The 144,179-nt window shown below is 42.7% G+C and overlaps 2 protein-coding genes across 4 annotated transcripts; both read right to left on the reverse strand.

Moving 5' to 3' along the window:
- Nucleotides 1–7,650: 7,650 nt before the first annotated feature.
- LOC106613138 (calcipressin-3) lies at nucleotides 7,651–100,574 on the reverse strand. 2 transcript variants are annotated; one of them, XM_014215215.2, is made up of 5 exons: nucleotides 100,328–100,574; nucleotides 97,725–98,023; nucleotides 23,748–23,921; nucleotides 17,603–17,774; nucleotides 7,651–12,339 (listed from the first exon to the last, which is right to left on the reverse strand). In XM_014215215.2, the coding sequence occupies exons 2-5, from the start codon at nucleotides 97,923–97,925 to the stop codon at nucleotides 12,176–12,178; spliced, it is 711 nt and encodes a 236-aa protein (XP_014070690.1). In that variant the 5' UTR covers nucleotides 97,926–98,023; nucleotides 100,328–100,574; the 3' UTR covers nucleotides 7,651–12,175. The 2 variants fall into 2 exon arrangements, with proteins under 2 accessions (XP_014070690.1, XP_045570188.1); XM_045714232.1 differs by lacking the exons at nucleotides 97,725–98,023; nucleotides 100,328–100,574 and adding an exon at nucleotides 66,838–67,909 and having other exon boundaries at nucleotides 7,652–12,339.
- Nucleotides 100,575–100,957: 383 nt separating this feature from the next.
- Nucleotides 100,958–107,358, reverse strand: nipal3 (NIPA like domain containing 3). 2 transcript variants are annotated; one of them, XM_014213489.2, is made up of 11 exons: nucleotides 106,997–107,358; nucleotides 106,526–106,594; nucleotides 106,224–106,395; nucleotides 105,758–105,817; nucleotides 105,242–105,387; nucleotides 104,880–104,976; nucleotides 104,410–104,545; nucleotides 104,034–104,122; nucleotides 103,868–103,931; nucleotides 103,579–103,673; nucleotides 100,958–103,074 (listed from the first exon to the last, which is right to left on the reverse strand). In XM_014213489.2, exons 1-11 carry the CDS (start codon nucleotides 107,039–107,041, stop codon nucleotides 102,881–102,883), a joined length of 1,167 nt encoding a protein of 388 aa, XP_014068964.1. In that variant the 5' UTR covers nucleotides 107,042–107,358; the 3' UTR covers nucleotides 100,958–102,880.
- Nucleotides 107,359–144,179: the final 36,821 nt, after the last annotated feature.

Raw genomic sequence — 144,179 nt, forward strand, 5'->3', positions numbered from 1 at the left:
CCTCTAACCCATTTCTAACCCCTCTCTGACCCTTCTCTAACCCATTTCTAACCCTTCTCTAACCCCTCTGACCCCTCTCTAACCCCTCTCTGACCCCTCAAGCCACATGTGTGTAGTGTATTCTGTTCCACAAAGCTAATATCCTCTCCACTTCCCTCAGCAAACAAATATGGTTGTATTGTTCTTTTCAAACAATTTACTTCCAACAGACAATTTAGTTTCCTCAACAACAGAAAGGCCTAGCGTTGTTAACTGGTCAGACATTCTCTACACAGTACAAGGAGCTGAGCAACCTAACCCTTAATCAAATGCAGGTCTGAGTCAATATTGAACCAGTCAGTCAAAGACAGTGAGCTCTGAGCCTGTAATATGGCACAGGTGCAGCTAGTCGCTCTTCATATAATGTCATGCAGCTATAACATCAACGATGTTCGGGCTCTTCGGCACACGCTAAAACTACAGAAACGTTTGTTGACTCCTAGTTTTCCACTGCAGGTTTGATTATTGTTTCCAAAGCAGTTCACCGTTCACATATAGCCCACTTTTCAGACCCAAATGTCTGGGTCCTTGAAAGGGCTCCATCTAGTCCCTGGGCACACAAGCCTTTCCTGAGAGGCAAAGCGATCACTCATTCTAGAAGTGACGAGAATGTATTGAATCCAAATCCAAAATGTCATTATGTAACATATTAATATTTGTAATGGTAAAATGTATTAAATGTATCAACAGGGATTTCTGGCAGTATAGATACACAGTATAGATATACAGTATAGATATACAGTATAGATACACAGTATAGATATACAGTATAGATACACAGTATAGATACACAGTATAGATATACAGTATAGATATACAGTATAGATACACAGTATAGATATACAGTATAGATACACAGTATAGATACACAGTATAGATATACAGTATAGATACACAGTATAGATATACAGTATAGATACACAGTATAGATAAACAATTGACTATTTTTACATGTGATACATATACTCTGAAACTGGACAACAACAAAAAAACACTTGAGCATGTCTTCATTTGTGTTGTGAAAAGGGTGTATCTGCACAATGACTTCATTCAGTTCAGAATGCATTGTTAGCAGCCTTTCAAAAGACAGATGGGACAGAAATACATTTACAGTATTTCACATAAAGGAGACTGCCAACGATGAACTGTGCCACAAACAAGACATTTATCTAGTACTATCTAACACTGTTTATCGGATAGTAGACACATATTGAGTTTAACAAACCACTTATACATAAGGGAAGTATGAGTTGAAGAGCATCCACAAAAACAAAGGCTAGATTACATTTTCTTTAGTAGCTGGAAAGTAGAATGACAAGTCAAGGATGTACTTTTTGAACAATACAGAGATGAATCAGTCTTCATATATAAGAAAATTAACACATTTTATAAATTCAAGGCTATGGAAATAATTGTTAATGGTAAAAAAAAGAAAAGTAGTTAGTGCTCTCTTAAAGAAAGATAGACCGGCGTTGGTGTTCCACCTGAGACTCACCTGCTGCCTGGTGGTCGTCACGTCGTCTGGGATCCTCCCCTCTCGGCTAGCCGGTTCTATCCCACTCCCAGATTAGCTTGTCTGAGAGCCAGTATTGTGACCAACTCACTCACAGATACAGCAGAGACTGGTAGAGATATAGTATATGGGAAAGAAAGTGAGAGACAGTTCCCTTTGTCACTACTTTTCCTCTTTTCAGATTGCTCAACTAACTGTCTCCGCTGTCTGTCAAGTTCTGTCCCAGACCATTCTTCCAGGAGCCTCAAAAGCAGCGCCTGGCACCCACTCCCTCAGCCGAGGGGGAGCATAGTCCACTCAGAGACCGTTGTAGCTGGGGGAGGAGATTGGGAGAGTGGGATACAGAGTGGGATACAATGGCGGTCGAAGAAGAAGAAAATAAATCACAAAATCCCACGAGACGCAGAAACCACAGAAACTACACGCTATCCACCGGGAGGAAGAAAAAAACAACAGAATGTCAGATGGTTTGTGTTACTTCTATGTGGAGTATGTGTGTGTGTAGGCTGGTAATGCTGCTAAGTGTAATCCAGAGCAGCTGGTTTTTCAGGTCTGCTTGTCTGGCCCTAGGCGTTAATGAAAACGACACACCTACAATCTCAGGGTAACTGACTAGCTAGCCACACCTCCACTCCAGTCTGCCTACCTGTCTCAAATACCCAGGATTTCTCAATGGCATCCCACACAGAGGGTGTGGCTGTGTGTGAGTATCACATGTGTGTGTGTGTGTGTGTGTGTGTGTGTGTGTGTGTGTGTGTGTGTGTGTGTGTGTGTGTGTGTGTGTGTGTGTGTGTGTGTGTGTGTGTGTGTGTGTGTGCCCCAACCTTTGAAGAGCAAAACCATTACAGTCCATGTAAGGATGGAAGCTATGCTGTAACTATGCAAATGCAGTGTGAAAAAGAAGAACAAATATTTGTTGGTAGTGATATAAAACTACTCTAAATGGATTGCAGCCTTCCCCACATCTAATAAGGAAGCAAACAAAGACTGTGACTAAATGCCTGTTATGTGATATTGTTCCACGATTCGGCATACCACAAAGTTATGATAAAGATAGGGGGACACATTTCATCCGGAAGATATTGAAAGAATTGTGTGACGTGATGCAAGTTAAGAGAAATTTGCATGTACCGTTTCACCTGGAAAGTTCTGGACTTGTAGAACGCTACAATGGTGTTCTGAAAAATAAAACGTAAAAAAAATATGTGCTCAAACAGGACTTACCTGGGTGGATGTGCTACCCATAGCCATGTTTTCAATATGTTTCACCTCAGTCCGGAAAACAAGCCTCAGTCCACATGAGGTACTGATGGCCCTCCCTTGAGGACCCCCGCGTCACCACCAGCTGCAGTCCCAGATCTGCAGCTGTTGGATGACACTATGATGAAGTACTGTATAGCTCTGACCAACTGTATTCCAGCTGTTCACTCACAGGTCTCTGCTGCCCAAACTCCCCTTGATGACCGTCCCCATCCCGATCTCCAGCCTGGAGATTGCGTAGTGGTCAAGAGGCACCAAAGAGGTAAAGAACCTTTAAAACCCAGATCGCCCTCACCACCCCAACAGCGGTAATGTGCATAGGGAGACACCTGGTACTACGCCTCCCACTGTAAGCAAGTAGCAGAGCCAGAAGAAGACTATGTAAAAGAAGATGTTACTCCTTTTACTCCTTTTACTCTGCTTACCCAGGCTGTTGGCATCCTCTGAGTGGTAGCAGACTTTGAGCAAGAGGCGGGTGAACGTGCTAGTAACCTCTCCCTTACATCTCTGCTCCAACGAGGCCCGTCTTCCACAGGGGGAAGCCCAGAACCCCAGATGACCCCGCTGACCTGAACCCGGATCCCCAACTAAAATGTCCATAACTAAAGGTCCGTAAATTAAATGTCCGTCACTAAAATGTCCCCAACTGAAAGGTCCATAACTAAAAGGTCCGTTACTTAAAGGTCCGTCACTAAAGACGTCCGTCACTAAAAGGTCCCCAACTAAAAGTTCTGTCACTAAAAGGTCCGCCACTAAAAGGTCCCCAACTAAAAGGTCCGCCACTAAAAGGTCCCCAACTAAAAGTTCTGTCACTAAAAGGTCCGCCACTAAAAGGTCCCGTCATTAAAAGGTCCGTCACTAAAAGGTCCCGTCACTAAAAGTTCCTCATTTAAAAGATCCCCAACTAAAAGGTCCCCAAATAAAAGGTCTGCAACTAAAAAGTCCATCACTAAAAAGTCCCCAACTAAAAGGTCCGTAACTAAAAGGTCCTTAACTAAAAGATCCGTAACTAAAAGGTCTGTAACTAAAAGGTCCGTAACTGAAAGGTCCCCAACTAAAAGGTCCCCAACTAAAAAGTTCATCACTAAAAAGTCCCCAACTAAAAGGTCCCCAACTAAAAAGTTCATCACTAAAAAGTCACCAACTGAAAGGTCCCCAACTAAAAAGTTCATCACTAAAAAGTCACCAACTGAAAGGTCCATAACTAAAAGGTCCATTACCAAAAGGTCACCAACTAAAGGTCCGTCAGTAAAAGGTCCGTAACTATAAGGTCCCCAAATAAAAGGTCTGTAACTAAAAGATCCCCATCTAAAAGATCCATAACTAAATAATGAATGTTATGTCTCTCTAGCTATAGGGTATTTCCCATTTCATTTTATGTAATACCCTCCTCACGTACAATATATTTTGTACACAGGTCATTGGATTGGTCTATAACAGAACATATATGTAATGGGATGACTTTTCTCTTTCAGAAAGCCACTCCCCACACCCCAAGGGGGATATTCTATTACCAAGACAAACAGCCTCAATGAAAGGCTTGGCCAACAAGTGTCTCGCTGAATTGGAAATATGCTTTCTCTCTCTGTGAGGAATTCTCTTTTCACTTATCTTCTTTCCTCTCTTCTGACCAGATCCCAAGACAGGCAGCAGTGGTTCTTTCTCCTAGCTGTTAGCCTCATGTTACCTGCACACCTGGGTTCAAATATTATTCAAAATCTTTCAAATACATTGAGCGTTTGCTCTAGTCTTCCTGGAGTGCCAGATGGGCGGGGTTTGCCGTTTGGGATTATTATATTGGTCCATTGAGCCAGGCAAGCGCAATCAAGCACAGATTAAGTATTTTAAATGACTTCAAACAGTATTTTTGACCAGGTATATTTACCTGTGCGAGGCTAGGTGGTGGTCCTCTAGAACTCCAAACCTAGTTACTTACTTTACCTCTTTTGTGAGAAAGTCTAACTGAGTCATTAAACTTCTCCAAATAGGCTAAACTCTGTTTGCCTGTTTGCTTGAAAAGTTCCCCTGCAGAATTTTTTTGTTGTTAACATAACGATTATTAGATAAGCCACTTCTAAAAATCTAAATCAGATTTCACACAGATGCAGGAGAAGGATGAATGCATCTTTCAAAATGGCATCCCTTTTGTGTTGATCTCACTCCAATACAAACAGTCGGTGGGTGATGCAGTGACTTTGGATTGTTGATTTCTTACTGATTAATAGCTTGAAATTCATTAACGATTAATCATTGAAAATGAACACCATGCTACTCTGCAGAGATTGGTTATGTCATATTCTTTAATATATGTCAGTATTAATTTTTGCTTTGTTGCCATTGAGATATCACACCACTATATGGCTCTTTCGATTGCTAGTTCAGCCCCTACATACAGAACTAAGTATCTCTCACAATACGTATCATGTTTCCTATGATAGATTCCATATATTCTACACAAACAAAAATCTGCTACTTCAGTACAGTCAAAGGTGAGTCAAAGCGGCTTTACAATAGCAAGTCAACTTTTGTGCACTTCTCCCACCGTAGATTAAAATGTTGACATTAGCCTCCTTCCTCTGCCTTTATCTCTTCATGGCATTAACAGCTTCTTCTCAACACGGTCAAGGCAGACAGACGAGGTGTGATATGACAGGGACCTGCAATAAATAAATAAATATTTGTCCTATTTTATGGACCTAGTGGGCCTAGTGTTCATTGAAGGATTTAGCTCTTACTCCAAAACACTATGGGCCCGTTTCTCAGAAACAGATGACAGTAAACCTACTCCTGGACTAAAAAGTAAGATCAAAGAGAATCTCCATTAAAAAAGCATATAGGCTCAATCTGTGCCTGAGAAACCGTCCCTATTAGAATTTGACTGTACTGAAAGAATGCATGGTCAATGTACAATTCCAACAATGAGGAACCGTGAGGGCCTTCTGCAACCTTCAAAAAAAGGCCTAAGAATTTATAAAATAATTGTTGTAGTTTTAAAATATTAATTTCAATTTAAATTCAGTTTAATCTTTTCAATAACATTTGACAGGGTTTCTAATTATATAATTATTTTTCAATTATATTCTGATGTAATTTCTTCAGGTTGTGTTGGAAAGTAAAGGGTTAACACTGAAGAGAAAAAAATATCCAAATCAGGATTTTTCTTTTGTGGTTTCAGCCATTAGCTAGGCCTTCAGAAGCTAGATTGAAGGCATTTGACTTGTAATGGCTGGGAACATTTTTACAAAAACATATGGAAACATCCACCTTCTCGAAGGCCGAAATGTCAAATAAAATAAAGTCGTACAAAGATTTGCAGATGTTATCGCAGGTTTCTAGCTTCAACAGTGCCGTAATAATATCCAGAAAACAATAGAAAACAATGTGCCCATAATCCAAAAGTAAAAAGAAAGAAATCCGTAAAATAAATATACATACATAATATACTGTATATAATGGTGTGCATAGACAGAATGGACAGCATATGAATAGAAAAGGTGTGTACAGCAGTAGTTATATAGGATGAGCCTTGACTAGAATACAGTATATACAGTCGAAGTCGGAAGTTTACATACACCTTAGCCAAATACATTTAAACTCAGTTTATCACAATTCCTGACATTTAATCCTAGTAAAAATTCCCTGTTTTAGGTCAGTTAGGATCACCACTTTATTTTAAGAATGTGAAATGTCAGAATAATAGTAGAGAGAATGATTTATTTCAGCTTTTATTTCTTTCATTACATTCCCAGTGGGTCAGAAGTTTACATACACTCAATTAGTATTTGGTAGCATTGCCTTTACATTGTTTAACTTGGGTCAAATGGCTTGGGTAGCCTTCCCACAATAAGTTGGGTGAATTTTGGCCCATTCCTCCTGACAGAGCTGGTGTAACTGAGTCTGGTTTGTATGCCTCCTTGCTCGCACACGGTTGGGATGGTGTTCTTCGGCTTGCAAGCTTCCCCCTTTTTCCTCCAAACATAACGATGGTCATTATGGGCAAACAGTTCTATTTTTGTTTCATTAGACTAGAGGACTTTTCTCCAAAAAGTACGATCTTTGTCCCCATGTGCAGTTGGATATAGATACTTTTGTACCTGTTTCCTCCAGTGTCTTCACAAGGTCCTTTGCTGTTGTTCTGGGATTGATTTGCACTTTTCGCACCAAAGTACTTTCATCTCTAGGAGACAGAACGCATCTCCTTCCTGAGCGGTATGACGGCTGTGTGGTCCCATGGTGTTTAAAGTGGCGTACTATTGTTTGTACAGATGAACGTGATACCTTCAGGCATTTGGAAAATACTCTCAAGTATGAACCAGACTTGTGGGGGTCTACAATTTGGGCTGATTTCTTAGGATTTTCCCATGATGTCAAGCAAAGAGGCACTGAGTTTGAAGGTAGGCCTTGAAATACATCCACAGATACACCTCCAATTGACTCAAATGATGTCAATTAGCCTATCAGAAGCTTCTAAAGCCATGACATCATGTTCTAGAATTTTCCAAGCTGTTTAAAGGCACAGTCAACTTAGTGTATGTAAACTTCTGACCCGCTGGAATTGTGATACAGTAAATAATAAGTGAAATAATCTGTCTGTAAACAATTGTTGGAAAAATGACTTGTGTCATGCACAAAGTAGATGTCCTAATCGACTTGCCAAAACTATAGTTTGTTAACAAGAAATTTGTGGAGTGGTTGAAAAACTAGTTTTAATGACTCCAACCTAAGTGTATGTAAACTTCCGACTTCATCTGTAGCATAGCATATGTCGTATATTTGAAGATACAGTACATTCAGGGCAAAAGGAAAAACGGATTATGCCGGAGCTTAAAAAACACAAACTCCAAACATCTTTAAGAATAGTTGTTTATGTATTTCTCATGTGAAACGAATGACAATCATACCACACAAATATAAGCAAGTACTGTTGTAACAGTCAGAGAAAACAACTCTGGAAATTAGTACACAACATAAAATACAGATACCTGTATATAACTGTAAATTATTGCTTGATTGCTACTTCGTTTTCTGGATAACTACAGTACTAGACATAATATTCAGATTTCAACAGAACAGTATACAACAGTAGCGGACGGTATTGACCGTTTTGTTTTGTAGACGTTCCAAAAAAATAACATTTAAACTGAGTCAATTTTTAACACGACACAATAAGAATTGATTTGATCGAGCATTTCAGAACTTTTTATTTATTTTTATCTTTACATCAACATAAAATTAGAAGCCAACATTTTTTTTTAGCTGCATACTGGAACTGGCGTTGGCAACAAAATCACGATAAAAGTTTCTCGTTTCGCCTGTGACCCAAAATGCTCCCAGTTTCAGCGACAGCAGTCAGTAGAAAACATCAGACCAGCCTCGTCAACATAATCATTATCTTAGTCATCAATCAGCAATATTATCGCCAGTCAGCACAACTGGAAAGTGTCTGTGCCATTGCATTGTGTTTCAACACTCGCTGGCTGCCTGGTTTTTAAAAGTCACCTCTGAAAGGACAAAGCTTACACTTGAAATTATGTTCCAGGGACAAACACTAACAAAAACACACATTTTTTTCTGTGGTTGTAACCAACCATCATCTCAAAAGACACATTTTCTTGTTCTTCCTACCACACCTATTCAGTAGTAGACTCCTGCACATATATCCAAAGGCCTCCGAGCCTTCAAACCCCCAGTAGCGAGAGATGATGAGTGTTAAACTCACGCTGCTCTGCTAGTGAGAAGGCTACCCAGGTGTTCATCTTCAAAAACAGAAGATTAAAAAAATAACAAAATAAATATAGAACATTCTCTCTAGCAAGACTGCCTCTACAATGAGAAGAAAAAAGACTGCCTCTACAATGAGAAGAAAAAAGACTGCCTTTACAGTGAGAAGAAAAAAGACTGCCTTTACAGTGAGAAGAAAAAAGACTGCCTTTACAGTGAGAAGAAAAAAGACTGCCTTTACAGTGAGAAGAAAAAACACTGCCTTTACAGTGAGAAGAAAAAAGACTGCCTTTACAGTGAGAAGAAAAAACACTGCCTTTACAGTGAGAAGAAAAAACACTGCCTTTACAGTGAGAAGAAAAAAGACTGCCTTTACAGTGAGAAGAAAAACACTGCCTTTACAGTGAGAAGAAAAAACACTGCCTTTACAGTGAGAAGAAAAAACACTGCCTTTACAGTGAGAAGAAAAAAGACTGCCTTTTCAGTGAGAAGAAAAAACACTGCCTTTACAGTGAGAAGAAAAAACACTGCCTTTACAGTGAGAAGAAAAAAGACTGCCTTTACAGTGAGAAGAAAAAACACTGCCTTTACAGTGAGAAGAAAAAACACTGCCTTTACAATGAGAAGAAAAAAGACTGCCTTTACAGTGAGAAGAAAAAAGACTGCCTTTACAGTGAGAAGAAAAAACACTGCCTTTACAGTGAGAAGAAAAAAGACTGCCTTTTCAGTGAGAAGAAAAAACACTGCCTTTACAGTGAGAAGAAAAAACACTGCCTTTACAGTGAGAAGAAAAAACACTGCCTTTACAGTGAGAAGAAAAAAGACTGCCTTTACAGTGAGAAGAAAAAACACTGCCTTTACAGTGAGAAGAAAAAACACTGCCTTTACAGTGAGAAGAAAAAAGACTGCTGACAATAAAGTGCTCACATGCAGACAGACCATCTTTTGTTTACTAATATGAGAAAAAAAAATCTGTCATTTTCATGCTGTCTAACACAGATAAGGTTAACCGCCGAGGCCCACCTGAACACTCCCCCTCAACGGTTGGGCTTTTATTTTGTAAAAAAAAAACCCACTGGTTTCAAAACACCTTTTCAGGTTGGGAATGAAATCAAGGAGTCTTACATGGAAAATGCTGTATACAACAGACTACATGGAATAGTCTGTATACAACAGACTTACTATATGGAGAATGTTTGTGAAAAAACTAAAACATGAGGGACTTTTATGGCATCAAATCATTGTAATAACAGACACATGACATTATAGTTGACATTTTATCCTTGTTGTTATTCAAAGTGCATGGTCAGGAGAAACATCTATCATTCTGGTAAAAGTTACTCTTAAATTTACTCCTAAGATATTTAGGATAGGATTAAAATGAATGACACTTAATTAATTTATTCTTAATTTTATTTGGGAGTTGGAAAGAACTTGTTGTGAACAAAGTAACAACTGTTAATGCAGCAGTATTCCAAATTGGAGTAATTTGCTCTCGGGGCGCTGTACTACTATGGCTGACCCTGTAAAACACATTTCATGTGACAATAAAACTCATTTTTAATAAAATGTTTTGTAACTTTCTCTTTAGTTTCTTGAGTTTCCAAAGGTTTGTGCTGTGACTGCAAGGTGAGATGAAGGCTTTGGTTGCTATCTCCAGAGCCTGGGTGGCTAATGAAGCTTTTTCAATTTCTCAGCAACGCTTAATGTCAATCATTAAAACCTAATGGACTATTTCCACCTACTGACTATTGAGCTATTTACAGCAAGAACTAAGAAGCAGTCTTAAACTTTTAAGAGCTGACAGAGGAAAGTCAGCACATTCCTTTAGTATAGCTCCAGAGATTGAGAGATAAAGAGATTTTCAGTGTATAACAAGCCATATAGGTCTGAGAAGAAGAAAGCTGTGTTGATATCATAACAAGACCCCAAAACATTACCGGAAAGAAGCTGTGTTGATATCATAACAAGACCCCAAAACATTACCGGAAAGAAGCTGTGTTGATATCATAACAAGACCCCAAAACATTACCGGAAAGAAGCTGTGTTGATATCATAACAAGACCCCAAAACATTACCGGAAAGAAGCTGTGTTGATATCATAACAAGACCCCAAAACATTACCGGAAAGAAGCTGTGTTGATATCATAACAAGACCCCAAAACATTACCGGAAAGAAGCTGTGTTGATATCATAACAAGACCCCAAAACATTACCGGAAAGAAGCTGTGTTGGTATCATAACAAGACCCCAAAACATTACCGGAAAGAAGCTGTGTTGATATCATAACAAGACCCCAAAACATTACCGGAAAGAAGCTGTGTTGATATCATAACAAGACCCCAAAACATTACCGGAAAGAAGCTGTGTTGATATCATAACAAGACCCCAAAACATTACCGGAAAGAAGCTGTGTTGATATCATAACAAGACCCCAAAACATTACCGGAAAGATGGAATAATTATTTTTTTTTTAAACGAAAATGTCAACACTCCTGTAGGAAATTAGTCTTAGCCTTTACTTCTACTCTAAAGCCCAACTCTTAGCTTTTACTTCTATCCTAAAGCCCAACTCTTAGGCTTTTACTCACACTGTAAAGGTCTCATTCACTCTGTCTTTTCACTCACTCAGCCAGCCTCTCCCCTCACACCTGACACTATAAAAATAGAGATATGCGTGTCGTCAAAAGCTTCATTCCATTTCCCTGTCATCTTGACCAGTATAAAACGCCTCAGCTCCCGACTACGTTAGTAAGCATGCAAAAAAACGATTGTTTGTGGTATCAAATACATGTTAAGAAGAATGCACACCTAGTTCAGCAACAATTCAATAGACACCTCTCTGATTAAAAGGACATAAGCAGACCCCCAATTTTTTTTTAAATAAAATGCAAACGCCACCATAACTTTGATGTTACCACATGGCCACCTGTTGCTATGTAGTGTGACCTCCATAGGTTCCTTTGCTTTATACAACAGTTTAGTATTTGAGTCTCTGTAGGAGTATGTTCTTATATATACATGAAGACAAGAAGAGGAATACCAGACAGACAATCCTCATTCTGTGTTAGCAGAAACAACCAATCAGCTGATATCATAAATAGCAGAAGAAGGACAGACTAACAATCAGAAGAACAAATTTATATAAAAAAAAGTAAAGAAACTCAAAAACCTCGTTAGAGGTATTGCATGTCCCCGAAAGACCACTGCGCGACACAACTAACCAGTGACAGTAAGCAGGTAGGAAATAAGTACTACTAGCGAGGAACTACTACAGATGAGAGCTGAGTGTATAATCTATGACAGGGTGCCTGCTTTAGGAGGACAAGGTGTTACATTACCGCCCCTGGCTGATCCGAGGTCAGGGGTCAAGAGTTAGGCACCCCTCCCTCCCTTTGAGTGTGATGAGTGTGTGTAAATCTCATCCATCCTCCATCGTCCTTACAGGCCAGGCCGCCTCATCCCATCCAATAGCCATGCTCCCTCCACAAACACCACCAACTGTCTGCTGTTTGTGTGTTTTGGGTTGAACTGAAATGAGGGGCGTTGTCTTGCTGTGCTGTGCGACTGCAGAGACAGAGAAGACAGGGCTTGGTGCGTGTGTGTGTTGGGGTCGTACGAGTGGGGTCCGTAACGGGCGTCCTAGTTGAGGACTTGCGACGGGCCGTCGGGGCGCCGGGTTTGGACAATCTGCTGTTTGTGCTTGGGCCGTGCTTCGTCGTTGTCATCCTCTGCATCGCTGTCGCACACATGCACCACAACACTGGGGGTTGACTCAGTGCCCGCATGCAGTTCATACTTCTCCCCTAAAGAAGGAGAGGGTAGGGAGGGATGCAAGGAGAGAGACAGGGAAGGATAGAGAAAGAGAGAGAGAGAAAAGGGGTAGAAAGGGGTTGAGAAAGAGAAGAGAGCGTGAAAAAGAGAGAGAAAGACTTTAATACACCAGACTTGATTTGCCTTTAAAATGCCACACATCCATCAACAGTCCTACATCATCATTCCAGGTTCAATCTCTTGATTAGATGGCCAATGAAAGTCTGATTTACAATTGAAGCAGATTGAACAGACTGCAGGAACAGACCCAAGCCTATAGGAGGAGCCTGTAAATAAGCCTGACAGACATAATAAACAACACTAACCGCTACGCCGGAGGATCAGAAAATCAAATGAAATCACATTTGATTGGTTGCATACACATATTTAGCAGATGTTATTGCAGGTGTAGCAAAATGCTTGTATAACATGGCTCCTCTGGAACTAGGAACTGAGTGTTAGCCTAGCCTAGCACTAGATGAAAGAGGGAACCTCCCCTGCTATGGCTGACGTTATCAGCTGGAATAACACTGGCTGGCTGGCTGCAGCCTAATGAAATGTACTGCAGGCTAGGATAGGATCACAGTGGCTCTTGTTGCTATCGTGTGCCAAACTACTTCAATAGGGGAGGAGACAGAATACACATATAAATATATATATATATTTAACGTATATATAGTTGAAGTCTGAAGTTTACATACACTTAGGATGGAGTCATTAAAACTTGTTTTTCAACCATACCAAAAATGTCTTGTTAACAAACTATAGTTTTGGCAAGTTGATTAGGACATCTACTTTGTGCATGACACAAGTCATTTTTCCAACAATTGTTTACAGACAGATTATTTCACTTATTATTTACTGTATCACAATTCCAGCGGGTCAGAAGTTTACATACACTAAGTTGACTGTGCCTTTAAACAGCTTGGAAAATTCTAGAACATGATGTCATGGCTTTAGAAGCTTCTGATGGGCTAATTGACATCATTTGAGTCAATTGGAGGTGTACCTGTGGATGTATTTCAAGGCCTACCTTCAAACTCAGTGCCTCTTTGCTTGACATCATGGGAAAATCAAAGTAACTCAGCCAAGACCTCAGAAAAGAATTGTAGACCTCCACAAGTCTGGTTCATCGATGGGAGCAATTTCTAAATGCCTGAAGGTACCACGTTCATCTGCTCAAACAATAGTACGCAAGTATAAACACCATGGGACCACGTAGCCATCTTACCGCTCATGAAGGAGACACGTTCTGTCTCCTAGAGATGAACGTACTTTGGTGTGAAAAGTGCAAATCAATCCCAGAACAACAGCAAAGGACCTTGTGAAGATGCTGGAGGAAACAGGTACAAAAGTATCTATATCCACAGTAAAACAAGTCCTATATCGGCATAACCTGAAAGGCCGCTCAGCAAGGAAGAAGCCACTGCTCCAAAACCGCCATAAAAAAAACAGACTACGGTTTGCAACTGCACATGGGGACAAAGATTGTACTTTTTGGAGAAATGTCCTCTGGTCTGATGAAACAAAAATAGAACTGTTTGGCCATAATGACCATCTTTATGTTTGGAGGAAAAAGGCGGAGGCTTGCAAGCCGAAGAACACCATCGCAACCGTGAAGCACGGGGCATCATGAGGAAGGAAAATTATGTGGATATATTGAAGCAACATCTCAAGACATCAGTCAGTAAGTTAAAGCTTGGTCGCAAATGGGACTTCCAAATGGACAATGACCCCAAGCATACTTCCAAAGTTGTGGCAAAATGGCTTAAGGACAACAAAGTCAAGGTATTGGAGTGTTCATCACAAAGCCCTGACCTCAATCCTATCGAAGATTTGTGGGCAGAACTGAAAAAGTGTGTGCGAGCAAGGAGGCATATAAACCTGACTCAGTTACACCAGCTCTGTCAGGAGGAATGGGCCAAAATTCCCCCAACTTATTGTGGGAAGCTTGTGGAAGGCTACCCAAAACGTTTGACCCAAGTTAAACAATTTAAAGGCAATGCTACCAAATACTAATTGAGTATATGTAAACTTCTGACCCACTGGGAATGTGATGAAAGAAATAAAAGCTGAAATAAATCATTCTCTCTACTATTATTCTGACATTTCACATTCTTAAAATAAAGTGGTGTTCCTAACTGACCTAAAACAGGGAATTTTTACTAGGATTTAATGTCAAGAATTGTGAAGAACTGCGTTTAAATGTATTTGGCTAAGGTGTATGTAAACTTCCGACTTCAACTGTATATATTAATAATATATTCTACTAAACTACACTTATAAAAAAAATCTAATTTTATTTGTCACATGCTTCATAAACAACAGGTGTAGATGAACAGGGAAATGCTTACTTACGGGCCCTTCCCAACAAACAACTGTATATTATATACTACCATTCAAAAGTTTGAGGTCACTTAGAAATGTCCTTGTTTTTGAAAGAAAAGCACATTTTTTTGGTCCATTAAAATGACATAAAATTGATCAGAAATACAGTGTAGACATTGTTAATGTTGTAAATGAGCATTGTAGCTGGAAAAGGCTGATTTTTAATGGAATATTTACATAGGCATACATAGATCTACATAGCATCCCGGAGTTGCCTCTTCACTGTTGACGTTGAGACTGGTGTTTTGCAGATACTATTTAATGAAGCTGCCAGTTGAGGACTTGTGAGGCGTCTGTTTCTCAAACTAGACGATCTAATGTACTTGTCCTCTTCCTCAGTTGTGCACCGGGGACTCCCACTCCTCTTTCTATTCTGGTTAGGGCCAGTTTGCGCTGTTATGTGAGGGAGTAGTACACAGCATTGTACGAGCTCTTCAGTTTCTGGCAATTTCTCACATGGAGTACCCTTCATTTCTCTGAACAAGAATAGACTGACGAGTTTCAGAAGAAAGTACTTTGTTTCTGGCCATTTTGAGCCTGTAATCGAACCTACAAATGCTGATGCTCCAGATACTCAACTAGTCTAATAAAGGCCAGTTTTATTGTTTCTTTAATCAGAACAACAGTTTTCAGCTGTGCTAACATCATTGCAAAAGCGTTTTCTAATGATTTACTAGCCTTTTAAAATGATAAACTTGGATTAGCTAACACAACGTGCCATTGGAACACAGGAGTGATGGTTGCTGATAATGGGCCTCTATACACCTATATAGATATTCCATAAAGAATCTGCCGTTTCCAGCTACAATAGTCATTTACAACATTAACAAGGTCTTCTCTGTATTTCTGATCAATTTGATGTTATTTTAATGGACAAAAAAAAAGAGCTTTTCTTTAAAAAAAAAACATTTCTAAGTGACCTCCAACTTTTGAATGGTAGTGTGTATATATATATATATATATATATATATATATATATATATATATATATATATATATATATATATATACATACACACATTTAATCCATGCCATAACAGTAATGTCCTGTTAATATTTAAATAAATTACTGTTATGGCATGGATTAAATGTTATATGATTCCTAAAAAATACAGGCAGTATCAGTACATCAAAATGAGGTATCATAGATAAGATTTGATGTAGTCGATGCTGTTGGATCCGGAGAATTACAGGGTTCAGCAACACAAATGCCCCTCATCACAACCTCCTGAAATACATATGCAGATTGCATCATAGTTGCCATGGAAACCAGACATGAGAAGAGGTTTCCCACACTGCCGTCTGACAGAAAAAGGCCCTGTTTTGTTTTGGGAAGGTCACTACCAAAGGCGGCCAGCAGAGAGCGCCAGCGGGCCACACTGCAGCAAAGCACTAATATGATTTGGAGGCAGGCTAAAGAAGCCCCAGCAAGAGCCAAGGCCTATTTCCTGATGCCTTCTGGTGTTACCATAGTAACAGCACTGTGGTGGTGGGTCTTCACTGCAACATGGTAAATCATGTAATGTAGGAATCATGATTTTTCCTGTAATGCATTATGCTGAGGGGCTGGGGGCGGTGCATAAAAGATTAAGGCAAGTCAAAGCAATGCTCAATGACATCTTCTTTGACAGCCGTTCAGGTTTGTAGGTAGACCAAATAGAGGCACTCAAAGTGCTGCAATATTCAGATGTCTGGATTTCCAGACAACCACAGACAAAAACCCAGACTGGGAGTGGCCAAGACAATCTCTTTGCCTCCTGAACCTACTAAATCATATAATGGTGTAACTAACTATAGCGTCTGTCTGCCGTTAAGTTCGCATATTACTGGTGAGGAGGGTTTCCTTTCCACAGATAACCAGGGTCTATACCATTGTAAACAAATACAATAATAATCTGTACATTCTTCCAAAGTGTGCACTTGTTCACTTTCCTTCATAGGGATCTCAATAGCATACTCCTTGCATCCATTCTCCTCTCTCCTTGTCTCAAAACCCATTGGAGGAGAAGTTCAAAGGGGAGGAGACGAGGAAGGATATGGCTGAAGTAAGAAACATGGTGGAAACTCCTTCTAGCTCAATGCTTTTACATTTGTTGGGGAGTTGTGTATGAGTGCACACTTCAGAAGAATGGACACAGTATTGGGCCGCACAGACAAGACTCCAAATGAAACAATGAAGCATTCTGAGAACTCGGTGACCTCTTGAACCATGTGACCCTACTGCCCTGTCTCCAGTAGAAAGAACACTCCCTGTTTGATATGGCTGGCATTTCTCAAAGACCACCTCCTGACTGCCAACGCTAGCCCTTTACCTAGCAAGAGAGACAGGGACAGAGTATGGCCAACGCTAGCCCTTTACCTAGCCAGACAGACAGTCTCAGAGTATGGCATTAGGAAGTATGGGTGCCATAATAGAGAGCCATTAAAGAAACAGAATAGCGCTCATGAGTGTTGGGCCAGTAACCGAAAGGTCGCTGGTTTGAATCCCAGAGCTGACTAGGTGAAACATCTGTTGATGTGACCTTGAGCAAGGCACTTAACCCTAATTGCTCCTGTAAATCACTCTGGATAAGAGCATCTACTAATTTACTAAATTGTAAATATTGTAAGGATGAATCTCTTTTTCTGATGCACATTCATACTTAGATAACCGTCCAGCATACTGCACAAAGAAATTGGATGTGTGTACGCTACTTGGTGCACTTTCTGGGATCTTACTGTCATCCTAGGATTCTCACAATATAGCACAGCACATGGAGCTGATGAGCTCAGTTCAGCTAACAGTGCCAGTAGATACGTGCTATATGAGTTTGTAGGGAGTGTAGACTGTCAATATGTATGCATGTGTGTGTATATGTATGTACTGACCTGGGCCCAGCTTGGCCACCGCACACAGCAGGTCATAGTTGATGACAGGCGTGGCGTCTTCGCTCTGGCTCCAGCCCACGGGCGGCGAGGCAGGGGGCGAGATGAGGAACTGTTTGACGGGCGCAGGAGGAGCCAGGTACGACTTGTCTATATCCTCCCCAGAATTCTGAACCTATAGGGTGAGAGGAGAGGAGAGTGGGACATGTCAGAATGGATGTCAGTGATAAAATCTGGGTCATGTTCATTTGGAATGGAAAATGTTGAAAACATTTAGCAACTGAAAATGAAACAAGTCTAGGTAGTTCCTGCCTGTTTAGTTTTTTTACTGTTTGGTGCTTAATGAACACGAACTTGTCTCCATTCCCAATCGACCTCTAACTCTTACCCCTATAGACCCTTACCCCTATAGACCCTTACCCCTATAGACTCTTACCCCTATAGTCCCTTACCCCTATAGACTCTTACCCCTATAGGCCCTTACCCCTATAGACTCTTACCCCTATAGACCCTTACCCCTATAGACTCTTACCCCTATAGACCCTTACCCCTATAGACTCTTACCCCTATAGTCCCTTACCCCTATAGACTCTTACCCCTATAGGCCCTTACCCCTATAGACTCTTACCCCTATAGGCCCTTACCCCTATAGACCCTTACCCCTATAGACCCTTACCCCTATAGACTCTTACCCCTATAGACTCTTACCCCTATAGTCCCTTACCCCTATAGACCTTAACCCCATTATGGCCCTTACCCCTATAGACCCTTACCCCTATAGACCCTTACCCCTATAGGCCCTTACCCCTATAGACTATTACCCCTATAGACTCTTACCCCTATAGACCCTTACCCCTATAGACCCTTACCCCTATAGACTCTTACCCCAATAGGCCCTTACCCCTATAGGCCCTTACCCCTATAGACTATTACCCCTATAGACTCTTACCCCTATAGACCCTTACCCCTATAGACCCTTACCCCTATAGACTCTTACCCCAATAGGCCCTTACCCCTATAGGCCCTTACACCTATAGACCCTTACCCCTATAGACACTTACCCCTATAGACTATTACCCATATAGGCCCTTACCCCTATAGACCCTTATCCCTATAGACTACTACCCCTATAGACTCTTAGCCCTATAGGCCCTTACCCCTATAGACTCTGATCCCTATAGACGATTACCCCTATAGACTCTTACCCCTATAGGCCCTTACCCCTATAGACCCTTATCCCTATAGATTATTACCCCTATAGACACTTACCCATATAGGCCCTTACCCCTATAGACCCATACCCCTATAGACTATTACCCCTATAGACCCTTACCCTTATAAACTCTTACCCTATAGACCCTTACCCTTATAAACTCTTACCCTATAGACCCTTACCCTTATAAACTCTTACCCTATAGACCCTTACCCTTATAAACTCTTACCCTATAGGCCCTTACCCCTATAGACCCTTATCCCTATAGACCCTTACCCCTATAGGCCCTTACCCCTATAGACCCTTATCCCTATAGACCCTTACCCCTACAGACTCTTATCCCTATAGACTATTACCCCTATAGACTCTGATCCCTATAGGCCCTTACCCCATAGACCCTTATCCCTATAGACCCTTACCCCTATAGACTATTACCCCTATTGGCCCTTACCCATATAGACCCTTACCCCTATAGACTCTTACCCCTATAGACCCATACCCCTATAGACCCATACCCCTATAGACCCATACCCCTATAGACTATTACCCGTATAGACCCTTACCCCTATAGGCCCTTACCCCTATAGACTCTTACCCCTATAGGTCCATACCCCTATAGACCCTTACCCCTATAGACTATTACCCCTATAGACTATTACCCCTATAGACCCTTACCGTTAAACTCTTACCCTATAGACCCTTACCCCTATAGACTCTTATCCCTTTGGGCCCTTACCCCTATAGACTATTACCCATATAGGCCCTTACCCCTATAGACCCTTATCCCTATAGACCCTTACCCCTACAGACTCTTATCCCTATAGACTATTACCCCTATAGACTCTGATCCCTATAGACCCTTACCCCATAGACCCTTATCCCTATAGACCCTTACCCCTATAGACTATTACCCATATAGACCCTTACCCCTATAGACTCTTACCCCTATAGGTCCATACCCCTATAGACCCTTACCCCTATAGACTATTACCCCTATAGACCCTTACCCTTAAAAACTCTTACCCCTATAGGCCCATACCCGTATAGACTATTACCCCTATAGACTATTACCCCTATAGACCCTTACCCCTATAGACCCTTACCCCTATAGACCCTTACCCCTATAGACTATTACCCATATAAGCCCTTATCCCTACAGACTCTTACCACTACAGACTCTTACCACTACAGACTCTTACCACTACAGACTCTTACCACTACAGACTCTTATCCCTACAGACTCTTACCACTACAGACTCTTACCACTACATACTCTTCCCACTACAGACTATTACCACTACAGACTCTTACCACTATAGGCTCTTACCACTACAGACTCTTACCACTACAGACTCTTACCACTACAGACTCTTACCACTATAGGCTCTTTATGTAGATCTGAGAGGATTGGATCAGTATAATATATTAATGATCTTCCTATTGGCTCCCTGGACTGAACACTATGTACTGGATTATATCTAATACAAGACACACACACCTTGGCTCGTCCCTTATGGAACCCACACCTCAGAACACACACTCAGAACACACACATGCTGAGTACACACACAGACAGGCATGCAGAAATACACGGAACACACACACACACAATACTCAGGTACAACCCCACACACACACACACACACACACACACACACACACACACACACACACACACACACACACACACACACACACACACACACACACACACACACACACACACACAATACTCAGGCACAACCCCACACAAACATACACAACCCCTGTAGAACCACATACAAAGACAGATACACTGCAATGACTCAAAGTTCTGTCTGACTGAGGGACCTGAAGGAGGATGAGGTCAAGTCTAGCTTAGAGGCCCCTACCTTCTCAATGGGAAAGTACAGTAGAGAAATACCACTACATTCTCAATGGGGAGAGTACAGTAGAGAAATACCACTACATTCTCAAATGGGGAGACTACAGTAGAGAAATACCACTACATTCTCAATGGGGAGAGTACAGTAGAGCAATACCACTACATTCTCAATGGGGAGAGTACAGTAGAGAAATACCACTACATTCTCAATGGGGAGAGTACAGTAGAGAAATACCACTACATTCTCAATGGGGAGAGTACAGTAGAGCAATACCACTACATTCTCAATGGGGAGAGTACAGTAGAGAAATACCACTACATTCTCAATGGGGAGAGTACAGTAGAGAAATACCACTACATTCTCAATGGGGAGAGTACAGTAGAGAAATACCACTACATTCTCAATGGGGAGAGTACAGTAGAGAAATACCACTACATTCTCAATGGGAGAGTACAGTAGAGAAATACCACTACATTCTCAATGGGGAGAGTACAGTAGAGAAATACCACTACATTCTCAATGGGGAGACTACAGTAGAGAAATACCACTACATTCTCAATGGGGAGAGTACAGTAGAGAAATACCACTACATTCTCAATGGGGAGAGTACAGTAGAGAAATAGAGAAAGGACAAATGTCTGCACACAAATATGGTCCTCCCGAGTGCTTTGATTCAACCTGCACCACAGGTGCCTTCAGAAAGTATTCAAACCCTTGACCTATTCCACATTCTGTTGTGTTACAGCCTGAATTTAAAACGGATTCACCCATCTACACACAATACCCCATAATGACATAGTGAAAACATTTTGTAAGAAATTTTAGCAAATGTATTGAAAATGAAATACAGAACTATCTAATTTACATAAGTATTCACACCCTTGAGCCAATACTTTTGTAGAAGCACCTTTGGCAGCGATTACAGTCTATAACAGCCTTGCACACCTGGATTGTGCAATATTTGTATATTATTATTTTCAAAATTCTTCAATCTCTGTCAAATTGAGTGTTGGTCATTGCTAGACAATTATTTTCAGGTCTTGCCATAGATTTTCAAGTAGATTTAAGTCAAAACTGTGACTCGGCCAGTCAGGAACATTCACTGTCTTCTTGGTAAGCAACTCCAGCGTAGATTTGGCCTTGTGTTTTAGGTTATTGTCCTGCTGAAAGGTGAATTCACCTCCCAGTGTCTGATGGAAAGCAGACTGAACCAAGTTTTCTTCTAGAATGTTGCCTGTGCTTAGCTCCATTCCATTTATTTTTTATCCTGAAAAACTCCCCAGTCCTTAACGATTACAAGCATATCCATAACATGATGCAGCCACCACCATGCTTGAAAATATGGAGAATGGTACTCAGTAACGTGTTGTATTGGATTTGCCCCAAATATACACTACATGACCAAAAGTATGTGGACACCTGCTCCTCAAACATCTCATTCCAAAATGATGGGCTTTAATATGGAGTTGGTCCCCCTTTTCCTGCTATAACAGCCTACACTCTTCTGGGAAGGCTTTCCACTAGATGTTGGAACATTGCTGAGGGGACTTGCTTCCATTCAGCCACAAGAGCATTAGTGAGGTCGGGCACTGATGTTGGGCGATTAGGCCTGGCTCGCAGTTGGCGTTCCAATCATCCCAAAGGTGTTCGATGGGTTGAGGTCAGGGCTCTGTGCAGGCCAGTCAAGTTCTTCCACACCGAGCTTGAGAAACCATTTCTGTATGGACCTTGCTTTGTGCACGGGGCATTGTCATGCTGAAACAGGAAAGGGACTTCCCCAAACTGTTACTGAGATCTTCAGTGAGGCCATTCTACTGCCAATGTTTGTCTATGGAGATTGCATGGTGGTGTGCTCGATTTTATACACCTGTCATTAAGGGGTGTGGCTGAAATAGCTGAGTCCACTCATTTGAAGGGGTGTCCACATACTTGTGCATATATAGTGTAACACTGTATTCAGAACAAAAGGTGAATTGCTTTGCCACATTTTTTTGCAGTTTCACTTTAGTGCCTTGTTGCAAACAGGATACATGTTTTGGAATATTTTATTCTGTACAGGCTTCCTTCTTTTCAATCTGTCAATTAGGTTAGTATTGTGCAGTAACTACAATGTTGTTGATCCATCCTCAGTTTCCTCCTATCAGATTTATTAACCTCTGTAACTGTTTTAAAGTCACCATTGGCCCCATGGTGAAATCCCTGAGCGGTTTCCTTCCTCTCCGGCAACTGAGTTAGTAAGGATTTAGGTTTGCCATAACAAAGGGGTTGAATATTAATGGACATTTTTTAATTTTTAATTCATTTGTAAAAATTTCAAAAAAACATAATTCCACTTTGACATTATGGGGTATTGTGTGAAGGCCAGTGGCAAAACATCTAAATGTCATCCATTTTAAATTCAGGCTGTAACATAGCAAAATGTGGAAAAAGTCAAGGGGGTGAATCAATTCAGAAGGCGAGTTCTGGAAATTTGATCACTAGAAGCGGTTGATCACAATAATTACAGTAAGCGCATTCACTATAGCAGAATGCAATGTATTTGTTGTTGGGGCCAGTGTTGTTGGAGCAAGTAATGTTGGGGCCAGTGTTGTTGGGGCCAGTGTTGTTGGGGCCAGTGTTGTTGGGGCCAGTGTTGTTGAGGCCAGTGTTGTTGAGGCCAGTGTTGTTGAGGCCAGTGTTGTTGAGGCCAGTGTTGTTGGGGCCAGTGTTGTTGGGGCCAGTGTTGTTGGGGCCAGTGTTGTTGGGGCCAGTGTTGTTGAGGCCAGTGTTGTTGAGGCCAGTGTTGTTGAGGCCAGTGTTGTTGGGGCCAGTGTTGTTGGGGCCAGTGTTGTTGCGGCCAGTTTCACACCCTTGGAGAGTAGAGTGCATGCCCTAGGATTCAGTATACTGCTCTGAGTTTAGCCTCTGTAATACCTGGGGTCGTGCTCATTATGCACCAAATTAAAGAAAACAGACTAACTGGAAGAAAACAGACTAAAAAGGCAGGTCTAACCTGGACTGTAATGACTCCCATATCTCCCAACAGGCCCCAGTTCCGGCCCAAACCTTCCCCCAAGAAGAGCTCACTCACCTGGGCAAAGTAGAGCTTGAGCTGCTTGCCGTTGAACTCAGTCTCATGGAGCTCGATGCGAGCGCGGGCGGCCGCCTCCGGAGTGCTGAAACTGATGCGGACTCGCCTGAAGCTCTTGAACATTTGGAAGGACGTCTGCTCGTCATAGATCCTGAACAGGGCCTCGAACCTCTCCTGGGAGAGAAGGAAAGAAAGAGAGGACGGCCATTTTAGACTACAGATGACCCTGCACCTGTCCTGAAATGTCTTCGTTAAAGGAAAAATCTATTCAAAAAACAGCATTCTGGTGTATGTTACAAGATGTTGATTATGTAGTTCTACTGTTTGCTGTAGTTTTAGCACTACTAACTTCCTGTTTACATAGCTATTAATTAAAACGCCAATTCATGTTTCTAGCTCTATCACAGGTTTGTGCTTGGAAATTTCTAACTATGACATTGCATTGATGTTCCTTGTTTGATATGTTGGTATTTACTTATGATACAGTCCCAACATGTTTTGCATGTTAGTAATCCATTTTTCAAGAAACATGACTTTCAAGAAGCTACGTGTAGCATGCCACATCATGTTGGGCATTGTTTGTAAGGTAGCATAGCCCAAGGGCACTGCTACGTGGCTGGCCCACATTTCCGTTTCTCACAAAAGGGACAATAATGTATATATTCTATTCATTCGTCAAAGGGAGCAAAAATACAGTGGGAGAGATGGGAGTAGCAGAAAGGGTAGGTGAATCATTCAGCCATTTGAAACAGGATATGATCCTGTCATTTGAGCAATAGGGGACATAGGGGTGTCCCATGTCATAGATCCTCTTGTTGTATCCCCCCGTCCTGTGTTGTGGTGCGACTCTAGGGGCACATGCAACGGTTAGTGGAGTTTCAAGGAGACTATTCTTTCTCTCTCATCAAACCTGTTCCGGAGAGAGGGAAGACAAGTAGCCATGAAACTAGGCAACGTTTAGAAGGAACTGGTGCCGACTGCCTGCTGGTCGGCTTGGCTGTGCCATTTTGGGCTAGAGCAACTGTGATAGAATTCGGCTGAACAGAATCACATACATACTGTCGTTTTTTACTAAAAGGACACAATTGAATGCATGAAGCATATACTATTACACAAAATAAGAATTAGTCCTCAAAATGAAACACAACTAATATTGTTATGTGTACTGTAGGCGTATGTGTCAGACTTTACTATTGGTACAAGATCATAAGATCATATCATGTAATTCACCTCTTGTTCCAATAGTATCGTCCAACACACAGAGTTTTAGGGTCTATATACAGTGCATTCGGGAAGTATTCAGACCCCTTGACTTTTTCCACATTTTGTTACATCACAGCCTTATTCTAAAATGGATTAAATACAAAAATCCTCAGCAATCTACACGCAATACCCCACAGTACCCCAGACTCGGGCTCCCAGTGGAGCAGCGGTCAAAGGCACTGCATCTCACTGCTAGAGGCGTCATTACAGACTCTGGTTCGATTCCAGGCTGTATCACAACTGGCCGTGATTGGGAGTCCCACAGGGCGTCGCACAATTGGCCCAGCGTTGTCCGGGTTAGAGTTTGGCCGGGGTAGGCCATCATTGTAAATAAGAATTTGTTCTTAACTGACTTGCCTATTTAAATAAAGGTTAAACAAAATAAAAAATAATGACAATCAAAAACAGGTTTTTAGACATTTTTGTAAATTTATAAAAAACGTAAAACTGAAATACCTTATTTACATAAGTATTCAGACACTTTGCTGTGAGACTCGAAATTGAGCTCAGGTGCATCCTGTTTCCATTGATCATCATTGAGATGTTTCTACAACTTGATTGGAGTCCACCTGTGGTAAATTCAATTGATTGGACATGATTTGGAAAAACACACCTGTCTATATAAGGTCCCACATTTGACAGTGCATGTCAGAGAAAAAAAAACCAAGCCATGAGGTCAAAGGAATTGTCCGTACAGCTCCGAGACAGGATTGTGTTGAGGCACAGATCTGGGGAAGGGTACCAAAACAGTTCTGCAGCATTGAAGGTCCCCAAGGACATTCTTAAATGGAGAAGGTTTGGAACCACCAAGACTCTTCCTAGAGCTGGCCGTCTGGCCAAACTGAGCAATTAGGGGAGAAGGGCCTTGGTCAGGGAGGCCAAGCAAAGGTTACTTTGTTGGAAAGCATGCATTTTCATACAAATGAACTGTACAGAAAGATTAGATTTGTACAACTTTTATTTCTGCTGAGAGTTAATGTTGATTTTGTCCACAGAGACATTTCAAACATCTTTGATTATTATTTTTTCATCCCTATGGTGAAGCATGGTGGTGGCAGCATCATGCTGTGGGGATGTTTTTCAGTGGCAGGGTCTGGGAGACTAGTCAGGATCGAGGCAAAGATGAACGGAGCAAAGTACAGAGAGATCCTTGATGAAAACCTGCTCCAGAGTGCTAAGGAACTCCGACTGGGACGAAGGTTCACCTTCCAACAAGACAACGACCCAAAGCACACAGCCAAGACAATACAGAAGTGGCTTTGGGACAAGTCTCCTTGTCTCATGTCCTTGAATGGCCCAGCCAGAGCCCGGACTTGAACCCGATTGAACATCTCTGGAGAGACCTGAAAATAGCTGTGCAGCAACGCTCCCCATCCAACCTGACAGAGCTTGAGAGGATCTGCAGAGAAGAATAGGAGAAACTCCCCAAATACAGGTGTGCCAAGCTTGTAGCGTCATACCCAAGAAGACTCAAGGCTGTAATCGCTGCCAAAGGTGCCTCAACAAAGTACTGAGTAAAGGGTCTGAATACTTTTGTACATGTGAAATTTCAGTGTTTTATTTTTAATAAATTAGTAAAAATGTCTAAAAAACAGTTTTTGCTTTGTCATTATGGGGTATTGTGTGTAGGATGATGAAAAAACAACAATTTAATCAATTTTAGAATAAGACTGTAATGTAACAAAATGTGGAAAAGTCAAGGGATCTGAATACTTCCCGAAGGCACCATAGTTTTACTAAAAGGACACAATTGAATGAATGAAGCATTTACTATGACACATAATGAGAATTAGTCCTTAAAATAAAACAAAAATAATATTGATACGTGTATGTGTCAGTCTTTACTATTGTAATTCCATGCAATTCACCTCTTGTTCCGATAGTATTGTCCAGCACACACACATTAGTACCCCAACTAACCTGTAACCCCGCACATTGACTCTGTACCGGTACCCCCTGTATATAGCCTCGCTATTGTTATTTTATTGCTGCTCTTTAATTATTTGTAACTTTTTTTTAAAGGTCTTTTTTTTTTTTTTAAATGTACTGCATTGTTGATTAAGGGCTTGTAAGTAAGCATTTCACTGTAAGGTCTACACCTGTTGTACTCGGCGCATGTGACAAATTTAATTTGATATGGAGATATGGACGTGTCAAGGTATGAGACATTACTGATTATAGTAACAGGTTGGTAAGGAGAGTAATTACATTTCTCAGATGGATAAACTCCTCTCGTGCACTCCTCTCGTGCACGCCAAGACAGGGGCTGACTAACATTGTTGTGTAATCTGGTGATGTTGTGTAATCTGGTGATGTGTTGTTGTGTAATCTGGTGATGTTGTGTAATCTGGTGATGTTGTGTAATCTGGTGATGTGTTGTTGTGTAATCTGGTGATGTGTTGTTGTGTAATCTGGTGAAGTGTTGTTGTGTAATCTGGTGATGTGATGTTGTGTAATCTGGTGATGTGTTGTTGTGTAATCTGGTGATGTGTTGTTGTGTAATCTGGTGATGTGTTGTTGTGTAATCTGGTGATGTGTTGTTGTGTAATCTGGTGAGGTGATGTTGTGTAATCTGGTGATGTTGTGTAATCTGGTGATGTGATGTTGTGTAATCTGGTGATGTGATGTTGTGTAATCTGGTGATGTGTTGTTGTGTAATCTGGTGATGTGTTGTTGTGTAATCTGGTGATGTGTTGTTGTGTAATCTGGTGATGTTGTGTAATCTGGTGATATTGTGTAATCTGGTGATATTGTGTAATCTGGTGATGTGTTGTTGTGTAATCTGGTGATGTGTTGTTGTGTAATCTGGTGAAGTGTTGTTGTGTAATCTGGTGATGTGATGTTGTGTAATCTGGTGATGTGATGTTGTGTAATCTGGTGATGTGTTGTTGTGTAATCTGGTGATGTTGTGTAATCTGGTGATGTGTTGTTGTGTAATCTGGTGATGTGTTGTTGTGTAATCTGGTGTTGTTGTGTAATCTGGTGATGTTGTGTAATCTGGTGATGTGTTGTTGTGTAATCTGGTGATGTGTTGTTGTGCACAAGGAAAAGACAAGACAGGCACACCTTTAAGATGAGGTATGTAGTGTGTAGTGTGTAGAGCGAAGTGTGTAGTGCGTAGTCTGTAGTGTGTAGTGCGTAGTCTGTAGTGTGTAGTGCGTAGTCTGTAGTCTAGTGTGTAGTGTGTAGTGCGTAGTCTAGTGTGTAGTGCGTAGTCTGTAGTGTGTAGTGAGTAGTGCGTATTCTGTAGTGTGTAGTGTGTAGTGCATAGTGTTTGGTGTGTAGTCTGTAGTGTGTAGTGAGTAGTGCGTAGTGCGTAGTGTGTAGTGAGTAGTGTGTAGTCTGTAGTGTGTAGTGCGTAGTTTGTAGTGCATAGTGTGTAGTGCGTAATGTGAAAAACAGGCAGGAGTGGTTGGGTGCCTCACACACAGTAAGGTAAACATAGGTGTGTTTGGTCTGGGTCTAGGTGTTAGGTAAGCATGACAGGCCAGTGAAACAGGGTGATTAAAAAGTTGATGTCATAGTAAACAACAGGATGTTGAAGAACCTCAGTGTAGATGTATGGTATCCTCTGCTACGGTACGGTGAGTGATTTCATCCAATTACAGTTACGCCATTATGACATAATGATTACATCATGGTAACTTCAACTCATGCTATGACAGGCCTCAATTTAGCCTAGCCTAGCGGTTAGTGTGTTGGGGCCAGAAACCGAAAGGAGGCTGGATCAAATCCCCGAGCTGACAAGGTAAAAATCTGTCATTCTAGCCCTGAGCATGGCAGTTAACCCACTGTTCCCCATGCGCCGAAGACGTGGATGTCGATTATGGCAGCACCCTGCATCTCTCTGATTCAGAGACACATTTCAGTTGAATGCATTCAGTTGTACAACTGACTAGCTTTCCCCCTTTCCCTATTGTTTCTGTCTGCTATGTTCCAGACAATCCTGCCTTCAAGACTACTTCACAAATATGAATAAAATGACCAAAACGTTGACATAATTGGCATAAATTCTCTTCCTGAAACTTTAAAACCAACTACTTCTGACACAACTTCTTGACATTATGTTAAAGTCTGTTGTATTGTGTTGTTCTGTGTTGCATTGTATTGTATTGTATTGTCCCTTTAAGCCTCTATTCAAACTGTGAATTATCCATGAGCTCAGTGACCCATCTGAAACATGCCCTAATCTACACAGGAATGGACCTGAAACATGCCCTTCTCTAATCATTAAGGGACCTGAAACATGCCCTAATCTAATCAGGAATGGATCTGAAACATGCCCTTCTCTAATCATTAATGGACCTGAAACATGCCCTAATCTAAACAGGCATGGACCTGAAACATGCCCTAATCTAATCAGGAATGGACCTGAAACATGCCCTACTCTAATCATTAATGGACCTGAAACATGCCCTAATCTATTCATTAATGGACCTGAAACATGCCCTAATCTAATCAGGCATGGACCTGAAACATGCCCTAATCTAATCAGGAATGGACCTGAAACATGCCCTACTCTAATCATTAATGGACCTGAAACATGCCCTACTCTAATCATTAATGGACCTGAAACATGCCCTAATCTAATCATTAATGGACCTGAAACATGCCCTTCTCTAATCATTAAGGGACCTGAAACATGCCCTACTCTAATCATTAATGGACCTGAAACAAGCCCTAATCTAATCAGGCATGGACCTGAAACATGCCCTAATCTAATCAGGAATGGACCTGAAACATGCCCTACTCTAATCATTAATGGACCTGAAACATGCCCTAATCTATTCATTAATGGACCTGAAACATGCCCTAATCTAATCAGGCATGGACCTGAAACATGCCCTAATCTAATCAGGAATGGACCTGAAACATGCCCTACTCTAATCATTAATGGACCTGAAACATGCCCTACTCTAATCATTAATGGACCTGAAACATGCCCTTCTCTAATCATTAATGGACCTGAAACAAGCCCTTCTCTAATCATTAAGGGACCTGAAACATGCCCTAATCTAATCAGGAATGGACCTGAAACATGCCCTAATCTAATCAGGCATGGACCTGAAACATGCCCTACTCTAATCATTAATGGACCTGAAACATGCCCTAATCTAATCATTAATGGACCTGAAACATGCCCTAATCTAATCATTAAGGGACCTGAAACATGCCCTAATCTAATCAGGAATGGACCTGAAACATGCCCTAATCTAATCATTAATGGACCTGAAACAAGCCCTTCTCTAATCATTAATGGACCTGAAACATGCCCTAATCTAATCAGGAATAGACCTGAAACATGCCCTAATCTAATCAGGAACGGACCTGAAACATGCCCTAATCTAATCATTAATGGACCTGAAACATGCCCTAATCTATTCATTAATGGACCTGAAACATGCCCTAATCTAATCATTAATGGACCTGAAACATGCCCTAATCTATTCATTAATGGACCTGAAACATGCCCTTCTATAATCAGGAACGGACCTGAAACAAGCCCTAATCTAATCATTCATGTACCTGAAACATGCCCTACTCCAATCAGGAATAGACCTGAAACATGCCCTTCTCTAATCATTAATGTACCTGAAACAAGCCCTTCTCTAATCATTAATGTACCTAAAACATGCCCTAATCTATTCATTAATGGACCTGAAACAAGCCCTACTCCAATCAGGAATGGACCTGAAACATGCCCTAATCTAATCAGGCATGGACCTGAAACATGCCCTACTCTAATCATTAATGGACCTGAAACATGCCCCAATCTATTCAGTCATGGACCTGAAACATGCCCCACTCTAATCAGGCATGGACCTGAAACATGCCCTAATCTATTCATTAATGGACCTGAAACATGCCCTAATCTAATCATTAATGGACCTGAAACATGCCCTAATCTATTCATTAATGGACCTGAAACATGCCCTAATCTAATCAGGCATGGACCTGAAACATGCCCTACTCTAATCAGGAATGGACCTAGGCTGCATGCCATCAAACTCCCAGAGTGATAAGCTTGTACTTTGAAATACCCCACACTCATTTACAGTTTTTTTCAATTGCTAACATACATTGTCAAAACTCTTCACACAGTCAGCAAAACAGAAGTGGATCAAACTGTGAATCATGTTTCATTGTTTTCACACAAAATGCATTCAATGACCACATTCTCCGAAATCCATGAACTCTTTTCTCATTCATACTCTACCACCTGCAAAACGATATATTTGCAGCACATGTTTTCAAATGCTAACACACTGTTTCCAAAACTGTTAAAAACACATTCAAAACAGAATGATGGCAAAGGTAGTGCATTTCTGCAGTAACCAGGTTGAAACATAGAAAATCTCAGCAGAATATTTAATCATTCAAAACACAGCTGATTGCAATTTCATCTGAAAGCCTACCCAAGTGTCCTGTTTTTAGTCTCGTTACCAAACAGACAAAAGTGTCATGTCCTGACCATAGTAAGATGTGATTTTCTATGGTAGAGTAGGTCAGGGCGTGACAGGGGGTGTTTTGTGTTTTTCTATGTTTTCTATTTCTATGTTCGTAGGTTCTAGTTTTTGTATTTCTATGTTGGCTTGTTTGGGATGATCTCCAATTGGAGGCAGATGGTCCTCGTTGTCTCTAATTGGATATCATATTTAAGTAGAAGTTTTTCTTCCTGGGTTTTTGTGGGTGATTATCTTTTGAGTAGTGTTTGTTTCTCTTTGCGTCACGGTTTGTTGTTTTGTAAATTCAGTTATTTATGTTTTGCAACGTTTCACGGATTTAATGAAATGTGGAACTACAACCACGCTGCACTTTGGTCCGATCCTTTCGACAGCCGTGACAAAAAGAGGACGGCTTCGGAATGGTTTAGTTTGGAAACATGGATCAAGGAAGACAGGTTGGTGGGGAAAGAAGAGTGACAGGGAGAGGGAGAATGCATGGAGGACAAAGGAGAGGAAGACCAAGAGCGGTGGTCTCTGATGAGACAAGAGCCACAATTATTGACCATGTTGTAAACCATGGTCTCTCTTTGAGAGAGGACGGTTTAAGGGTGCAACCAAATCTGCAGCGTTCAATGATGGTTTGCTGTTACACAAACCACTCATTGGCCCCTACAATACAGAGAGACTCATTTCTTTACTGGATGACCTGCATAATCGACTTGTGCCAGCGGAGGAGAGAGGGGCAAGAAACTCCCCTACCTTCGTTGTTGTGTGGGATAATGTGGCATTCCACCACTCTGCTGCAGTCAGACTGGTTTGCTGCACATCCCAGGATGTCAGTACTATTCCTGCCTCCATACTCCCCCTTCCTAAACCCCATAGAGGAGTTTTTCTCTGCGTGGAGGTGGAAGGTTTATGACCACCATCCACATGACCAGATGTCCTTACTGAGATGCCATGAATGCGGGGTGTGGAGACACTTCTCCTGACTGCCAGGGTTGGATTAGACATTCAAGAAGATACTTTCCAAGATGCATCACCAGAGAAGACATAAGATGTGATGTAGATGAGAACTTACGGCCAAATGCAGGAAAGAGGGAGAACTAGAACCCTCACAGTACTGTACAGTATGAGTGATTATACTAGACATGTTGATGAGAACTAGAACCCTCACAGTACTGTACAGTATGAGTGATTATACTACACATGTTGATGAGAACTAGAACTCTCACAGTACTGTACAGTATGAGTGATTATACTATCATGTTGATGAGAACTAGAACTCTCACAGTACTGTACAGTATGAGTGATTATACTACACATGTTGATGAGAACTAGAACCCTCACAGTACTGTACAGTATGAGTGATTATACTATACATGTTGATGAGAACTAGAACCCTCACAGTACTGTACAGTATGAGTGATTATACATGTTGATGAGAACTAGAACCCTCACAGTACTGTACAGTATGTGATTATACTAGACATGTTGATGAGAACTAGAACCCTCACAGTACTGTACAGTATGAGTGATTATACATGTTGATGAGAACTAGAACCCTCACAGTACTGTACAGTATGAGTGATTATACTACACATGTTGATGAGAACTAGAACCCTCACAGTACTGTACAGTATGAGTGATTATACTACACATGTTGATGAGAACTAGAACCCTCACAGTACTGTACAGTATGAGTGATTATACATGTTGATGAGAACTAGAACCCTCACAGTACTGTACAGTATGAGTGATTATACTACACATGTTGATGAGAACTAGAACCCTCACAGTACTGTACAGTATGAGTGATTATACTAGACATGTTGATGAGAACTAGAACCCTCACAGTACTGTACAGTATGAGTGATTATACATGTTGATGAGAACTAGAACCCTCACAGTACTGTACAGTATGAGTGATTATACATGTTGATGAGAACTAGAACCCTCACAGTACTGTACAGTATGAGTGATTATACTACACATGTTGATGAGAACTAGAACCCTCACAGTACTGTACAGTATGAGTGATTATACTATACATGTTGATGAGAACTAGAACCCTCACAGTACTGTACAGTATGAGTGATTATACTAGACATGTTGATGAGAACTAGAACCCTCACAGTACTGTACAGTATGTGATTATACTAGACATGTTGATGAGAACTAGAACCCTCACAGTACTGTACAGTATGTGATTATACTAGACATGTTGATGAGAACTAGAACCCTCACAGTACTGTACAGTATGTGATTATACTAGACATGTTGATGAGAACTAGAACCCTCACAGTACTGTACAGTATGAGTGATTATACTATACATGTTGATGAGAACTAGAACCCTCACAGTACTGTACAGTATGAGTGATTATACATGTTGATGAGAACTAGAACCCTCACAGTACTGTACAGTATGAGTGTTATACTATACATGTTGATGAGAACTAGAACCCTCACAGTACTGTACAGTATGAGTGATTATACTACACATGTTGATGAGAACTAGAACCCTCACAGTACTGTACAGTATGAGTGATTATACTATACATGTTGATGAGAACTATAACCCTCACAGTACTGTACAGTATGAGTGATTATACTACACATGTTGATGAGAACTAGAACCCTCACAGTACTGTACAGTATGAGTGATTATACATGTTGATGAGAACTAGAACCCTCACAGTACTGTACAGTATGAGTGATTATACTAGACATGTTGATGAGAACTAGAACCCTCACAGTACTGTACAGTATGAGTGATTACACTATACATGTTGATGAAAACTAGAACCCTCACAGTACTGTACAGTATGAGTGATTATACTAGACATGTTGATGAGAACTAGAACCCTCACAGTACTGTACAGTATGAGTGATTATACTAGACATGTTGATGAGAACTAGAACCCTCACAGTACTGTACAGTATGAGTGATTATACTATACATGTTGATGAGAACTAGAACCCTCACAGTACTGTACAGTATGAGTGATTATACTACACATGTTGATGAGAACTAGAACCCTCACAGTACTGTACAGTATGAGTGATTATACTACACATGTTGATGAGAACTAGAACCCTCACAGTACTGTACAGTATGAGTGATTATACATGTTGATGAGAACTAGAACCCTCACAGTACTGTACAGTATGAGTGTTATACTAGACATGTTGATGAGAACTAGAACCCTCACAGTACTGTACAGTATGAGTGTTATACTAGACATGTTGATGAGAACTAGAACCCTCACAGTACTGTACAGTATGAGTGATTATACATGTTGATGAGAACTAGAATCCTCACAGTACTGTACAGTATGAGTGATTATACATGTTGATGAGAACTAGAACTCTCACAGTACTGTACAGTATGAGTGATTATACTATACATGTTGATGAAAACTAGAACCCTCACAGTACTGTACAGTATGAGTGATTATACTACACATGTTGATGAGAACTAGAACCCTCACAGTACTGTACAGTATGAGTGATTATACTATACATGTTGATGAGAACTAGAACCCTCACAGTACTGTACAGTATGAGTGATTATACTTACATGTTGATGAGAACTAGAACCCTCACAGTACTGTACAGTATGAGTGATTATACTACACATGTTGATGAGAACTAGAACCCTCACAGTACTGTACAGTATGAGTGATTATACTAGACATGTTGATGAGAACTAGAACCCTCACAGTACTGTACAGTATGAGTGATTATACTACACATGTTGATGAGAACTAGAACCCTCACAGTACTGTACAGTATGAGTGATTATACTATACATGTTGATGAGAACTAGAACCCTCACAGTACTGTACAGTATGAGTGATTATACTATACATGTTGATGAGAACTAGAACCCTCACAGTACTGTACAGTATGAGTGATTATACATGTTGATGAGAACTAGAACCCTCACAGTACTGTACAGTATGAGTGATTATACTACACATGTTGATGATTATTTTATTTTATTATTATTGCAGCCCTGCAACTTTTTATTTTTCACATGTAAATTACTATCTCCCCCACTTCAAAGGGGGAGACACTCTAGACCCAAACTGTTTTAGACCTACTGTATGTGTAACTGATAGATGCACAAACACACTACATGTTAATGTTTTTAAATGTATGTAAATTGTGAAGTCCTTTGTCTGTAATGTCTTTTCCGTTGTGTCGGACCCCAGTAAGAATTGCTGTCACCATTGGCGTCAGCTAATGTGGATCTTAATAAATCATATCAAATGACAGGAAGTGTAATTGAGGTTTTATTCATGGTTACCACGTTGTTGCCATGTTGTTGCCATGTAAAAGTATCATCTGAAGTTAAAATTTCAGATCTTTCATTGGATAAGGCACCAATACCTTCAAAAAACGTACAGTTGAAGTCGGAAGTTTACATACACTTAGGTTGGAGTCATTAAAACTCGTTTTTCAACCACTCCACACATTTCTTGTTAACAAACTATAGTTTTGGCAAGTCGGTTAGGACATCTACTTTGTGCATGACACAAGCCATTTTTCCAACAACTGTTTACAGACAGATTATTTCACTTCTAATTCACTGCATCACAATTTCAGCTGGTCAGAAGTTTACATACACTAAGTTGACTGTGCCTTCAAACAGCTTGGAAAAATCCAGAAAATGATGTCATGGCTTTAGAAGCTTCTGATAGGCTAATTTACATAATTTGAGTCAATTGGAGGTGTACCTGTGGATGTATTTCAAGGCCTACCTTCAAAAGTGCGTCTTTGCTTGACAGAAAATCAAAAGAAATCAGCCAAGACCTCAGAAAAAAAGTGTAGACCTCCACAAGTCTGGTTCATCCTTGGGAGCAATTTCCAAGCGCCTGAATGTACCACGGTCATCTGTACAAACAATAGTAGGCAAGTATAAACACCATGGGACCACACAGCCGTCATACCGCTCAGGAAGGAGACATGTTCTGTCTCCTAGAGATGAACGTACCTTGGTGCGAAAAGTGCAAATCAATCCCAGAACAACAGCAAAGGACCTTGTGAAGATGCTGGAGGAAACGGGTACAAAAGTATCTATATCCACAGTAAAACGAGTCCTATATCGACATAACCTGAAAGGCCGCTCAGCAAGGAAGAAGCCACTGCTCCAAAACCGCCATAAAAAAAGCCAGACTACGGTTTGCATCTGCACATGGGGACAAAAATTGTACTTTTTGGAGAAATGTCCTCTGGTCTGATGAAACAAAAATAGAACTGTTTGGCCATAATGACCATTGTTATGTTTGTAGGAAAATGAGGGATGCTTGCAAGCTGAAGAACACCATCCCAACCGTGAAGCACGGGGCTGGCAGCATCATGTTGTGGGGGTGCTTTGCTGCAGGAGGGCAGGTGCACTTCACAAAATAGATGGCATCATGAGGCAGGAAAATTATGTGGATATATTGAAGCAACATCTCAAGACATCAGTCAGAAAGTTAAAGCTTGGTTGCAAATGGGTCTTCCAAATGGACAATGACCCCAAGCATACTTCTAAAGTTGTGGCAAAATGGCTTAAGGACAACAAAGTCAAGGTATTGGATTGGCCATCACAAAGCCCTGACCTCAATCCTATAGAACATTTGTGGGCAAAACTGAAAGAGTGTGTGCGAGCGTGGAGGCCTACAAACCTGACTCAGTTACACCAACTCTGTCAGGAGGAATGGCCCAAAATTCACCCAACTTATTTTGGGAAGCTTGTGGAAGGCTACCCAAAACATTTGACCCAAGTTAAACAATTTAAAGGCAATGCTACCAAAAACGAACTGAGTGTATGTAAATTTCTGACCCACTGGGAATGTGATGAAAGAAATAAAAGCTGCAATAAATCATTCTCTCTACTATTATTCTGACATTTCACATTCTTAAAATAAAGTGGTGATCCTAACTGACCTAAAACAGGGAATTTTTACTAGGATTTAATGTCAGGAATTGTGAAAATCTGAGTTTAAATGTATTTGGCTAAGCTGTATGTAAACTTCCAACTTCAGCTGTAGTATGTCAATATATCCAGCCCCACTTTAATTGTATTCTCAAGGACTCATTTGATAGTTATCTGCTAACAAGGGCCATTGTACGTTCAATTGAGTTATTTGATGTCTAGTTGGAGTTCTACCATCCCTAGCTATGATTATTTCACAACTAAGGTAACAACAGGTGGCACGCCAGGTAGAGAGCATCATTGCATTTTCTGCCAAGGCTTAAGGTGAGATTGACCCAACGTAACAGCATCTTGCGAGGGACGGTACATTGCATTATATGGCCGTCAGGGTTACATCAACCATAGGAAGTTTGGGGAGGATGATGATGATGAAGATGTGAAATACCTAAATTACAGATTGGTAATAGGATTAACGCTCCCCACGCTATACCCTGATTTCTATCTCTGTGGAACGGAGCGAGTCCCCAGGGGCATTACGTCTCATCCGTCGATACCGTTCCCACTCCCATATCGATCCCACAGCAATAACACAACCACTGTCAGGCAGCCTCAGTTGCAGTTATGTAGACTCACAGTCATATTGTCATGAATTGTTTAGCTGTTTGGCGAGGTTTTTTGTTGTTGCAGTGAATACTAAGGCTTATTGCGGCTAGGCTATCTAAGGTGTGTTTTAGATTTATCTCCATTAGTATAAGCCTCTATGAGGGAGGTAAATGTGAGTTGTTTTGCTGGTTTATAGCGCTGTTTTTTGTTATTGGTTTGTTATAGTCTTTAGCATTAGCGCATGAGGAATAGCTATCCACTCTGAGGTAAATGCTCATCATAGCGTCTGGTGGAGTTGTCCAGACTAGTCTGTGGTCAGTAGTTCCCACCGTTGCCAACCTCAGGCCTCACTCAGTCTGTCTGTGGTGAAGGTGACGGTCTGTGGTGAAGGTGACGGGCAGAATCAGATAGTAAACTAGATGTTAGCCTGGGCGCTAACACACGCCTCTGTGCTCTACAATCCTACCAGTTAGTATGGGAGTCATAGCATTGTGCTATCTTGTTTTCACACCAAACAAACACTCCTATCGTTCATTATGAGATCCGTTTCTTTTACAGCCGTGATATTCTAATCTAGACTCCTTCAAAGCCACCCTTTCCTTCAGTTGGACACACGTTTGGTTCAAGGCTAATCTGAGAATAGGGACAAAGCACAAAGGCAAACAGTAGACGGCTGATATTGTCAATGTAAATATTGTAAAATGTTGCAGTTTGTTCACTATTGCATGGTGGGTGAGGTTAGTGATATGTCCTATTAACTAAAGCCCTGTTAACTAAAGTCATGTTAACTAAAGCCCTGTTAACTAAAGCCCTGTTAACTAAAGTCATGTTAACTAAAGCCCTGTTAACTAAAGCCCTGTTAACTAAAGCCCTGCCTCGATGGGTTTGTCAACTAAAGCCCTGTTAACAAAAGCCCTGCCTTGATGGGTTTGTCCTCAACTAAAGCCCTGTTAATTAAAGCCATGTTAACTAAAGCCCTGCCTCAGTGGGTTTGTCCTCAACTAAAGCCCTGTTAACTAAAGCCCTGTTAACTAAAGCCCTGTTAACTAAAGCCCTGCCTCAATGGGTTTTTCCTCAACTAAAGCCCTGTTAACTAAAGCCCTGTTAACTAAAGCCCTGTTAACTAAAGCCCTGCCTCAATGGGTTTGTCCTCAACTAAAGCCCTGTTAACTAAAGCCCTGCCTCAATGGGTTTGTCCTCAACTAAAGCCCTGTTAACTAAAGCCCTGCATCGATGGGTTTGTCCTCAACTAAAGCCCTGTTAACTAAAGTACTGTTAACTAAAGCCCTGTTAACTACATTTTACATTTACATTTTAGTCATTTAGCAGACGCTCTTATCCAGAGCGACTTACAATAGTGAAGGCATACATTTCATACATTTTTTTTTTCTCTGTACTGGTCCCCCGTGGGACTAAAGCCCTGCCTCGATGGGTTTATCCTTAACTAAAGCCCTGTTAACTAAAGCTCTGCCTTCATGGGAGCACTGATTATCCGCTGACTAGACAGATATGAGTTTTTGGCTAGTCAACCAGGGTTGTATCAGGGTCGTACCGGGGTCATATCAGGGAACATGGATGGAGGATCAAGGCTGTGTTATGCTGAGATCACCACTATCAGTTTATTTCCACTGATGCTTATGTCATCAGAAAACATTTAGTCACCATTATGTTATTCATTTAACTCTTTGGACTTTGCAAATATGAAATGTTTGATGTTTCATCCAGATGACTACCTAGTGTTGTTTTTTTCTACATTCAAGCAGTAGGGAAAACAGTCCTGTTACAGTGTATAGCACTTTGCAATAACAGGGAGATGCTGTTTCTGCTTATAGAACAGCCCAGCTGTCTTTGTATTATCCTGGTTTGACTGTGTGTGTGTGTGTGTGTGTGTGTGTGTGTGTGTGTGTGTGTGTGTGTGTGTGTGTGTGTGTGTGTGTGTGTGTGTGTGTGTGTGTGTGTGTGTGTGTGTGTGTGTGTGTGTGTGTGTGTGTGTATGTTTAAGTATGGGCCCGCTGCCCTGCTAATCGTCACTGAGCCCGATGCTAAACTAAGCAAATGTCATCCTACGTTTACATAACACAACAGACAGATACATTGCGTGTGTGTTGCTGTCGGTTTGTGTGTGTGAGAGACTCGCGTGTGCGGTGTGTGTTCCTCACAGAGACAGCTCATTGTAATTCAATCTCTAACTCATCCCTTGTGTCGCTCCTAGACCAAAGTAGCCGAACAACAAACAGTACATTCGCAATATATTCACAAACCATCGATGTCTTCAGCTTCGTCAAGTGTTTTTCGGTTGATTTCCTTTCGGGAATAATCACTCCCTGTCTTGCTATCTGTGTTGTCTTGATGTTGTTATGGCCATGACAGCTTTTCCATTACCACCAGGAAAATGACCACCACATTACCCACAGGGCAATCTGCTGAAAGATGACTGCTGCCTCAGGGGATTGTGTCACTCATCTCTGTCTCTCTCTCTTGACTCCTTTTGACCAGCTCATTGGCCCAGCGTTGTCCGGGTTAGGGGAGGGTTTGGACGGCAGGGATGTTCCTGTCCCATTGCGCACTAGTGACTCCTGTGGCGGGCCGGGAGCAATGCACACTGAGATGGTCGCCAGAAATGTCTGGGAACTTACAGGTGCCTTGGTGGAAGAGTGGGGTAACATCTCACAGCAAGAACTGGCAAATCTGGTACAGTCCATGAGGAGGAGATGCACTGCAGTACTTAATGCAGCTGGTGGCCACACCAGATACTGAATTTTGATTTTGACCCCCCCTTTGTTCAGGGACACATTATTCAATTTCTGTTAGTCACATGTCTGTGGAACTTGTTCAGTTTATGTCTCAGTTGTTGAACCTTGTTATGTTCATACAAATATTTACACATTTACACATGTTAAGTTTGCTGAAAATAAACGCAGTTGACAGTGAGAGGATGTTTCTTTTTTTGCTGAGTTTACTGGCATCCTGTTGTCCAGGGTGGGTACTTGTACATCAAGCTGCCTCACGCTGCAGAAACAGGCTCCTGCTCCTATGAACCCCATTCCGGCTCACACAAGCCAAGGCTATTTACCTACTGACTTATCTACAGTACATTCATATGATCCAACCAGACTTTGAACAGTCATTCAGCCAGACTTGTTCTGTCCTGTTACTGCTTCAGTGACACAAAATGTCCCCTAGTTTTTTGGCACAGACCTTCCCCCATGAAGTTAGATGAACAAGGCCCACAGGGGCCAACTGTGATGAAACGCTTTAGAGAACACCTTGTTCTGTTTTCCTCATGCTCATCCTCAGTCCACCAGGTCTTCATGCTTCTCCCTCTGTCCACCAGGTCTTCATGCTTCTCTCTTACTGTGGATAGCAGGTGTGTGTGTGTGTGTGTGTGTGTGTGTGTGTGTGTGTGTGTGTGTGTGTGTGTGTGTGTGTGTGTGTGTGTGTGTGTGTGTGTGTGTGTGTGTGTGTGTGTGTGTGTGTGTGTGTGTGTGTGTGTGTAGATGCGTGATTGTGTGTATGTTCTACACCTTGGATTAAAAGGTCCGGTCGATCTTCCTTGAAAGCCCCGTGGTCCTCCGTCAGCTCCCATCGGGTTTTAGGCGCGTTAACTGTCACATTATTTTGCCCGCGCCCACATGCGGACTTGACCCCTTATTTACGAGAGAACAGATTCTCAGGTTACACCAGAGCCCAGAAGAGAAATTCCTCCTGTGTGGCTCACTTGGTAGAGCATGGCACTTGCAATGCCAGGGTTGTGGGTTCGATTCCCATGGGGGACCAGTATGAAAAATGTATGCACTCACTACTGTAAGTCGCTCTGGATAAGAGCGTCTGCTAAATGACAAAAAAAAAAAAGTTATATGTGCAGGCACCACAGCAGCTCTGTGCCTGCTGTCCTGACTGTCAAAATGGCACTTTCTTTGTCATAGATATTAGATACCAGACTCATGCTCTGCTTGTCTATGATTTTAAGTCGCTCTGAATAAGATTGCCTATGACTGAAATAATGCGATATTACTTAAATGTAAATGTATGTTTGAGTGCCAGTCTGTTTGTGCCATCATGCCAACTCCTTGTCCATCATTTTCATGCTAAACATTTTTGGCTTGACAATGACAGCATACAGCAATGGATTTGTTATTTTTTTGTTTTTACATTATGTTTATTTTATTTATTCACAGGGGCCCAATTGAGACTCATTCTTAATGGTGCACTGAGAACCAAAAAATGCTAAAATCAAATGAATTCAATAAAACAGCAACAACAAAAAACAAGATACAGCACATATACACTACATTTCAACAACACAAATACATTATTCAAATCAACCAAAACACTCGCAAACCTCAGTGAATTCATTCCTCATTTTAAACGACCCTATTGGCACCAGGGATTCAAAATGTCATGTGGTTAGTAAATTATTCCAAACATGGGGGACGTTAAAACTATGGGCTGGTTTACCTAGGTTGGTAGAGACACAAGGGACCTCAGGAGTTTACCAACCCTGTGTGTTTGATGCCTCGTATTTGCATACTTTTTAAATACTTTTTATAACAGAGAAGTGAGAGACACAACATGGCCAGTTTATTAGGTACACCCATCTAGTACTGGGTCGGACTCCCCTTTGCCTCCAGAACAGCTTCGGGGCATGGAAACGTTGCTCAATTGGTATCAAGGGACCTAACGTGTGCCAGGAAAATATTCCCCACACCATTACACCACCGCCACCAGTCTGTACCGTTGACAACAGGCAGGATGGGGCCATGGACTCATGCTGCTTACGCCAAATCCTTAAAAAAAATGTGCACGAAGGAAAACAAGTGATAGACAACAATACAGATAAAAATGTATAAATAAAGCGTTGATGAGGAGATTACTGAGTAGTTTGGATCATCAGGCTGACCCCCAGTCTTCATGGAGGAGATTACTGAGTAGTTTGGTTAATCAGGTTCACCCCCAGTCTTCATGGAGGAGATTACTGAGTAGTTTGGTTCATAAGCGCCGTTATTTGCCTGTTTGTGGCCCGCCTGTTAGCTTGCACGATTCGTGCCATTCTCCTTCAAGCTGTTTTTGCCCACAGGTCTGCAGTTGACTGGATGTTTTTTGTTTGTCGCACCATTCTCTGTAAACCCTAGACACTGTCGTAAGTGAAAAGTCCAGGAGGCCGGCTGTTTCTGAGATACTGGAACTGTCGTGCCTGTCACTGACGTTCATACCACGCTCAAAGTCGCTTAGATCACTCGTTTTGCCCATTCTAATGTTCAATCGAACAGTAACTGAATGCCTCGATGCCTGTCTGCCTGCTTTATAAAGCAAGCCACGGCCACGTGACTCACTGTCTGTAGGAGCGAACCATTTTAGTGAACGGGGTTCACTAAAATGGCCACTGAGTGTATATTGGCAAGAGCACAAACGGATCTGGGACCAAGAGGACAAACAGATCTGGGACCAAGAGGACAAACATATCTGGGAACAGTTTACTCATGCTTAACACAGTTATCGATGTATTACTACATAGTGTACTTAAGATAAAAGGCTTGATGAACCTTACTTCATTGGTTGGGTAGTAGTAGTATTACAGTATACGACTGGACCTCATCTGTAGAGCTTAATTGAATCTTCTACAGGTGGGTCTCCGGACCACAATGTTCCACCATGTTATCCCATTTCTCACGCGCACACGCACACGCACACACACACACACCAGACCTGGGTTCAAATACTTTTTTACATATCTCAATTACTTTCACATACATTTATTCCAATATGTTTTATTTGAAAATACAAAAATTCACAGAAAATAAGTATTGAAAACAGAAAATAAGTATTGAAAAAGCACGCACGGACACACACACACACACACACACACACCTCTACATTCACAGACATACTGTATAAACACACACACACACATTTCGCTACACTCGCATTAACATCTGCTAACCATGTGTATGTGACCAATAAAATTTGATTTGACACACCACTACATTAACAGACATACTGTATACACACACACACAATGTACTGTATAGGTGTGTGTTTGTGAATGTATAGGTGTGGGTTTTTGTGTGTATAGGTGTGTGTTTTTGTGTGTGTGCCCATGAATTAGTTATCCCCACATCCGCTTGGGTTACACAACACAGAACACACACACATACACATTATCTATGGGTTAAAAACAAACTGCTCATTCCATTACCAAGGGTTGCCACCTCATTCATCTCCAAAACCCAAATTATTCATTACCGTTTTTCTTCAATTGCTAACAAGCATCCGTCAATACTGAAGCCACTTTTTAAAAACACTTCACACAGTCTGCATTACCAACATGCATCTTGGACATGTTTCCACCAACACAAGTAAATATACTCCAATTTAGATGCACTCCTCCTTCTCTCCAACCCGTACATCTGTAATGGTTCGACAAGAAGACAAAGTGATGGGGTAATAAACCGGTCCTCCTCCTCTAAGGTGACCTGACCTCAACCCCCTTGATGCCTAATCCAAAACTCTCCACCCGTATCACCTATAGCAATCATGCGATTGCCTTTCCTCTACTCAGCACATTCCAAAGCCAGATAACCATTAACTTCTGGTGTGAAAACCAGTCTCTATCACTCCTCAGATACTATAGTATTACTTGATGTATCATGTCTCTAGTATAACAATGTTTCATGTTTGAGAAGTCAGAACCCAGAATCTAAAACCACCAAAACCCTTCATACATGTGTTAAAATAAGCTTGTTCGACCATAACACTGGCAACAATTCTCACTCAGAAAGCATACATTGTCACTCATAACACACTGACCTAAAAAACACTAACAGCAAGGAGCATTACATAAATTAACTTCTCTTTGAAGTTTGAATGATTTTTCACATAAATAAGTATTTCATTATAGAATAAGAATAACACTTTTCACTTTATTGACTGTACTAAAGTATATGTAACAACAATGAATCAGAAATGCAGCAATTTGCTTCAATAGCCTTGATTTCTTTTCTATATCTTTGCATATAGTAAAAAAAAAAGTATTTCACCTTTATTTAACCAGGTAGACCAGTTGAGAACAAGTTCTCATATACAACTGCAACCTGGTGTCACGCTCGTCTAAAGGAGTAGACCAAGGCGCAGCGTGCTTAGAGTTCCACATGTTTAATAAATATGAAACTCACCAAACAATACAAATGAAAAATGAAGCGTGCCGTTCTGGGCTGCTCACAGGCAGCTACACAAACACAAGATCCCACAAAGCACAGGTGGGAAAAGGCTGCCTAAGTATGATCCCTAATCAGAGACAACGATAGACAGCTGCCTCTGATTAGGAACCCTACTCGGCCCAAAACAAAGAAATACAAAAACATCACACCCTGGCCTAACCAAAATAGAGAACCAAAACCCTCTCTATGGCCAGGGCGTGACACCTGGCCAAGTTAAAGCAAAGCAGTGCGACAAAAACAACAACACAGAGTTACACATAAAGAAACGTACAGTCAATAACACAAAAGAAAAATCTATGTACAGTGTGTGCAAATGTAGAAGAGTAGGGAGGTAAGGCAATAAATAGACCATAGTAGCGAAATAATTACAATTTAGCATTAACACTGGAGTTATAGATGTGCAGATGATTATGTGCAAGTAGAGATACTGGGGTGCAAAAGAGCAAGAGGATAAATAACAATATGGGGATGAGGTAGTTGGGTGGGCTATTTACAGATTGGCTGTGTACAGGTACAGTGATCGATAAGCTGCTCTGACAGCTGATGCTTAAAGTTAGAGAGGGAGATTTAAGACTAAGAATTCATTCCAGTCATTGGCAGCAGAAAACTGGAAGGAAAGGCGGCCAAAATAAGTGTTGGCTTTGGGGATGACCAGTGAAATATGCCTGCTGGAGTGCGTGCTATGGGTGGGTGTTGCTATGGTGACCAGTGAGCTGAGATAAGGCGGGGCTTTACCTTACCTAGCAAAGACTTATAGATGACCTGGAGCCAGTGGGTTTGGCGATGACTATGAAGTGAGGGCCAGCCAACGACAGCATACAGGTCGCAGTGGTGGGTAGTGTATGGGGCTTTGCTGACAAAACGGATGGCACTGTGATAGACTACATCCAGTTTGCTGAGTAGAGTGTTGGAGGCTATTTTGTAAATGACATCGCCGAAGTCAAGGATCGGTAGGATAGTCAGTTTTACGAGGGTATGTTTGGCAGCATGAGTGAAGGAGGCTTTGTTGCAAAATAGGAAGCTAATTCTAGATTTAATTTTGGATTGGAGATGCTTAATGTGAGTCTGGAAGGAGAGTTTACAGTCTAATCAGACACCTAGGTATTTGTAGTTGTCCACATATTCTAAGTCAGAACCGTCCAGAGTAGTGATGCTGGAAAAAAGTGACATCATTGATATATACAGAGAAAAGAGTTGGCCTGAGAATTGAACCCTGTGGCCCCCCCATAGAGACTGCCAGAGGTCCAGACAACAGGCCCTCCGATTTGACACACTGAATTCTATCTGAGAAATAGTTGGTGAACCAGGCGAAGCAGTCGTTTGAGAAACCAAGGCTATTGAGTCTGCCGATAAGAATGCGGTGATTGCCAGAGTCGAAAGCCTTGGCCAGGTTGATGAAGTCGGCTGCACAGAACTGTCTTTTAACGATGGCGGTTATGATATCGTTTAGGACCTTGAGCGTGGCTGAGGTACACCCATGACCAGCTCTGAAACCAGATTGCATAGCTGAGAAGGTACGGTGGGATTCGAAATGGTCGGTGATCTGTTTGTTAACTTGGCTTTCGAAGATTTTAGACAGGCAGGGCAGGATGGATTTACAGATGAAGTCGGAAGTTTACATACACCTTAGCCAAATACATTTAAACTCAGTTTATCACAATTCCTGACATTTAATCCTAGTACAATTCCCTGTTTTAGCTCAGTTAGGATCACAACTTTATTTGAAGAATGTGAAATGTCAGAATAATAGTAGAGAGAATGATTTATTTCAGATTTTATTTCTTTCATCACATTCCCAGTGGGTCAGAAGTTTACATTCACTCAATTAGTATTTGGTAGCATTGCCTTTAAATTGTTTAACTTGGATCAAATGTTTCAGGTAGCCTTCCACAAGCTTCCCACAATAAGTTGGGTGAATTTTGGCCCATTCCTCCTGACAGAGCTGGTGTAACTGAGTCAGGTTTGTAGGCCTCCTTGCTCGCACACTTTTTCAGTTCTGCCCACAAATTTTCTATAGGATTGAGGTCAGGGCTTTGTGATGGCCACTCCAATACCTTGACTTTGTTGTCCTTAAGCAATTTTGCCACAACTTTGGAAGTAAGCTTGGGGTCATTGTCCATTTGGAAGACCCATTTGCGACCAAGCTTTAACTTCCTTACGGACGTCTTGAGATGTTGCTTCAATATATCCACAATTTTCCTGCTTCATGATGCCATCTATTTTGTGAAGTGCACCAGTCCCTCCTGCAGAAAAGCACCCCCACAACATGATGCTGCCACCCCCGTGCTTCACGGTTGGGATGGTGTTCTTCGGCTTGCAAGCGTCCCCCTTTTTCCTCCAAACATAAAGATGTCATTATGGCCAAACAGTTCTATTTTTGTTTCATCAGACCAGAGGACATTTCCCCAAAAAGTACGATCTTTGTCCCCATGTGCAGTTGCAAACCGTAGTATGGCTTTTTTTATGGCGGTTTTGGAGCAGTGGCTTCTTCCTTGCTGAGCGGCCTTTCAGGTTATGTTAATATAGGACTTGTTTTACTGTGGATATTGATACTTTTGTACCTGTTTCCTCCAGCATCTTCACAAGGTCCTTTGCTGTTGTTCTGGGATTGATTTGCATTTTTCGCCCCAAAGTACGTTCATCTCTAGGAGACAGAACGTGTCTCCTTCCTGAGCGGTATGACGGCTGTGTGGTCCCATGGTGTTTATACTTGTGTACTATTGTTTGTACAGATGAACGTGGTACCTTCAGGCGTTTGGAAATTGCTCCTAAGAATTAACCAGATTTTTGGAGGTCTACATTTTTTTTTATGAGGTCTTGGCTGATTACCTTTGATTTTCCCATGATGTCAAACAAAGAGGCACTGAGTTTGAAGGTAGGCCTTGAAATACATGCACAGGTACACCTCCAACTGACTCAAATGATGTCAATTAGCCCATCAGAAGCATCTAAAGCCATGACATAATTTTCTGGAATTTTCCAAGCTGTTTAAAGGCACAGTCAACTTAGTGTATGTAAACTTCTGACCGCTGGAATTGTGATGCAGTGAATTATAAGTGAAATATTCTGTCTGTAAACAATTGTTGGAAAAATTACTTGTGTCATGCACACAGTAGATGTCCAAACCGACTTACCAAAACTATGGTTTGTCAACAAGAAATTTGTGGAGTGGTTGAAAAATGAGTTTTAATGACTCCAACCTAAGTGTATGTAAACGTCCGACTTCAACTGTACATGTCAGTGCATACACACATGAAAAGATAAACAACGTGCTCGACTCCACCTTATTTGAACTTAAAATTGGGTGCTGGATCCTCGTTTAAAATCCAAAGAACAGAATTAGGACAGCCCTCCGGTAAATAAACTTAAATTGATATATTTTTATTGCCGCACAAATGTTTTTGGGGTAGGAGCCCATCTTCAGCGTGAAAGGCGATGACAATCAATCTCACAACAACAAGATCTCACAGGTTGGGCATCATTTTACATTCCCAGTCAGTATCGGCCCAATCAAGAGATCGCAACAGAGGGAGCTGTAGGGGAAACATGACCATCAAATAAAGATAGACACACAATTCCAATACATTATGATGTCATTACCTAAATGTTCTGCCTATTTAGAACCTACTAAAGTTCACGGTTGGTCTTACCCATATAATACAAGTTACAGGAACACTTAAGGAGATATACAACATATTGTGTGTTACACGTTATTCCACCTACCCGAATGGGGCTGAATAAGAGAGCTTCCTCTGATCATGGCATAACAGTGGACACAGTTGTGACAAGGGAAACGGCCATCAGGAATGATAGACATAAAATGTGATGCTTGTTTCTTTGGCGAATCTGACCTTACTAAACAATCCTGTACATTTGAGGGTCTCTTATAGCAAAACTTCAGGGGGGTTCAAATGCTTTACCAAAGCTGGGGTCACTTGTGTAATATGTGCCAATGTCTATTAACCACTTCCTTGATCGACCTTGAAATGGGACTGTAGGTGGACACCAAAGTTGCTGAGGGAAGAGAGGGATTCCTTTGACGTGGTTGCAATAATGCATTCTACTCAGTTTGTCTTACTCTATTAAGACAATTGTCCAATAATTCTTCTTTATACCCTCTTGTTTTGAATCGTTCACATAAATCTTTGGCATGTACATCATATGATAAATCAGAGTCACAAATGAGCCTAATGCCAAGGAGTTGGCTATATGGTGTCATGATTTGCCCTCTTGGGTGAGGATCATAGGTGCCAGATCCCCCCACTGCCACAGCTGTCGTAGTGGAGAGAAGACCAAGGTGCAGCGGGAATGTGAATACTCATACTTTTAATAAACTCAAGTAAGGCATCCACAGGAAAAACAATAAACACGACAGCAACAGTTTTGCAGGCTAACAAACGCAGTGCAAAAACAACAGTACCCCCCTCAAGGTGCAGACCCCGGAATGCACCTTAAAAAAGAAAACACAAAAAAATCCCCAATACCCCAACAAATCCAATAAACAATAACCCCTAAACAATAAGGGAGGGAAGGGAGGGTGGCTGCCGTCAACGACGGCACTGTGCTACACCCTCCCTCCCCAACCCACCTATCCTGGAGGTGGCTCAGGTGCAGGACGTGGACCTTGCTCCACCTTCGGCGTCGCCCACTTCGGTGGCGCCGATAGCTGCGCCGGGCAGACTGGCCACTCGGGCTGACCCTGGCAGACTGGCCACTCGGGCTGACCCTGGCAGACGGACCACTCGGGCTGGGCCGGAGGACAGGCGGGCCACTCGGGCTGGGCCGGAGGACAGGCGGGCCACTCGGGCTGGGCCGGAGGACAGGCGGGCCACTTGGGCTGGGCCGGAGGACAGTCGGGGCGCTCTGGCAGCTCCGGGCAGTCGGGCCGCTCTGGCAGCTCCGGGCAGTCGGGCCGCTCTGGCAGCTCCGGGCAGACGGGCCGCTCTGGCATCTCCTGATTGGCGGGCAGCTCTGGCGACTCATGACTGGCGGGCAGCTCTGGCGACTCATGACTGGCGGGCAGCTCTGGCGACTCCTGACTGGCGGGCAGCTCTGGCGACTCCTGACTGGCGGGCAGCTCTGGCGACTCATGACTGGCGGGCAGCTCTTGCGACTCATGACTGGCGGGCAGCTCTGGCGACTCATGACTGGCGGGCAGCTCTGGCGACTCATGACTGGCGGGCAGCTCTGGCGTCTCATGACTGGCGGGCAGCTCTGGCAGCTCCTGACTGGCGAGGCTGGGCTGACGCACTAGACGCCTGATGCGTGGGGCTGGTACCAGACGTGCCAGCCTGGAGACACGCACCTCCATGCTAGTGCGTGTAGCGGGAAACACCGGACCGTAGAGGCGCACTGGCGGTCTTGACAGCAGGGTTGGCATCACCCCTTCAGGCTCGATGCTTACTTCACCCTGGCACATGCGGGGCGCTGGTACTGTGCCTACCAGCCTGAAAATCCCAGGCCTCACCACAGCCCCAACCCCAAAGCACGGGACCTGTCCAGTCTGTCTCTGCCTTACAAGGGTACGGGGAGCTGGCCTGGGGCTCCAATCTCGCCCCGCCAAACAGCCCTTGTGCCCCCCCCCAAAACATTATTGGGGCTGCCTCTCGAATTTAACAAACTCTTCCATAGTCCTGGAAACGCTCATCCTTATCTCCGCCAACGTCCATCCTTCTTCCTCGTTCATCCGCTGCTTGGTCCTTTGGTGGTGGGTAGTTCTGTCACAGCTGTCTTCAAGAATGGACCAAGGCGCAGCGGGAATGTGGATACTCATAGTTTTTTAATACTCAAGTAAGGCATCCACAGGAAAAAACAATAAACAAGACAGCAACAGTTTTGCAGGCTAACCAACGCAGTGCAAAAACAACTACCCACCACCCCAAAGAAAAACACACACTACTATATAGGACTCCCAATCAAAGGCAACTCAACACACCTGCCTTCAATTGGGAGTCCAATCACCAACACAACACTTAACATACAAAAACCCTGCCACGTCCTGACCAAAACTAATACAATTGCTCCCTCTGCTGGTCAGGACGTGACACCCACCTCTCTCTCTCTCCCACCACAGTATTATGACGGTCGTAAATACCTAAAACTCTCTCTCCCACTCTGTAGAAATGGAAGTTAAAAATCCCTTTGTTAACACAGAGAGAGACTTTGCAGTACGGTAACATCAAAAGGTTGAATAATGAAACAATATTTCTGTAATCCAAACAGTTGGAATGGTCCGTGGGTACTTAAAGAACAATTAGGTCAGATCAGTTGTTGTTTTGGGATCTCATTAAGGACGGTATAACAACATAACTGTATTTCTGAATGTGTATACTTCCCAGTTGTCAGGTTTACATCCAAATGTTGTGGAACTTTTAGGATTAAATATGAAACTATTTGTGAGAAGATGAAATGTGATGTTAGCCTTCTAAATGAGAATTGTTTTTCATATAAAAGTTCTACCCAGTCAGTGACCACACCCACGTGAGCACAGACATTATGTCGGCGCCATGGAACGCCCCTTTTTGCCAGAGTGCATAAAACCCCTCCTAATAAAATGTACACTACACCAAGCAGGCGGATGGTGTGAACTGGATGTCACGAATGGTTAGAATCTACGGGACCAGAAAAACGTGGAGCGTGGCTGCACGTTGAAATGGTAGGAATTTAAACGAGAAAGCGTGAGCTGAAAGGTACGAAATGGTTAAAAACTCTGAAACTCTCTCTCTCGAAGAAGAAGAAGAAGAAGAAGAAGAAGAAGAAGACTACACAGGAACATTCAGTCTGAAGCTGCTTAAGTACTTTAGTCTAGTAAACTCGACCGAGAACCACCGGGTGGTACTCTGAAAGAACCATTCTGTAGCTACAAAGGACATGGTGACCTCTGGTGGACAACTAGAGACTTACACAACCAGAGAGTTTCTGTTGAATTACTCCCCGTAGATGGATCGAGTCTTTTCAACAGAGAGACAGCAAAGACATACACACGTAAATAGGTACATTGCAATTATTTCGAATGAGCGGCCGTTCATTTGCAAAGTATTCACATTTCCATGAGCATAGTTATCAGCTGTATGCACGATAGTGGAATTCCTTTCTCTCTTATTACTGGCCACCCATTCCAAAACTGACTGCAACTCTTTGTTAAGGGTTTCAGTGACTTCATTAGCTGTGGTTGCTGATGCATATATGGTTGATTCATCAGCATACATGGACACACATTCTTTGTTTAATACCAGTGGCAGTTCATTGGTAAAACTAGAAAAGAGTAGAGGACCTAGAGAGCTGCCCTGCAGTACACCACACATGTTTGACATTAGAGAAGCTTCCATTAAAGAAAACCCTCTGAGTTCTATTAGATATATTATCAATTTCTGTCAACCAATCATCAGTCATTTGTGTCAGTGCAGTACATGTTGAGTGCCCTTCTCTATAAGCATGCTGAAAGTCTTTTGTTAATTTGTTTACAGAGAAATAGCATTTTATTTGGTCAAACTATTTTTTCCAAAAGTTTGCTTGGGTAGCGGAATGACTTTGGCTTTCCTCCAGGCCTGAGGACAAACACTCTATAGCCACTTTTAGGAGTGGCTATAGAGTCAGCTACCATCCTCAGGAGCTTTCCATGGAAGTTGTCAATGACAGGAGGTTTGTCATTACTGATCGATAATAATAATTTTTTCCAGCTCTCCCACACTAACTTTACAAAATTATAACTTAAAATTATTTTCTTTCATTATTAGTTTTTTTTATGCATGAGTATGATGCTCAATGTTCCTTGTTGGCATTTCCTGCCTAGGTTTTCCCCCTTCGCCAATGAAGTAATCATTAAAATACATGGTAACATTAAAAGGTGCCAAAAGGTGCCATCATCTAAGCCATCTGATTTGATGAAAGATGGAGTTGAATGTCTTTCTGCCAATAATTTCATTTAAAGTACTCAAAATTGTTTTTCCATCATTCTTTATATCAATGATCTTGGCTTCATAATATAGTTTATTAATATTTATTTTTTATTTAGTCACATCATTTCTCAATTTGCTGTAAGTCAGCCAGTCAGATGTGCAGCCAGACTTATTAGCCACTCCTTTTGCCCCATCTCTTTCAACCATACTGTTTTTAAATTCCTCATCAATGCATGGAGCCTGAACAGCTCTAACAGTCAGTTTCTTAACCGTTTCTTTATCAATCATTGGAAGAAGCGATTTCATAAATTCATCAAGTCATCCCTAAACACACTGTTTGATGCAACGTTGTTTTCACATAATTTCAATGAAATTACGTAGAACTAACATGGAATAGATGTTGAATTGACATCCACATCAATGAATAAAAAGCTTTGTCCCACATTCCATTTGCTTAGCTTAAAGTTTTTCCTTTAGCCTTCGCCTTATCGTCTCACAACACTGTCATCCTGGCTCTCGTAACCCGACACACCGGCAATGATAGAAGCCGGAGTAAGAGACAGACCTTTGTTTTTGTGCTCATTCTTCTACGTCACTCCAGCGGACATAGTTCTAACCTTTCTAACGTGACACCCGAGACCCAGAGCCTCTCTAAGGTTTTGGGGGAATGTGAGCCGACCGGTTCCACATGTCCCCAGACTGGGAGAAGTAAAAACCTGAGCCCCATGCTCCCTGGCCTGGTCCACCTGCCAGGGCCAGCTCTGGTTTCCCACCTGGACAGAACATAGTACAGCCGTCCGCATCGTCCGCCACTCTTCCCCCTCTCCTTTACCGGTCCGTCTGACACACGCTGTTTGTCCCATCTCTACTATAGCCATGTAAACGTCTACACAGCTGTATTGGAATGGTTATATCATCGAGCAAGTGCTGCCCTATATGACGGCTTGCTGAGTGCAACCTTGCTTAAAGGTTATTTGCTGATTGTTTGAAATATGTATTGACTTTTATCACTGCAGGTTGTTTTATATGATATGATGACCTTGCAAGCCAAACTGCAATCCAAATGTTCCATGTTTTCAGTAAAATATAATTTCATAATCTCAAACATGACGTTGTGACACATTTCATTTTAGTTGACGTACTGTACTAGGGCTGGGCGGTATACCGTATTTTACTACCGGTAAGGATGCACTGACCGGTTTGGGTTTTTACTTTACCTTCTATAACGGTATTTCACTTGGCGCGTGTAATGTACGTTTTTTTAGGTTCTCCATTTTCTACTTGAGTTGTTTTTCTCCCTTCTGCTGCATGCCCCTTTCCACACCAAGCCCTGTCGCCTGTCACTCTAGGAGAGAGCTGTTACTCGACCACGGAGTCACAAACACTTTCTTGCTGTTCACTCTGCTGCACGGTCAGATAGATGCAGTACGATGTTGGTGACATGCTGCTTTCCACAAGTGTTCTATAATTACACTTATAGTTTGTGTATCCTACTGTCTGCAAACTACTGTCTCCTAGTTTGTATTTTCTTAGCAAGTTGTGGCTAAAATAAATCTTGTTAGCCGCTAATGCTAATTGACAGTTAGCTAGCTAGCTAGCTTGGTAAATGTACTAGTCAGAACTAGCGATCTAATACAGCCTGTTACGAATGCTGGTGTCGGCCGAGATACACATTTTGTTTGTGCAACTGTATCTTCTAAATCAGAGAGCAATATGTAAAGCATGAATGGGGCGGCAGGTAGCCTAGTGGTTAGAGCGTTGGACTAGTAACCGAAAGGTTGCAAGATCGAATCCCCGAGCTGACAAGGTAAAAATCTGTCGTTCTGCCCCTGAACAAAGCAGTTAACCCACTGTTCCTAGGCCATCATTGAAAATAAGAATTTGTTCTTAACTGACTTGCCTAGTTAAATAAAGGTAAAATTAATATGTTAGCTAGAGGTGATGCGAGAGGTTGGACCAAAGCTTGTTTCCTGCCTTTGGGACAACAACTCCTATTGTTAGGGCGCAGAAATTAGCATCTCGTCATTATATACAGATCTCTGGCAGTGGAGGAAGGGGAGGACCATCCTCCTCAGTGAATTTCATAAAAATAGTGAAACATTAAAAAAGTTAATTTTTTAAAATAAAACTATATTAAATATATTCACATCACCAAATAAATAATTAATTATAGTTGAATTGAACAGTATAAAACAACCAGAATGGAGAAAGACCCATTGAAATCACTTAGAATGTATGTGCTGCCACCCTAGGGTCATGAACTACTCATAAAACATATTTATAACTTTTATTATTCAAAAACATAAAAATACCGCCCCAAATTTGAAAAATATCATATGATATTTTGGTCATATCACCTAGCCCTGTACTGTACCATGAGTATATGCTTGATAAATAGTCAAGAGACCAAAACACAGATCTCAGCAAAAACATAGACCATACAGGAGTCGAAGTGAGCTGGCCAGGCATCAAAACAGGTGTGGCTCCTCAGCTCTACGCTGAGTTTCCAGGACGACAGTCAGAGGTGACACAGACAACTGCCATTGTTATGATGGTAGGCTTGGGAACAGACCAGCAGGCCTCAACTGCTGATGGAAAGAAAGTAGGGTTCTACATGCCTGGGATTTAGATTGGATGGATGGAGGTTTGCTGACTGAACATTAACAGAGATGGAATTGACAACAGCTACCTTTTTCCATCCTGCTGAGTCACAGAGAGAGAGAGAAAGTGAGAGAGTCTGTGTGTGTGTGTGTGTGTGTGTGTGTGTGTGTGTGTGTGTGTGTGTGTGTGTGTGTGTGTGTGTGTGTGTGTGTGTGTGTGGATAGGATGTCTAGTATCTAGTGTGTAGCTCACAGAATATGTTGTTTCTCTCCAATCTTTAGTTTCCTAATAATGGGTTTCAGTGTTTCAGGAAGAGGTCATGTCTTAAACAGCCTACACGTTTTGTTGTCCTCTAATGCTTAAACGTGCCCAGCTTACGATCCATCAATGAACTTAACACACTTAATGCATTTATCGACTTACCTGGTAATTACACTAAGGGGAAGTGATATATATATATATATATCTTAGTAGTAAAACAGAATGTATTGGTGTGTGTGTGTGATAGTCATATGCATGTGTGTATTTTTTCTCTGTGGTGTGTGTGCGTAATGTGTATGTTCATGCCCACGTGTTTTTGCATGTATGTGTGTGCATACTGTATGATGTCTGACGTGTACCATGTGAGAGAGCCTGTTCATCTAGCTCATTCCTTATGCATGTTAGTCTGCTGATGCTGCTCTATATTCTCCAGGTAATAACACAACACCACACAGATTAACACATCAGCGGTCTCTGGTCCTATAGCAACTGCTAAGGCCAGCAATCCACTTAAACTAATCCTGTTAGCATCAGCTATCTCCGGTACTATAGCAACTGCTAAGGACTAGGCCAACAATCGACTTAAACTAACCCTGTTAGCATCAGCTATCTCAGGTCCTATTGCAACTACCAGCCATCCACTTAAACTAACCCTGTTAGCATCAGCTATCTCAGGTCCTATAGCAACTGCTAAGGACTAGGCCAGCAATCGACTTAAACTAACCCTGTTAGTATCAACTAGCATCGCAAGCATAACTAGACCAGGCACAGGATTCAATTAACTAGCCTGGTCCCAGATCTGTTTGACACGGCATGACAATAACCATAGGAATTGGCAATACAGCACAAACAGATCTAGGACCAGGCTTTCAATTAACTTTACTAACCTAGAATCACCGGTTCAGTTTATAGCGCACTATTGCCAAAAGCACCAACCAGTGCTTCAGACTGACTAATCCAAGACCAGAGGCTATCTGAAAAAAACATAGTATGGTAGTTGGTGGCGGTAGCCTAGCGGTTAACAGCGTTGGGTCAGTAACCGAAAAGGTTGCTGGTTTGAATCCCCAAGCTGGCAAGGTGGAAAAAGCTGCCGTTCTGCCCTTGAGCAAGGCAGTTAACCCCCAACAACAGCTGCTCCCTGGGACCCGACGATGTGGACGGTGATTAAGGCAGCCCCCCCCGCACTGCTCTGATTCAGAGGGGTTGGGTTAAATGCGGAAAACACATTTTGGTTGAATGCATTCAGTTGTGCAATTGACCAGGTATCTCCCTTCCCTGCCCTAGTCTGATCCTATCCAAACAGGCAGCAAGGTTTGGGTTACTAAGGTTCCTCTACCAATGCCGATACAGGGTGTTAGTAGAGGAATGCATAGTAACACCCTGCACCAGAGCTAGATAGAGGTCAAGTATGATATTGTAGGTGGCAATTCCTCAATATGGCAGAATCAGAACCCGTATCAGTTCCAGGTTGGCCATGAACCCCCACAAGATGGACAGAGTATCCTTCACAAGCAGACACTGTATCACTATAACCAACAACAACAGAATCGCACACTGCCCCTCAATTCCTACCACCTCAACAAGCTCACAAATGTTTTTTCCTAGAATGTAAATAGGAAAGTTGTTTCTCAAATAACCAAAGGAGAACTTTTAGGGAAGGTTACGGGAACATTTTGTGCTAGCTCGGTAACATTCATATCTCAGCTATAGCTTAGAACACCACGCTGAAATATTAATGTTATTGACTGTAAATCACAGTGATCCATTGCGTGGTCCATCACAGCCCATAGTAGTTCAGTTCACCCAGATACACAGCTCTAAAGCAGAGGGGGATGATCCGACATCTGTATATTACAGTTTTGTTCAATTGCTAACATGCATTGGTCAAAATTGAAGTCACATTGTCAAAACTCTTCACACAGTCAAGCGAAACAGAAGTGTATGTGGACCAAACTATGAATCATTTTTCATTGCTTTCACACAAAATGCATTCAATGACCACATTCTCCAAAATCCATGAACTCTTTTCTCATTCATACTCCACCACCTGCAAAACGATATATTTGCAGCACGTTTTTCAAATGCTATCACGCTGTTGCCAAAACTGTTAAAAACACATTTGAAAGAGAATGATGGCAAAATTCGTGCATTTCTGCAGTAACCAGATTGAAACATATAGAAAATCTCAGCAGAATATTTAATCATTATATATCCACCCCGACAAATCAGAAACAACTCCAGGGCACTTCTAAAGAAAGCTGAGTATGTATTCACCATTGAGGTATACACTTACAGCTGAAAGCCTACCCAAGTGTCCTGTTTTTAGTCTCGTTGCCAAACAGAGTACATCCACAGCTATGCACAATGTAAAGTACTGTAAAACTGTGGATTTACTGTATTTTACAGAGTAATGGAGATGGAAGCCAGGCAAACTGCACATACATTCATCTTTGTGGATGAAGATGGATTCAACCTGGCAAAAAAACACAGCAGGGGAAGAAATGTGATTGGACAGAGAGCAACCGTGGATGTCCCGGGTCAGAGAGGAGCTAACATCACAATGTGTGCAGCACTGTCCAATGATGGTTTGCTGTTACACAAACCACTCATTGGCCCCTACAATACAGAGAGACTCATTTCTTAACTGGATGACCTGCATAATCGACTTGTGCCAGCGGAGGAGAGAGGGGCAAGAAACTCCCCTACCTTCGTTGTTGTGTGGGATAATGTGGCATTCCACCACTCTGCTGCAGTCAGACTGGTTTGCTGCACATCCCAGGATGTCAGTACTATTCCTGCCTCCATACTCCCCCTTCCTAAACCCCATAGAGGAGTTTTTCTCTGCGTGGAGGTGGAAGGTTTATGACCACCATCCACATGACCAGATGTCCTTACTGGATGCCATGAATGCGGGGTGTGGAGACACTTCTCCTGACTGCCAGGGTTGGATTAGACATTCCAGAAGATACTTTCCAAGATGCATCACCAGAGAAGACATAAGATGTGATGTAGATGAGAACTTACGGCCAAATGCAGGAGAGAGGGAGAACTAGAACCCTCACAGTACTGTACAGTATGAGTGATTATACTAGACATGTTGATGAGAACTAGAACCCTCACAGTACTGTACAGTATGAGTGATTATACTACACATGTTGATGAGAACTAGAACCCTCACAGTACTGTACAGTATGAGTGATTATACTACACATGTTGATGAGAACTAGAACCCTCACAGTACTGTACAGTATGAGTGATTATACTATACATGTTGATGAGAACTAGAACCCTCACAGTACTGTACAGTATGAGTGATTATACTAGACATGTTGATGAGAACTAGAACCCTCACAGTACTGTACAGTATGAGTGATTATACATGTTGATGAGAACTAGAACCCTCACAGTACTGTACAGTATGAGTGATTATACTATACATGTTGATGAGAACTAGAACCCTCACAGTACTGTACAGTATGAATGTTATACTACACATGTTGATGAGAACTAGAACCCTCACAGTACTGTACAGTATGAGTGATTTTACTAGACATGTTGATGAGAACTAGAACCCTCACAGTACTGTACAGTATGAGTGTTATACTATACATGTTGATGAGAACTAGAACCCTCACAGTACTGTACAGTATGAGTGTTATACTATACATGTTGATGAGAACTAGAACCCTCACAGTACTGTACAGTATGAGTGATTATACTAGACATGTTGATGAGAACTAGAACCCTCACAGTACTGTACAGTATGAGTGTTATACTATACATGTTGATGAGAACTAGAACCCTCACAGTACTGTACAGTATGAGTGATTATACTACAATGTTGATGAGAACTAGAACCCTCACAGTACTGTACAGTATGAGTGATTATACTATGTTGATGAGAACTAGAACCCTCACAGTACTGTACAGTATGAGTGATTATACTATACATGTTGATGAGAACTAGAACCCTCACAGTACTGTACAGTATGAGTGATTATACTTACATGTTGATGAGAACTAGAACCCTCACAGTACTGTACAGTATGAGTGTTATACTAGACATGTTGATGAGAACTAGAACCCTCACAGTACTGTACAGTATGAGTGATTATACTAGACATGTTGATGAGAACTAGAACCCTCACAGTACTGTACAGTATGAGTGATTATACTACACATGTTGATGAGAACTAGAACCCTCACAGTACTGTACAGTATGAGTGTTATACTATACATGTTGATGAGAACTAGAACCCTCACAGTACTGTACAGTATGAGTGATTATACATGTTGATGAGAACTAGAACCCTCACAGTACTGTACAGTATGAGTGTTATACTATACATGTTGATGAGAACTAGAACCCTCACAGTACTGTACAGTATGAGTGTTATACTATACATGTTGATGAGAACTAGAACCCTCACAGTACTGTACAGTATGAGTGATTATACATGTTGATGAGAACTAGAACCCTCACAGTACTGTACATTATGAGTGATTATACATGTTGATGAGAACTAGAACCCTCACAGTACTGTACAGTATGAGTGATTATACATGTTGATGAGAACTAGAACCCTCACAGTACTGTACAGTATGAGTGATTATACTAGACATGTTGATGAGAACTAGAACCCTCACAGTACTGTACAGTATGAGTGATTATACTAGACATGTTGATGAGAACTAGAACCCTCACAGTACTGTACAGTATGAGTGATTATACTAGACATGTTGATGAGAACTAGAACCCTCACAGTACTGTACAGTATGAGTGATTATACTAGACATGTTGATGAGAACTAGAACCCTCACAGTACTGTACAGTATGAGTGATTATACTACACATGTTGATGATTATTTTATTATTATTGCAGCCCTGGAATTTCAAGAAAATTGTTTTTTATTTCAACTTTTTATTTTTCACATATAAATTACTATCTGCAAAGATATAGGAAAAAATCAAGGCTATTGAAGCAAATTGCTGCATTTATGATTCATTGTTGTTACATATACTTTAGTACAGTCAATAAAGTGAAAAGGTGTTATTCTTATTCTATAATGAAATACGGATTTATGTGAGAAATCATTCAAACCTCAAAGAAAAACGTTTATCATTCATGTAATGCTCCCTATTGTTAGTGTTTTTAGGTCAGTGTGTTATGTATGCTTTCTGAATGAGAACTGTTGCCAGTGTTATGGTCGAACGAGGTTATTTTGAGACATGTATGAAATGTTTTGGTGGTTTGAATGAGTTTGAGGTGAGATTAACTGTTTGTCCAAGATGCATGTTGGTAATGCAGACTGTGAAGAGTTTTAAAAAGTGGCTACAGTATTGACCGATGCTTGTTAGCAATTGAAAAAAAACCTGTAATAAACGGAGAGAAAAAACCCACAGGGAACAGATGAGATGAATTGATATGAAAACAACCAACCAACGGCAAGCTGCCTGGGAGAGATGAGCTCAATCAGAGCCTTCCCTAACCATGTGCGTTCCCCACTAATCTCCCCCCACCTAATGTCCTCTGGTCCCCAGAATGTGCCAGAAACCAGGATTAGTTCAGATCTATCTGCCATCCTACCCCATTGTCAGCACATTCGCTTCCCTTTCTCTCTCTCCCCCCACAGATGTTTTTGAAGGCTGCACTCAGATCAGTCTCAGTACAGATTAGACCGATCGGGATAGTAGGATGAGGGGTTGTGGTTTTTCCGATGACATAAAAAAATGTGCACTTGCATAACATGCACAACAAACAAGGCAAGCATAAACATAGGCTACTCTGCCAAGAAGTGGGGCGTCTGCGTTGATTTTACGCTCATCCTCAGACAAGATGTGGTAGTAGGGTTTTGTGAGTCTGTGGTGAAGAGTTATATGCAGAGCTCAGGTGCTGCAGGGGAGAACGTGGACTTGGAGATGAGCTGCTGTTTATCAAGACAAGGTGGTGTGAGCCTGTCTGTTCTGTTTACCTTACCTTTCCCCTTAGGTCAAATACATTTGGGTGCTTGTCAATATGCTTCCTCGCTCTGCGTGTGTGTGTGTGTGTGTGTGTGTGTGTGTGTGTGTGTGTGTGTGTGTGTGTGTGTGTGTGTGTGTGTGTGTGTGTGTGTGTGTGTGTGTGTGTGTGTGTGTGTGTGCGTGTGTGTGTGTGTGTGTGAGTGGCAGGGGTTGGAACCGATCTAGGGAACAGAACAAAAAAACGAAAAATAACAAACACACAACAAAGTGCCTATGCAAAGCCCTCACTCTTGTCACTCAGAAATGTATTACACCATTCATACTAAACCTATGACAATGTTTGTACTGGTAGTAGTATGAGTTGGGATTTTGCTGGTTCATTGTTTAGCTAGCTAAACAAAAGACTCCACTTCGCCAGATGACTACAGTGCATTCGGAAAGTATTCAGACCCCTTCTCTTTTAACACATTTTGTTTACGTTACAGCCTTATTCTAAAATTGATTGATGAAGATTTGTATTTATTTAATCTCAATCTACACACAATACCCCACTTTAGTAAATGTATAAATTTTTTTCAACAGAAATACCTTATTTACATTATTATTCAGACACTTTGCTATGAGACTCGAAATTGAGCTCAGGTGCATCCTGTTTCCATTGATCATCATTGAGATGTTTCTATAACTTGATTGGAGTCCCCCTGTGGTAAATTCAATTGAATGGAAGAAGTTTGGAACCACCAAGAATCTTCCTAGAGTTGGCCACCCAGCCAAACTGAGCAATCAAGGGAGAAGAGCCTTGGTCAGGGAGGTGACCAAGAACCTGATGGTCACTCTGACAGAGCTCCAGAGTTCCTCTGTGGAGATGGGAGAACCTTCCAGAAGGTCGACCATCTCTGCAGCACTCCACCAGGCCTTTATGTTAGAGTGGCCAGAAAGAAGCCACTCCTCAGTAAAAAAAAGGCACATGACAGCCCGCTTGGAGTTTGCCAAAACACACCTAAAGATTCTTAGACCATGAGAAACAAGATTCTCTGGTCTGATGAAACCAAGATTGAACTCTTTGGCCTGAATGTCAAGTGTCACGTCTGGAGGAAACCTGGCACCATCCCTACGGTGAAGCATGATGGTGACATCATCATGCTGTGGGGATGTTTTTCAGCGGCAGGGACTGGGAGACTAGTCAGGGTCGAAGGAAAGATCAACGGAGCAAAGTACAGAGAGATCCTTGATGAAAACCTGCTCCAGAGTACATAGGACCTCGGAATGGGGCGAAGGTTCACCTTTCAACAGGACAATGACCCTAATTACACAGCCAAGACAATGCAGGAGTGGCTTCGGGACAAGTCTCCTTGTCTCATGTCCTTGAATGGCATCAATCAATCAATCAATGAAATGTATTTATAAAGCCCTTTTTACATCAGCCGATGTCACAAAGTGCTGTACAGAAACCCTGCCTAAAACCCCAAACAGCAAGCAATGCAGATGTAGAAGCACGGTGGCTAGGAAAAACTCCCTAGAAAGGCAGGGACCTAGGAAGAAACCTAGAGAGGAACCAGGCTCTGAGGGGTGGCCAGTCCTCCTCTGACATGTCTCCGAATGTCCTTGAGTGGCCCAGCCAGAGTCTGGACTTGAACCTGATCTAACATCTCTGGAGAGACCTAAAAATAGCTGTGCAGCGACGCTCCCCATCCAACCTGACAGACCTTGAGAGGCTCTGCAGAGAAGAATGGGAGAAACTCCTCAAGGCTCCTCTGTTTGTACTGGTAGACCTGAGGCTGTAATCGCTGCCAAAGGTGCTTCAACAAAGTACTGAGTAAAGGGTCTGAATACTTATGTAATTGTGATATTAAAGTTTTTTGTTTTTAATACATTTACAAAAATTTCGAAAAACTTGTTTTTGCTTTGTCATTAAGGGCTATTGTGTGTAGATTGACACAATTTTAGAATAAGGCTGTAGTGTTACAAAATGTGGAAAAAGTCAAGAGGTCTGAATACTTTCTGAATGCACTGTATGTGACCCATCAAATAACCAGGTGTGTCTGGGGGTGGTTGTGCCATCTATTGTATTTCATGAAAATGTGTACATGTCCAGACAGTAGTGACCCATCCACTTATCTAGATGTATCTGGGGGTGATTACAGTCATCTATTGTATTTCATGAACATGTGTACATGTCCAGACAGTAGTGACCCATCCACTTATCTAGATGTATCTGGGGGTGATTACGGCCATCTATTGTATTTCATGAACATGTGTACATGTCTAGACAGTAGTGACCCATCCACTTATCTAGATGTATCTGGGGTTGGTTATAGCATTTCCTTCACATGACCCATCAATTTAGACCAGTGTGTCAGGTACTGTACACGTCATCTAATAATTATAAAATATTTTCATCTGGACACTTTCTGTTTTTGATATTGCTACTATGCAAGTAACCATTTCACTGTACCGTTTACACCTTCTGTATCTTGTGCATGTGACAAGTAAACTTAGATTTTATTTGATATAGTGTGTTTTTTACCAGAGACGGTAATGTGAAGAACATGACCTGCACAAAAGTCAGATTAGGATATAGGCCAAGGACTAGATAAAGTATATTTCTAACTGGAGTTTTTCCTTATTGTAGATTACTACTTTTACCACTTTTAGTCTTGAAATCTAAACTACTCACTCTGTTTAGCACATGGCCTCACATGTGAATCCTTAAAGAGATGGGTGGGGCTAAGGCTTAAGACGGTGTGAAGGATGCTGAATGGGTGTAGACGAAGAAGAGCTCTCCAGTAGGTGTACCAAAACATTCAAGGGCCATTTTCTCAAAAGTGGGGTTCCAAGTTTATCAACTTTCAAAGCATAATTACTTTCCCATTGTTCCTCAACTGCAGTGTATGATATACCATTTTCTAGCTCTGAGTCTCTACTTTTATCCAATGTAAAAAACACAATTTCCAATTTTTCTACATAAGACCGAATCGAGGTGGTCGGTCACATATCACCTCACGATTGCTCATTCTCTATTCTGTAACAGGCATAAAAGTATATAAGTAGATGTGCAATGGATTATAGTCATTGTAGTTAATTACCACGTTTAATATGCTAAACTATGTAGAATAATAACCTGTTGGAAACTACAACACCCTACTACATCGCACAGTACAGGCTGGATCTGATTTATCTCTAGAGAAATTGTTTGATGTGCGCATTGAGCTCACAGAAGTAAACAATAATGAAATGGAATTCAAATATTTGAACCAACCGAATCGCTCAGCACTAGTGTGTGTGTAGTCTACCTGCCACTCCTCCTCCTTAGCATAAGCTACTAGCCTACGGAAGTTACAAGCGCGATACAGAAATTATGGAGAGAGATTTTATTTGAGAATGGATTAACTTTTTCAATGCTAGTCAAGGATACTATAGTTATTACTTTTCACATTGGATTTTTTGTTTTTACTACAAAAAGGTAAGAAGTGTTTTTATTTTAATTCTGGTGCTGCTCTGCACACACAATCTTGTTAGATAGCTAGCTAGTTAGCTCTGGTCCAATGTTAAGCCAACTCTCAGAAGTTCACACATTCAAAGTTCCTTCATAGAAGCCAATCCTCCTCTGTCGGTTTAATTATGCCCAGCACTTCAAGCCAAGTATCCTCCACTCTTTCTCTCTCTCTCCCCATCCGCAAAATGTCAGTCGCATCTCATGCCATACACTTGTCTGTTCAATGCAGGTAAACTACTATTATAGCTTGCCTGCTCCATAGCAAGATGCTCTATCGGTACTGTTTGGTGAAATAATTTAATGTCGAGCTAAAATAAAAAATATAAAAAAATGATTTCAGAGGTTTAAAAAGGAACAGAAAGGAATGATATTAGCCATTACTTTTGGGGGATTCCAACCAGTTCAGAACTTTATGTTACTGGTCGCAACAGTGGAACTGAATGGAAAAAATAAATGCTTCTGTTCAGAATTAAATTATTGGAAAATAATTTTGGTTTCCAACCCCTGGTGTGCAGACATGTGCACAATGTTTGTTTTCTGAGGACATGGCAGCATTACCTTGTACTTTGACTCAGCATAGGATCTCTGTTCAGACTGATTAACTGTATTAAGGAAAGACTTAGGATAACGGAATCTTAATAAGTTATTGTTCTGGTACGGCATGTGCTGGGCTCTGTGCTGTACAACAGGCTTCAATGGATGGCCAATGGCCTCAATCCACAATAACAGTCTGTGGATAGGAAAAATGTGGCTAAGGAATTTTTAAAGGATTCAGTGGGTAAGCCATGGCTTTGACCACCATCTGTGTGGCATTTGAAGTAAACACTGGCACTTTCTAATGTCAAGGCTTTAGGCATCTTAGTACCATCTGCCTCCATGACTGTTGTATTCGATGCATGCGCTCTGATGTATCTGGCACACCTGCAATGCTGAAAGGGTCAGACTCTGATACTGCGTCTAAACTGCTCCTCACTTCTGTTCTGTGCTCTTCCACATGTTCAATTCAACAACCTCCTCCTCTAACCACCTGCATTTAACCATGTAACTTGCATAGGCCTACTAAAATTGACCAGTGATGCGACAGCAAGATTAGTCTATAGCGCATACAGTAAAAACAAAAGTCTGCTGCCCCCCCCTCAACACTTCAGCAAACCCACAAACGTCAATCAATGGCACCGAGGGCATCCATGCGCATTCAGGGCGTGCATTTTGATGAGCTGCGGTTTCATTGATAAAAAAAAACAGGGTGAACGTAAGCAAGACAGGCACTTTGTGACATGCAGAAAAAACGGGTCTGTGCTACTTCGGAGTATAAAAAGACAAAAAAGGAAGAAATATTCAAAGTTTTTTCACAAACAGACCAAAATTCTGAAATATTCAACGTGCGGTTTTATGAAACTGTAACGTCATAGGCCTACCTGCAGCTTGTCTGACGTAAACACCTCTGTTTCTACCTCGCAGGCGATGATGGTCACCATCTCCAGTTTCATATTTATTGATGGCATTCCCTTTCGTAGCTGAGAAAAAGATAAATAAAATAAATTATTTCGTTGGGTCCTTGTCTGCTTCAGAGAAAGCGCAGTCGCAGCCTCGCAGGTGATTGTAACTCCAACGGGTTCGCTTCGGATGAGGTGGTATCCTCACAGTTTGGGTGCGCTGTTTGAAGTGAGTGATGCTGCAGTAGAAAACTCGCTCTCCTCGCTCCAACACAGAGCGGCGGTCAGAAACATTCGCGAGTGCAGCGCGCGTTCGGGCACAACACTGACGTCATTATCAGCCTCGTTTGTTCATTTGCGATGCCGTTGGTCGGAGCACTGCAGCTTGTAGAGCTACACTTCGGTTCTGTTATTTATTTTTCCTTCTCATTTAGCCCATAAACATAACTGCGGCAATAGCTCTGAAATGATGTATTCTAGGCCTACTTCTAAACCAGCAACAATAATCAGGACTCCCTATAATGAAATCCACCAAAAATATCCAGGAATATAATTTCACTATTGTCTTGGTTACATAAATGCAGCTTTTTTTCTTTCTTCAGAAACGGAATGCACCATCTGTTTTACTCTAGGCTAGTAAGTTTCAGTCTGTTCCATTTAAATATTTTTCCATTTTTCCATGTAGGACTATTCTGTTATTGAAATATCAGAGTTACTTCAATAAGTAAAAACAATCCAGACAAATCCAGTATAGCCTGCTAATTTACTGTATAATGTAGTGGACATTGCAGAAGCAGCCTGTAGTGTAGTAACTACAGTAAACACAGTTGTCATATCTCCCTTACTCGTTCAGCCTTATCCGATTGGTCCAAACTTCCAACAGACTTCAGCATTGCATAACCTCACACTCATCAACTCTGGCACAAGCTCTCAGTTTCATCATTCACTAGCTAAGACAATAAGCCACGATGAGTAGGCAATAGTCTGGAAGAAGCAGCGGGCTATTTCTGTCTGTCTGTCTGTCTGTCTGTGTGTCATGTCATTCATCACAGTGCACATTGTCCAGAGAGACAGACAGTCAGACAGTCTGATAAACAACCACATGAGCCAGATATGACGATCTGTAACTACAGGGTGACTCAATCTGGTTCTGACAGGCCTGAGGCAAAGGAGTGTCTCTGTTAGGGTGTGAATAGACTAAGAGGCTGTCACGGTTGTCGTAGGAATGAGCGGACCAAAGTGCAGCGTGTGTGTCGTTCCACATTTTATTTATACTGTGAAACTATGCAATACATAAATAAACTTAATGACAAAAACAACAAACCATGACGCAGAGGTGAAACATACACTACTCAAAATTAATCTCCCACAAACCCAGGTGGAAAAAAACCCTACTTAAGTATGATCTACAATTAGAGACAACGAGGACCAGCTGCCTCTAATTGGAGATCATCCCAAACAAAACCAGCATAGAAATACAAAACTAGAACATGACCATAGAAAAACGTCCCCTGTCACACCCTGACCTACTCTACCATAGAAAATAACATTTTACTATGGTCAGGAAGTGACAGAGGCATTTTATGTGCATTCCTCTAGAGTTTTCTTCCTCCTCATTTCAAATTCTATCAGTTAGTCAGCATTTTCAAAACCCATCTTAAAATTGAATTGGAATAAAAACCCATCATCTACCCCCCTTTAATCAAGTGATATTTCAGAGGTGTTTATGCTCCTTACAAATCTGTGATGTGAATGTGAATATTCTGGGTGTCCTGGATATTCAACCTTCCTTCACCCTCACCAGATCCCTGATTGATAGGGGATCTAAAATGGGGACATTGCTAGATGATTGACTCACAACAGGTTACTTCAGACCACAGATGTACACAGATATTAAAGAACTGTTGCTAAATTGATTGTACTATCACAGAATCCACTTTATGTAAAACATAATGCATATTTGTAATCCCAAAGTCATTTGTTGTGTGTGGGAACATGAAACCAGGGTAGTAGACCATCGATTTGATCTGGTTTGAGCCTGCACATACAGAGGAGACACCCACTAACCCACAATGACACGCAACAAATTCGTAGAACATTCAGGATACACACGTGAGACTCACACACTAGAAAACGAACCTCTCCACATCTGACATGAGACATAACAGTCATGTGTCATTGTGTGTTTTGGTTGTTGAACTGCAAGGGGCAAGGGTTCTAGGGGGGAGGGACTGGGAGTCAGTATGAGCCCTGGGCATCGTGCATGTGTACACAGCAGGCATGCAGGCAGTAGCAGCATCAAAACACACACACACACAATACACACACACACATATGCACACACAAACATAGTCACCCCCCACACACACACTATTCCTGCGCCTTCCCAGCGATGAGGCTGCCAGTGCCCCACCACCTCACACGGCCCTGCCCAGCCACCCCCTGGCGCCACTGCAGCTGCCATAATCTAGGCCAAGCTATTTATAAAGCAAATCGGCCATGTACAGGGGAAGGGAGCCAGGGGAAACCGAGAGAGAGTGTGGGGAGTGAGGGAAAGGAAATGAGAGAACAATTATGAAGAGAGGAGTGAGAGAAAAAACACAGAGCGATAGAGAAGAGAGTGACAGAGAGAGAAAGAACACAGAGAAGAAGAGAAGAGAGCGACAGAGAGAGAGAGAGAAGAGATAGAGAGAAGAGTGACAGAGAGAAGAGAGAGAGAACACAGAGCGAAGGAGAAGAGAGCGATGGAGAGAGAGAAGAGAGAGAGAGGGGGAGAAAGAGACAGAAGTCTGAGAAAGCAAAAATGAGAAAGAGAGAGCGAGAGCGAGAACAAGAGAAGCCAGGTGGAGGACAGCAGGTATAGAGATTGATAACGCAGTGCAGGAGGAGACCTGGATGAGAGCATAGCCCAGAAACACTGACTAGGAAGAGACCTGGACGAAAGCACAGCTCAGAAATACTCTGACCAAATGATAGGAAGTGACCAAGGAATATATTTTAAAATGCACTAGCGCACGTATCGTAGGAAAGATTTTGGCTATGGTACTGGTTACTCTGTTCTTCTCGTTGATACCAGTTCTTATGTTGAATGAGGAGCATATTTAATCAATAGTCTAATATTGTTTTATTGTGCAGTACCGGTCAAAAGTTTGGACACCTACTTATTCAAGGGTTTTTCTTAGTTTTTACTATTTTCTACATTGTAGAATAATAGTGAAGACATCAAAACTATGAAATAACACATATGGAATCATGAAGTAACCCAAAAAAGTGTTAAACAAACCAAAATATATTTTATATTTGAGATTCTTCAAAGTAGCCACCCTTTGCCTTGATGGCAGCTTTGCACACTTCACTTGGAATGCTTTTCCAACAGTCTTGAAGGAGTTCCCACATATGCTGAGCACTTGTTGGGTGCTTTTCCTTCACTCTGTGGTCCAACTCATCTCAAACCATCTCAATTGAGTTGAGGTCGGGGGATTGTGGAGGCCAGGTCATCTGATGCATGACTTCTTCACTCTCCTTATTGGTCAAATAACTCTTACACAGCCGGAGATGTGTTGGGTCATTTTCCTGTTGAAAAACAAATGATAGTCCCACTAAGTGCAAACCAGATGAGATGGCGTATCGCTGCAGAATGCACTGGTAGCCGTGCTGGTTAAGTATGCCTTGAATTCTAAATAAATCACAGACCGTGTCATCAGCAATGCACCCCCACACCATCACACCTCCTCCTCTATGCTTCACAGTGGGAACCACACATGTGGAGATCATCCGTTCACCTACTTTGCGTCTCACAAAGACATGGTGGTTGGAACCAAAAATCTCAAATTTGGACTCCTCAGACCAAAGGACAGATTTCCACCAGTCGAATGTCCATTGCTCGTGTTTCTTGGCCCAAACAAGTCTCTTCTTCTTATTGGTGTCCTTTAATAGTGGTTTCTTTGCAGCAATTTGACCATGAAGGCGTGATTCACACAGTCAGAACAGTTAATGTTGATGTCTGTTACTTGAACTCTGTGAAGCATTTGTTTGGGCTGCAATTTCTGAGGCTGGTAACTCTAATTAACCTATCCTCTGCAGCAGAGGTAACTCTGGGTCTTCGTTTCCTGTGGCGGTCCTCATGAGAGCCAGTTTCATCATAACGCTTAATGGGTTTTCCAACTGCACTTGAAGGAACTTTCAAAGTTCTTGAAATTTTCCGGATTGACTGACCTTCATGTCTTAAAGTAATGATGGACTGTCGTTTCTCTTTGCTTATTTGAGCTGTTCTTGTCATAATATGGACTTGGTCTTTTACCAAATAGGCTATCTTCTGTATACCACCCCCACCTTGTCACAACACAACTGATTGGCTCAAACGCATGTGTAGAGAAAGACAGCACAGCTTTGAAGTCAGCACAGCGTTGAAGTCAGCACAGCGATGAAGACAGCACAGCGTTGAAGACAGCACAATGTTCCGAGACCAACCATTTTCACCAGGCAAAGAAACAGAGAGAGAAGGAGCGTTATTGTTTACGGAAATCACAGACTGAATGAATGAATGGAACTTTGCTCAAGGATAGAAAGTGTTCCCATTTCTTCATCTCTCTCTCTCTCTCTCTCTCTCTGTTTTTAACAATGCCACTAAGAGATACAGTATCTAGATAACAAGCCATGGGAATAAAAATAGACTGTACCTTCAAAGAAAACGTGCGAGAGAGTTAGAAATGACGCGGACGAAATAGAGGACGAGCTTGAGAACGGATGAAATAGAGATGGAGAGCCTCCAGAGGGGCGCGTTGCTTGAGGCGTCACTACAGATCCGGGTTCAATCCCAGGCTGTGTCACAGCCGGCTGTGACCGGGAGACCCATGAGGCGGCGCACAATTGGCCCAGCGTCGTCCGGGTTAGGGGAGAGTTTGGCCGGCCGAGATTTCCTTGTACCACCACGCTCTAGCGACTCCTTGTGACGGGCCGGTCGCCAGCTGGACAGTATTTCCTCCGACACATTGGTGCGGCTGGCTTCCGGGTTAAGCGAGCAGTGTATCAAGAAGCAGTGTGGTTTGGCGGGGTTGTGTTTCGGAGGACGCACGGCTCTCTCCCGAGCCCATAGGGGAGTTGCAGCGATGGGACAAGACTGTAACTACCAATTGGGTAAAAGTACATAATATATATATATTTTTTAAGAGATGGAGAGCAAGTAAGGACAAGAGGGGGGATACAGACAGTGATATGTGTAGAAAAAGAGATGGAAAGAGAGAGAGTAATACATTGACTTGTTTGACTCCCGCCGGACAAATTGCAAAGCCTGTTGTTGATATATCCTTTCTCCAAAGGGCACAAGAGAAGTGTACTTTAAATGTCACCCCCTCCTTCTTCAATAACAACAACCTGCACAACACTTTGGAGGTCAAACCATGGCAGACTTCCCAACACAATACTTCTAACCACTGCCAGACTCCAACAAATTTACGATGTAAGTAAAACTACAAGCTACACACTGAAGATGCACCCTGTGTTGATTCTTTTGATTACTCATGCTCAGCCGAGCTACACACCATTCAGCAGGTAGCCTAGCGTTGGGCCAGTAACCGAAAGGTTGCTGGTTCGAATCCCTGAGCCGGAAAGGTGGGAAATTCTGCTGTTCTGCCCTTGAGCAAGTCAGTTAACCCTCAACCACAACTGCTCCCCGGGTGCCGATGATGTCAATTAAGGCAGCCCTCCCACACCTCTCTGATTCAGAGGGGTTGGGTTAAATGCGGAAGACACATTTCGGTTGAATGCATTCAGTTGTGCAACTGACTAGGCATCCTCCTTTGCCCTACATATTCAAGTACATTCATCTGCTGCAGATCATGAAAGCCAAAAATAGCACAGTACAACAAACATAGAATGTTGCCTGTTTTAACTGAATGTTGTACAGTTATGTAACTAACTACAACATATTATAACACTATATCATAGGAACGATGTAATCTGGCCTCCCTGATTTATTACTAGATTATGGTATTGTAAGGTCATTATTATCGATCAAGGTAATCCATGATATTTCATATGTTGCATCAATAATCCTATAATCATTACGTTGCTTAAATCGAAAGGGTCAGCGCGAGAAATGATCCTTCTCTCCAATTATGTTGAGGTCTGATGGGGGAAAAGCACTTGGGTTGCTATAAACTTCACTTTGATAGCAGTGTAGTGTCAGCCATCACCTAGCCATCACAAGATCATGGACTTGACCCAGAGGCAGGTGTCATGACGTTGCCCTCTTTGGGTACAGTGAGCACCATCCCCCTCTATGCCCCTTTCACCAGGCTCTGTAAGAGAGGTCGTAAATTCCTGGAGGAGATCCTCTCCTCATGGCCACAGTATAGAGAGAGAGTGAGTTTCATAGAGAGAACAAAGGAATTTCTTCCACCTCACAGAACTGGAGAACTGAATGACATTTATGTTCTGGAGAAGGTATAAAAGATCGGTGAAGAATCCAGCTACGAACTGGTCCGTTTGGTACAATTTTGTGAATCTCATGAGAGACAATACCACCACATTACCATAACCATGTTTATAGAAGAGTCTCAGGTATGAGGCTTACATCAAATGGTTGTATAAAATTAATGAATAAGGATGAAGCTATTTGTGAGATGATGGGATGCTATGTAATGATGTTAATGTGAGAGAATTGTATTTCTGTTTAAAGTTTCACTAAGTCATTGGCACGCCCCCACGGGCACAGACAGGACCTGGCATCATGAGACAGCCTTTTCGATGTTCCGAATAAAACCCCCACCTAGGTTTTCTATCACCAGACCAGCTTACCTCGAGAACGAGAGGGCCAAGGTTTGAGAGGAGACCAAGCTTACCTCAATTACGAGATGGCTAAAGGTTGCAGACCATGTATTTCTCTTGCTGAACTTTTAACCATACCACGTGGTTAAACTCTTAGACTATCGATACCGACAGAATAAGAACAAGTCTTTGAAATTAATTACTAGTCTGCAGCTAGGAATTCGGTATCATTTGACGTGAAGACCGACAACCGCCAAAACATCTATTCTATAACGACATGAATGAATGTCACTCTGAACTATCCATTCTAACCACAAGAGAGAGAGTGGACAAACTCTCCAACAGAAACAAACTTTTCAACAGAGATCCCGACGACACACTGAGCGTAAATATATATATTGATTGCAATTATTCCCGAATGAGTGAGCGTTCAGGTGCAAAGGATTAGCATTTCAATTGTTATAATTATCAACACTGTAGTGCATCCTCAGCTGTCCCCCCACTCCCCTTTTGTCTAACAAGCCGCCATGCGGCACATTCTCCTATCATTTCCTTGTAACCATATCTACTGTTTGTTATGCATTTCTGTGAATTACCTAGTTAGTAAATAAATGATTTTAAGACAATTGATGTATGGATGACTCATAGTGAAGACTGGGTTCGTGCAGATAACCAACAATTTACGACGTTTGGAATGAGACTAACGTGAGGTAAATAATAATTCATTAATTCGAAGACTAATTGATCAGATATTAAAATATCTGAAAGTTTTATTAGGAAAATTATAACTATAATCTGAATATTTTCCTTGGTGCCCCGACTTCCTAGTTAATAACAGTTACATGATTAATCAGTTTAATCGCGTAATAAAATTACAGAGAGTTATTTGATAAATAAGTCTTCAGTTTTAATGATGCCAAAGACACAACACAGGCTCACCTCACCAAAGAGATTAGCCATTAGATAACCATGGACTTGACCCAGAGGCAGGCTCACCTCACCAAAGAGATTAGCTATTACATAACCATGGACTTGACCCAGAGGCAGGCTCACCTCACCAAAGAGATTAGCTGTTACATAACCATGGACTTGACCCAGAGGCAGGCTCACCTCACCAAAGAGATTAGCCATTACATAACCATGGATTTGACCCAGAGGAAGGCTCACCTCACCAAAGAGATTATCCATTACATAACCATAGACTTGACCCAGAGGCAGGCTCACCTCACCAAAGAGATTAGCCATTAGATAACCATGGACTTGACCCAGAGGCAGGCTCACCTCACCAAAGGCTTCCAGAAGGCCGCAGGAGGGATGGAAGATGGATGCAATCTGCGCTGCATCATTGGTAACCTTAGGGCTGGGCGGTATATCGAATTTTACGATATACCTGTATTGATGCACGGACCGGTTTGGGATTTTACTTTACCTCCTATAATAGCGTTTGAATGTTTGGTTTGTTAAATGTGATATGCCATGACTAACGTCCATTTTATAGTTTACTTTGCTACTTGAGTCATCTCTCTCCGCTCTCTTTCCATGCCGCTTTCCATTCAGACCTAGCCCCGCACCGTCACTCAAGGAGCACATTTGGGGCGACACTTGCATTCAGTCTGCATGATCAATGCAGCACATGCAACAATGCTAATGACAACGATGCTGTTTTCACTTTGCTTCTTAATATACAGTGCATTCAGAAAGTATTCAGACCCCTTGACTTTTTCCACATTTTGTTACGTTACAGCTTTATTCTAAAACGAATTTTAAAAAATTGACACACATTACCCCATAATGACAAAGAAAAAACAGGTTTTTAGACGTTTTTGCTCATTTATAAAAAATAAAAAACTTAAATCAGATTTAAATAAGTATTCAGACCATTTACTCAGTACATTGTTAAAGCACCTTCAGCAGCGATTACAGCCGCAAGTCGTCTTGGCTATGAAGCTACAAGCTTGGCACACCTGTATTTGAGGAGTTTCTCCGATTCGCTGCACAGCTATGTTCAGGTCTCTCCAGAGATGTTCGATCGGGTTCAAGTCCGGGGTCTGGCAGGGACATTCAGAGACTTTTTCCGAAGCCATTCCTGCGTTGTCTTGGCTGTGTGCTTAGAGTCGTTGTCCTGTTGGAAGGTGAACCTTCACCCCAGTCTGAGGTCCAGAGCGCTCTGGAGCAGGTTTTCATCAAGGATCTCTCTGTACTTTCTCCCTTCATCTTTCACTCAATCGTGACTAGTCTTTGGCACTGAAAAACATTCCCACAACATGATGCTGCCACCACCATGCTTCACCGTAGGGATTGTGCCAGGTTTCCTCCAGATGTGACACTTGGCATTCAGGCCAAAGAATCTTGTTCCTCATGGTCTGAGAGGTCTTTAGGTGCCATTTGGCAAATTTGGCAAACTCCAAACCATCGGGTTCTCGGCCACCTCCTTGAACAAGGTCCTTCTCCCCCGATTGCTCAGTTTGGCCGGGCAGCAAGCTCTAGGAAGTGTTGGTGGTTCCAAACGTCTTCCATTTTAGAATGATGGAGGCCACAGTGTTCTTAGTGACCTTCAATGCTGCAGAAAGTTTTTGGTACCCATCCTCAGATCTGTTCCTCGACACAATCCTGTCTCGGAGCGCTACGGACAATTCTTTCGACCTCATGGCTTGGTTTTTGCTCTGACATATACTGTCAACTGTGGGAACTTATATAGACAGGTGTGTGCCTTTCCAAATCATGTCCAATCAATTGAATTTACCACAGGATGACTCCAATCAAGTTGTTGAAACATCTCAAGGATGATCAATGAAAACAGGATGCACCTGAGCTCAATTTTGAGTCTCACAGTAAAGGGTCTGAATACTTATGTAAATAAGGTATTTCTGTTTTTTATTTTTAATAAATTCTAAAAACCTGTTTTCACTTTGTCATTATGGGGAATTTTGTTTAGATTGATGAGGAAAATGTTTAATTGAATCCATTTTACAATAAGGCTATAAGGTAACACAATGTGGAAAAGGTAAAGGGGTCTCAATACTTACCTAATGCACTGTAAATCCACTAGTGTTCTATAATTACACTATTAGTTTGTTGTTTGTTACATCTGCAAACAGCTGGTTTGGCTTTTTATAGCAACTTGGGCCTAAATCTTGTTAGCTGCTAATGCTAATTGCTAGCTCGCTAATAAATGTACTGAGTCAGCGCAAACATAATTAGCTAAACAGCATGATAATACCAGTGATGGTGTAGACCTACGTACACTACCGGTCAAAAGTTTTAGAACATCTACTCATTCAAGGGTTTTTCTTTATTTTTACTATTTTCTACATTGTAGAATAATAGGGAAGACATCAAAACTATGAAATGTTTTATTATTTTAATTTCACCTTTATTAAAGTTTAAGTTCCGCTAGTGGAACGCCTAGCCAATATCCAATGGAACAGCGTGGCGCGAAATACAAAAACCTCAAAAATCCAATAATTTCAATTTCTCAAACACACGACTATTTTACACCAAGATACACTTCTCCTTAATCCAACCACATTGTCCGATTTCAAAAAGGCTTTACAGCGAAAGCAAAACATTAGATTATGTTAGGAGAGTACATAGACCAAAATAACCACACAGCCATTTTCCAAGCAAGCATATATGTCACAAAAACCCAAAACACAGCTAAATGAAGAACTAACCTTTGACGATCTTCATCAGATGACACTCCTAGGACATTATGTTACACAATACATGTATGTTTTGTTCAATCAAGTTCATATTTATATCCAAAAACAGCTTTTTACATTGGCGCGTGATGTTCAGAAAATGTATTCCCACCAAAAACTTCCGGTGAATTTACAAAAATACTCATCATAAACGTTGACAAAATACATAACAATTATTTTAAGAATTATAGATACAGAACTCCTTTATGCAACCGCTGTGTCAGATTTTAAAATAGCTTTACGGAGAAAGCACATTTTTCAATATTCTGAGTACATAGCTCACCATCACGGCGAGCTATTCAGACACCCGCCGAGTTCGGGCAACCTAAACTCAGAATTAGTATTAGAAATATGCTCTTACCTTTGCTGATCTTCGTCAGAATGCACTCCCAGGACTGCTACTTCCACAAGAAATGTTGTTTTTGTTCGAAATAATCCATAGTTATGTCCAAATACCTCCATTTTGTTCGTGCGTTCAGGTCACTATTCAAAGGGTAACGCGCGAACGCAATTCGAGACAGAAAAAGTCAAAATGTTCCATTACCGTACTTAGAATCATGTCAAACGCTGTTTAAAATCATTTTTTATGGTATTTTTAATGTAAAATTGCGATAATATTCCAACCGGACAATAGCGTATTTATTCAAGGAGAAAAAGAAAAAACAGCGAGCTCGCGGGACCGCGCATATCCAATCCCTTTGTTGCCAGGCAGACCACTCAGTAACTGAGCTCCTATACTCTGCCCAGTGACAGAAGGCTCAAACCACTTTCTGAAGGCTTTAGACAGCCAATGGAAGCCTTAGAAAGTGCAACGTAACAGCACAGATACTGTAGTTTCGAAATGGACTAGAAAGAAGAACTACAATTCTCAGATCCTCCACTTCCTGGTTGACTTTTTCTCAGGTTTTTGCCTGCCATATGAGTTCTGTTATACTCACAGACACCATTCAAAGAGTTTTAGAAACTTCAGAGTGTTTTCTATCCAAATACTAATAATATGCATATTCTCGTTTCTGGGCAAGAGTAGTAACCAGTTTAAATCGGGTATGTTTTTTTCATCCGGCCGTGAAAATACTGCCCCCTATCCATATCAGTAACCAGGTAGGCCAGTTGAGAACAAGTTCTCATTTACAACTGCGACCTGGCCAAGATAAAGCATAGCATTTAGCTGCTATGCTTTAATATATAACACATATGGAATCATGTAGTCACCAAAAAAGTGTTAAACAAATCAAAATATTTTTTAGATTTGAGATTCTTCAAATAGCCACCCTTTGCCTTGATGACAGCTTTGCACACTCTTGGCATTCTCTCAACCAGCTTCACCTGGAATGCTTTTCCAACAGTCTTGAAGGAGTTCCCACATATGCTGAGCACATGTTGGCTGCTTTTCCTTCACTCTGCGGTCCAACTCATCCCAAACCATCTCAATTTGGTTGAGGTTGGGGGATTGTGGAGGCCAGGTCATCTGATGAAGCTCTCCATCCATCACTCTCCTTCTTGGTAAAATAGCCCTTACACAGCCTGGAGGTGTGTTGGATTATTGTCCTGTTGAAAAACAAATGATAGTCCCACTAAGCCCAAACCAGATGGGATGGCAAATTCTAAATAGATCACAGACAGTATCACCAGCAAAGCACCCCCACACCATATCACCTCCTCCTCCATGCTTTAAGGTGGGAAATACACATGCGGAGATCATCTGTTCACCCACACCGTGTCTCACAAAGACACAGCGGTTGGAACCAAAAATCTCCAATTTGGACTCCAGGCCTAATGTCCATTGCTTGTGTTTCTTGGCTCAAGAAAGTCTCTTCTTATTACTGATGTCTTTTAGTAGTGGTTTCTTTGCAGCAATCCAACCATGAAGGCCTGATTCACGCAGTCTCCTCTGAACAGTTGATGTTGAAATGTGTCTGTTACTTGAACTCTGAAGCATTTATTTGGGCTGCAATTTCTGAGGCTGGTAACTCTAATGAACTCTAATGAACTTATCCTCTGCAGCAGAGGTAACTCTGGGTCTTCCATTCCTGTGGCGGTGAGTTGACTCTTCGCATGCGATGATTTCACTGAACAACAAATAAAGGGAATATCGAATGATCCCCAATGATCCATCGCATCTCCCAAAAATGTTTTCAACATACATCTGTAAAATGATAGTCTAGAAACTAAACTTGGTTATCGTCCTCTCAGGCTTCCATGTCTTTTCCCTGGACCTCCTCAATGTCCACCTCTTGAACATCAGACTCTGAGGCCTCATCTTCACTGTCACTTTCCAACCTTGTTGAGGATAGCTCGTTGTCAGGCTCAAAAAGCCTCAAATTTGCCCGGATGGCTACCAATTTTTCAACCCTTGTATTGGTCAGCCTGTTGCGTGCTTTGGTGTGTGTGTTCCCAAACAAGGACCAGTTGCGCTCTGAGGCGGCTGATGTTGGTGGGATTTGGAGGATGATGGAGGCAACAGGGGAAAGAGCCTCATATCCACAAAGTCCCTTCCACCAGATGAGATATGTTGGCACGACTGCCATATTGCATCTCCATCCCAAAGCCCTTGCTTGGAAGTGTACTTCGCCAGACTGCCAAGAACCTTGCCCTCATCCAGGCCAAGGTGGCGAGACATGGTAGTGATGACATCATAGGCCTTGTTGATCTCTGCACCAGACAGGATGCTCTTGCCAGCATACTTGGGGTCCAACATGTGCGCTACAGCATGTATGGGTTTCAGGCAGAAGTCTTCATGCTTTTGATTTATTTCAGAACTGCAGTTTCTTCTGCTTGGAGCAACAGCGAAGTGGGCAGGGCAGTACGGATTTCTTCTCTTACATCTGCAAGCAGCCTGAACATCACAGGATGGCATTGTCTCCCTCAATCCGTGCAATGGCTACTGCTATAGGTTTCAGGAGTTTCAGGCTGCTTACCACTCTCTCGCAAAATACATCATCCAGGAGGATCCTCTTGATGGGGCTGTCCATATTGGCAGACTGTGATATGGCCATTTCTTGGAGAGACTCCTTTCCCTCCAGGAGACTGTCAAACATGATGACAACACCACCCCAACGGGCGTTGCTGGGCAGCTTCAATGTGGTGCTCTTATTCTTCTCACTTTGCTTGGTGAGGTAGATTGCTGCTATATCTTGATGACCCTTCACATACCTAACCATTTCCTTGGCTCTCTAGTACAGTGTATCCATTGTTTTCTGTGCCATGATGTCCTTGAGGAGCAGATTCAATGCAAAAGCAGCAAATCCAATGGGTGTGATGGGAGGGTAGGAGATGTGAGGGGTGGAGATGATGTAGTTAATTATTCCTTGCCCACAAACTTCAACCACCCATCAAAGATGATTGCAATACAGTCTGCTTTCTCTATGATTTGCTTGACCTTCACTTGAACTCTGTTGAACTCTGCATCCAGCAAATGAGTAGATAAAGCATGTCTGGTTGGAGGGGTGTATGCTGGGCGAAGAACATTCATGCATACACAGCTCGAGCAAGACATTCATCAGCATTTCTCTGACTACGTTCCTCCATTGAGTAAAAAAAACTTCTGATTCAATACAATTCCATGCATAGATAAATAGTTAAGCAGTTAGATTAAACAAATCCTTTGTAAGATAAATGTTTTAAAATGAAACATGTTTGTAAACGTGAATTAACACTCCTTAGTTAGCAGGCTCAAGCTAGCTAAAACCCACATGGTAGCAAAAACAAACTACAAACTAGCAGAAATTGTTAACAAGTAAAAATTATTTATACACACTTTGCTGTAGGCTACTATTTACTAGTTAACATAAAATCATGTATGTCTTATAAAATATATTCACCCCACCCAGTAATGTAATCAAAACTTACCAGAAAGCATGTAGTCCTTGGCTCAGAGAGTGTAGTAGTGTGGGCTCAATAGCATCTCATTAGTGTGCAAGATCTTGAGAATCAGCTGTACATGTGATGGAAGAATGCACTGTGCATGCAGAGGGTTGCAATTCCATTGAATTGGGGATAGTTTAACCAAAATATGACACAAGACCTAGAATTGCCTTATGTGTATCCCACAATGTCACGACTTCCGCCGAAGTCGGCTCCTCTCCTTGTTCGGGCGGTGTTCGGAGATCGACGTCACCGGCTTTCTAGCCATCGCCGCTCCATTTTTCATATTCCTATTGGTTTTGTCTTGTTCCATACACACCTGGTTTTCATTCCCTAATCACACTGAATGTATTTAGTCCTCTGTTCCCCTCCATGTCTTTGTGTGATATTGTTTTATGTTATGTGGGTATTTGTCACGCGCCATACTTTTGTTTATGTTCCGTGTTTTTCGGGCACGTTTATGTACTTATGTGCTTTCATGTTGGACCGGAAAGAAAAGTGCACCTGTTACTACACTCTGCTCTCCTGCACCTGACTTCGCCTTCCGTACACACCACTAACACACAAAAAAAGGTTCACTGTTATAAGCTAACTTTTTTGATTAATTTAAGCAAAATTCCCCAAATTCCCGGGCTTAACTTCCCATGGAAAAGTTCTGGGAAAATTCTGGAAATTTACCGGAAAGTTTCCGACACTTTGCAACCCTAGTCACAACACACCTGATTGGCTCAAATGCATTAAGAAATTTCACAAATTAACTTTTAACAAGGCACACCTGTTAATTGAAATGCATTCCAGGTGACTACCTCATGAAGCTGGTTGAGAGAATGCCAAGAGTTTGCAAAGCTGTCATCAAGGCAAAGGGTGGCTATTTGAAGAATCTCAAATATAAAATATGTTTTGATTTGTTTAACACTTTTTTGGTTAATATATGATTCCATATGTGTTATTTCATAGTTTTGATGTCTTCACTATTATTCTACAATGTAGAAAATAGTACAAATTAAAAAAAACCCTTGAATTAGTAGATTTTTTGACCAGTAGTGTACATCGGCATTTTGTTTGTGCAAAAGTATCTTCTAAATCAAAGAGGAATACGCAAACCAATAATATGTTAGCTACATGAAGTTGATAAGAGAGCACATTCAATATAGCTAAAGATTATAAGGTCCCCTAGGAAACACTTATCAACACGTTGGTTCCTACCCTGTCACAATAACTCCTCTCTGGCAGGAAATGCAGAAATTCTTGAAAATTATGAAAAAAATGTGGGTTGAAGTTGAATTGAACAGTATAAAACAATCAGAATGGAGAAAGACCCATTGAAATCACTTATAATGTATGTGCTGCCACCCTAGGGTCACACTACTCATAAAACATATTTATAACTTTTATTATTCAAAAACATAAAATACCCTCAAATACTACCTAATTTAAAATAACGTATTGTGATATGATATTAGTCCATATCGCCCAGCCCTAGGTGACCTTCAGCCCACTGCGCACCCTCCCGCACATTCCCCCTCGGGGACAGAGTCCCAAAAATAGACGGACAACTTAACACATGCAGCACAGTAGCTCTCTCTCTCCACAATCCCCTCTATCCTTCTGTCTGGTGTCACCTCACTGTTCTAGATACAAACAAACACACTGGCCATGACACTAGCCTCTGCTCTATATGGCTCTGCTGCTCACATAGCTGCGGGAAGTAGTTTGGGGGTGGGGGTGCTGTGCAGATTTTATTTTCAAAGGGGGTGCTGAACATTTTTTATTACCCGCGCTTCAGACGCTATATCGGTCTGCTAATGCAGAACTATTAAAGGCACTACTTTTGTGAAACAATTTTTAAAATAAAAATAATCAAATAAATAAATATATATACTGTATATATTTTTTTTAAATAAAAATAAATATATATACACTGTATATATATTTTTTTCTTCTGTTTTTCAGTGGGTGTTGCAGCACGCTCAGCACTCCTACTTCCTGTGGTTATGGATGCTCACAAACAGTCAACGGGGTGCTTTCACTGTAGCCTACCAGTGGTGCAGTGGAGGATAAATGCAAGTAAACACATTTTAACCACTTTTTTCACCGTGATCAGCAATCAGAGTTTACCTACCTTTTCTTTTTTTTACCACTACATCACTATAGCCTACTATATCACAGGTTGCAGGGTTGGGGTCAATTCCAATTTAAGTCAGTCAATTTAGGAAGTGATTTTAATCAAATAAATAAAACAATTTAAAATGAATAGTTTATCCTTTTCGGTTTATTGAGAAGGCATTGAAAATAAAAGCACCTTTTTAAATTATTGAATTGGAATTTCAGTTTACTCCCTGAATTGACTGACTTTACTTCGAATAGACCCCAACCCTGACGTAATGAGGAGCTGACCCCAACCCTGACGTAATGAGGAGCTGACCCCAACCCTGACGTAATGAGTAGCTGACCCCAACCCTGACGTAATGAGGAGCTGACCCCAACCCTGACGTAATGAGGAGCTGACCCCAACCCTGACGTAGTTGGCTGACCCCAACCCTGACGTAATGAGGAGCTGACCCCAACCCTGACGTAGTTGGCTGACCCCAACCCTGACGTAAATGAAAAGCTGACCCCAACCCTGACGTAAATGAAAAGCTGACCCCAACCCTGACGTAAATGAAAAGCTGACCCCAACCCTGACGTAATGAGTAGCTGACCCCAACCCTGACGTAATGAGGAGCTGACCCCAACCCTGACGTAATGAGGAGCTGACCCCAACCCTGACGTAGTGAGTAGCTGACCCCAACCCTGACGTAATGAGGAGCTGACCCCAACCCTGACGTAATGAGGAGCTGACCCCAACCCTGATGTAATGAGGAGCTGACCCCAACCCTGACGTAGTCGGCTGACCCCAACCCTGACGTAAATGAAAAGCTGACCCCAACCCTGACGTAAATGAAAAGCTGACCCCAACCCTGACGTAATGAGTAGATGACCCCAACCCTGACGTAGTGAGTAGCTGACCCCAACCCTGACGTAATGAGGAGCTGACCCCAACCCTGACGTAATGAGGAGCTGACCCCAACCCTGACGTAATGAGGAGCTGACCCCAACCCTGACGTAATGAGGAGCTGACCCCAACCCTGACGTAGTGAGTAGCTGACCCCAACCCTGACGTAATGAGTAGCTGACCCCAACCCTGACGTAATGAGGAGCTGACCCCAACCCTGACGTAATGAGGAGCTGACCCCAACCCTGACGTAGTGAGTAGCTGACCCCAACCCTGACGTAATGAGGAGCTGACCCCAACACTGACGTAATGAGGAGCTGACCCCAACCCTGACGTAATGAGGAGCTGACCCCAACCCTGACGTAATGAGGAGCTGACCCCAACCCTGACGTAATGAGTAGCTGACCCCAACACTGACGTAATGAGGAGCTGACCCCAACCCTGACGTAATGAGGAGCTGACCCCAACCCTGACGTAATGAGGAGCTGACCCCAACCCTGACGTAATGAGCTGAGGTTTACATGCCACAGTGCACAATGGCAATACAATGCCATCATGGTAATGATGTTCTCTGATTATAGTTAAAGGGATACTTCAAGATTTTGTCAATGAGCATGCTAGCAGATACCCATCGACTTCCAGTCATTGTGCTGACGCTAGTTAGCATTGGCTTGTGAAACTACCTCTAATTTCCTTCATACTGGACACAGAAACATAAAAATGGTATCCACAAAATCATCTGACTCTGGGGAGTTAATCCTGCCAAAATCCCGAAGTATCCCTTTAAGCTTGATATAATTACTTTAGATTAGGATTTTCCTGGTGTTCAAAGCACTTTACATCGTGAGGGGTTACTAAGAATGGACTTTTCCCTGCACTACCGATGCTTCACTACTGTTCCATGGCAGTGCTACATGTCTGCACCACAAAAAGCATTGTGCTATTATTTTGTGATAGGGGGTCTTCCTGAATCACCATAGGCAGCGAAAGCAGCCTACAAGTATTGTTCCCACCAGCAGCACTGAAAGCATCTGAAAACCATGCAGTTTGCTGATTAGGTTGCTGGCATAGACTGTCTGAGAAACGGGCCGTCTTAATAGCCTTCCTGACCTTTTCCCTAACCCACTCCACCACCACCCTTCCTTCTCTCTCATTACTAACTGAATACTCCCTCACACACCCCTCATATTCTGATACCACATCGGATCGAACCCGGATCTGTAGTGACGCCTCAAGCACTGCAGTGCCTTAGACCGCTGCGCCACTCGGTAGTTACTATTCTGATACCAAATGGTACTTCCAAATAATGTTGAATCCTTTCAGGTAAGTACCAGATAGCATTCATTGTTACCACAACGTTTCTTAGTTAATACCATATAAATACAAGGAAGGTACCAGCTTTAACCGGGCTGTAAAATAAAGCATTCGCACAAAGCCGTTACTCCATAACAACGGGATGAAAGACTGGTCCTCAACTGGCAGCTTCATTAAATAGTACTCGCAAAAACACCAGTCTCAACGATGCTGGCATTCTAGGCAGAGTTCCTCTGTCCAGTGTCTGTGTTCTTTTGCCCATCTTAATCTTTTCTTTTTATTGGCCAGTCTGAGATATTGCTTTTTCTTTGCAACTCTGCCTAGAAGGCCAGCATCCCGGAGTCGCCTCTTCACTGTTGACGTGGAGACTGGTGTTTTGCGGGTACTATTTAATGAAGCTGCCAGTTGAGGACTTGTGAGGCATCTGTTCCTCAAACTAGACACTCTAATGTACTTGTCCTCTTGCTCAGTTGTGCACCGGGGCCTCGCACACCTCTTTATATTCTGGTTAGAGCCAGTTTGCGCTGTTCTGTGAAGGGAGTACTACACAGCGTTGTACGAGGTCTTCAGTTTCTTGGCAATTTCTCTCATGGAATAGCCTTCATTTTTCAGAACAAGAATAGACTGACGAGTTACAGAAGAAAGTTATTTGTTTCTGGCCATTTTGAGACTGTAATTGAACCCACAAATGCTGATGCTGATGATATCAATGTAATAGTCCGGTGGCCATTTGGTTAATTGTTCAACAGTCTTATGGCTTGAGGGTAGAAGCTGTTAAGGAGCCTTTTGGTCCTAGACTTGGAGCTCCGGTACCGCTTGCCATGCGGTAGCAAAGAAAACAGTCTATGACTTGGATGACTGGAGTCTCTGACAATTTTATGGGTTTTCCTCCAACACCGCCTATTATATAGGTCCTGGATGGCAGGAAGCTTGGCCCAAGTGTTGTACTGGGCCGTACGCACTACCCTCTGTAGCCCCTTATGGTCAGATGCCGAGAAGTTGCAATACCAGGCGTTGATGCAGCTGTAGAACCTTTTTAGGATCTGGGGACCCATGCCAAATCTTTTCAGTCCCCTGAGGGGGAATATGTTTTGTCGTGCCCTATTCACAACTGTCTTGGTGTGTTTGGACCATGATAGTTCACTGGTGATGTGGACACCAAGGAACTTGAAACTCTCGACTCGCTCCACTACAGCCCCATTGATGTTAATGGGGGTCTGTTCGGCCCGCCTTTTCCTGTAGTCCACGATCAGCTCCTTTGTCTTGCTCACATTGAGGGAGAGGTTGTTGTCCTGGCACCACACTGCCAGTTCACTGACCTCCTCCCTATAGGCTGTCTCATCATTTTCGGTGATCATGCCTACCACTGTTGTGTCGTCAGCAAACTTAAAGATAGTGTTGGAGTTGTGTTTGGCCACGCAGTCGTGGGTGAACAGGGAATACAGGAGGGACTAAATACACATCCCTGAGGGGCCCCAGTGTTGAGGATCAGCGTGGCGGATGTGTTGTTACCTACCCTTACCACCTGGGGGCGGCCAGTCAGGAAGTCCAGCATCCAGTTACAGAGGGAGGTGTTTAGTCCCAGGGTCCTTAGCTTAGTGATGAGCTTCGTGGGCATTATGGTGTTGAACGCTGAGCTATAGTCAATGAACAGCATTCTCACATAGGTGTTCCTTCTGTCCAGGTGGGAAAAGGCAGTGTGGAGTGCGATTTAGATCGCGTCATCTGTGGATCTGTTGGGGCGGTATGGGAATTGGAGTGGGTCTAGTGTATCCGGGAGGATGCTGTTGATGTGAACCATGACCAGCCTTTCAAAGCACATCATGGCTACCAATGTGAGTGCTACGGGGTGGTAATCATTTAGGCAGGTTACCTGTGCTTCCTTGGGCACAGGGACTATGGTGGTCTGCTTGAAACATGTAGGTATTACAGACTCAGTCAGGGAGAGGTTGAAAATGTCAGTGAAGACACTTGCCAGTTGGTCCGTGCATGCTTTGAGTACACATCCTGGTAATCCATCTGGCCCCACGGCTTTGTGAATGTTGACCTATTTAAAGGTCTTGCTCACATCGGCTACCGAGAGCGTTATCACACAGTCATCCAGAACAGCTGATGCTCTCGTGCATGCTTCAGTGTCGCTTTCCTCGAAGCGAGCATAAAAGGCATTTAGCTGGTCTGATAGGCTTGTGTCACTGGGCAGCTCACGTCTGGGATTCCCTTTGTAGTCCATCATAGTTTTCAAGCCCTGCCACATCCGACGAGCATCAGAGCCTGTGTAGTAGGATTCAATCTTAATTCTGTATTGACGCTTTGCTTGTTTGATGGTTCGTCTGAGGACATAGTGGGATTTCTTATAAGCGTCCGGATTAGAGTCCCGCTCCTTGAAAGCGGCAGCTTTAGCCTTTAGCTCGATGCGGATGTTGCCTGTAATCCATGGCTTCTGGTTGGGATATGTACAGTTGAAGTCGGAAGTTTCCATACACCTTAGCCAAATACATTTACACTCAGTTTTTCACAATTCCTGACATTTAATCCTAGTACAAATTCCCTGTTTTAGGTCAGTTAGGATCACCACTTTATTTTAAGACTGTGAAATGTCAGAATAATAGTAGAGAGAATGATTAATTTCAGCTTTTATTTCTTTTATCACATTCCCAGTGGGTCAGAAGCTTACATACACTTAATTCGTATTTGGTAGCATTGCCTTCAAATTGTTTAACATGGGTCAAACGTTTCGGGTAGCCTTCCACAAGCTTCCCACAATAAATTGGGTTAATTTTGGCCCATTCCTCCTGACAGAGCTGGTGTAACTGAGTCAGGTTTGTAGGCCTCTTTGCTCGCACACGCTTTTTCAGTTCTGCCCACAAATGTTCTACGGGATTGAGATTAGGGCTTTGTGATGGCCACTCCAATACCTTGACTTTGTTGTCCTTTAGCAATTTTGCCACAACTTTGGAAGTATGCTTGGGGTCATTGTCCATTTGGAAGACCCATTTGCAACCAAGCTTTAACTTCCTGACTGATGTCTTGAGATGTTGCTTCAATATATATCCACATGCTCACACTGTGGCTCAGTTGGTAGAGCATGGTGTTTGCAACGCCAGCATGGTGTGTGCAACGCCAGGGTTGTGGGTTCGATTCCCACGGGGGACCAGTACAACAACAACAAAAATGTATGAAATGTATGCATTCCCTACTGTAAGTCGCTCTGGATAAGAGTGTCTGCTAAATGACTAAAATGTAATGTAAATGATGATTTTACTTCCTCATGATGCCATCTATTTTGTGAAGTGCACCAGTCCCTCCTGCAGCAAAGCACCCCCACAACATGATGCTGCCACCCCCGTGCTTCACGGTTGGGATGGTGTTCTTCAGCTTGCAAGCCTCCCCCTTTTTCCTCCAAACACAATGATGGTCATTATGGCCAAACAATACTATTTTTGTTTCATCAGACCAAAGGACATTTCTCCAAAAAGTACGATCTTTGTCCCCATGTGCAGTTGCAAACCGTAGTCTGGCTTTTTTATGGCGGTTTTTGGAGCACTGTGTTCTTCCTTGCTGAGCGGCCTTTCAGGTTATGGTGATATAGGACTCGTTTTACTGTGGATATAGATACTTTTATACCTGTTTCCTCCAGCATCTTCACAAGGTCCTTTGTTGTTGTTCTGGAATTGATTTGCACTTTTCGCACCAAGGTACGTTCATCTCTAGGAGACAGAACGCGTCTCCTTCCTGAGCGGTATGACGGCTGCGTGGTCCCATGGTGTTTATACTTGCTTACTATTGTTTGTACAGATGAACGTGGTACCTTCAGGCGTTTGGAAATTGCTCCCAAGGATGAACCAGACTTGAGGAGATCTACAATTATTTTCCTGAGTTCTTGGCTGATTTCTTTGGATTTTCAGATGATGTCAAGCAAAGAGGCACTGAGTTTGAAGGTAGGCCTTGAAATACATAAGATGAAGCTAATGCCATGTTGGTTAGCAGCCATCCGGATGGTTCTCGGGACAAATTGACTCAAATTATGTCAATTAGCCTATCAGAAGCTTCTAAAGCCATGAAATCATTTTCTGGAATTTTCCAAGCTGTTTAAAGGCACAGTCAACTTAGTGTTTGTAAACTTCTGACCCACTGGAATTGTGATACAGTGAATTATATGTGAAATAATCCGTCTGTAATCTTTTGTTTGCAAGATTACTTGTGTCATGCACAAAGTAGATGTCCTAACCGTCTTGCAAAACTGTAGTTTGTTAACAAGAAATGTGTGGAGTAGTTGAAAAACGAGTTTTAATGACAACCTAAGTGTATGTAAAAGTGTATGTGTATGTAAACTTCCGACTTCAACTGTATATACGTGTGTGTGTGTGTATATATATACGTGTGTGTGTGTGTGTGTGTGTGTGTGTGTGTGTGTGTGTGTGTGTGTATATATATATTTACGTGTGTATGTGTGTGCGTGCGCGTGCGTGTGTGTGGAGAAGACAGGGGGGTGTGAGACTGGCTCCTGAATGTAGGTTTGCGATGTTCTGTCTCACCAGGAGGTAGGCTGAGTTTGGGATGTGTGTTCTTACAGATGAGAAAGAATCATTGCACCAGAGATTTAACCAGGGAAGGTGAACGAACAAAGGGATTATGTAAATATGGAGCCTTCATTGCACGTGGGTGTGTGTTTTGTGTGTATGATTTATGTTTTGTGTGTGTCACGTCCTGACCAATATTTAGGTATTATTTCTATTATATTTGGTCAGGACGTGGCAGAGGTATATTTGTTTTGTATTATGGGGTTTTGTGTGTGGTGTAGTGGGGTGTGTTAGTTTGGTATAGGTTCTAGGTTTGTTTTCTATGTGTAGTTTTGGGTGCAGGACTCTCAATTGGAGGCAGGTGTTTCTAGTTGCCTCTGATTGGGAGTCCTATAAGTAGGTGTGTGTTTGTTTGGTTTTCGTGGGTAGTTGTCCTTGCACTGCCTTGTAGGAGCCTGCAAGACTGTTGCTGTCGTAAGTTCTGTTTATTGTTTTTTTCAAGTGGATGCTTTACGTGTTCTTTATTTAAATAAACATGAGTGTCCACAATCCCGCTGCGCCTTGGTCCATTCCTAACGACAGACGTTACAGTGTGTGTGTGTGTGTGTGTGTGTGTGTGTGTGTGTGTGTGTGTGTGTGTGTGTGTGTGTGTGTGTGTGTGTGTGTGTGTGTGTGTGTGTGTCCTTGTGTGTGTTCATGCACAATGAACCAGACAACGACCAAAAACGATCACCTACTCTCTTACCTACAACATTCAGGGGTGTCGAGTTTTTGCGTAACCTTTGAAAGGTTTTCTCATTTTGTTGCCAGTTTTTGAATATTCAAATAAGTGTCAAAATGGTTATTGTTTTAGTCAGGCTTATTCAAATGAAGTGTGCGGTGAACAATATATTGACATCCACTAACTGAAGTGTGAGGGGGCATCTCCAGAACCCATGTGTGTCTTCGAGCAGGAGTTGTGACATTCTGTAGCGAGAGTCTTCACTGTTGCGCAGATATGGGATATACAGTACATTTTTTAATTAAAATATATAGTTTGCTTATTTTTGTCCTATCATGATGGAACGGTGCCAACCCTATATCCTAGACACCGACCTGAGCGACGCCTAAGGACCTACTGCAAGTAGCCTACGCAGCCATGACAGAAAGGTGAACGAGGTCAGAGATCCACTAAAGCAGAACTGCCGCCTCAAGATTCTGAGCCCTGACAGGGTTGGTCCAAAAGCCAAAGACCCCGGAAGTGTGAACATAATATACAAGGATTTTTCAAAGCTGCTAATGAGAACCTTGACGTCCTCGTACCTGGCCGGTAGGAATTCCAGTGGAGTACACCCACCCAGGTAGTGGCAGTGCTGGCAAACACTGGCTGCAGTAACCCATAGGAAGGGACTCACAGTCGGACAATTAAAGAGGAGGTATAATATTGTGGTCCTGGCGGCACAGAATAATCAAATGGTCTGACTGCACAGAGGTGCTTGTGAAGATGGGTCACAACGGGGGACGAGCGTAAGTGGCTGGGCTCCATCTGCTCGGACTAGATATTGGTTAATCAATTTGGCATGCCTTCTTAAACAGTTAAACACATTCACACATCAAGTCTTCTCTTGAGTTGGGGTCAGGGATGGAACAACTGTTGCACATTTGAGTTTGTGCTTGTGTGTGTGTGTGTGTGTGTGTGTGTGTGTGTGTGTGTGTGTGTGTGTGTGTGTGTGTGTGTGTGTGTGTGTGTGATGCGGGGGGGGGTGTACGCAGATCTGTGGGTGGAAGGGGAGAGAGGGGCAGAGGTGTTTGTTTGGGAGGGGTGGGGTGAGTGAGTGTATGAATCCCATATCTGTTGACAAAAATGTAGAATTCCTACTACCGACCGTTGTTATGGGCAACGATCCTTCATAGAAGTGCTTATATTATTATGCATACTATTTGTCAATTGTGGGAATATATTTAAATATTTCAAGATTTTTTTAATATACAGTGCCTTCGGAAAATACTTTCCGTATTCAGAGCCTTTGTGTCACGGTTGTCGTCGGTGAAGGAGGACCAAAACGCAGCAGGTAAGTGCAGGCTCATCTTGACGTTTATTTATTTTCAAAAATGAATACCAAAATAACAAAACACTAGAATGAACGAACAACAACAACAACAACAACAACAACAACAACAACAACAACAACAACAACAACAACAACAACAACAACAACAACAACAAACAGTCTGGCAAAGCATAAGGCTCAACACAGAACAATCACCCACAAATAACAAACACAAACACACCCTAATATATGGGACTCTCAATCAAAGGCAGATAGACAACACCTGCCTTCAACTGAGAGTCCCAACCCCAATTAACCAAACATAGAAACAGACATACTAGACTAAACATAGAATACCTGAAAACCAAACAGTGCCCAAAAACCCCGGAATACTTAAACCAAATGCCCCTTCAACAAAACACACCACCACGAACCACATAAAATGAATACCCTCTGCCACGTCCTGACCAAACTACAATACTAATTAACCTTTATACTGGCCAGGACGTGACACTTTGACTTTTACCACATTTTGTTACATTACAGCATTATTCTAAAATTGATTAAATAAAATTATTTGCTCAGAAATCTACACACAATACCCCATAACGACAAAGTGAAAACAGGTTTTGAGAAATTTAACAAATGTATTTTAAAAAAACGGAAATACCTTATTTACATAAGTGTTGAGACCCTTCGCTATGAGACTCAAAATTGAGCTCAGGTGCATCCTGTTTCCATTGATCATCCTTGAGATGTTTCTACAACTTGATTGGAGTCATCCTGTGGTAAATTCAATTGATTGGACATGATTTGGAATATCTCACACCTATGTATATAAGGTCCCACAGTTGACAGTGCATTGTCAGAGCAAAAACCAAGCCATGAGGTCAAAGGAATTGTCCATAGAGCTCAGAAACAGGATTGTGTCGAGGCACAGATTTGGGGAAGGGTACCAAAACATTTCTGCATCATTGAAGGCCCCCAAGAACACTGTGGCCTCCATCATTCTTAAATGGAAGAAGTTTGGAACCACCAACACTTCCTAGAGCTGGCTGTCCGGCCAAACTGAGCAATCTGGGGAGAAGGAATTTGGTCAGGGAGGTGACCAAGAACCCGATGGTCACTCTGACAGAGCTCCAGAGTTTCTCTGTGGAGAGAAGGACAACTATCTCTGCAGCACTCCACCAATTAGGCCTTTATGGTAGAGTGGCCAGACAGAAGCCACTCCTTAGTAAAAGGCACATGACAGCCCGCTTGGAGTTTGCCAAAAGGCACCTAAAGACTCTCAGACCATCAGAAACAAGATTCTCTGGTCTGATGAAATCAAGATTGAACTATTTGGCATGAATGCCAAGCATCATGTCTGGAGGAAACCTGGTACCATCCCTACGGTGAAGCATGGTGGTAGCAGAATCATGCTGTGGGGATGTTTTTCAGTGGCAGGGACTGGGAGACTAGTCAGGATCAAGGCAAAGATGAACGGAGAACAGAGAGATCCTTGATGAAAACCTGCTGTGCTCAGGACCTCAGACTGCGGTGAAGGTTCACCTTCCAACAGGACAACGATCTTAAGAACACAACCAATACAATCCAGGAGTGGCTTTGGGACAAGCCTCTGAATGTCCTTGAGTGGCCCAGCCAGAGCCTGGACTTGATCCCGATCGAACATCTCTGGAGAGACCTAAAAATAGCTGTGCAACAATGCTCCCCATTCAACCTGACAGAGCTTGAGAGGCTCTGCAGAGAAGAATAGGCAAAACTCCCCAAATACAGGTGTGCCAAGTTTGTAGCATCATACCCAAGAAGACTTGAGGCTGTAATCGCTGCCAAAGGTGCTACAACAAAGTACTGAGGAAAGGGTCTGAATACTTATGTAAATGTGATATTTCATTTTTTTATATAAATTAGCAAACATTTCTATAAAAAAATTTTGCTTTGCCATTATGGGATATTGTGTGTAGATTGACGAGGATTTTTTTTTATTTCATACATTTTAGAATAAGGTTGTAACCTAACAAAACGGGGAAAGATTCAAGGGGTCTGAATACTTCCCGAAGACACAGTATACATGTTTAAATAACTAAATGTAGTGGAACCGAGGTGAAGGCATTCCAAATGATGTGGGCTGTTAATCTGGTTCTGTAGATGGCACCATGTGCTCTTTTTAAAGGATGGGCCCCTATATCTTAAAGTCCTAGGATCCATGTGTGCAGGGGTGGTCAGCCTGTCACTGGAACGACAACCCAACTTGGGATGGGGGGAGGTTTTATCGGGTGGAATATATTATGGCAAGTATAATCAAAATGTGTTATGGTCAGTATGGTCAGTGGTGAAATAAGTATAGCTAGTTATAATTGTAATGGCTTAGTAGATGATAAGAAAAGAAGATCAGTCTTTACCTGGCTAAAAGAGAAGGAATATAATATCTACTGTTTACAGGATAATCATTATACACCATTAGACAAAGTTGTATGGAAAAAGGGCTGGGGGGTATATTTCTCCCATGTGGATCCTTTTAAAGATGATCCACGCTTCTATGAAAATAGAATGATTTAGCGAGCTTACAGTTAATACATGACTCAATTATTATGGTGGGAGATTATAATACGATACCTTAACGGACCGTAAAGGAAATCACAACACAAACGATCACCCTCAAACACTTAAGGAAATTACGAATATTATGGATATATTAAAACTAGTGGATATATAGAAGCTTAAATATCCTGATCTAGTAAGATATACAGTACCGGTCAAAAGTTTGGACACACCTAGTCATTCAAGGGTTTTTCTTTATTTTTACTATTTTCTACATTGTAGAATAATAGTGAAGACATCAAAACTATGAAATAACACATATGGAATCATGTAGTAACCAAAAAAGTGTTAAACAAATCAAAATATATTTTATATTTGAGATTCTTCAAAGTAGCCACCCTTTGCCTTGATGACAGCTTTGCACACTCTTGGCATTCTCTCAACCAGCTTCATGAGGTAGTCACCAGGAATGCATTTCCATTAACAAGTGTGCCTTGTTAAAAGTTAATTTGTGGAATTTCTTTCCTTCTTAATGCATTTGAGCCAATCAGTTGTGTTGTGAAAAGGTAGGGGTGGTATACAGAAGATAACACTATCTGGTAAAATACCAAGTCCATATTATCGCAAGAACAGCTCAAATAAGCAAAGAGAAACGACAGTCCATCATTACTTTAAGACATGAAGGTCAGTCAATCCGGAAAATGTCAAGAACTTTGATGCAGAAAATTACATTGATAGATTGTGCCTTTTATCTGCAATATTAAAGCTGGAAAAAAGCAATTGTGAATCTATATAATGTCAGGAATAAAATGATGGGGAGGGAAGGATGTACAAACAACCAAGTTCACAAAGTGAGAGTAATTATTTTAAAACAGAGAGAGAGTGAGGTAACTAGTGAGGGAACAGAGAGAGTGAGGGAACTAGTGAGGGAACAGAGAGAGTGAGGGAACTAGAGAGGGAACAGAGGGAGTGAGGTAACTAGTGAGGGAACAGAGAGAGTGAGGGAACTAGTGAGGGAACAGAGAGAGTGAGGGAACTATAAAGGGAACAGAGGGAGTGAGGTAACGAGAGAGGGAAAAGAGAGAGTGAGGGAACTAGTGAGGGAACAGAGGGAGTGAGGGAACTAGTAAGGGAACAGAGAGAGTGAGGGAACTAGAAAGGGAACAGAGGGAGTGAGGGAACTAGTGAGGGAACAGAGAGAGTGAGGTAACTAGAGAGGGAACAGAGGGAGTGAGGGAACTAGTGAGGGAACAGAGAGAGTGAGGGAACTAGAAAGGGAACAGAGGGAGTGAGGGAACTAGAAAGGGAACAGAGGGAGTGAGGGAACTAGAAAGGGAACAGAGAGAGTGAGGTAACTAGTGAGGGAACAGAGAGAGTGAGGGAACTAGTGAGGGAACAGAGAGAGTGAGGGAACTAGAGAGGGAACAGAGGGAGTGAGGGAACTAGTGAGGGAACAGAGAGAGTGAGGTAACTAGTGAGGGAACAGAGGGAGTGAGGGAACTAGTGAGGGAACAGAGAGAGTGAGGGAACTAGTGAGGGAACAGAGAGAGTGAGGGAACTAGTAAGGGAACAGAGAGAGTGAGGTAACTAGTGAGGGAACAGAGAGAGTGAGGGAACTAGAGAGGGAACAGAGAGAGTGAGGGAACTAGTGAGGGAACAGAGAGAGTGAGGTAACTAGTGAGGGAACAGAGAGAGTGAGGGAACTAGAGAGGGAACAGAGAGAGTGAGGGAACTAGTGAGGGAACAGAGAGAGTGAGGGAACTAGAGAGGGAACAGAGAGAGTGAGGGAACTAGTGAGGGAACAGAGAGAGTGAGGGAACTAGTGAGGGAACAGAGAGAGTGAGGTAACTAGAGAGGGAACAGAGGGAGTGAGGGAACTAGTGAGGGAACAGAGAGAGTGAGGTAACTAGTGAGGGAACAGAGGGAGTGAGGGAACTAGTGAGGGAACAGAGAGAGTGAGGGAACTAGTGAGGGAACAGAGAGAGTGAGGGAACTAGTGAGGGAACAGAGAGAGTGAGGTAACTAGTGAGGGAACAGAGGGAGTGAGGGAACTAGTGAGGGAACAGAGAGAGTGAGGGAACTAGAGAGAGAACAGAGAGAGTGAGGTAACTAGTGAGGGAACAGAGAGAGTGAAAGAGAAGGGAATAGAAAGAGAGTGGGATGTGAAACATGCCAGCTGGAGGGATGGATGCTGTGACGGCCTAATTAGAATAGAGTGGTAGAACATTTATTAAGTATTGTTTGTTTTGTTTTGTTCTCTCCTTCACTAGACAGCCTGGGCCAAGTGTGTCATCCCTGGTAGATAAAGATGTGACAGGCCTTGATCTGTGTCACAGAGGTGGACAGGGTCCATAGGTTCAGTTTAGGTGTGTGTGTGTGTGTGTGTGTGTGTGTGTGTGTGTGTGTGTGTGTGTGTGTGTGTGTGTGTGTGTGTGTGTGTGTGTGTGTGTGTGTGTGTGTGTGTGTACAATCTTGCAATAACTATATCATTGTACTGTATTCAGGCACAGGCCAAGTTAACCCCATGTGCATTCATACAATGATACCATTCTTACATGAGCACACATAACTCTGACAGAGGTGACTGAATATGGCAAGTGGCTCAGCTAGGGACAGTGTGTGATGTGTGAGTTATCATATCAGACCCCAGCATGGAATGATTTCAGGCATCGATGTCACCATTGAATCCTGTGGCAGCAGGTGTGCTTCCTGGGCCATTGGCAGCCACTGTGGGAGAGATGACTGAACTTGGCCAGGCTGAGGCTGTGTGAGGTGCAAATTCTAGCTGATAATGAAATAATGCTATTTTTGGAACTTAATCCAGAACTAATGTAAGGTAACACACACATGCATGGATAGCGGGGGAGGCTGGTGGGAGGAGCTATAGGAGGACAGGCTCATTGTAATGGCTGGAATGGAATTAATGGATCGGAGTCCAACATGTTGTTTCCATATATTTTATGTGTTTGATACCGTTCCATTTATTTAATTCCAGCTATTACAATGAGCCCGTCCTCCTATAGCTCCTCCCACCAGCCTCCTCTGATGGATAGTCAGATAAAAAAAGGTGAATTGCTCCCAACCAGGGGGTATGGTGAAACCGAACCAGGAAGTGACATCATCACTAGTGTCTCACCCGGTGGCGGTCCTCCTCGAACACGGCCTCGTGGACGCTGCAGGCGAACAGGGCAGTGGGCAGCTCACTCAGGTCCATCATCTCTTCCTCTCCGTCCTCGTCTTCCTCACATACCATGTCCTCCTCCTCCTCCTCCTCTTCAGGGTCGCTGCTGTAGGCCTCCGAGACATTGCTCCAGGCCTTGGCCCCCTCCCGCAGCATGGCCACCCAGGTCCAAAGACACAGAGGCAGGGAATAGAGGCGGAGAGGTGAGCTGCTGGGTGGGTGGAACTTTTCTGGGGCTTCTAGCAGGGATAAGACTGGAAAGAGAGAGAGAGAGATACAAAAATAAAGTATTTTGTTTTCACTTGTCTCAAGTAATCAACTAATCTATCTATTGTATACATTGATGGTGAAATTTCCCTGCTCCTTGCATGGTCTCACAATCTTATGTCAGACAGACAGTTCTAGTCAACAAGTGAAAAGAATATAGATCAAACCAAAACACTGCAGATATTCCTATTTGTCCTTATAGGTCTATGGGTGTTTCCCATTATAAGACCTCAACACAAGCATTTATACCCTTCACCAGGGGTATAAACCACATTCAGCAGTGGGCAGATTTTTCCTTGAGCAGATTGTGTGGGGGGGGGAAGAGAACATAGTTATAAATAATTTGTACACTGCGAATTGACTGCAAGAATCCCAACCAGATATAATACTTGACAAAAACAGAATCATTTCAAACCTTGATCACATTGGGATACGATCACGTGTCTCTCTATTAATGCGTGGGAATACTTGGGAACAGATTTCCTAAATTAAAATCCCTTTGTACTGATTTCCTGGTGATTTCACAGTATTTTATGTCCAACATAAATAAAAGTGTTCAGAAAACATGAAGGGGGGGGGCAAATAAAATCAACTGCTGGCCGAATTTGGCACGCGGGGCGCCTATTGGTGAACCGGGGCCCTAAACAAATACATCAGTTGAGGATCATTTCTAACGCTGTTGTGGGATAGGGTGACATCTGGCGGCCAATAGAAGGATAATTGAAGCACTACCTAACCTGAATTATAAATTAATACATTGTAATAAGAACTTATTATGACGTTTATAATCATAGTTGAGGAAGAAGTCCTTATACAATTTTGAAAAAGTATTTGAGCCAATCATTTGTGTTATGACAAGGTGGGGGTATACAGAAGATAGCCCTATTTGGTAAAAGACCAAGTCCATATTATGGCAAGAACAGTTCAAATAAGCAAAGAGAAACAACAGTCCATCAATACTTTAAGACTTGAATCCAGAAAATGTCAAGAACTTTTAAAGTTTCTTAAAGTGCAGTCGAAAAACCATCAAGTGCTATGATGAAACTGGCTCTCATGAGGACCGCCACAGGAAAGGAAGACCCAGAGTTACCTCTGCTGTAGAGGATAAGTTCATTAGAGTTACCAGCCTCAGAAATTGCAGTCCAAAAAGTAACAGACACATCTCAACATCAACTGTTCAGAGGAGACTGCATGAATCAGGCCTTCATGGTCAAATTGCTGCAAAGATACCACTACTAAAAGACTAAACACGAGGAATGGACATTAGACCAGTGAAAATCTGTCAAAATTTGAGATTTTTGGTTCAAACCGCCGTGTCTTTGTGAGACGCAGAGTAGGTGAATGGATGATCTCTGCATGTGTGGTTCCCACCGTGAAGCATGGAGGAGGAGGTGTGATGGTGCTTTGCTGGTGACACTGTCAGTGATTTATACTTAACCAGCATGACTACCACAGCATTCTGTTGCGATACACGATCCCATCTGGTTTGCGCTTAGTTGGACTATCATTTGTTTTTCAACAGAACAATGACCCATCACACCTCCAGGCTGTGCAAGGGCTATTTGACCAAGAAGGAGAGTGATGGAGTGCTGCATCAGATGACCTGGCCTCCACAATCACTCGACCTCAACCCAATTGAGATGGTTTCGGATGAGTTGGATAGCAGAGTGATGGAAAAGTAGCCAACAAGTGCTCAGCATATGTGGGAACTCCTTCAAGACTGTTGGAAAAGCATTTCAGGTGCTGGTTGAGAGAATGCCAAGAGTGTGCAAAGCTGTCATCAAGGCAAATGGTGGCTACTTTGAAGAATCTCAAATATAAAATACTTTTTTGCTTACAACATGATTCCATATGTGTTACTTCCTAGTTTTGATGTATTCACTATTATTCTATAATGTTGAAAATAGTACAAATAAAGAAAAACCCTTGAATGAGTTGGTGTCCAAACTTCTGAATGGTAACGTAACTATACATGCCATATTTTTCTTTCCAAACCGCAGAATAGCCTACAGACTACAACAAATTATGTATCATGTCAACAACGCAAGGCTGTAACATTGTAGCCTAACGGAATATTTACTTATCTCTCTTTAAAAGCTACCGATTTGTTTCAAAACTTGTTACATAAGAGCAGCCAGGTAAAAGCTTAGCCCAGCTGAGCTGTCACTAAGGGCGAAACTCCATCAATGTCAAAATGACCCACAGCGACATGTCAACGAATCAGAATCACGCATATATTTACAATTTTTTTATAGTGACAGACGGAATAGTGGCCTCTTGAAACGACTTACCACTATCATTGAGCAAAAATAAATATTCCAGAATGTCAATATGATTTCTGGTCAAGACAGTCCAGCCGGAAATGTCAACATTCACTGTCGCCTGAAGAAAAACAGTTGGTTACAGTTGTTGATGTATCTCTCTGACGCAGTGTTTCTTTACATTAGATTATTGTACAATATCTGATGCAGCCTACACCAGCACCGGTCACTGCCAGGTGAGACCAATGACAACCCAGCTGATGCGCTTTTCTACCAATGGGAATTGAGCAAGGGGAGGATGTTCGTGTTCAAGATTGGTGGCAAGCACGCAGTAAACACACCGCACACTGTACTTTACTGAAGCCCTATGCTGAATGCTGAAGCTCTTCGGGGATATATTGCGACAGTGACAATGGGTTGGAAATCTTTGAGATATTTAACATACCACAAAAACTGCACGACTAGGAAAATATCAAGTCTGAAACTAATATTTCCGCAATTTCAGCTCACCTCAGAGGGCGAGACTCCAAATTGACTTGTTGCAGCTCATCCACCCTAGTGGAAAAACGACATTCTGTCGTCGCCAAAACTATATTTGGGTACCATCCCAATTTAATGTTTCATACGGTCATATCTATGCATGAATCTTTTGCATGAACGTCAGTAGTATATTTTTTATTTGCTTACCTAGTTCATAATACAGCAGCAGTGGTGGCAATGAGGTTATGGGTTACAAATCATTCATTACAGGAAGAAAACAATAGTATACTGTGAGCTCATTGGTCGTGCCAGTGCCACTGGATTTTCTATTCATAGAAAAGACTGGCAGAATGACAAACAACAAGTGTTGACCAGAGACATAGTAGTCTATTGTAAATCAGCTCAGTCACTCACACATTTCTTCATATTGGTTTAGCTTGCACAGTGATACAAGGAAATTGTCATAACATCTATATAACTTAAGACATTCAGAATCCCATTAGTCCACATAATAAATGCAGCTAAACTATGGTAGATTCCAACTTAAAAACATATGTATTTAAAAAGAGCGGAAAAGTGGCGTCACACTCATTGACATTGTTATAAATGGATAGTGTGGTGAGCAGAACAGGGACCGTAGCCACAAAGCGTCTCAGAGTTAGAGTCCAGGATTACATGGAGAGGGTGGACCTGATCCTAGATCAGCACTCCCAGTCAGACGCTATGTAGATACGAAGCCCGAGCGTCAAATCCATTCCTAACACAAGAAGACCACTTGAATAAAGCCTCCCAACCTTCATCATATAATGCTTCAAACACAATAAATATGTTTTTTTTTTTAAACATCTTCCACCATTTCTTTCAGTTTTACATGAAATTCACACAATCATTGTGCATTTAAGACCATAGTCCCAACTACAACTTGATGATTCAAATGCAACTAAAATAACTTCAAACAATAACAGTTTATAACCATTTTGGGACTAAGCAGTCGTACACCGTCTTGCTCGTCAGAGGCAGAATTGTGGGGTGACTTCAACTGCTCAAACAAAACATACAAGGAAAACTGCAGACAGTATTCATTGGCAAGTCTATTAAAAGAAATCCTGCAGAAATGCATTAACATGGAATAAGTCACTCAATCTTATGTGGCGAACAAGACAACAGCAGGGAGAAACAGGCAGGGTGCTTTAGTCTAAGGCACATTAATGTCCAAAGGTATGACATGATGTCTATGGGCCTGGATTGCGTGGATCCAGGTCGATGTTTGTCCGTGGTCAGTGACGACTTCAGGATACTTCAGTACCTTTCTTGGAATGATTTGCAGAAGTAAAGCTAATGTCTCATTGCAGGAATAAAGCTAATGTGTCATGGTTGAAATGCCCCTCATTGCAGTCTGGCGATAGGAAGACATTAAAAGAGGAGTATATAGCTCAGTTGAATTACTGTAGAGCAGGGGTCCCCAAACTTTCACTCAGACACCCCTTCCAGTTTTGGGGAACATCCCAGACCCCCCTTCCAGCATTGGGGAACATCCCCCCCATTTAAAGCAAATTTTGTCATGTTTAATGTGATATTTGAGTGACTCAAACATAAAATCTAAGGGCTAAAAAACCTATCTAGAAAATGTTAGCCGACATGGGCTAGTTGATCTGGACATTTTTAGACAAGTTCTACATAGCTCACTAAGGAAGGCAATGACTGACATGACAAGAAGAACTGATGATGCACTAACCAATTTAGAAATTGCACCTTCTGCATTCTACTATTACAACTTTCAAGAGTAAGTTGAAAGTTGGACTGGGTGCCCCCCCCCCCTAAAAAAGAACAATAATAAATGTTTATTTTGGGGGGGGGCACCCCACAGTTTGGGAACCACTGCTGTACAGCATGATTCGGACAACCCACAAAACACTTCCTTATTGTTAGACATGGCCAGATGGGGGTAACATAGTAATGATGACATCATCCTACACTGAGTCTATGGTTACATCCCTATTCTGAACCCTTTTCCAGACGTGTGCACCACTTCAGGAGAAGGGTGGAGGATTGAGACGCAGCCTACGGGGGGGAAAGGGGGTTGAAGCACGTCTGAAGGGTGCCTCAGTCGTTCTTCAGGTCAGCCGAACTATAGGGGGCAGCGGTGGGACTGGGTGTGACTGCCAGCTGGTCATGATCCAGCTCTGGTAGAGTGGCGGGCGCCACGCTGTCATTGTTAACCAGGGCACCGTAGGAAAATGAACCGTTATAGTCCGGCTGCACCGCTCGCCAGCCCTTGTCGTGAATGGTGGGAATACCTGCGTTTAGGAAAAGGGGTGAGAATTACATAAATTCATAACACAAGGTGAATCTATAACACAAGGTGAATCTATAACACAAGGTGAATCTATAACACAAGGTGAATCTATAACACAAGGTGAATCTATAACACAAGGTGAATCTATAACACAAGGTGAATGAATCTATAACACAAGGTGAATCTATAACACAAGGCATATGTCATTAACTCAATGTGAGTTTGAATTCATGGCAATGGGGCAGAGAAACCAATTGACCTATTGTTTTTTGTTTCTAGATTTTTTTAAAATGTTCCCATTAGATTGCCTGTGTCGCGTGGAGAGCACAATGGTGGCATCAATCATAATTCACAGGTAGCTTTTTTTTGTTAACGTTGCAAGACAGTCAAGCGAGTTTTGATATCAAAGTCAGAAGATGCAAGGAATTTACCGTACAACGTCGGCAAGCTATTGAATTCGTATTGGGGACAATGGAGGGGGCAAAGGGAACTGTACCTTCATTACCTTGCGACATGTCCATTGTCACATAGGGTTCAAAGGCCTTTAGCCTCTTCCTGTTCTTGGTGATCAGGAAGACTCCCAGGAAACAAGAGAAACATCTAATGAAGGACAGAGATAAGACATTACATCGCTATCAATCACACAGCACTTCCTATCATTAACTAATAGGAAAAAACAACCATCTCATTTGTTTAATCATCTGATAGCCCTAGTTTTGGGGCCATATCCCCATATATCCAGTCTGACACATGTAAACATATAATAGTGGACAATTATAGAACAGCCTACTCACCCCAACAAAAACATGCAGATGTGAAGAATGTCTTCGTGATTAAACTCCAGGTAAAATATGGCTCCTGTAAATGAGAAGAAAAAGAAAAAAAAAAAGACTGGTGTTCACATCTTCTTGAGCTGTGATTCCACAGAGGTTAAATTGACAATGTCAGCAGCTCTCTTACCTGCGACAATGGCAAAGGACGTGGATAAGATGTAGTTCACACAGGCTATCATGGAGGAGTCGTACAGGTGAGTAGCCTGGGAGAGAAACCTGAGAGGATTCACAATGTGGTGTCAGTCAAAAACAATACAAGTGTCTTACATAGCAGTAGACCTTATATATAAACAATACAAGTGTCTTACATAGCAGTAGACCTTATATATAAACAATACATTTAGTTACCCTGTAGGCTACTCATGGAATACTTACCACATACAGTACCAGTCAAAAGTTTGGATGCATTCATTCCACTGGGACTGTATATGCTCAAATATTTGTATTTTATTTTCAGAAAATGGACTGAATGGTTAGCTATTGCTAACTGCCTGTGCACTCACGTAGCCTGGAAGACCACGGTGGCAACCATGCAGACAAACATGACGTAGAAGATGGGGTAGTTGAGCTGCATGGTGCCCTGGACGCTGAGAACCAGCATGCCTGCCACCGCTTTCACTGTGATGACCGTCACAGAACCTGGGGAAGAAGCATCGTGCAGTAGGGTGGTTAACAAGCCATTTAAAAAGAGAAACGTTAGAGAAAAGAGCAACTTTCAGTAAAGAGCAACTTTCATGAAAAACTTAACATTTTTATTTGAATTCTGTTGTTTAGACCCGAGTTCAATTCCTATCAAGCAAATATTGGACTGTTTATCATGGCTCTACTTATCAGTGGGTTGAGGTCTTCACACACACACACACACACACACACACACACACACCACCTCTGCTGTTCTCTGTTGCTGATGTCCGGAAAATAGTTTTTTGTTGCTAGATATTGAACATTAATATTTTGCCGTCATCCAACTTACCGAGCAGCGCCACCAGCAGGAGAATGACAACAAGGTAATTAGCGTTGCGCTGCTTGTAGAAGTACAGCAGAAGACAGAAGGTAATAATCTCCAGGAACTGTCCGTAGAAAACCCAAACAACAACAGGAGATATTACAGCAGGACACTGGCTCTTATAAATAGCCCATTTATCATAACATAGAGGCGGGGGAAATCGGGTTGCCAAAGAAAACAACAACCTGGTGAAAAAAAGTTAGGCTCTTGTCCAGAGCGGCGTAAAATCTAATACATTCTAATTATGCACAGAAAGGTGAAGTATGTAGACTTAAGAGTATTTATGAAATCCCTCAATCCATTCTCCTATACAGAATCAAATGTCTTACCACATACAAGAGGAAGGGCCATCCTACGACCTGTTTCACTATGTTCTCCGCAGTAAGCTTCTGGTGATAGTTGGGTCCGAACGTGGCAAAGAGGTAGGTCCCGGCTACCGTCAAGATACATCCAAGGAAAGACAAAACGTATCGCTCTAGAGTCAAAGACAAGCATTCATGTTAGCATTAACATGCATTGTATAGAAATGCTTTTGGTACACAAACTTTCCAAATATGGGGTTTGTATTTATAAAATGCTAAGTAAATGGCTGTATAAACACACATTTTTTTGTTGTTTTTGATTAACTATCCAAACAAATATTCAGAGACTTTTCACCCATTTCCCCAAAATACTTTATTATTCAGGTTATTTTATGACTGGAAAAGAAAATCCATAGCAAATAGCAGCGTGTGTAGTGGGACCAGTATTTGCATTGTCTCAGCATAATTTCCATACAATTTGCCTAAAGCAGCATGTCAGTTCCAACACCGAATCATAAAATGTAAAATACCTATTGAACTTACTTAAAAATTCCTTTGGCTTCCATTTCTCTCTCAGGAAAATGAAACCTAAGATTGAACTTGCTGAAAAGAAGAAAAAAACAAATTTTCATTAAACATGATAAAAAAAAATGCCACATTACATTTAGGCATTGTTTGCTTTCCGAAATATCAATAATATAGTTATAAACAACTTCAATCTGGAACACATTCCCTTTTATTTCATGTCAACATTAAATTCCAAGTTCAGGGGTGTATTCATAAGTTGGCACTGTTGCAAAACGTTTTGCACCGTAGAAAAAAACATTAGCAACGGAAACCGTTTTGTCCAAACGGGAAACGTTTTGCAATGAAAACAAGAGTTTCTTTTGGACAAATTCAGGTAGGTCGCTCCCCGTTCCGTTCGCTTCTCTTTGGTTTCTAGTGAATACACCCCAGGCTATGATAGGTCAAGCTCCCGAGCAGTGAGAGTGAAGTGTAATTTGCTTACCTATGACAGACACTGCATTCAATGGAGCTATTAGAGATAAAGGTGCAAAGGCATAGGAGACAAAGTTGGCTGCTTCTCCTAGAACGGTAAGTACCAGGCCACACCACCATGTTTTGGTTCGGTAAAAGGCACGGGGGTCCTTGGTCCCTGCTAATGTTACATGGCTGTATTTCTGGAGAATTCAGGAAAATAAAGACAATTAAATAGAACCACTGTTGTACAAATATTGTGTCTCTTTCGACACCCACTCCTTGTTATATCCAAAACATACAACATGAGGGTTGGCAGTTGCCTGAGTTTACCTGAATGCTTACAGCGATGCTGACAAGCAAATTACCAAAAATGGCCAGCAAAGTTCCAATTAGGTTTTCCTGTAAATGCAAACAAACAAATCCATTCACTATGGGGTCATAAATATTTCAAGAGACACTTCAAATATGTGGGCAGTGACACAGGTGACATGTTGGCCACACCCACATGATGTTATTGCATGAATACAGAGTGTATTAATGGAATGTGATATCTTCAAATGACGAATGAATAAGACTAATCACAAAACTTTAAACGCCTTAATGTAACTAATAAAACAGGCAGTGGATCTAATAAACATGTTGGACATACTCATCCAGCTGTTTCAAGTTACAGACTGAACATTTGACAAAATGTATCTTAATGCATCGCTCTTTGGCTACATTTGACAATTTCTTTTTTTAAACTGCTATTTGCGGTTCATAACAGGATGTAACACTCGCCACGACGCATCATATTCTCACCGTATAGGAATCGCCGCCGACTGCAGTATATTGTACTCCTGCCATTCTGGTTGAGGGAAATATCTTTTCATCAACAGCAGGCAAACATTTCCAGAGACATCATGTATCTGTTAAAATGCAACTTCAATCAATAAACAATAGCAATAGTTAATTTTCCAGTAAGTGCCTTCTACGAGAGGAACGCCATCTTTGGATGCTTATACTTCCGGATTGTATTTTACACACAGCTGTTACGCATGACGCACAGAGACACGTTTGAATGCCGCTGGAAGACCAAAAACGGACACCGATGTTGTGATAGAAAATGCGAGAGAAACCTTCAACTACAATCCTTTGGATGACTGGCGCGGTGATGGGGGGACTATTGTAATATTCATATGTGAATACATACTGAATTATAATTGGATGCATTTTACCGCCGTATCATACTGTGCGTTGATTGGTTAAGACCACCCAGACGGTTAGGTCATGGGCAGTTGATCGTGGTTGGAGATAGGCTAACATGTAGTTGTAACTAGTTAATAAAGAGTTATGTTAAGAAACATCCTGTGGTTCTGCGTTTTATTATTTTGTACAAAGCGTACAAAACAAAACATGGTGTCAGAGTAAATGGTCTTAAAAGATGGATTTTTCTGGAGTTCCTTCACCTCGAATGGACTGGGAGTCTACAAACTTACCCGATGCATGGCGTAAGTACAAACAGCATGTGGAGCTAATGTTCACGGGTCCCCTGAAGGAAAGAGGAGAAGAGGGAAAATGTAGCTACCTGCTCCTCTGGATCGGTGAAAAAGGGAGAGATATTTACAACACATGGACACTTACCGAGGCTGAATCAAAGGTACTGAAAACATACTACGATCGTTTTGAAGCATATGTTGTGCCGAAGACTAATACAATTTTCGCTAGGTACAAATTCCATGAGAAAGTACAGGGAGTTAGCGAGTCTTTTGAACAGTTTGTGACTGAGCTGCGTCTGCTTGTGAAAGACTGTGATTATGCAAACAAGGATGAGATGGTCAGGGACCGTATTGTATTTGGAATACACTCACCGCGAGTGAGAGAGAAACTTTTGAATGTTGGGTCTGAGCTAACGCTGGACAAAGCTATCGACATAGCCAGATCTCACGAGCTAGCACAGGCTCAGATGAAAACCATTTCGCGCCGCAGCACGAGCGCATCACGTGAACAAGCAGTGCACGCAGTCAGGCAGACATCAAAGCACACCTCCGGTGCCCAGAGAGAGCGTTTCAGAACGGAGAGAGACATAACTCCAAAACAGAGCGACACAGACTCAAAACGCCCCAAAACATGTGGATATTGTGGATACAAAGTGCATGGCGAACAAGGAAATTGCCCAGCTAAAGGCAAACAGTGTACTAAATGTGGTAAATGGAATCACTTTGCAAAAGTGTGCAGAGCTTACCGTGGAAAAACAGTACACACAGTGAGTGAAGATGAAATGTCAATCAAAGAGTCAAATGATGATGAACTGTTTATTGATTCAGTGACACAGAAAAGTCACATATCAGAGACAGAGCAAGCCTTTGCTGACATTGAGATAGGAACACAAGGCACAAAGCTAAAGTTCAAACTAGACACTGGTGCACAAGTAAACATTATTCCTCTGAATAAGTACCGCAGCTTGACATCTGAGTGCGAGCTACAGCCCACCATGCGCAGACTGACCGGTTATGGTGGTGAACAGCTCCCAGTAAAAGGCACATGCACTTTCAAATGCAAATACAAAGAAAGTGACATGATGTTGGACTTTTACGTTGTTGACACTAGAGCACCTGCAGTGCTAGGTCTTAAAGCATGTTTAGACATGGACCTCATCAAGCTAGTTTTATCAGTAACAGCACCAGTAGAGACAGAAAATGTACTGGAGGAGTTTGCTGATGTCTTTACAGGAATAGGATTATTCCCAGGAGAATGTACCATTCACCTTGACCCAGACGCAACCCCTGTGGTCTACCCACCGAGAAAGATTCCCCTTGCTCTCCGTGCCCGTCTGAAGAAAGAGTTGGAGAGCATGGAGCAATCTGACATAGTCACCAAGGTTACAGAACCGACTGACTGGGTAAACGCGTTAGTGGTGGTGGAGAAACCACGCACAGGCAAGCTCCGAGTATGCCTCGACCCAAGAGACTTGAACAAGGCTATCAAACGGCCCCATTACCCTTTACCGACGCTAGATGGCATCACACACAAGCTAGCGGGGAGCACACTACTTCAGTGTCATGGACGCTAGATCAGGCTACTGGGCTATCAAGCTCACAGAAGAGTCATCTAAGCTCACAACATTCAACACACCGTTTGGACGCTACAGGTTCCGTCGCCTGCCTTTTGGGATTATCTCAGCCCAAGACGAGTTTCAGCGAAAGATTGACGAAGTATATGAAGGCCTCGACGGAGTTGTGGCAATTGTGGACGACATCCTTGTTTATGGTCGAACCAAAGAGGAGCACGACCGAAACCTCCGCGATGCTGCAAAGGTCCCGCGAGATAGGAGTCCGGCTCAACCCCGAGAAGAGCACAGTCAGCGCTACAGAGGTCAGCTACTTCGGACATCTTCTCACAGCGAATGGAATCAAGCCAGATCCACAGAAGATCTCAGCCATAAAAGAAATGGAGCCACCAAAGAACCGTGCAGAGCTGGAAACAGTGCTTGGCATGGTCAACTACTTAGCCAAGTTCGCACCCAGCCTCTCCAATGCTAATGCACCCCTCGTCAACTGCTAAAGCAGTCCAGTGAGTTTCTTTGGGACAAGCAACACGACATTGCTTTCCAGAATGTGAAAGACTTGATCACGAGAGAACCAGGACCAATCCTTGCCTACTACGACCCAAACAAAGAGCTCAGACTCCAAGTGGACGCGTCGAAGTATGGACTAGGTGCAGTGCTACTGCAAGAAGGAAAGCCCATCGGCTACGCTTCCAAATCTCTCACAGACTGTGAAATCAACTACGCCCAAATCGAAAAGGAGCTCTATGCCATTCTGTTCGGATGTAAACGTTTCCATCAGTACGTATATGGACGACAAGTCATTGTGGAATCCGACCACAAGCCCCTTGAGTCAATCATGAGGAAACCACTAGCTGCAGCCCCGCCAAGGCTACAGAGAATGATCCTTCAACTACAAAAATACGACTTCACAATCACTCACCGTCCAGGCAAAGACATCCCTGTCGCAGACACACTCTCCAGGAAGTTTCTTACCTACAAGGACAGCAGCCTCAGTGAGGGCATGGACATGCAAGTGCACACTGTGTACAGCAACTTACCAGTTAGTGACACGAAACTGAAGGAGATCCAAGCTGAAACAGACAAGGACTCACAACTCACACAGCTGAGGAAAGTCATACAGGATGGATGGCCTGAGGAGAGGAGAAAATGCCCTCAGAGCGTCTCAGAATTCTGGAACCATCGTGATGAACTATCACAGATCAACGGAATCATTTTCAAAGGAGAGAAAATCATTATTCCTACCAGTCTCAGAGAAGAGATTTTGACAAAGATCCATGCTGGACACATGGGCATGGAAAAGTGCAAACAGAGAGCACGGGACATTTTGTTTTGGCCTGGAATGTGCAAACAAATAGAGGACATTGTTGGTAGATGCACCATCTGTCTTGAAAGACGCCCCTCAAACACCAAAGAGCCAATGTTACCTCACTGTATCCCAGACCGACCCTGGCAGGTTGTGGCAACCGATCTGTTCACCTGGAACAACGAGGACTACATCGTAACAGTGGACTACTACAGCAGATACTTTGAACTCGACAAGCTTCACAGCACCACATCTGCAGCTGTGATACACAAGCTGAAAGCAGCCTTTGCCAGGCATGGCATTGTAGAGACTTTAATATCTGACAATGGGCCCTGTTACAAATCAAATGAGTTTGAATCCTTCACAAAAGCATGGGAGTTCACACATGTCACCACAAGCCCACATTACCCTCAAAGTAATGGCCTTGCTGAAAAATCTGTGCAGATTGCTAAATCACTCATGGACAAAGCAAAAGCAGACAAGAGAGACCCCTACCTCAGTCTCCTTGAATACCGCAACACTCCAGTTGACAATTTCAAATCACCAGCCCAGCTGTTGATGAGCCGCAGACTTCGCTCAACCCTTCCCAGCACCAACCAGCAGCTGCAACCTGAGGTCGTCAGCTACAAGGAAATGCATGAAAAACGTGCACAGAGACAACAACAACAAAAGCGATACTACGACAGGTCAGCTAGACCACTGCCACCACTGATCGGCGGAGAGTCAGTTAGAATCCAGGAGCATGGCCTCTGGAAACCAGCAGTCGTCATCCAGCCAGCTGACACTGAACGTTCATATCACGTCCGCACAGCAGAAGGAGCAGTGTACCGCCGCAATCGTCGTCACTTACTGAACACAAAAGAACAACACACTGATGAGATGAACTGTTCCCCTGAAAGAGAATGTGATGGACTAAACACACACACAGCACAACATACACCATACTTACCTGCAACACCACAAGAGCTGTTGACTGACACAGAAGCATGCTCAACATCATATCGCACAAGGTCAGGAAGAGAGGTCAAGCCCAGAGCTCTCCTTGACCTATGAAATGTCAAAGGGTGTAGGCGGATCGCTGCCCTAAAAGAAATGGAGAGAAAAAGAAGAAAAGAGTTCCAGACTGTAAACTTGTTATTGAAAGTTGACTTGACATGCTTTGGTATTGTATTTGTTTGAAATGTTAAGATGTAATTTCTACAGTGAAGCTGAGTTGCTGAGAATCCCTTGTTTGAAAAGTTGGATCATTGTTTCAGAGTCTATGTTGATTCAGTTGGTGTATTATGCAATATAAATGGTTACTTACCTTGAGTTCAAACTACAGAGCATGTATCCAAAAGAAAAGCTTAGAATATGTAAAACATTTGTTTAAAAGAAGGGGGATGTAATATTCATATGTGAATACATACTGAATTATAATTGGATGCATTTTACCGCCGTATCATACTGTGCGTTGATTGGTTAAGACCACCCAGACGGTTAGGTCATGGGCAGTTGATCGTGGTTGGAGATAGGCTAACATGTAGTTGTAACTAGTTAATAAAGAGTTATGTTAAGAAACATCCTGTGGTTCTGCGTTTTATTATTTTGTACAAAGCGTACAAAACAAAACAACTATGAGAGTAATTTAGTAGATTGGAGTTGCATGCCCAAATGGTTTGTTCATCTTGCAAATAAAGATGACAAATTCACACAAAAAAAAGCAATTCATGTGATTTATTTTGTGTGTCGGCCTATTGCTAGTGGAAAAGATTGATATGCTCCATTCAGCTGTCGCACTGTCACATCGGTACAGTAGGCTGCGCCAACGAGCCATTTCTTCAAACAGCCAAGGAAAAGGCAACATGAGGGAGGTGACTACCTATGTATGGAGTCAACACGTGCGTTGATTATTTACACTATGAAGGAGTCTAGGTTTTTGCGTTTATTATTTACAGTATGGTTTTTTTAACCTCAATAAAAATGTATTTTATCATAATGGGAGAACAAATTGTAATAAATAACCACTACATTAAAGCTATACGCTTGCAAACCAGAGGTTCATAAAGTTTTTTTCCAATGACTGTTCGTCTATCTCCCACAACATACCTGTGACATGTGTAATGGTAGGAAACAGCAATGTGTTCAATTTGGGATCGGCCTGTGCGTTGTACTTTCTATGGTGTTATTATTAAAACTGGGTGGTAACCGGGCCACCCTGGAGACAGATCATCATAGTCTGATGCCATTCAGTCATCTTTGACGTTGATTCATGAAACGCAAGCTTTGCTATTGTGCCATACAGTCCTACGGGCATTTGACAGGCCCTGCACTGCGTCACAGTCACTGGTTCCATACGCGTTCCCTGCACTTGTAGCTTTAGGCAAGGTCAACAGAGGGAGGGTGTATTGTGCCTGTGAAAGACGGGATGAAAATATTTCTGCCCACCAATTTAACACACGGGAATCACGCCGGTACACCTGTTCTAGATGAGTCATGACTAACTAATTTGTTAAATGAAAATACATTCAGAGGATTTGCATAGGGAACTGGAGAAAAGCCATGGTCAAATATAAATAATAAAACAAAGGTGAATGATGGAGATGGATACAATAGGCTAGCTATGTCACATTTATGACAATATTAAGTAGCCTAACTATGTCACATTTATGATAACATTAAATAGACTACCTATGTCACATTTATGATAAGATGAAATATGTCAGACAGACAGTCTTAATGTGAGGATGTATTACTATTTGTTATTTGTGGTGAATAAGCAAATATATTACATGTAGTCTATATTTTGTATTTAGTTTGTTGGGAAAAACTGAACATTGTCATCTTCAACTTCAATCACGCACAAGATCTCATAGCAATATATGTCCAGTAGAGGGAGTACCTTTCCTGGGCTTCATTTTGAACACTATTTGATCATGAAAAGTGTCTTCCTTACCTTGAGTAGGTGAATTCCATTATAAACGCAGACAAATAAAACTATATATATATATGATTTGTATAAGTGATACTTACAGCCCTGAAGCAAACAATATTTTTTTTTACTAAGAACCAGAGCTACTTTGCCTCTTGGATTTAGCCCACCCATAAACAAGAAGAGAATCAAGCCTCGTACTGTAGGAAGGATATTACCTCACATGGGGACACAACCACACAAGCTGAGGGAATTGATGTGATACGTTGTCAATTTGCAGTTGGAAGTGTACTATCACTTTGCATAGAGAGCAGAGTTTTTAGTCAGACGGGAAATTGCCAATAGACTCACTCAATCATTGGGGACATGTAGCCAGTGTTGACAATAACTGACAAAGCCCATGGCAATGATGCTATGAGACACAGTGAATAACAAACTAAAATTGGCACATTGACATGGATGAAAGCGAAGGGAAAAGGAGGAGAGGAGGAGAGCGCATAGATGCCAGAAGGAATTATACAATGAGCAAATTGATCATGCTGTTTGTATGTGGTTGCTATGAAAGTGAACTGGGTTTGCGTGTGATCAGGGGTGTATTCATTCTCAAACGGAAACAAACGGAACAAATGGGGATAAACATACCTGAATTTGTCTAATAGAAACTCTCGTTTGTAACTGTTGGTCTAATGACTACACCTTAGAACAGCTAGATGCAGGCAAGTGTGCAAGGCGGTATTGAATGTGTCACTGTCTGTCACCTTGATTACTTAAAAATGTTCTCTCGACCTGTGTACCTACTTTGAACACTTTCATTCGTAGGCTAGGTTGTTGCAACCTCATGATGTGTATAGGGAAAATGTGAGTATCATGTAGTAGCCTAAACCTATCGATGTCACATTAAGCCAGGTGAATGGAATATGAATGACAGTCATCCAATAGGCTGTAATAGAAATAAGGCCATGGTCATGAAAAGAAATTGTCCTCCCTCATCTTAAACAGCACCGTCTGACAAGGATGTGTGTGTGAGGCTTACTGCATCCATTTTTACTAAACAGTATGTTCTAAATAGTATGTAGTACGATTAGTACACAGTATATAAGTATAAGTAGGTAGGCAAGACAGATTTCGGACATGATCTGTGACTATGAATGAATGTGTGTGTGTGTGTGTGTGTGTGTGTGTGTGTGTGTGTGTGTGTGTGTGTGTGTGTGTGTGTGTGTGTGTGTGTGTGTGTGTGTGCATATGTGAGTGTGTGTGTGTGTGTATGCGTGAGCATGTGTGTGCATATGAGTGTGTGTGAGCGTGTATGTGCATATGAGTATGTGAGTATGTGTGTGAGCGTGTGAGCGTGTGTGTGCATATATGAGTGTGGGTGTGTGTGTGTTTGTGAGCGTGTGTGTGCATATATGAGTGTGTGTGTGTGTGTGTGTGTGTGTGTGTGTGTGTGTGTGTGTGTGTGTGTGTGTGTGTGTGTGTGTGTCATATATGAGTGTGTGTGTGGGGGTCCTGGGGCTATGCGCCAAAGGGGAGAGGGTCCATCTTACTCGGGCCCTTAGAGGGTCATACATACTGCATAGTGGACTGACCAGTTTACCACCTGTATCCGCCCACCTATAATAACCGTTGGAGTTTCTACAGCTATTGAGCTACCTGGCTATGATAGCCCACAGGGGGTAAGGGAGGATCAATCCGCTACTCCAAAAAAATCCCCCAATATCTTGTCATTGTAATGGCTTTGAATGCTAACAACTTCCTCCTGGTTCTACAGTCGAGGTTAAAGGCAAGCTGCAGGTCGTTTTACTGGGGGGTTGAATGGGTAGGACTGGAGGAAGGTTGTGGCGTTTCATAAGCCCCAGTAGAAGGTGTGACTCGCACAGTCTTGGATGTGGGGGGAGGTGCATAAAGGTGTTGGTCTAATGCGCTATGACGGATGCAGTGTCAAAGTAAAGTGTTGGGATCAGAGGGGATGTGTAGGAGTTAGGGTAGTGTTGGGATTAGAGGTGATGTGTAGGATATAGGGTTCGTTTTGGGACCAGAGGTGATGTGTAGGAGTTAGGGTTAGTGTTGGGATCAGATGTGATGTATAGGAGTTAGTGTTAGGGTTGGGATCAGAGGTGATATGTAGGAGTTAGTGTTAGTGTTTTTATCAGAGGCTATGTATAGGAGATAGGGTTAGTGTTGGAATCAGAGGTGATGTTTTGGAGTTAAGGTTAGTGTTGGGATCAGATGTGATGTGTAGGAGTTAGGTTTAGTGTTGGGATGAGATGTGACGTATAGGAGTTAGGGTTAGTGTTTTAATCAGAGGTGATGTGTAGGAGTTAAGGTTAGTGTTGGGATCAGATGTGATGTGTAGGAGTTAGGTTTAGTGTTGGGATGAGATGTGACGTATAGGAGTTAGGGTTAGTGTTTTAATCAGAGGTGATGTGTAGGAGTTAAGGTTAGTGTTGGGATCAGAGGTTATGTGTAGGCGTTAGGGTTAGTGTTGGGATCAGATGTGATGTGTAGGAGTTAGGGTTAGTGTTGGGATGAGATGTGATGTGACGATTAGGAGTTAGGGTTAGTGTTTTGATCAGAGATGATGTGTAGGAGTTAGGGTTAGTTCTGGGATCAGAGGTGATGTGTAGGAGTTAGGGTTAGTGTTGGAATCAGTAGGGGTGTGTAGGAGTATGGGTAGTGTTGGGATCAGAGGTGATGTTTAGGTGTTAGGGTTAGTGATAGTGTTGGGATCAGAGGTTTTGAATAGGAGTTTGGTTTATTGTTGGTCCTGTGATCAGAGGTGATGTATAGGAGTTAGAGTTGGTGTTGGGATCAGAGGTGATATATAGGAGTTAAAGTTAGTGTTGGGATCAGTAGGGGTATGTTGGAGTTAGGGTTAGTGTTGGGATGAGATGTGATGTACGAGTTAGGTTTAGAGTTAGTGCTGGGATCAGAGGTGATGTGTAGCATTCAGGGTTAGTGTTGGGATCAGAGGTGATGTGTAGGAGTTAGCATTAGTGTTGGGATTAGAGGTGTTGTGTAGGAGTTAGGGTTAGTGCTGGGATCAGAGGTGATGTTTAGGTGTTAGGTTTAGTGTTGGGATCAGTAGGGGTGTTTAAGAGTTAGTGTTGGGATTAGAGGTGATGTTTAGGTGTTAGGGTTAGGGTTAGTGTTGGGATCAGAGGTGTTGTATATGAGCTAGGTTTAGTGTTAGTGCTGGGATCAGAGGTGATGTATAGGAGTTAGCGTTGGTGTTGGGATCAGTAGGGGTATGTTGGAGTTAGGGTTAATGCTGGGATCAGAGGTGATGTGTAGGAGCTAGGGTTAGTGTTGGGATCAGTAGGGGTATGTTGGAGTTAGGATTAGTGCTGGGATCAGAGGTGATGTGTAGGAGCTAGGGTTAGTTAGTGTTAGTGTTGGGATCAGAGATGATGTGTAGGAGTTAGGGTTAATGTTGGGATCAGAGGTGATGTGTAGGATATAGGGTTAGTGTTGGGATCAGAGGTGATGTGTAGGAGCTAGGGTTAGTGTTGGGATAAGAGGTGATGTGTAGGATATAGGGTTAGTGTTCGGATCAGAGGTGATGTGTTGGAGTTAGGGTTAGTGCTGGGATCAGAGGTGATGTGTAGGAGTTAGGGTTAATGTTGGGATCAGAGGTGATGTGTAATAGTTAGGGTTAGTGCTGGGATCAGAGGTGATGTGTAGGAGTTAGGGTTAATGTTGGGATCAGATGTGATGTGTAATAGTTAGGGTTAGTGTTGGGATGAGATTTGATGTGTAGGAGTTAGGTTTAGAGTTAGTGCTGGGATCAGAGGTGATGTGTAGGATTCAGGGTTAGTGTTGGGACCAGAGGTGATGTGTAGGAGTTAGGGTTAGTGTTGGGATCAGAGGTTATGTGTAGGAGCTAGGGTTAGTTAGTGTTAGTGTTGGGATCAGAGATGATGTGTAGGAGTTAGGGTTAATGTTGGGATCAGAGGTGATGTGTAGGATATAGGGTTAGTGTTGGGATCAGAGGTGATGTGTAGGAGCTAGGGTTAGTGTTGGGATAAGAGGTGATGTGTAGGATATAGGGTTAGTGTTCGGATCAGAGGTGATGTGTTGGAGTTAGGGTTAGTGCTGGGATCAGAGGTGATGTGTAGGAGTTAGGGTTAATGTTGGGATCAGAGGTGATGTGTAATAGTTAGGGTTAGTGCTGGGATCAGAGGTGATGTGTAGGAGTTAGGGTTAATGTTGGGATCAGATGTGATGTGTAATAGTTAGGGTTAGTGTTGGGATGAGATTTGATGTGTAGGAGTTAGGTTTAGAGTTAGTGCTGGGATCAGAGGTGATGTGTAGGATTCAGGGTTAGTGTTGGGATCAGAGGTGATGTGTAGGATTCAGGGTTAGTGTTGGGATCAGAGGTGATGTGTAGGATTCAGGGTTAGTGTTGGGATCAGAGGTGATGTGTAGAAGTTAGTGTTAGTGTTGGGATCAGAGGTGATGTGTAGGATTCAGGGTTATTTTTCAGAGGTGAGGTGTAGGATTCAGGCTTAGTGTTTGGATCAGAGTTGATTTGTAGGAGCTAGGGTTAGTGTTGGGATCAGAGGTGATGTGTAGAAGTTAGGGTTAGTGTTGGGATCAGAGGTGATGTGTAGGAGCTAGGGTTAGTGTTGAGATCAGATGGGATTTGTAGGAGCTAGGGTTAGTGTTGGGATCAGAGGTGATGTGTAGGAGTTAGGGTTAGTGTTGGGATCAGAGGTGATGTGTAGGAGTTAGGGTTAGTGTTGGGATCAGAGGTGATGTGTAGGAGTTACGGTTAGGTTTGGGATCAGTGGTGATGTGTAGGAGTTAGGGTTAGTGTTGGGATAAGATGTGATGTATAGGAGTTAGGGTTAGTGCTAGGATCAGTAGTGATGTGTAGGAGTTAGGGTTGGTGTTCGGATCAGTAGTGTAGGAGTTAAGGTTAGTGTTGGGATCAGATGTGATGTGTAGGAGTTAGGGTTAGTGTTGGGATGAGATGTGATGTGTAGTTGTTAGGGTTAGTGTTGGGATGAGATGTGATGTGATGTATAGGAGTTAGTGTTGGGATCAGAGGTGATGTGTAGGAGTTAGGGTTAGTGTTGGGATCAGTAGGGGTGTGTAGGAGTTAGCATTAGTGTTTGGATCAGATGTGATGTGTAGGAGTTAATGTTAGTGTTGGGATCAAATGTGATGTATGTGTATTCTCCCTGTTAATTATATTATGTCATATATAACTATCTAATATTTATATTGTCATATTTAACTATCTACTATTTATATACTGCTCAAAAAAATAAAGGGAACACTTAAACAACACATCCTAGATCTGAATGAAATAAATAATCTTATTAAATACTTTTTTCTTTACATAGTTGAATGTGCTGACAACAAGATCACACAAAAATAATCAATGGAAATCCAATTGATCAACCCATGGAGGTCTGGATTTGGAGTCACACTCAAAATTAAAGTGGAAAACCACACTACAGGCTGATCCATCTTTGATGTAATGTCCATAAAACAAGTCAAAATGAGGCTCAGTAGTGTGTGTGGCCTCCACGTGCCTGTATGACCTCCCTATAACGCCTGGGCATGCTCCTGATGAGGTGGCGGATGGTCTCCTGAGGGATCTCCTCCCAGACCTGGACTAAAGCATCTGCCAACTCCTGGACAGTCTGTGGTGCAACATGGTGTTGGTGGATGGAGCGAGACATGATGTCCCAGATGTGCTCAATTGGATTCAGGTCTGGGGAACGGGCGGGCCAGTCCATAGCATCAATGCCTTCCTCTTGCAGGAACTGCTGACACACTCCAGCCACATGAGGTCTAGCATTGTCTTGCATTAGGAGGAACCCAGGGCCAACCGCACCAGCATATGGTCTCACAAGGGGTCTGAGGATCTCATCTCGGTACCTAATGGCAGTCAGGCTACCTCTGGCGAGCACATGGAGGGCTGTGTGGCCCCCCAAAGAAATGCCACCCCACACCATGATTGACCCACCGCCAAACCGGTCATGCTGGAGGATGTTGCAGGCAGCAGAACGTTCTCCACGGCGTCTCCAGACTCTGTCACGTCTGTCACATGTGCTCAGTGTGAACCTGCTTTCATCTGTGAAGAGCACAGGGCACCAGTGGCGAATTTGCCAATCTTGGTGTTCTCTGGCAAATGCCAAACGTCCTGCACGTTGTTTGGCTGTAAGCACAACCCCCACCTGTGGACGTAGGGCCCTCATACCACCCTCATGGAGTCTGTTTCTGACCGTTTGAGCAGACACATGCACATTTGTGGCCTGCTGGAGGTCATTTTGCAGGGCTTTGGCAGTGCTTCTCCTGCTCCTCCTTGCACAAAGGCGGAGGTAGCGGTCCTGCTGCTGGGTTGTTGCCCTCCTACGGCCTCCTCCACGTCTCCTGATGTACTGGCCTGTCTCCTGGTAGCGCCTCCATGCTCTGGACACTACGCTGACAGACACAGCAAACCTTCTTGCCACAGCTCGCATTGATGTGCCATCCTGGATGAGCTGCACTACCTGAGCCACTTGTGTGGGTTGTAGACTCCGTCTCATGCTACCTCTAGAGTGAAAGCACCGCCAGCATTCAAAAGTGACCAAAACATCAGCCAGGAAGCATAGGAACTGAGAAGTGGTCTGTGGTCCCCACCTGCAGAACCACTCCTTTATTGGGGGTGTCTTGCTAATTGCCTATAATTTCCACCTGTTGTCTATTCCATTTGCACAACAGCATGTGAAATTTATTGTCAATCAGTGTTGCTTCCTCAGTGGACAGTTTGATTTCACAGAAGTGTGATTGACTTGGAGTTACATTGTGTTGTTTAAGTGTTCCCGTTATTTTTTTGAGCAGTGTATTTTCATATTGTCTATTATTTATGTTGTCATATATAACAATCTATTTTTTATGTTATATCATATATAACTATGTATTATTTATATTGTCATCTAATTATCTAATATTTATATTATGTCATATTTATCTTTTATTAATGTTATGTCATATTTAACTGTCTATTATTTATATTTATGTCATATGTATCTATTTTTTATATTGTCATATATAGCTATTGTGTTTAGCTATATGGATGTCACTCATTCTCGTTTGCCATCCTTGGTTGCCATGCTTTGGTTGCCATGCTTTGGTTGCCATGCTTTGGTTGCCATTCGTTGGTTGCCATGCATTGGCGATGCCCACCATCTCCGTAGGAATGCACATACGTTGATGTTGGTGACAAGTGTCCCTAAAGTACACTTTCACCCGACAAGCCAGTTTCAAAAAGCAAACAATCCGGCAGGCAGCCAAAACATACGTCTCTAATCATGGCTGAAGAATCCATGTACATTAGGGAAAAAAAGAGGAAGGAAGGGTTTGTGTTATTACCGTACAGCATGTAACTTGTTCAGGAAGGCTGTTTGGTTTCCTTTTGAGCAATGAGGTGGTACTCCATTTTGCAGAGGAATGTTGTGTCGTTATGAGGTAGTGGCAGAGCAGGAATTTCTTAAATCCTTTCTACCTGTCCTGACTTGTCTCCTTGCACGTTCAGGAATACAGAGGCTTTGATTCATAAAGGTTACGGTGACAGTGGCAATGCTAGCAAGAACATTATAGGAATGGTTTGGGTGGGTGTGATTGTGCATACCTTTGCCTTGAGTGTGACTTTAATTATGATTCTGCATTGATTGGATCATTATGCTTGTTTTAGGACAAGCACCCATCGGGAACATTGCTTTCGGAAGCATGTGCCATTTTAACAATCTCTTAATCTCAAAGACTACCCTAAATTCTCAGGTCATTTCCTGTTCAATTTGAACAACTTGAGAAGTCGATAGCCCCGTTGAGAGGCTGTTACTTACGCATCTACAACTGTTGATGCTCACTATCAAACTCTTTTCCTTCAGATGTCTTTAAATGTGGAATTCAGGCGGTATGAAATCCTCTTCATTACATTCCTTCTATTCCTTAAATAGCTACTCTGCCAGTCCAGAACATTCTATTATTAGTAACAGCGTGCAACCTCTATGTCCCCGTATCACTGACCTTACATACGTTTTTTTAATTTTTTTTTATAACCTTTATTTAACTAGTCAAGTCAGTTAAGAACAAATTCTTATTTACAATGACAGCCTACCGGGGAACAGTGGGCTAACTGCCTTGTTCAGGGGAATGACAGATTTTTACCTTGTCAGCTCGGGAATTCAATGCAGCAACCTTTCGGTTACTGGCCCAACGCTCTAACCACTAGGCTACCTGCCACCCCAGATTCACTACCTATCATATGCCAGGCCATCTATATAATAAAGCCCAATTGTCTTCACTGTATTGACTTACCAAACAAACCCTCTGAAGCCCATATTTCTAAAGGTAGCAGCACGATCCCAGCACCTGGCCATATAGAACATGATATGAATCATTAGTCTCCGAAAGTGTAATCATTAGGACTTGGACAAAACCACTCAAATCCCTGTCCTTCCATCCCGCCAGGCCCATAAGCCTGAAAATGTATTGTCCTGCCGTGGGGATAGTGCAGCCGTACCTGCTCATTAGAAACAGAGGAGTCAACCTGCTCATTAGAAACAGAGGAGTCAACCTGCTCATTAGAAACAGAGGAGTCAACCTGCTCAGTAGAAACAGAGGAGTCAACCTGCTCAGTAGAAACAGAGGAGTCAACCTGCTCAGTAGAAACAGAGGACTCAACCTGCTCAGTAGAAACAGAGGAGTCAACCTGCTCAGTAGAAACAGGAGTCAACCTGCTCATTAGAAACAGAGGAGTCAACCTGCTCAGTAGAAACAGAGGAGTCAACCTGCTCAGTAGAAACAGGAGTCAACCTGCTCAGTAGAAACAGGAGTCAACCTGCTCAGTAGAAACAGAGGAGTCAACCTGCTCATTAGAAACAGAGGAGTCAACCTGCTCAGTAGAAACAGAGGAGTCAACCTGCTCAGTAGAAACAGAGGAGTCAACCTGCTCAGTAGAAACAGAGGAGTCAACCTGCCCAGTAGAAACAGAGGAGTCAACCTGCTCAGTAGAAACAGGAGTCAACCTGCTCATTAGAAACAGAGGAGTCAACCTGCTCAGTAGAAACAGAGGAGTCAACCTGCTCAGTAGAAACAGGAGTCAACCTGCTCAGTAGAAACAGGAGTCAACCTGCTCAGTAGAAACAGAGGAGTCAACCTGCTCATTAGAAACAGAGGAGTCAACCTGCTCAGTAGAAACAGAGGAGTCAACCTGCTCAGTAGAAACAGAGGAGTCAACCTGCTCAGTAGAAACAGAGGAGTCAACCTGCTCAGTAGAAACAGAGGAGTCAACCTGCTCAGTAGAAACAGGAGTCAACCTGCTCATTAGAAACAGAGGAGTCAACCTGCTCAGTAGAAACAGAGGAGTCAACCTGCTCACTAGAAACAGGAGTCAACCTGCTCAGTAGAAACAGAGGAGTCAACCTGCTCAGTAGAAACAGGAGTCAACCTGCTCAGTAGAAACAGGAGTCAACCTGCTCATTAGAAACAGAGGAGTCAACCTGCTCAGTAGAAACAGGAGTCAACCTGCTCATTAGAAACAGAGGAGTCAACCTGCTCAGTAGAAACAGGAGTCAACCTGCTCAGTAGAAACAGGAGTCAACCTGCTCAGTAGAAACAGGAGTCAACCTGCTCAGTAGAAACAGGAGTCAACCTGCTCAGTAGAAACAGGAGTCAACCTGCTCAGTAGAAACAGAGGAGTCAACCTGCTCAGTAGAAACAGGAGTCAACCTGCTCAGTAGAAACAGAGGAGTCAACCTGCTCAGTAGAAACAGAGGAGTCAACCTGCTCAGTAGAAACAGGAGTCAACCTGCTCAGTAGAAACAGGAGTCAACCTGCTCAGTAGAAACAGAGGAGTCAACCTGCTCAGTAGAAACAGGAGTCAACCTGCTCAGTAGAAACAGGAGTCAACCTGCTCAGTAGAAACAGGAGTCAACCTGCTCAGTAGAAACAGGAGTCAACCTGCTCAGTAGAAACAGGAGTCAACCTGCTCAGTAGAAACAGAGGAGTCAACCTGCTCAGTAGAAACAGGAGTCAACCTGCTCAGTAGAAACAGAGGAGTCAACCTGCTCAGTAGAAACAGGAGTCAACCTGCTCAGTAGAAACAGGAGTCAACCTGCTCAGTAGAAACAGGAGTCAACCTGCTCAGTAGAAACAGGAGTCAACCTGCTCAGTAGAAACACCTGCTCAGTAGAAACAGGAGTCAACCTGCTCAGTAGAAACACCTGCTCAGTAGAAACAGGAGTCAACCTGATGGAGATCCTTAATGGCATAAGTACTATAATTAGGCTGAATACAAATGAGGAGATTTTGGGGCTTAAGGGTCCTGCTCCGTGTGTGTGCGTGTGTGTGTGTGTGTGTGTGTGTGTGTGTGTGTGTGTACGTGCGTGCGTGAGAGACTTGGTGTGTGTGTCCATGCTCGTTTTTGTGTAGAGGTGAGTAATGTCCTCGTAAGTCACAGTAGCAACGGGACAGTGTTGCCATGACTGTACCGCTGTAACATTATGACAGTGTTGCCATGACTGTACCGCTGTAACATTATGACAGTGTTGCCATGACTGTACCGCTGTAACATTATGACAGTGTTGCCATGACTGTACCGCTGTAACATTATGACAGTGTTGCCATGACTGTACCGCTGTAACATTATGACAGTGTTGCCATGACTGTACCGCTGTAACATTATGACAGTGTTGCCATGACTGTACCGCTGTAACATTATGACAGTGTTGCCATGACTGTACCGCTGTAACATTATGACAGTGTTGACATGACTGCACCGCTGTAACATTATGACAGTGTTGCCATGACTGTACCGCTGTAACATTATGACAGTGTTGCCATGACTGCACCGCTGTAACATTATGACAGTGTTGACATGACTATACTGCTGTAATATTATGACAGTGTTGCCATGACTGTACCGCTGTAACATTATGACAGTGTTGACATGACTATACTGCTGTAACATTATGACAGTGTTGACATGACTATACTGCTGTAATATTATGACAGTGTTGCCATCACTGTACCGCTGTAACATTATGACAGTGTTGACATGACTGCACCGCTGTAACATTATGACAGTGTTGACATGACTATACTGCTGTAACATTATGACAGTGTTGCCATGACTGCACCGCTGTAACATTATGACAGTGTTGACATGACTATACCGCTGTAACATTATGATAGTGTTGACATGACTATACTGCTGTAACATTATGATAGTGTTGACATGACTGCACCGCTGTAACATTATGATAGTGTTGACATGACTATACTGCTGTAACATTATGACAGTGTTGACATGACTGCACCGCTGTAATATTATGACAGTGTTGCCATGACTGCACCGCTGTAACATTATGACAGTGTTGACATGACTGCACCGCTGTAACATTATGACAGTGTTGACATGACTATACTGCTGTAATATTATGACAGTGTTGCCATGACTGCACCGCTGTAACATTATGATAGTGTTGACATGACTGTACTGCTGTAACATTATGATAGTGTTGACATGACTATACTGCTGTAATATTAGTGTTTTGACAAATCTGAAACAATGACCGAATCAAGGAAAAAGAGATGAGGGGAGAAAAGGAACTCGTTGTCTTACCTTTTGACCTCAGCTAAGTTGTTACACAGCTGCATATGCTTCTGGCAGCGTCCTTTGTACGTGTGTAAGAAGTATGTTTGTACATAGTGGTCTGTGTTTAGACAATCCACGCATTCATCCTAATCTTAAAAGGAATATTTTCTTCAGAACACTTCATTTTTCATAATGGTCATGTATGTATGTTTGTGTGTAGCAGCGTGTCAGCTAGTGACTGATTTACTATGGCTGAGTGAATGTAGAATTGTGTAATTGAGTGGCTGTATATTTATGTTTGGGAGCGGCATTCGGTGGTGTGTGTGTGTGTGTGTGTGTGTGTGTGTGTGTGTGTGTGTGTGTGTGTGTGTGTGTGTGTGTGTACCTGCATTGCTGCTTTGTGTGTGCCTTCTTGCGTGCATGTGTGTGTTTATGTGTGTGTGCCTTCCTGCATGCATGTGTGTGTGTGTGTGTGTGGGTGTGTGCCTTCCTGCGTGCATGCGTGTGTGTGTGTGTGTGTGTGTGTGTGTGTGTGTGTGTGTGTGTGTGTGTGTGTGTGTGTGTGTGTGTGTGTGTGTGTGTGTGTGTGTGTGCCTTCCTGTGTACGTGCGTGTGTGTATGCTGCCGCCTGCATGCTTGCTGCCATTTTGCCTGTATGATTGGGTACATTTTGCCACGGTTGTCCGGTGACAACTAGATCTTGTTTCTGCGACTGAAGACAGAGCTTTGGGAGAGAAACCCTCAGCTGAAGACAGAGCTTTGAGAGAGAAACCCTCAGCTGAAGACAGAGCTTTGAGAGAGAAACCCTCAGCTGAAGACAGAGCTTTGAGAGAGAAACCCTCAGCTGAAGACAGAGCTTTGAGAGAGAAACCCTCAGCTGAAGACAGAGCTTTGAGAGAGAAACCCTCAGCTGAAGACAGAGCTTTGGGAGAGAAACCCTCAGCTGAAGACAGAGCTTTGAGAGAGAAACCCTGGGAGAAGAGGATAGCAGGAGGAACAAAGACTGTTTCATTTCTTCCTCTGTTTTGTTTGCTTGTTCCTTCCTATTTTCAGCACCCTGCAACCACTTGCTTTTGTTAGCTTTGAATTCAGGTTTAACCTGTTGCAGAGGAGAGGACAAGTTACCACCTCCCCTCGCTTCCTTCTCCTCCTCCTCCGACCATCTCCTCTAAACCTTCATTCACACTCGATCTTGATTTGTGGCGTTTTACATAATGACAAGTTACCAACCCCCCTCCCTTCCTTCTTCTCCTCCTCCTCCAAGTATTTTCCACCCTGTCCTCCTCCTATTCCTCCAAACCATTCACACTCAATCTTGATTTGTGGTGTTTTACATAATGACAGTCCACATTCATCTTGAAGAAAGTCATCCTTCGCACCTCTTTTTCTTCTTTCTCTCTCTCTCTCTCTCTCTCCATCCCTCTTTCCCCCTTCCCTCCCTCTCTCTCATCCCTCTTTCCCCCTTCCCTCCCTCCCTCCCTCGTTCCCCCATCCCTCCCTCTCTCTCTCTCCATCCCTCTTTCCCCCTTCCCTCCCTCCCTCCATCCCTCTTTCCCCCTTCCCTCCCTCTCTCTCATCACTCTTTCCCCCTTCCCTCCCTCCCTCCCTCGTTCCCCCATCCCTCCCTCTCTCTCTCTCCATCCCTCTTTCCCCCTTCCCTCCCTCTCTCTCTCCCCTTTGCTCCCACTCTCCCCCTTCCCTCCCTCCCTCTCTCTCTCATCCCTCGTTCCCCCCCTTCCCTCCCTCTCTCTCTCCCCCCTTCCCTCCCTCTCGCTCATCCCTCGTTCCCCCCTTCCTTCCCTCCCTCTCTCTCTCCCCTGCCCTCCCTCTCTCTCTCCCCCTTCCCTCCCCCTCCCTCTCTCATCCCCATTCCCCATTTCCTCCTTCTCTCTCTCTCCACCCTTCCCTCCCTCTCTCTCTCTCTCCATCCCTCATTCCCCCCTTCCCTCCCTCTCTCTCTCCATCCCTCGTTCCCCCCCTTCCCTCCCTCTCATTCCCCCATTCCCTCTCTCTCTCGTTCACCCCTTCCCTCCCGCTCCCGCTCTCACTCCATCCCTCGTCCCCCTTCCTTCCCTCCCTCTCTCTCCATTCCTCATTCCCCCCTTCCCTCCCTCTCTCTCTCCATCCCTCGTTTTCCTCCCTCTCTCTCATCCCTCTTTCCCCCCCTTCCCTCCCTCATCCTCCTTCCCTCCCTCTCTCTCTCCATTCCCCCTTCCTTCCCTTCCTCTCTCTCTCCTTCCCTCAGTCCCCCCTTCTCTCTCTCATCCCTCGTTCCCCATTCCCTCCCTCTCTCTCTCCATCTCTTGTTCCCCCCCCTTCCCTCCCTCTCTCCCTCCATCCCTCATTCCCCCCTTCATTCCCCCTCTCTCCATCTCTTGTTCCCCCTTCCCTCCCTCTCTCTTGTTCCCCCCTTCCCTTCCTCTCTCCCTCCATCCCTCGTTCCCCCCTTCCCTCCCTCTCTCTCCCTGACAGGTGCATTCATTCAGGAGGTACTTGAGTCACACAATAGTCTGCCTGTCTGTCTGATGTCTCCTTATGCTGGCTAGCGCTGGCTGCTCCCCTCAGAGTCAACTCAACTCAGGTTACCTACCTGCTCCTCACTCTCATCACGTTATTCACCACACATAAAGACAATTTCTGTTAACTAAGTAGTCATAAATTAGAACATGTCGGAGTAGGGTTGCAAAATTATGGTAACTATCCCCAAATTCCAGGTTTTCCAGAAATCCAGGTTGGAAGATTCCCAGAATCAGAAAGGAATAAGCAGGAAATCCGGAGTCCTCCAACCAGGATTTAAGGAAAACCAAGGAATTTGGGGAAAATGACAGGAATTTTGCGACCCTATGTCAGAGTATTACATGACATTTATCCCTCTGCTGTGGATCAGAGAGATATATAGAGATCACAAAAATACTTCCTTACCCCAGGACACATCAGTAGTTTGACTATACCAGACAAAGTCAATAAAAATAAGCATGTTTGTGCGCCCTGTGAATAATCAAACTTCTATACCGAGTGTTCCTTTTGCTTTGGTTTTTCTACAGATAGTCACCTGCTGAAGTGTCCTGGTGTAAAGAAAGATTTTTGGGATTATCAAGTCCCTGAGCTGAGCACCTAACTCCCTTTTTGCTCAAGCTGGGCTGAAGCGCATTTGGGTATGCTTTCATTCCGTTCATAGAGATATACATGTATATTGCTCTGGTGTGAACCAACCCAAAAATATTCTCCATAATGCTGCTGGGAGAACTTTATGAACTACCGTCATAAATGCAGGCAGCGAGTCTGCATGATCATGATTCTGATACGTGGCGCAAGTTGGGCGATTTCTTTTTCCAGCTTTTCATGCTAACCCTATGCAAGTAAAAAGGACAGCTATGCAGGATAAATTTTGGCCATGAAGGCCTGATTCCTCTGAACAGTTGATGTTGAGATGTGTCTGTTACTTGAACTCTGTGAAACATTTATTTGGGCTGCAATTTCTGAGGCTGGTAACTCTAATGAACTTCTCCTCTGCAGCAGAGGTAACTCTGGGTCTTCCTTTCCTGTGGCGGTTATTTCTCTTTGCTTATTTGAGCTGTTCTTGCCATAATATGGACTTGTTTTTTACCAAATAGGGCTATCTTCTGTATACCACCCCTACCTTGTCACAACACAACTGATTGGCTCAAACACATTAAGAATACATTCCACAAATGATCTTTTAAGAAAGCACACTTGTTAATTGAAATGCATTCCAGGTGACTATCTCATGAAGCTGGTTGAGAGAATGCCAAGAGTGTGCAAAGCTGTCATCAAGGCAAAGGGTGGCTACTTTGAAGAATCTCAAATACAAAACAAATGTTGATTTGTTTAACACTTTTTTGGTTACTACATGATTCCATATGTGTTATTTCATAGTTTTGATGTCTTCACTATTATTCTACAATGTGGAAAATAGTACAAATAAAGAAAACCCCTTGAATGAGTAGGTGTGTGCAAACTTTTGACCAGTAGTGTATAAACATGTACAGATACTGTATATAAACATGTACAGATACTGTATATGAACATGTACAGATACTATATATAAACATGTACTGATACTGTATATAAACATGTACTGATACTATATATAAACATGTACCGATACTGTATATAAACATGTACCGATACTGTATATAAACATGTACAGATACTATATATAAACATGTACTGATATTGTATATAAACATGTACCGATACTGTATATAAACATGTTGTCATGACACCTACGGAAGGTGGCGCCCCTCCTCGCCCGGGCGGCGCTCGGCGGTCGTCGTCGCCGGCCTACTAGCTGCCATCGATTTATGTTTCACGTTCTGTTAGTTAGGCCTAGGTTAGTTGCGCACCTGTTTTGTGTTAGTTGTTAGTGGGGAGGGGTATTTAGGCTAGTTAGTTAGGTTTGTTGTTTGTGCGGGATTGTTCGTTTGTCAGGGTGTGTTTCATGTGGTTCTGTATATTGTGGAGTTACGCTATTCCTTTAGGGCTGCGTCCCTGGTTACGTTCTTTTAAGGGTGGTGCGTTACTTTTGCACACCTTGCACTCCATACCTTGCATATTTTCCGTGTGGATATTTTTATTAAATTCATTAACGGAATCTTTCTGTCTCCTGCGCCTGACTCTTTGGAATCCACAAGCCACCCATTGTGACACATGTACTGATACTGTATGTAAGCATGTACCATTAATGTATATAAACATGTAGGGATACTGTATATAAACATGTACAGATACTATATATAAACATGTTACAGACAAGTTCTATATAGAGTATAAACATTTTACAGATATATTTAGTTATAATATGTCAGCGTTTGTGAATTAAGAATGTAGATGCGCCCCGCTGTGGCCCAGGAGTATTACACATGAACAAACGCATGCACAAACAGAGATTTATTTAACAACATTGAGAAGAAAGGGAGTGTGTTTCTCCTTCGACTCCCGAACAAGACGAGACACATAGACTGAAACTGGGTGTGAGCGTCTTGAAAGAAGCCCTCGCGATAGAGAGAGAAAGAAAGAGAGAGGGATGAAGTGTTTTTGAGGCGGAGGGGAGGGGAACGCCTGTATCCCACGGCCAGGTAAGGGCCTGGGATCGCAAGCAGCGATACTGTACTATTCCAGATGGCAAGGTGGTCTGACTGAACATGTTCCCTGGGTGATTTGGGATGAAGCAACAACAAGGCCCTGGAAAGCCCTATGGCTCCACTATCCCACGGGAATATCACAAATCATCCATAAAGAAAGTGAAGGTCTGGAGGTGGAGGGGTGAAGGGAGGGAGGAAAGAAGAGGAGAAGGAGGAGGGAGATGGTTATAGGAAGAGAAGGAAAACAAGAGTGCTGAATCAGGTGGCTGTTGCTCTTGGTCCATTTCACTGTGCTATGATATGGAGTTACACACAGACACCTGCCTGTTTTACAGCCATTTCACAGAAAGACAATCACACTGTCTATTCCACAGCACACCAGCCATGTTGGTTTTTTGTTACTCATAAGAGGAAACGAATGATCTGACTAGTCATTGTTCATCTCCCTCAAAGCTTCTTACGTGTCAACTTTAACAAACTTTACCTCACCATGTTCTTACATTTACGTAGATGGAATTGTCTCTTTTTCTCAGTGGGAGTGTGTCGTAACACCAGCCGTCCCTCTCACGTCTCTCTTACAGAACAGGAGGTTTTCTGTATCTGCTGCTGCAAAACCAGGAAGAAAATGTTAATAATTATAGCTTGCAGGATGTGGCTGTGTGCTACGGCAGCATTTTACCCTCAGGGTTGCCAGATCGGGCCTGTGGCTGGATCATGTTAACCAATACAGCCTGTAGCCAAGTTCCTCTGGAGCTGTCACAGCACTCTGTGGCTCTGCGCTGGACTGAAACCAGCCCGAGAGAATCAAGGTCTGCTCTCTGGGTGTGACCCCACCCAAATGCACCCAAAGTTGTTAAAAAGTGTGTGTCTTTACTGACATATTATTCAGAGATGAGGTTTGTTAAGTCTAAATCCCATTGATTAGGTGTGTAGGCTTGTTTGGTAAAGGTCTAACGAACTGACTGGAGAACGGATACTTTGTGAATGAGCAGGTTGTGTTGTAATTGTCTAAACATTTCAGACAACATTTACTTAAATCCCTCTATAAAATTGTAACTATTAAATCCATATCTCTTTTTCATGTATTTTCCCATTGTTCTCTTGTGCTACCCATTTTCACAATATCACCATTTCATATCAACTTTTCTAGTCAGTGACAACTTCTGCCATCTTTTTTTTGTTGTAAAACTTGATTTACTTTTTAAGTTACAGTAACTCTATAATACTTGAATTAGCCGATAAGGTGCCGTATTACCTTTTGACATCTGGCATTGCTTCATTAGTTCATAAAAAGTCTGTATCACAGGATATCTGTCACAGAGGAGACATTTGAGAGCTCTAATAGTAAGGCTTAACAGTGGGACAGACAGACAGACAGACAGACAGACAGACAGACAGACAGACAGACAGACAGACAGACAGACAGACAGACAGACAGACAGACAGACAGACAGACAGACAGACAGACAGACAGACAGACAGACAGACAGACTGGGATAGTTATCATTTGTCTCCATCTATCACCTCTGCAATGCTTCTCCAGTTCCACTGTCTGCTAACTTGCCCGACTAGTGGTTTAACAACTCTGGTCAACAACAACACTACGGTGCACACACACACACGCACGCACGCACGCACACACACACGCACACACAAACAGAGACACACACACAGAGACACACACACACACAGAGACACACACACAGAGACACACGGAGAAATGACACCATGTCAAAGGAATGCCTTCAAATGATCACAATAGACAGAATGCAAATCCTCTTGGCCTTTCCACAACTTTCTAAGTAACAAGTGGATTTCTTCTGTGTCGGTACACTGGTAAAAGTGTGTGCTTTCTTCACAGTTTCTTCACACAAAGTTTTGAGGGCTATAGGCCACTGTATGAAGTGAGCCATTGAACTCATTTTTTGGTTCTATATAGCACCATTTCTTCTAACAGTGTACGACAAACAAATATGCATTGTAGAAACTCCATGTATCTAACAAAAGGATGTATGGTAAACATCAAAATTAGACTCCTTCCTATGATCTAATCACTCTTGATTGAGATCTGAACATAACATTGGTTATCAAAGACACAGACAGAACAGACACTACGGCCCTTATTATCTGTTATTATTGTTATTTGGTACAAGTCAGGATAACATATTCTAGTAGGGTCCGTCTTGTCTTCTAGTAGGGTCCGTCTTGTCTTCTAGTAGGGTCCGTCTTGTCTTCTAGTAGGGTCCGTCTTGTCTTCTAGTAGGGTCCGTCTTGTCTTCTAGTAGGGTCCGTCTTGTCTTCTAGTAGGGTCCGTCTTGTCTTCTAGTAGGGTCCGTCTTGTCTTCTAGTAGGGTCCGTCTTGTCTTCTAGTTGGGTCCGTCTTGTCTTCTAGTAGGGTCCGTCTTGTCTTCTAGTAGGGTCCGTCTTGTCTTCTAGTAGGGTCCGTCTTGTCTTCTAGTAGGGTCCGTCTTGTCTTCTAGTAGGGTCCGTCTTGTCTTCTAGTAGGGTCCGTCTTGTCTTCTAGTAGGGTCCGTCTTGTCTTCTAGTAGGGTCCGTCTTGTCTTCTAGTTGGGTCCGTCTTGTCTTCTAGTAGGGTCCGTCTTGTCTTCTAGTAGGGTCCGTCTTGTCTTCTAGTTGGGTCCGTCTTGTCTTCTAGTTGGGTCCGTCTTGTCTTCTAGTTGGGTCCGTCTTGTCTTCTAGTTGGGTCCGTCTTGTCTTCTAGTTGGGTCCGTCTTGTCTTCTAGTAGGGTCCGTCTTGTCTTCTAGTAGGGTCCGTCTTGTCTTCTAGTTGGGTCCGTCTTGTCTTCTAGTAGGGTCCGTCTTGTCTTCTAGTTGGGTCTGTCTTATCTTCTAGTAGGGTCTGTCTTGTCTTCTCTCTCAGGGCTTGGTGTCTGGCTAAAGCAAACATAATGACAAGATTGCTCTATAGGTCAGAGTACATGCATTACACACACACACCTGTGGAGCCAAAAGCACCTGCCAGGGGTCACGAAAGCAGACTCCTTGTCTCCATGAACACACACACCCTTGGGTGGCCCCAGGGCCCGGCGTGGTCCGGCATCAGGGCAGTGGCGTTGTTTGAATTAGCACTGTCCCATGAGCGAGGGTCGAAAAGATACAGGGACTGATAACCACAGAGAGAAAGAAAAGAGAGAAAAGAGAAAGAGAAAGGGGGGAGGGAGGGAGAGGGAGGGGAGAGAGGAGGGAGGGAGGGAGGGGGAGAGAGGAGGGAGGGAGGGGGAGAGAGGAGGGAGGGAGGGGGAGAGAGAGGGAGTGAGGGAGGGAAAAAAGGCAAGCAGGTATTCAGGTCAATTCCTTTAGCTTAAGAAGGTAACAGGTGAACACAGTGTTCTCACCAGAGATAATGACATGCTCTGGGGTTCTGGAGCCGGACTCCACCATATGCACAAATACAGTGCCTCCTGAAAGGATTCATACCCCTTCACTTATTCTACATTTTGATGTGCTACAGCCTGAATTCAAAATGTATTTTAAAAAAAAAATGTTTTACTCATCTACCCACAATACCTCATAATGAGAAAGTGAAAACATGTTTTTAGAACTTTTAGAAAATATATTGAAAATGAAAACATACAGATCTCATTTCCAGAAGAGGTGACTCTGCTGTTAGAGTCACCTCTGGCAGCGATTACAGCTGTGAGTCTTTCTGGGTAAGTCTCTAAATCAAATCAACTTTTTTTTCCTATTAGACACATACACATTTTATTCATTTTTTTACATCTTTTTCTCCCCAGTTTTGTGGTATCCAATTGGTAGTTACAGTCTTGTCTCATCACTGCAACTCCCGTACGGACTCGGGAGAGTCAAAGGTCAAGAGCCATGCGTCCTCCGAAATGCAACCCAACCAAGACGCACTGCTTCTTGACACAATGCCCGCTTAAACTGGAAGCCAGCCACACCAATGTGTTGGAAGAAAAAAACGTACACCTGGCGACCGTGTTAGGGTGCATGAGCCCGGCCCGCCACAGGAGTTGCTAGAGCGCAATGGGACAAGGACATCCCTGCCGGCCAAACCTCCCCTAACCCGGACGACGCTGGGCCAATTGTGCGCTGCCCCATGGATCTCCCGGTAGCGGCCGGTTGCGACAGAGCCTGGACTCGAACCCAGAATCTCTAGTGACACTGCTAGCACTGCGATGCCTAGGACCACTGCACACCTCGGGAGGTACACATACCCATATTTAGCAGATGTTACTGTGGGTGTAGCGAAATGCTTGTAAAGAGCTATGCACACCTGGATTGTAAAATATTTGCAAATGTTTCTTACAAAAATTCTTTAAGCTCTGTCAAGTTGGTTGTTGATCATTGTTAAACAGCCATTTTCAAGTCTTGCCATAGATTCTTAAGCCTATTTAAGTCAAAACTGTATCTAGGCCACTCATGAACATTCAATGTCGTCTTGGTAAGCAGCTTCAGTGTATATTTGGCCTTGTGTTTTAGGTTATTATCCTGCTGAAAGGTGAATTTGTCTCCCAGTGTCTGTTGGAAAGCAGACTGAACCAGGTTTTCCTCTAGGATTTTACCTGTGCTTAGCGCTATTCTGTTTATTTTTGTGTTGTATTTGCCCCAAACATAAGGCTTTGTATTCAGGACATAAAGTTAATTACTTTGTTAAATATTTTGCAGTTTTACTTTAGTTCCTTAATGAAAACAGGATGCATGTTTTGGAATATTGTATTCTGTATAGGCTTCCTTCTTTTCACTCTGTAAATTAGGTTAGTAATGTGGAATAACTACAATGTTGTTGATCCATCCTCAGTTTTCTCCTATCACATTGGCCTCATGGTAAAATCCCTGAGAAGTTTCCTTCCTCTCCGGAAACTGAGTTAGGAAGGAGGTCTGTATCTATGTAGTGACTGGGTGTATTGATACACCATCCAAAGTGTAATTAATAACTTCACCATGCTCAAAGGGATATTTAATGTCTGCTTTTCTACATTTATTTACCCATCTGCTAATAGGTTCCGTTCTTTGCGAGGCATTGGAAAACCTCTCTGTTGTTTGTGGTTGAATCTGTTTTTGAAATTCACTGCTCGACTGGGGGACCTTACAGATAATTGTACGTGTGGGGTAGAGAGATGAGGTAGTCATTCAAAAATCATGTTAAACACTCTTATTGTACACAGAATCCATTCAACTTATGTGACTTGTTATGCAAATGTTTTATCCTGAATTTATTTACGCTTGCCGTAACAAAGAGGTTAAATACTTATTGACTCAGACATTTCAGCTTTTGGGGTGGCAGGTAGCATAGTGGTTAGAGCGTTAGGCCAGTAACCGAAAGGTCGCTGGATCAAATCCCCAAGCTGACAAGGTAAAAAATCGGTCGTTCTGCCCCTGAACAAGGCAGTTAACCAACTGTTCTCTGGTAGGCTGTCATTGTAAATAAGAATTTGTTCTTAACTGACTTGCCTAGTTAAAAAAAGATACATATAATTTTTTTAATTAATTTGTAAAAATGTCTAAAAACATAATTCCACTTTGACATTGTGGGGTATTGTACGCAGGCCAGTGACCCAAAATCTCAATTTAATCCATTTTAAATTCAGGCTGTAACACAACAAAATGTGGAAAAAGTCAAGTTATGTGAATACTTTCTGAAGGCACTGTACCTCCTTGACAAGCCACCCATTAAAATCGATTGAGAGTTAGGCAGAGTAGTATGCCACGTGTGAATGTAACTCTTAACATTTGTGAAGGGTTTTTGTTCCAGTTACTTGCATATTATTTTGTTTCATATTTGCATATTCATTGGTTAGAAAAAATGTGCAGTTCTGTTCTAAAAATGAGTTGTAGGTCTCTGTACAGCGATCTTAAAATATCACTAAATACTGTTTTAAAAACTTAACGTTGCAAATGTATAATTCAAATGTAAATAGTAAAGGATTAGAGGTTTGCTCAAGGTGGGGGCTTTGTTGTTTTCAGCAATGGAGGGACTGAAGAAAGGAGTAGAAAGGAAGAGTTACTGAGAGAGGGAGTGGGAGGACAGAGGCGATGAGAGACCCCCTTCTCAGTGGAAGTGGGCCCGAAGAGACACCCCTCTGGCACGTCTGTTTGCTTGTGCTCATGCATGACTGCACTCACACACACCCCACGTATGTGCACGTACACATGCACCAGGCAGACAGACAGACAGACAGACAGACAGACAGACAGACAGACAGACAGACAGACAGACAGACAGACAGACAGACAGACAGACAGACAGACAGACAGACAGACAGACAGACAGACAGACAGACAGACAGACAGACAGACAGACAGACAGACAGACAGACAGACAGACAGACAGACAGACAGACAGACAGACAGACAGACAGAGACACTTGCATTGGTTTGTTGGTTTCTGTCTCTGAACAGTCTGTATTGCAGTTTCAAGGAGTGAAAAGGGAGCAGCCCTTTATGCATGTCTATTGATGTCTATTGACATATTTCCCTTTTCTATTAACACCCGGTAGTGGAGCTGAGCTGCAGAATTGATCTGTGTTGATGGGGCCGTTCACACCTTCACACGCTCAGAGAATTCCCCAACCTCCATTACTTTTACCCGCCTGGGATGATGGTTTCACTCATTTCAGATGGCTTTATTCCTTCAACTAACAGCGCTCAAGTCTCCTCAAATTCTTCTTAAGTGTTGTATTCATCTAACAGAGTGTGACAGGTCGGTCGGTCCAAAAGAGGCATGTTCAACTACTCAGCCTGTTACAAGAGAAAGGGAAAACTCTCTCTCTCTAATCTTTTACTGATGGTTCCTACTGCTTCCACGCACAGCACCCAAGACTCTCTCCTCCAATTCTCCTCGAATCCCAATGTTTATCATAGAAATGGAAAGGGAGAGGGAGTATTCCATCTGTAATGTTTTACTGTCCCTCCAAGATGTTCTCACACACAGCACCCAAGTCTCTCTCCTCATCTCATGCTCATTTAAAGGAAGGACACATTCCATCTCACTGTATTTGTTTAACTGAATGCTTGCTTCTCTAGGCTAAAAGACAAGGTCCTGAGGCCTCATGTCTTCAAGGTTCATCAATAATGTTGGCCCTCAGGGATGAATAACGTTTATTGAACTGAATTGAATTATTTTTAGTCAAGGTACTCTAATCCAGGGTTTCCCAAACTCGGTCCTGGGTCCCCCCAGGTGAACATTTATATTTTTGGCCCCAGCACTACACAGCTGATTCAAATAACCAACTCATCATCAAGCTTTGGTTATTTAAATCAGCTATGTAGTGCTGGGGCAAAAACCAAAATGTGTACCAAGGCACTCCACAAGAATATTAAAATCAAACAGTATTCTAATGCATTTAAGATGCAAGCAGAGGACAAGAGGGGGACTCCTGAAAATAACTAATATGTTAATATCACTGCTAATGAGAGAGAAAGAGTGAGAGGGGCAGATAGAGAGAGTCCCACACCTTAAAGGATAGGCCGTTGATGCCCAGGGAGAGGTGATGAAAGGTGAACGACTACCTGTCAGAGGCTTTATTGTGCAAAAGGCCTCTCTTTCACTCTCTTTCTCTTTCGTTCTCCTTCGCCCACATTCCATCTCTTTCTCTGAGATTGTTGCAGGTGCCAACATTCCCTAAGATGGCCTTGTTTCTATTTTCTGGAAAAGCAGTGTCTGGGTCTGAAAAGGCACCCTACCTTATATAGTGCACTATTTTGACCACAACCCATTGGGTAGTGGGTGTCTGATAGTAACTAAAGGGTGGTGGGTGTCTGACAGTCAGTAACTAAAGGGTAGTGGGTGTCTGACAGTCAGTAACTAAAGGGTAGTGGTGTCTGACAGTCAGTAACTAAAGGGTGATGGGTGTCCGACAGTCAGTAACTAAAGGGTAGTGGGTGTCTGACAGTCAGTAACTAAAGGGTAGTGGTGTCTGACAGTCAGTAACTAAAGGGTGGTGGGTGTCTGACAGTCAGTAACTAAAGGGTAGTGGGTGTCTGACAGTCAGTAACTAAAGGGTGGTGGTGTCTGACAGTCAGTAACTAAAGGGTGGTGGGTGTCTGACAGTAACTAAAGGCTGATGGGTGTCTGACAGTCAGTAACTAAAGGGTAGTGGTGTCTGACAGTCAGTAACTAAAGGGTGGTGGTGTCTGACAGTCAGTAACTAAAGGGTAGTGGGTGTCTGACAGTCAGTAACTAAAGGGTAGTGGTGTCTGACAGTCAGTAACTAAAGGGTGGTGGGTGTCTGACAGTCAGTAACTAAAGGGTAGTGGGTGTCTGACAGTCAGTAACTAAAGGCTGATGGGTGTCTGACAGTCAGTAACTAAAGGGTAGTGGGTGTCTGACAGTCAGTAACTAAAGGGTAGTGGGTGTCTGACAGTCAGTAACTAAAGGGTGGTGGGTGTCTGACGGTCAGTAACTAAAGGGTAGTGGGTGTCTGACAGTCAGTAACTAAAGGGTGGTGGGTGTCTGACAGTCAGTAACTAAAGGGTGGTGGTGTCTGACAGTCAGTAACTAAAGGGTAGTGGGTGTCTGACAGTCAGTAACTAAAGGGTAGTGGGTGTCTGACAGTCAGTAACTAAAGGGTAGTGGTGTCTGACAGTCAGTAACTAAAGGGTGATGGGTGTCCGACAGTCAGTAACTAAAGGGTGGTGGGTGTCTGACAGTCAGTAACTAAAGGGTAGTGGTGTCTGACAGTCAGTAACTAAAGGGTGGTGGGTGTCTGACAGTCAGTAACTAAAGGGTAGTGGGTGTCTGACAGTCAGTAACTAAAGGGTAGTGGGTGTCTGACAGTCAGTAACTAAAGGGTGGTGGTGTCTGACAGTCAGTAACTAAAGGGTAGTGGGTGTCTGACAGTCAGTAACTAAAGGGTAGTGGGTGTCTGACAGTCAGTAACTAAAGGGTGGTGGTGTCTGACAGTCAGTAACTAAAGGGTAGTGGGTGTCTGACAGTCAGTAACTAAAGGGTAGTGGGTGTCTGACAGTCAGTAACTAAAGGGTAGTGGGTGTCTGACAGTCAGTAACTAAAGGGTGGTGGGTGTCTGACGGTCAGTAACTAAAGGGTAGTGGGTGTCCGACAGTCCTAAAAAGCCAAGCGTCATGCCTGGAGGAAACCTGGCACCATCCGTACGGTGAAGCATGGTGGTGGCAGCATCCTGCAGCACCCTGTATAAACACATCAGTTCAGAAGAAGGCACATTGATGTTTCAAATTGATGGTTTTCACTAAGTTAAGCCATACATATTGAATTAAATGCTTAATGAATGCCCCTCTTTACATTTCTCTTAAATAAAATAAAAATCAGAAAAATGTAAAAGTTGAACTGAAAAATAGCACGATTATAGCATAAACAATGTTCTCAAACTTCCAGTAGAGAGATACACAACTTTCTCTCCAATTATGTCTGAACTATGCCTCTTTTAGCCTCCCTGAGATGCTAAACTATCTTGATAAAAAGGCTTAAATCTCTCAGGCTTACAGAGAGACTCATCCATGCTTTTATTAGAAGCAGGCTTGACTACTGTAATGCTCTCCTGTCTGGTCTACCCAAGAAAGCCATTGGTCAAATGCAAAACATACAGAATGCTGCAGCACGGGCACTGAGCAAGACCAGATGGAGAGCACACATTACTCCTGTTTTAATATCTCTGCACTGGCTGCCTGTGAGTTTTAAAATCAATTCTTAAACCAATCCACAATTGTGCACCCCAATACATGTCAGACATGACTTTAAGTTATGTACCCAGTAGGTCCCTCAGGTCCTCTGGCACTGGCCTTTTAACTATCCCAAAGCCTAGGACCAAGAGGCATGGAGAGACAGCCTTTAGTTACTATGCCCCCAGCCTCTGGAATAGCCTGCCAGAGAACCTGAGGGGGACCAAGAGGCATGGAGAGACAGCCTTTAGTTACTATGCCCCCAGCCTCTGGAATAGCCTGCCAGAGAACCTGAGGGGGACCAAGAGGCATGGAGAGACAGCCTTTAGTTATTATGCCCCCAGCCTCTGGAATAGCCTGCCAGAGAACCTGAGGGGGACCAAGAGGCATGGAGAGACAGCCTTTAGTTACTATGCCCCCAGCCTCTGGAATAGCCTGCCAGAGAACCTGAGGGGGACCAAGAGGCATGGAGAGACAGCCTTTAGTTATTATGCCCCCAGCCTCTGGAATAGCCTGCCAGAGAACCTGAGGGGGACCAAGAGGCATGGAGAGACAGCCTTTAGTTACTATGCCCCCAGCCTCTGGAATAGCCTGCCAGAGAACCTGAGGGGGACCAAGAGGCATGGAGAGACAGCCTTTAGTTACTATGCCCCCAGCCTCTGGAATAGCCTGCCAGAGAACCTGAGGGTGGCCAAAACTGTGGACATATTTAAGAGATCTTAAAACACACCTTTTTAAATTTCCTTAGGGTGCTTTTTAGTCGTTCAGTTTTTATTGTTATTCTTTTGTTTTTCATCCCATTATGTTTGTTGTGTAGTAAATATTTCAGTTTTTATTTTCCTTATTTTTTTTTCTTCCTGTGAAGCACATTGTGCTGCATTCCATGGCTGAAATGTGCTGTATAAATAACACTTGATTTGATTAGGTCGCTAGATGTTGAACTAAGGTTGCTATAGTATTATTATGTTTTGCTCGCCTGACTCACTTTAAAAAAACATAGTGAAATCCGTTAAACATTTAATAAGATTTGTACTGTCTTTTATTTCCCTGTCTCTATGACCACTATATGCAATATTCATGATATTGTTTGTAACTTATTGGGCTGTGGTTTAAGTGATCAAAAAACAAACTCTAATTCAACCGACGAGACTGATTAAAAAGTGTGACCTCACCGAGGTCAACCAATAAGGCCTCATGAGGATTAATACTGTAATACCAGGGTGTGTCACTAAGACATCTTCTCTCTTTCTCATCTGTCCAACTTGCCCTCAGGCCTCGCTGTGTGTGAGGGTGTGTCCCAAGTGTGTCTCGGTGTGTGTGTGTGTGTCTCGGTGTGTGTGTGTGTGTGTGTGTGTGTGTGTGTGTGTGTGTGTGTGTGTGTGTGTGTGTGTGTGTGTGTGCGTTTAGAGGGTGTGCGTGTGGGTGGGCGAGCCGCAAAGCACGCACCCTCATGTGTCGCCACGCCAGATGCCCTGAAGTCCCAGCAACAGAAAATACACACAGACACACGCACGCACGCAAACACACACACACACACACACACACACACACACACACACACACACACACACACACACACACACACACACACACACACACACACACACACACACACACACACACACACGGGCACAGACAAACACACACAAACACCTGCACAGATGCAAGCATTGAATATATTGTCGCTGTCTGATCAAAATTTTGTAACTCCATTTTTGGCTTTTTTGTAAAAAAAATCACGTGTTGAAAGTAGCATCTCCCATCAATGTACTGTGAATATTTCATGACTAAAGGACCAAGAAAATGTAACAAATTTCCTAAAAAGTTTCTGTTTTGGAGACGAGAGGTATTTTATCAGACAGTGACGATACATTTATATAGAGATGGTCTGAAAGTCATGTTCAGGCTATACACACCAGGGTCAGGGTCAATTCCATTTAAATTTCATCCATTCAGAAAGTGGATTGCAAATGGACTGAATGGAAAACATTTCAACTGAAATTTGTTCATCTCCCGACTGAATTGAAATGGAATGGACCCTGTCACACACTATTCAAAGCTATAGAGCTAGAAGCAGGGTTTTCTATACAGTACCAGTGAAAAGTTTGCACACACCTACTCATTCAAGGGTTTTTCTTCATTTCTACAATGTAGAAAAATAGTGAAGACATCAAATCTATGAAATAACACACATGGGATCATGTAGTAACCCCAAAAAGTGTTAAACAAATCAAAATATATTTTATATTTGAGATTCTTCAAAGTAGCCACCCTTTGCCTTGATGACAGCTTTGCACACTCTTGGCATTCTCTCAACCAGCTTCATGAGGTTGTCACCTGGAATGCATTTCAATGAACAGGTGTGCCTTGATAAAGGTTAATTTGTGGAATTTCTTTCCTTCTTAATTACGCTTTTGAGCCAATCAGTTGTGTTGTGACAAGGTGACAAGGTATACAGACAACAGCCCTATTTGGTAAAAGACCAAGCTCATATTATGGCAAGTACAGCTAAAATAAGCAAAGAGAGACGGGCAGTCCATCATTACTTTAAAACAAGAATGTTAGTCAATACGGAAAATTTCAAGAACTTTGAAAGTTTCTTCAGATGCAGTTGCAAAAAAAACATCAAGCGCTATGATGAAACTGGCTTTCATGAGGACCGCCACAGGAAAGGAAGACCCAGAGTTACCTCTGCTGCAGAGGATACGTTCATTAGAGTTACCAGAATTGCAACCCAAATAAATGTTCCACAGAGTTAAAGTAACAGACACATCTCAACAGCAACTGTTCAGAGGAGACTACGTGAATCAGGCCTTCATGGTCGAATTGCTGCAAAGAAACCACTACTGAAGGATACCAATAAGAAGAAGAGAATTGCTTGGGCCAAGAAACACGAGCAATGGACATTAGACCGGTGGTAATCGGTCCTTTAGTCTGATGAGTCCAAATGTGAGATTTTTGGTTCCACCTGCTGTGTCTTTGTGAAACGCAGAGTAGGTCAAGGATCATATCACCTCCACCTTACCTTCTACCCTAGACGCACTTCAATTTGCTTACCGACCCAATAGATCCACAGACGATGCAATCGCCTCACATCTGGAAGAGAGGCATACCTATGTAAGAATGCTGTTCATTGACTATAGCTTAGCATTCAACACCATAGTACCCTCCAAGCTCATCATCAAGCTCGAGGCCCTGGGTCTGAACCCCGCCCTGTCCAACTGGGTCCTGGACTTCCTGACAGGTCGCCCCCAGGTGGTGAAGGTAGGAAACAACACCTCCTCTTCGCTGATCCTCAATACTGGGGCCCCACAAGGCTGTGTGCTCAGCCCTCTCCTGTACACCCATGACAGCGTGGCCAAGCACGCTTCCAAATCAATCATCAAGTTTGCAGATGACACAACAGTAGTAGCCTTGATTACCAACAACGATGAGACCGCCTACAGGAAAGAGGTGAGGGCTCTCACTCAATGTCAACAAAACTAAAGAGATGATCGTGGACTTCAGGAAACAGCGGAGGGAGCACCCCCCTATCCACATCGATGGGACCGCAGTGGAGAAGGTGGAAAGTTAACTTCCTTAGCGTACACATCACAGACAAACTGAAATGGTCTACCCACACAGACAGTGTGGTGAAGAAGGCGCAACAGCGCCTCTTCAACCTCAGGAGGCTGAAGAAATTTGGCTTGTCACCTAAAACCCTCACAAACTTTTACAGATGTGTTGTATCACCGCCTGGTACAGCAACTGCACCACCCACAACTGCAAAGCTCTCCAGAGGGTGGTGTGGTCTGTCCAACGCATTACCGGGGTCAAACTTCCCACCCTCCTGGACACCTACAGCACCCGATGCCATAGGAAGGCAAAAAATATCATCAAGGACGTCAACCACCCAAGCCACTGCCTGTTCACCCCCTTATCATCCAGAAGGCAAGGTCAGTACAGGTGCATCAAAGCTGGGACCTAGAGACTGAAAAACAGTTTCTATCTCAAGGCCATCAGGCTGCTAAACAGCCATCACTTGCACATCAGAGGTGGCTACCTATAGACATAGATTAGAAATCACTGGCCACTTTTAGAAATGGATCACTAGCCACTTTAAAACCTCTTAAGGATCTCTACAGATCGGTGTCCCACCCATGGGACGGTTGAGCTAATGTGCGCTAATGCGATTAACAAGAACATTTCCAAGGACAAAGAAATATTTGATATTGGCAGAATGCTTAAATTCTTGCTAATCTAACGGAACTGTCCAATTTACAGTAGCTATGAACTTGAAAAGTTATTAATATCCCAATTAGGCACATTTGGGCAGTCATGATACATGTTGAACAGAAATGCAATGGTTCATTGGATCAGTCTAAACCTTTGCACATACACTGCTTCGATCTAGTGGCCAAAATCT

The sequence above is a fragment of the Salmo salar genome, chromosome ssa01 (genome assembly GCF_905237065.1).
Source record: "Salmo salar chromosome ssa01, Ssal_v3.1, whole genome shotgun sequence".
NCBI lineage: Eukaryota > Metazoa > Chordata > Actinopteri > Salmoniformes > Salmonidae > Salmo > Salmo salar.

Coding starts and splice junctions, on each gene's coding strand:
- LOC106613138 (XM_014215215.2), bottom strand. CDS start 97,925: ATGCTGCGGGAGGGGGCCAAGGCCTGGAGCAATGTCTCGGAGGCCTAC. Junction 23,922..97,724: donor TCGAGGAGGACCGCCACCGG/GTGAGACACTAG, acceptor CTTCTCTCCCAG/GAGAGGTTCGAGGCCCTGTT. Junction 12,340..17,602: donor GGTGGCCAAGCTGGGCCCAG/GTCAGTACATAC, acceptor CTCCTTCTTTAG/GGGAGAAGTATGAACTGCAT.
- nipal3 (XM_014213489.2), bottom strand. CDS start 107,041: ATGGCAGGAGTACAATATACTGCAGTCGGCGGCGATTCCTATACG. Junction 104,977..105,241: donor GGCCCTTCCTCTTGTATGTG/GTAAGACATTTG, acceptor TTCTACGGACAG/TTCCTGGAGATTATTACCTT. Junction 103,075..103,578: donor GACAATGGACATGTCGCAAG/GTAATGAAGGTA, acceptor TCCTAAACGCAG/GTATTCCCACCATTCACGAC.